Source organism: Vanessa cardui, chromosome 9, assembly GCF_905220365.1.
Source record: "Vanessa cardui chromosome 9, ilVanCard2.1, whole genome shotgun sequence".
Taxonomy (NCBI): domain Eukaryota; kingdom Metazoa; phylum Arthropoda; class Insecta; order Lepidoptera; family Nymphalidae; genus Vanessa; species Vanessa cardui.
Window position 1 is genome coordinate 334,810 of NC_061131.1, and position 144,179 is coordinate 478,988.

Genomic DNA, 144,179 nt, shown 5'->3' on the forward strand with positions numbered 1-144,179 from the left:
ATCGTCCTATTACGGCCTCAAACGCTTCACAATTAAGCCTAGTTGTCAAAATTTGTTGATGCGTTAATTCAACAGTAACGGCAGCATCTGTTTCAAGTTGCTGGTTATTATTTTTTTTTACAAAAATCGAGGGGAAATTTGTTACCTATTAAATATCAGATTTAATGATTTTGTTTTGAACTGTATTTAAGCTAGATGCAATTATTATTACATAACCTTTTCTGATTATGATATTAAATATAAATAAATAAATAAATATAAGACAACATCACATACATTACTCTGATCCCAATGTAAGTAGCTGAACCACTTTTGTTATGGAAATCAGAAGTGACGACGGTACCACATACACCCAGACCCGAGACAACATAGAAAACTAATGGTAATCTACGTTGACTCGGCCGGGAATCGAACCCGGGACCTCAGAGTGGCGTACCCATGAAAACCGGTGTATACACCACTCGACAATGAAGGTCGTCATCCACAATAATTGTTTTATTTGTATTAATTTGCTTAACGCTTGACTGGCAGATCATGCCTAAATATGCCTGAGGCTATGTTAGAGTTCAATAACATCAACAAAATCAATGTAACTATCGGTTAATATATCCATTAGTCGAGTTGGGAGAAATGTGTAGATACATTGTGGAAATGAAATAATACATATAAAAATAATCGATCACAATATGATTGTATACCAAAAATGATAACTCGAAAAGCATGCTGAGTGAAAAGTCAATATTATGAGTGAAAAAGATAAAAATTGTTTGAAGTAAGAAAGGGTTATGATTGCAAGTTCAGAGATTTGTTCGAATTTAAAAACGACCGCGAGATGCGAAGTTTGAAATTTGTATAGAGTACTGCCTGATAGATTTAAAATGAAAAATCAACTTCAAAGACTTTGTTTGCGCATTTGACCAACGAATAAATCTTTTTCAGAAAGCATAGAATTTAAGTTTGGAAACTCAAATCGCGATTTGTCAAATTTATTGGTTTGAATAGCCGAGATTATAATACTTTAGTTTTAACTTAAATTTCTGTTTATATACCAGACAAGTACTAATGTGTTTTTATGTACTTGATTAAATAAGATATTTATCTTGTTAGTAGTAGTAGTAGGAAAATGTTGGGCAGAATTTTTTATGTAATTTATGCATACATCAGATAAAATTAAGCAGCAGGTAACAGACCTGCCTTTACTTCAGCAGCGTGATGGTATAAACTAGGAACATTTTCTTCAGTAGGAGACTCATCACTGGGACCTTTAGTAGCTGGGACCGTTGTAAGTTATTTAATATCGGTTTGATATCAAACGATTACAATAAATGTAAAATAATAAACAACAAATGAATTCAACAAAGCTATCCCAATAAATACATCAATATACGCTATGCCCAAGCGAATCGTTCGTAACATCTGGTGTCACAATTCCAGCTAACTTGCCTTAATCCCATTTATTTGTGGTCGGTGCTGCGCTTGGATCTTCCACTTACCTTTATCCCGGTTACTCCCTCCTTCTGCTGGAAACATTATCTAACATACAACGGTTTGATTTTTTTTTTATTTGATATGCCCCCTAATTTAGATTTTATTTTTCTATTTTTGATAATCGACCTATTTTTTTAAGTAAACAATATTTTATTTGAATATTAAAGATATAATATATTTATATAATTTAATCGATGGCAAGGGTAACTATTATTATTTTACCGTTTCTTGGTGGATTAGATTCGACCCGAGTATTCTAAATCTGTAGTAGCTTAATAGTGTTTATGATATAAAATTTTCGTCCAAAAATACCTAGTTACTTAAATAACCCATTTATTATATAAATGTGAAAAATGTTTATCTTTTTTTGTCATAAATGGTCAATAGAGTTGAAACATAATATCGCTATCAATTAATTATTTTTATTTCAAAGAAAAAAATGAGTTCGAAAGTGATCAAAGTCTGAAAATATGCTTTTTCTATCGTAATTTAATGCAATCGGAACCTTAACAGTCAAACTTAATATTTCTAATTGATTTCCTTAAATTTTTCTTTCGCTCGAGTTCCTAACTCTATTATATCTTATGTATGTACTGTTTAATAAAAAAGCAAACTAAGCTGTTGCTTCTCTAATCAAATACATGTTCAATGTAATCCCAAAATATATCACACGAGTAACAGTTAATGACACATCGCCGGAATCAATACAGACGATGCACGACGGTTTGATTGTTCAACGTTCAATTCATCTTTAATAGGACGTGAATTAGTAACCGCAATAGACGGTTCACGCAATTAGAACCGCAACGGAATGTCGAATTCATGCACGGGATTAGTGTTATGTAAACGTATTGCTGATACAGATTAAGAAAAAAAGCTATACGATGAAATATATACGATATAAAATTATTCGGTTAGAAATAAATTAATAACAATATTATAACATATAAGAAATTTCTATTTTAAAAACTTAAGTACTGTTATATGTATTATTAGCGACCTGCCCCGGCTTCGCTTGGGTGTAATATGACGCTGTAAGTTTTTTGTCAATAGACAATACAAACCATAACGTCACTACATTTATATCTATAACATCTTCGAGAAAAATTCATCAAAAACATCTTCATTGAAATTACTTGCTGAAAAGGACTGTATTGATTTTTATTAAATGCACAATGTACTTAAGATGCTTAATGTACTTAATAGGTGATTATTTTACGTAAAATTAAAGGATAACAAATGATTATTGTAGGTTATCTCTAAGAGATATACTATGGCAGACTTTTTTGTAGACCTTTTTAAGGTGTCCAATACTTTATTATTATTTTTATTACTTTTTCGTGCATATTCATTTGTTTTAAAATAGTGTTTTGTTTGAAGTCGGTTTTTCTTTTTGTTAAAATTTTATTTATTTTTTGATTTCAAGTGAAGCTGATGTTGACTAACTAATTTTTTTTAATATGGATAGATTAAGCATTCCGTTTATATGAGTAAGAAACTACTTCGAGGACAATTTCAAAGGAAACTTGCGAATAAAGCAAAAATAGACTTTCGAAAATGCGGATTTAATACGTCACGCGGCGTAAACTACAAGGATCCCTCGAAAGAGCTGTAATCGAACTCAGCAAAAAAACTTTGAAAAAGACCAACTATATTTCGGACATCATATGACATCACATCACATACACAAAATTTGATTAAAGATAGTAAGAAATTCTGCCCCATATCGCACCCTAACTGCGAGCCGTATAGGAGTTCCATCACTACATAGTATAAAACAAAGTCGCTTTCTCTGTCCCTATATCTTTAAATCTACGCAACGGATTTTGATGCGGTTTTTTTTAAAAGATAGTGTGATTCAAGGGGAAGGTTTGTGTATATAATACATGAACAATATAGTAAAGAAACACTGATAATTTTAGAAGTTTGCGATGTGATGTCGTATATAAACAAATTCTGTAGTATATTTAGTATCAGTATTGCACCCGTGCGAAGCCGGGGTGGGTAGCTAGTCTTAATATATAAAAATCCAGTGTCACAATGTATGTTCCCAGTGAACTCTTCACCAACTCAACCGATATTGATGAAATTTGGCAATTATGTGTAATTTGGTCCAACTTAAGAGATAGGATAGTTTTCATTTCGATTAATGGCCTCAATGATTTATAAATAACAATAAACTGATTATCAAAGTTGATTGTTGTTATTAATTGTAAGTTACGAAAATTTCGAACAGATGGCGCCTCACATAGGATTTTTTACAGAAATCTGTCAGACCGTTTATCATTAACTTATCACAGATGGCGCTACCGTTGAATTTTATGTTTAAAGCTACATAGAAATTGTGTATTACGGAAATGTTCTCCTTAAAACTATATAAATAATCATTACTATATATTGTAATTATTTTATATTTAAAAACATTCGTTGTTAGAACGAGACGAACTAATATAAAATTTTAACAAAAAGAAAAACCGACTTCAAACAAAACACTATTTTAAAACAACTGAATATGCACGAAAAAGTAATAAAAATAATTGCGTATTCAACATATTTTTAGAGTCTTCCTAAGTTAAATGAAATGAAAAATATTAGACTACTTAAAAGTCGATTAACGATTATATCATGTAGTTATAGTTATTGGTATATTTGGAGCCGGTGTCAGCCACGGTGCCCTTGCCCAAACAATCAAAAGAAAGAAGCGATACGAGCCCCTTGATTGATCCAGTATATTATTGTGTAAAAGGTAATTTGTAAAAAACATATTTGTTAAAGTATTCTCGTATTGTTTTTTGATAGATATACCGTAGGGTTTTATTGGCTGACACCGACTCCAAATATAACAATAATTATAACTACATGATATAATCGTTAATCGACTTTTAAGTAGTCTAATATTTTTCATTTCATTTAATTTAGGAAGACTCTAAAAATATGTTGAATACGCAATTATTTTTATTACTTTTTCGTGCATATTCAGTTGTTTTAAAATAGTGTTTTGTTTGAAGTCGGTTTTTCTTTTTGTTAAAATTTTTATTTATTTTTTTATTTTAAGTGAAGCTGATGTTGACTAACTAATTTTTTTTTAATATGGATAGATTAAGCGTTCCGTTTATATGAGTCAGAAACTACTTCGAGGACAATTTCAAAGGAAACTTGCGAATAAAGCAAAAATAGACTTTCGAAAATGCGGATTTAATACGTCACGCGGCGTAAACTACAAGGATCACTCGAAAGATCTGTAATCGAACTCAGCAAAAAATCTTTGTAAAAGAGCTAATATATGTCGTTCATCATATGGCATCACATCATATACACAAAATTTGATTAAAGACAGTAAATGATACTGCCCCATATCGCACCCTAATTGTAAGTCGTTTAGGAGTTCCATCACTACATTGTATAGAATAAAAGTCGCTTTCTCTGTCCCTATATCTTTAAATCTACGCAACGGATTTTGATGCGGTTTTTTTTAAAAGATAGTGTGATTCAAGGGGAAGGTTAGTGTATATAATACATGAACAATATAGTAAAGAAACACTGATAATTTTAGAAGTTTGCAATGTGATGTCGTAAATAAACAAATTCTGTAGTATATTTAGTATCAGTATTGCACCCGTGCGAAGCCGGGGTGGGTAGCTAGTTAATTATAATATTCGACTATGATAATTACATAAACATAACCACGTTACGGAAGGTGACTCAAATATCCAAATAACCTATAAATAAAAGATTCGACTGAGTATCGCTAACGTGCTCCTCAGAATTGTTCCGTTCCCTTCCGTTCCGTTACTTTGTCATGGATCCTATGCTCAGAACCTTACCAAACTTTCACCAAATTACCCTTGAAGTATATATTTTATAATAAAAAAAAGAATTATCAAAATTGGTTAACGTGATTTTCAGTTATTCACCTATTTGTCGCGCATATACATAATGCAAATTTAAGACTTATGTCGTTTTCATATGGATACCATCATCGGAAAAAAATTAAAAAAAAATGGGACCCCACGGGAAGCACTACCTTTCAAACAAAAAAAAATTTATCAAAATCGGTCCACCCAGTGAAAAGTTATGAGGTAACAAACATAAAAAAAAAAATACAGACGAATTGATAACCTCCTCCTTTTGGAAGTCGGTTGAAAACACCACACGTTCCCGAGACAAAGACAGTTTACTAATTTGAATTTTCCAGTCTTATATTTTCCTTTGACAAAGGATATCGCGATTTAGAAAATCAAACTTTTTGAATAACGACATCTATTGACAAATATTTAAAAATTATACAAGAACATTATGCTATCCGGGTGAAGCCGGGATTATAATCACATTTTAATTATTGTTTGTAATGCCAAGGTATTCTTTAAATGCTAATGTATCGCTGTCCACTTGCACCTCATCACGTCGAAAGCCATTGAACCGTTGATAATGTAATTTGACGCAGAGATAGCCTGAGACCTGGATAAGGTTATAGGCATATAAATTACGTGATTTATTTCTCTGTCGACTGTCACGAAAATTTGAAGTTAATAAATATATTGCATCAGTTATGAACTAGATATTTATTTTAATATATATATGAGAGAGGTAGGAGAGAGATAGGAGGCTCACCTAATAGAAAGTGATTACCACCGCCCATGGACATCTGCAACACCGGGGGGCTCGTAGGTGCGTTGCCGGTGTTTAAGGAAGGAGTACCCTTTTTTCTTGAAGTTTCACAAGTCGTATCGGTACGAAAAAATCGCCATCGAAAGCTGTTTCCTATATTTAGTTCTTATCAATTGGTTTCTATTACATAACGAGTACAACAACAACAACAACAGCCTGTAAATTCCCATTGCTGGGCTAAAGGCTTCCTCTCCCTTTGAGGAGAAGGTTTGGAACATATTCCACCACGCTGGTCCAATGCGGGTTGGTGGAATACACATGTGGCAGAACTTCTATGAATTTTTTTACATGCAGGATTCCTCACGATGTTTTCCTTCACCGCCGAGCACGAGATGGATTATAAAGACAAATTAAGCACATAAATCAGCGGTGATTGCCTGGGTTTGAACCCACAATCATCGGTTAAGATGCACGCGTTCTAACCACTGGGCCATCTCGACTCTTACATAACGAGTATTACGTTTAATATCAAATTATAACTAATAAATGAACATAACTACGTTTTTATTAAATTATTTTATTTCTTAATGAGATCAACGTAGAATACGAGCAAAAAGAGGCACTGATTTCTATAAACATTATTCAAACACAATATGAGATTGATAATATTTTAAATTCTATTCTAATTAATTTAATGCAGCGGCTACACAAACGTGCATAAAAATACTTTCATTCACACGGCTTTATGACAGGTAAGTGATTGATACACCCGGCCTGTGTAATTGATCTCGCTGTGATTAAGCCGCAGAATTTTAATAGTTGCAGAATGTTAATATATTCTGCAACAATTAAACCACATATAATATTACTAAAATTTAATATTTAATGTGAAATCAAACTATATTGTACAAATCATGTTTGATACAAAAATAATTTAACAATGTCAAGTGCCATTATATTTAAACGGACATTATATGTTCCGGTTTGAAAGGTGAGTATGCCAGTGTAAACTACAGGCACAATGGAAATAACATCTTAGTTCCCAAAGTTGGTGGCACATTGACGATGTAAGGAATAGTTAATATTTCTTACAGCCTCATGATGGGTGGATGGATGGGTGATGGTGACCACTTACCAACAGGTGGATTGTTCGTCCGACAACCTATACCGTAAAAAAATAAAAAACATGTTTTTTTAATATTTCATAAAAAAACGGATGCAATGAAATGCTCTGTGCAGTCCGCTATGAGAAGTCGACGTACTTTCAATACAGTTGTTTAGTGAACATGGGCCATCCACTTCATTTTTAGTTACAAAGTTAACTTACTTATATCTTTATCGACATTAAAAATATAATTATTCGCGAATCCATGATGAAACACAGATTTTTGAGATATCCGTCCGATTATATGTATGTATCAAAATACAATTATTTAAATTTTAAATAAGCTACAGATTGACATTATCATTAAAATTAACTGATTAAATCATCATTGGAAAATGAACCTCCATTGTTAAGTTATTTAAGGGATTTGGTGTCTTAAATGTTTATACCTACACTTTTAAAAATGATATGTTCTTAACATAATTATTGAAATAAATTCGTAATCAATTATTTAAGTCGTATCTAATTTTAAGAAACTAAATGCAGATCAATATAACCAGCAATAACAAAATTTACTATCGCGTAACTTAGTATCCTAATGGCATCTGAAGCAAAATACCTAACCTGAGAAATTGAATAATCGTAACATTTGAATATACATTCTTTTGTAAGTCGTATGATTTAAGATGTATGTTTGTATTATTTATTTGCACGGAATCTCAAGACCTTTTCAAACTATAACGGTTTTTGTTACTTTGCTAGCTTATGAGATCGAACAATGCAACTACTCCGAAATGTTTTCGCCAAGGCATTCATTCGCCATACATCGCGAATCTTAATATTTTTTTTATGTGTGTCACTTAAATTGTTTTATTAAAATGACTTATATACAGTATTAAAGCAACAATAAATCGTTCCACTTTCCAAGAAAGATCATAATTTCGACGTTTTTAAATAAAATACTTAAAAGCCGTAATGATGATGATGCGCAACATGTAATCTACCTCACTAATGCTACGGAAAGCCGACAACGCCATCAAGGCCCGGGATCCGAGCCTTTCTAATCCCGGTACAGGACATCCCTACAGCGCGCCATCTCACGGGATTACAAATCTTAGAGGACGGCGGTGTAACAATATTTGCAATATGTAATAATACTAAGAAAGCTTGTAAGATTTAAAATGCTGTACATTTTATGTTTCAATTTAAAAAATATGACTAGGGACTTACTGCCTTATAAAATTTCAACTGATTAATAAAATATATAAGATTTTAAATTACCATGGTTATTTTTACTATTACAGTTCTTAAATACGGGATATATACCAAGTTTTTTTTTCTTCGGTGGCGCTCGATATTTCGACATTATCACAGTCTTGTTCACATGAACAAAATCTAAATATCCCGTTAATGATAACTTTAATTGTAAAAAATATAATCTTACAAGTAAACTCTAGTATCGGATTATACCTCGTTGATGTAGCTTCCTTATAAAGCTGTACCTAAATCACTGGCTTGGGTTCGATAGGCAAGGTCGGGCTGGTCAAAGTCTACTCCAGCTCTCGATCAAGTAATTATCAGGACGCTGGAGTTTTGATAGTCGTTACAGTCTTACTGAACATACACTGGTGTCGGACGGGTCGTTCCTTCACACTTACGAGGCGCTACTCGCTCGCCTGGACATATATAAATAAATATGAGACAACATCACATACATTACTCTGATCCCAATGTAAGTAGCTAAAGCACTTGTGTTATGGAAAATCAGAAGTAAACGACGGTACCACAAACACCCAGACCTAAGACAACAAAGAAAACTAGTAATAATCTACATCGACTCAGCCGGGAATCGAACCCAGGACCTCGGAGTGGCGTACCCATGAAAACTGGTGTACACACCAATCGACCACGGAGGTCGGACATAAATAGATTGTACATATATTTGTGCACCATAGCCTGTGAAATAATTCATCATATAATCCACCATATATTTAAGATTTATAATTTATAATTAATATTTGTAACAAACTCTGAGCCATATCTACTTTTGCGTTCAGTCAAAATGGTAAGTTATTAACAGAATATTTCTGTTTTAATTTCAACGAACAAATCAGTGCATAGTCCAATTAACATGGAGCACGATTTTAATCAAGTAAACCGTGACAAACCGAACGAGTTCAAGACGCAGACGACGACGACCAGAAGTTATTTTAGTACATAGGTCGTCACGCTCCCGTGCAGGAACCGGGTCAACACCCTTCACTCGACAGGTGAAAACCTATTGTCATGTTATTTTTAAAAGCGGGTCTCTAAAATGTGACCGCAATGTTTTCAGCTCAGGTTTTTGACGAGGCTCGCTCTGACAACGGCGTCCGGTGTAATTATTATATAAAGAGTTCTCGTTCCGAGCTAGGTTTTGCTTCTGTTACTTTGAGTTTATAATAAAATATTTTAAGTTTCCGAGAAATTTCGTTTTCATTACTGTTAATGGATAAATGAGCCTAAATTCCAATTAACGAATTATTAAAGGGAGAAGTGAGAAGCCTTTAATGGAATGAATAATAATAATATTAAAAATAACAACGTATAAATATAATTATTTTAATACATGAGTAGTCGATTGTTGGTTAGGCTATGAAATGGGATAGTAATTGTTCCTTCGGGTAGTTATTAACAGCGAAAAATGATTTTACTGGGGTAGTATTTAGATTATAAAGTATTAAATATAATGATATACACAAAGTTATATCATGGAAATTTATTTGATTGGATTTGGAAATAGTAAGATTATAAGAGATTGCTTACAGCGATGAATTTGACTTTTCGTAAGTTACGTGAATGAAAATTATATAATTCAAATGATGTTACAACCGTAAGATATAATGCCGTTCAATATTATAACTCTATTATTCTGTAATTAAATTTAACAATTCTATTTCTTTTTTAAGGCTTGGACCATTTTTAATAGGATGACAGCCGGGAGTTGTGTTACGTTTTCTTGGTATATTTTAATTATGGTCGAATGACCAAAAATTAAAACTTTTAGTTAAATTATGATATGCTATAAGAAATTCAAGAGTTGAAAATAGCAATAACATTGATTTTGAGTCCATTAAGAACTCAAAACATTCTAAATAGTTTTGGTGAACATATTTTTACTAAATCCAATGTTTACATTGAACTGAACGAAAAGTATTTTTCATTTATTGCTTTATAAATGATAAAGTATGAGCCTGTAAGTGTCTTCTGATCTTAATCCTTCTGGTCTCTCTTTAAGGTAGTCTGGAATTTATACCACCATGCTGCTCCAAAGTGGATCGGTGACTATACCTACATAATATTTTCCTTCATATGGAGAAAGAGATGAATTACAATATATTTACCACAACACATTACATTTTCTCATAAAATTGTTCATCAATATGACATCAGCGCAACGTAACAGACTTAGCCGACAAATCGGAGACACGAAATAATATATGTTGTATTTCTCGGTAATTTCGTTGTACTTTTCTGAGGAATAAAATGTGTACGGCGTTGAGGATTCGTAATCTTCGGGGAGCGAGCACAATGGATGTGACGTAATGAAATCTGGCTGAGCGAGTGTTCCGTGTGCGAGGTAAATATTTAAAATATCGCCGGTCTCGTCTCGTGTGCCGGCCTCGTGTAATTACTGCCTTTATTAACATTATACGTGATCTCATCACAATGTCTTTCATCCATTCAAAGCAATCCATACTAATATTATAAATACGAAACTCTGTCTGTCTTGCTTTCACGCCCAAACTACTGGATCTATTTAAATGAAATTTAGTACACAAATAGTCTAGAGCCTGAGACCATAGGCTTCTTTTGAATTGGAAAAAAAGTGTTGTAACAAAAGAGGGCTTTACATCTATGTTATATTTTGACTTAATTTGTAAATATATCCATTTTTTATAAGCGAGGAGAGCCGTGGGTAACCGCTAGTAAATTATAATTAAGGAAACCATTAGAAAACAGAAATTATATATTTATTAAGCAATTCAATGTTAATAGCTTGAAACTTTCCTACTGTTGGGCTGAGACCTTAGGGTACACATATGGCAGAATTTGTCCCACACATGCTATGCCTATCCTACGTCATATTCATGAGTTGTATTTTTAACACAAGTAATACATAAAAACGCATCATTGCTAGATGTTCTAGTTATTGGATCTTTGATTTACAATGTGAATATCCTTACAATAATAAAAATAAACTTTTCAACCGGAACTTTGACATTATTGCTTGACAACACGCAAAATAATGGCGGCAGTTTATCATACAAACGAATTTATTATATGTCCATATATATACATTATTATACATATCCTGGACAAACTTTTCTTTAAGTTCATCCTTTAGTATTCACGAAAAACAGTTCCAATTTTCCTTTTCCTTTAAGCCAATTTTTTTTGGCTGATGACACAACATAAATAAATAAGTGCATAACATTAAAAAAATATTCTTAGGTAGAGTTATTTATTAAACTGATTATTATCTAAATAAACGATGGTGAGTGACCACAATGCCGTTTAAGCTAGATTTTGCCAATGACGCAACATAATAAATATGAAGAAAACGTTTAAAACTTCATTTTTGAGTTTTTGATTAAGCTGATTATCTGAATAAAAGGAAATGATCACTCATTTCCTTTTATTCAGATTTTATTCAGATAGCTAAACCATCGGGGTAACGTGAGTGGTCTGAAATACCAAAACGCCGTCAATCAGGACACGCAAGAATGTGTGTGTGTGTGTGTGTGCGTGTAATTACAGATCGACGCGACACAGTTAGACGGTCAATAGTAATTGTAGTCATTAGAGAATGGATGGGTGCTCGGCTTACGTGCGCTCTCGGTAACAATCACTAATCACTATATGTTAATTTTATTCTATGTTACAAACTTAAAAGAAAACCCAAGATACTACTACCGCGCTTTTATTTCAAGCCTTACTGCTTCGCCCAGAATGGTAGCGTGAGGCTATAAAAACTGTAACTTTTTTAATCAATGGAGTAATGACTTTAAGTCAGTCTGGCAGATCCTGAAATAGGTGTTCCAATTTTTTTATTAATTAAGTTGGATCGGCTTCAAGTCTCAAAGGAGACCAACTGTACTCAAATGTCTGTATATAAACAGGTGCACCCTGTATTTAAGGGACGGTAGTTTGAAAACAAGAGAAGAGAAGAGAACTCAGATGCAGAATGCAGAATCTTGGGCTCAGACTTTCTACTTTTTGAGGCCTGTTCTCTTCAATTTCTTCTTTAACTACTAAATTCCAAATATCGTATTCTTAACCAGGGCTTCCGCCCAACACTTTGAACTTTTTATAATATTAATAAGATATTTATTGAGATGGTTCATGGGACGAAAGTTGGAAATTATCAATTGCGAGACAATACTGCAAGGTTGTCACAGAAGAGATACCATTTTGTTATAAGTGCGCCAATGTACACTAACTATTTAAGGTACCAAAAAGTTTTAATTTGTAAAAAATACTAACTAAGCCTTTTTAGTCTATTCTTCTTAGGTCCTGGTATTTTTTCCAAGCCAATAATAGTGATACTTCGATACTGAGTAAAGGAATTTGAATTACATTCCATGTCTTTTAAACTAATAATACTAAAATTCTTAAATCTGTTTAAATGCACCAAAGACCGAGGACAATACCAAGAAAAATGATATTCATATTTCTGGGTTTCACCCGCATTACTCCACTGTAAGCACTTAAAGTGGTTTATTCATGTAGTTTTTATTTATTGCCATCTCGGCTCGAGCACGCAATAAGGGAATGAGACATTTATCAGACGCGCTCGGAGAACATAATCAAAACATTCCCCTGTCCCGTGAAAGGATACGGAACAATTTTGTATAAAAATAACGGCCCGTAAACGTCGCGCTGCTGACTGGTCTCCGGGAACGGCTGCGTGCGAAATATAGTGCCGATATACAAAAGTACGTTTTAAGAATAGGTAGGTTTACGTAATAATATAATCAAAGCAAATTTCCCACTGCTGGGCTAAGGGCTCCTCGCCCTTTGAGGAGGTCTTGAATACGGAATGTATTTTCACCACGCTGTTCCAATGGGGTTTGGTGGAATGCACATGTGGCAAAATTTCGATGAAATTGGACACATGCAGGTTTCCTCACGATGTTTTCCTTCACCGCCGAGCCCGAGATATATAAACACAAATTAAGCACATATACGAGTATATAGTGGTGCTTGTCTGGGTTTGAACCCGCAATCATCGGTTAAGATGCACGCATTCTAACCACTGGGCCATCTCAGCTCACATTTAAATATAATATAATATTTATTTTCAAGTAAATCAAGAAGTTAGTATCGTCCTCATAATGTTAAATTTAATCTCTAAATAATCTAGGATCAGACTCATATGTTTGTTATTTATAATAAGTCCTAATACTTCAATCAGTTTTACGTTTCGTAACGTTGTTAATTATTCTACTAAAAGGGTTCAAGCGAGTGTAGCTCTCATTTTATAACCCTCTATACTTCAATATAAGGGTGTGACATCACTTAAATGTATCCGACGATATATACGCAGAGTTATTGTTAATGTCGCATAATTAAACACAGAGAAAACACATTTCAATTGTACGGAATTGTGTCAATTTCATACAATTTAATTAAACAAAATATTGTAACACAATTTTTACGATTAAAACGTTGTACTGTGTGTCCCTGATTGGTTAATTTCTAATGTCACTGCCAAGGGCTGACCAATAAAAACGCACAATGTGTCGTAGGATTGCTCGTGTTCATAATTTAATTGAAAATATTAACACCTTGTTTATTAACTCTTAAAAGAAGGTTGCAAGCAATTTATTTATTCAAATTCATTTTGCAATCATTTGCATAGCTAATATAACTATAATAATGGTAGATGTATTTTTTATATAAAATATTATTAGTTAAATCGATTTTATTTCAATAAAATTGTCTACATCCGGTTTTGACTGAACAAATTACATTTTAAAATAGATTACAACCGTTTGTTTCTACAGTGGGAAGGGGCTTGTAAACCTTTAATACTATGAGTGTGCATATATTGTCATCCCTACTTTAATCATGACGATGGAGGGACCGAGTAAAAACTATTATCGTATCAGCTTTGTGATGGTTTCACTATTAATTGTGAATAAGGTTTTTGGTATTACATCATCATCCAATACAACATACATTAAAATTACGAACATGAAATATAAATACAGTCAGGTGTTTTTATGTAACAGAGAGTGTAAAGTTACACTTAATAAATAAATAAGTCACATAACCTCTTTCTATATATTTTGCGAATGTAGTTTTGATGACACGTATTCACCACGGGCCATATCCATTAGAGGTTTAAAAAATATTAAATATTCCGTACTTCACCAATGCGCCACCAACTTTAGAAATTAAGATGTTATGTCCCCTGTTACACTGGCCGAGTCACCTTTCAAACCGAAACACAAAAATACTAACAATTGCTGTTTAGCAATAAAATATACGGTGAGTTGGGGTTACCCAGACTCGCTGGAACAAGACCTTCCTAAGAAATAATTTATCAATGTAGTAGTATTTCACTAGCTTCTTGATTATTAAAAATATACTGCGGGTTAGACAAGAAATACCGGCAACAGATTCTCCGCGATATTATTAATTTTCCAAGAAAGAAATAATATCAAGATAAAATGTAAATAGCTATTTATTTTGTGGGGATAGTTTATAACTTATTTCATTTGACGACCTCCGTGGTCGAGTGGTGTGTACAGCGGTTTTCATGGGTACGCCACTCTGAGGTACCGGTTTCGATTCCCGGCCGAGTCGATGTAGATTACCATTAGTTTTCTATGTTGTCTTGGGTCTGGGTGTCTGTGGTACCGTCATTACTTCTGATTTCCATAACTAAAGTGCTTCAGCTACTTACATTGGGATCAGAGTAATGTATGTGATGTTGTCTCATATTTATTTATTTTTTATTTATGATTTTATTTATTTCATATAAGAACGGATCTATATACAGTTATAGTTTCCATTATAAATGAGAATTGTCGAAGCCCTATAATTCAGTCGTCTCGAACGCAAAATCCGTCAGCTGAGAGTGTCTCGCGTCCCTCGTCTGACGGGATAAGCCGGCCACCCAGGGCGCCCGACTGCGGTGTTAAACGCACCCCATTTTTCTATAGTTGGAGGAAAATTGCCTCCGTATTTCCGCCTTACATGTCTTTAAGCTGGAGACAACGAGATTATCCGCGGGGAAATAAAGCGAAGACATGAGCATCATCAATCTTCGCCCTTGTTACACAGATATGAAGCTAATAAAATAGTTTCGTGTGTATTAGACAGTTTCGATCACATATTTGATTGCATATATACTTCAAATACCGCTTTTAAATGAATACATAAACTTACTTATGTTATAACAACTAATCAGCCAAGGAGAAAACCCTTTTCAATTTTATTTTTGAATGATATATAACACTCCATGTAGTGTTACAGATTTTGATAACAATTTATCATTACTAAATTTATCACATATATTTATATAAGGCTGCTATGAATACAGATGAAAATAAACTATATTATGTTATTTTGGGAACGTAAATTGAAGTTCTTGTCCCATATATTTATATATAATATACATTTTCCTCTTTATACGCGCATTTATTCATGCCAGATATTGAAGACGAATTTTTTCGATTTGTTGTTTAAAAGTCTGTACAGTTTTTAAGTTTTAACTTAACCATTCCCTTTAACTTCATCTGCGTAAGTAGTTTTCAAGTATATCCAGTATTTAGCAGTTTTTTTTTTATGTGTGAATAATACCCCGCAAAGTCAATAAATCTTTCTTGGGGCAAGGTATCCGTTTCTATAATAAAATTCCACAGATATTTTTAACTTTGCCGTTTCGTAAATTCATTTCGTTTACAAAAAATACGTTGGTAAAAAAAGGCATATTATTCGATACCAGATTTTGAATTTCTCGGTAAAATCTACTTTCCGAACCGGTGGTAGCTTCACTTAATTGTTAAATGATGATTCAAAAGTGCTTGTAAAAGCCTGCTTGAATAAAGTTTATTTTGATTTTGATGATTTTGAATCGATCTCTATGTCAAATATCAAATTAAGAGTTAGTTAAATATAAATAATTAGTTAGTGGTTTAGTCTAAGGTATCAAATATACGTCAATACTGACTTTTAAGTTTATGATAATAATTGAATAATAATAATGTACATAGATAATATTAGGTATAATCATTATCTAGGATACCGAAACCTTTTTCATGTAGCATTCAGTAATTTTTACTTGACATCGTTCGAAAAATTTCAACATTAACTCGTTATATAAGGCTAATAAAAGTTCAGATGGCAATTTCGACGTGAGCCGTCATTAATCTTAATAACGACAATTTAATAATAGTAGAAAAGCAATAAAAGCAATTATAGAGGCATAAGTAAAAGTTGGCCGCGGCCCACAGCCGTCGCCTGCAAAGTTTCACCAATTATAACCAAGGTGCTGAGACAACCATGATTCGACAACAAATCGGGAAATCGAACTTTCAACGAACCTCACAATCTCGCAACTAATACCGAATACAATCCTCTCCTAATCCTATTAGAGATAAGCTGGTCTGACGATTACCATAAAATGAAAACTGCACTCAAGAATGTGGAAAGCAAACTCGTGTTACTATCAGTTGAAGGTCGAATCCGATTAAGCGCTATTCTTGAGCAAGGAAAGACTAAGCTGCTTAATGTCCAAGTGCCGGGCGCATTCTGGCGTGCGTCTAATGAGAGCCGGAGCGCCGAGAGAGTCTCGAGACAGTTTCTCCTCGAGACGATCAAAGGGTCACCCTGTTAATAGCGAAAGTACTCAACTAAGAGGCCTATTGAGTCTTATCTGCTGGCTCCCGACGCCACTGACTTACATTTAATTGTCGAAGTTTTATTGTGCCGACCCTAGTTACAGTATTAAAGCTGATTTCGTTCTTACGAGTTTTCTTGTTGATGTCGATTTTCAATACTGGCGCTTGATTACGTAAATGGTTATATAATTAAAAAAAACATTAAAACTTTGTCTATTAATACACACACATACACATTTAATAAATATATTTATTTATTGGATCGCCAACAAAGTATACACAAATACAGCCATTTAAATTAATACAATTAAGATGCTATGTGCTACCTCAGTTACAGGCAACCACTTCATGCTGAAATAGTAACAGAGTGCATGTAATCACTAAGTTAACATTTTGGTTTAAATACATTTTAGTTTAAATAAAGTGCACGAAGAACCAACAACTATAAACTAAAATCTAAGCTTAATTAATTAATTATACATTTTTTAATTGTTTTTTTGAATTCAAGAGGCCTTCCCGAGAATATATCAATATTAGTATTTTTAAAAAGAGAGTTAAACTTTAATGTCATTCTATTCAAGGGTGAATAATGAGCGAGATTACTTTTGCATTTTTTTGTATTGAATGGAGTATACACGAGCCTTCTTGGGAGTTTTACTGGTGCATTAAAGTATAGTTTTGAAAGTAATTGCGGGCTGTCTATATCTTTATTTACCATTTTGAACAGAAATGTATGGTCAAGTATTTCTCTTCTGTTTTGTAGAGAATCAAGGTTAAAGTATTTTAATCGATCAATGTAATGAGGGTGTGTTTTAGTTATGTTACAGCTGTAAGACAGGTGCCACAAAAACCTCTTTTGAACCCGTTCTATTCTTTTTATGTATACTTCATAATGTGGATTCCAAACATTGCTACAATATTCTAGCGTACTGCGTACTAAAGTGTTATAAAGATTAATTTTACTGGACACTTTTTTAAAGTCCCTACCATTACGTAATATGAATCCTAGTGTTTTAAAGCTTTTATTTATTATGTGATCAATATGCAGATGAAAGCGGAGCTTTGAGTCGAAGATTACTCCTAAGTCCCGAACACTGGTAACTTCCTTTAACTTTTTGTTTTTAAAAGTATAATAGTACACTAAGTCTGATTTGTTTCGTGAAAATCTAATAAAATGACATTTATCGATGTTCATAGACATGTTGTTATAGTCGCACCAGTCGCTAAGTTTGCCCAAGTCTTCATTCAGCAATTTAGCGTCATTAAGACTGTGAATAGGTTTCATAAGTTTAACATCATCGGCAAATAAATAGTAACGAGAATGGTTAAAACACAATGTAAGATCGTTAATAAAAATATTAAAAAATAATGGCCCAAGGTGGGAACCCTGTGGAACTCCAGATAAAACACTAAAAGATTCAGAAAAGTATCCTTTAACAGCTACAATTGACCTTCGTTCACTCAAATATGAAGCACACCATTCTAAAATGCGTCCACATATACCGTGTCCTGAAAGCTTTGAGAGCAGTATCTTATGGTCAACTCGATCGAACGCCTTGCTGAAGTCGGTATATATGACGTGGACTGGCACTTTAGCATCGATCGAGTCACATAAATCCTCGACGTAGGAAATCAAGTTAGTATTTGTGGAGCGAGATCTATAAAAACCATGTTGATGCGGTGAAATAAGTTGTTTTACATGCCATGCAATATAAGGATATAACAGGGATTCCAGTACTTTACCAAGAATTGATAACAAGGATATCGGTCTATAATTATTTATTTGATTGGGGTCTCCGGATTTAAAAATAGGTATTACTAAGGATATTTTCCAATATGTAGGAAAAATACCCGTGGAAAGTGATGTATTAAATATATGGTAAAGCGGGGCCGTTAATGCATCAGCGCAATTAACAATAAAGTAAGATGGAATACCATCGAAACCTGCTCCTTTAGATGGATTGAGACTTTTTAACGCTTTATGTATTTCCTTATTAGACAAAATTATAGAACTGATAGTCCCAGATGAAGCTTCATGAGCAGCATAAGTAGTTCTATTTAAATTTGAAGTATTTGTACTATAATAGGATAAGAAGTTAGTAGCAAAGAGATTACATATTTCGTTACCACTATTAGCAACTTGATTATCAAGATACATTTGGGAAGGAAACTCGGTACTTTTTTTCCTTTTAGACTGTATGTAGGTGTAAAAAAGCTTGGCGTTCTTGGATAGTGAAGACTCAAGAAGTTCTAAATAATTATTGTAACATTCGGTTTGAAGATGTTCACATCTAGATCTTAACAACTTAAAAGACAAAACGTCGAGAGGATTTCCATACTTGCCTGCCCTGATTCTGTATTTATTTTTTTCTCGCAAAAGTCTAATTAGATTTTTTGAAAACCATACGGGATAACGATTTTTATTAAAATTATTTTTGGGAACATACATACCAATTAAGACTCGAAGGACTGCATAAAAAGATGCAACCATCTCGTTTACATCTCCACACTTTGAAAATTTATCATCCCAATCTATATTTTGTAAAGCCTCCTGAATTTTACAATAATCAGCCTTAAAAAAATTATTTCTTAACATGACTTTAGATTCTAGTGAATTCCGTTGCTAAAATTTATTGAAAATTGTAAAGGAGGGTGGTGACCGTCAATTACACTTAAAATATCATAGCTCGGTGCTAAGTTGACGACAGAAACATTGCTCAAGATAAGATCTAAAATTTTATTGTTCTTATTTGTCACGAAATTATATTGTTTTAAATCATTAAGTACAATGAAATTTATAAATAAGCTTGCAAATGAACTATATGTACAATTTGAGGTAGGATTAAAATTTGTACACGGTAAATCTACTGTATGTGATCACTCAATATTACTCATATTAAAGTCGCCTACGATTAACGTTTTATTACCAGTTTCCATAACTCGATTAGTATTAGCAATAAAGTGTTATATTATATATATAATATTTCTCTGAATAGGTGGGGGTAGATATACTGCACAAATAAAAACATGAGATGAGCGGCCGCCATTATCAATATCAACAGAAATCCATAAGTCCTCGCAGGCACTTTCGAAGGATTTAATTCTTTTCGAATTTATTAATTTTGACACCGCGATTAGTACACCACCTCCCGTTTTTTTATTACAAATAGGACTGGATTCCCTATCCCTCCTGTAAACAGTGTATCTGTCGTCAAATAGTTCCGAATCCGAAACACCATTGTGAAGCCACGTTTCACATAAGACAATAATATCGTAATTACAACATATAACATTGTTATAAAATTCTAAAGTTTTTGTATTTAATCCTCGAACGTTTTGGAAGTAGCAATTAAACGATGTGAATTAGAAGAAAAAATAATTAAACTAAATCAATACACAAAAAGAGGAAAATCCCTTAACTTATCTTAAATTATTTTTGATAGGGTATCAATACTATTAACAGCAATAATTTTGGAAATTTCGGTCTTACGTATAAATATTTTTCCGCCGCGAACCCACACAAATTTATATTGCAGCTCCTTTGCCTTAAATCTGGCTTTCATATGAAGGGATTTCAACTCTGGAGACAGGTGCTCGACTACATATATGGGCTTTTTGTCCCTACCCCCACCAATCCCTAGGTGGCTGGAGTTTATTTTATCTGAAGGGTTATTTTTGTTGAATTGTATCACGCCAGCAAGTACATTATCCCGTATACGTGGAGAACGAAATTTGACCAATATGGAACGAGGCCTGGAGCTTGAAGGGTCGTATTTCATGGTGCGCGCACAGTAATCAATATCCTTGGCATCGATAGGACATTTGATAACATTACCCAATTGGGCCACGATGTTGAGTAGGTTCTCGGATTTGTGCTCGGGGACACACTGAATTTCGAGGTTATTAGCCCGCACCAAATGATCCAACTGGCTTATTCTAGAACTTAAGTTGTTAACAGTTGTGCGCAACATTTCATTTTCCTTAAGGAGACTGTTGATATTATCCGTCTGTGTTATATGTTGTACCTTAAGATCTTCTATCTGATATAACTTATTAAATAATGCATTAATTAATGCTGTTGATGACATACACGATGTGTGAATTTAATCTATATAGTTGACGATGTATTTCAGTGACGTAGAAGATTCATGATTTTCTCGCCAGTTTTTGTGAAGCGGTTGTAGATCTATGTTCAATATAATCTTGTAACACAAATAGTGTGATTTAAATAAGTGTTAATTGAATACTTTAATAAAGAGTATTTAAAATATGGTATATATTCTTATTTCACATTAATTATATAATCAAGGCTAGCCAATTCAAAAGGTAATTGCTTCCCTTTAACTAAAAACATTAATAATAAATAAATATTGGACAACATCACATACATTACTCTGATTTCCAATGTAAGTAGCTTGTAAGTAGCACTTCTGTTATGGAAAACCAGAAGTAACGACGGTACCACAAACACCCAGCCCCAAAACAACGTAGAAAACTAATGAACTTTTTACATCGACCGGGAATCGAACCCGGGACGTCATAGTGGCGTACCCATGAAAACCGGTGCACACACTACTCGACCACGGAGGTCGTCAAATTAAATGTGGGTTAATTATTTAAATGAGTGTTAATCGAATACCTATTTAAATTTTTATAAAGAGCTGAGATGGCCCAGTGATTAGAACACGCGCATCTTAACCGATGATTGCGGGTTCAAAACCCAGGCAAGCACCACTATATGTTCCAAACCCTCTCCTTAATGGAAGAGGAGGCCTTATCTCAGCAGTGGGAAATTTACAGGCTGTTACTTTATTTTTTTTTACATTAATTATATAACCACGCAGTGGTGAATTTCAAAGGTATTTTCTTGCCTTTAAACATAAATATAGACAAGAACGCTTAAAAAATAATTTCCGATGTAAAGAAAATCTGAAAGCCGTAAAATTAACAATCACACACCACGCAGGGCTGAGCTCGTGTGGAGAACAACATCAGAAGTACAATTCAATTTACTTTTATAGCAGCCGGCGATCCCTCCAGCGGATCGGCTCCGTCGGAAACTAATCATCGCACCTCCCTCGCGATTCGTTATCTCCTTTGAAGATTGCCTTTAAATCCCAATACTAGACTGCGAAGCGAACGCAGGATTAAATAACTGATAATACCCAGGCACGTGATTGAATTGAATATTCTTGTGTTCAAAAGAACAGCGAGCGACACGAACGAATTCATGTTACTCTCTAATAACCAGCTATAATAAATCACAATCACAAGATTTTTGTATTCAATGACTAACATTCCATTACGATATAACAGTGTTCATTTTAATAAGGCTCATAAAATAGCTTCGAAGATATTTGGCATTCAATATATTTTTTAAATGGTCGTTTTTTATATGCAAGTATACAACCAATCAAAAATATTGCAAGATTACAGTCTTATAAATGTTGAAAAAGAGTAAGTGGGTTATCTTGCCGGTTCTTCTCGGTAGAATCTACTTTGGAGCCAATGGTAGCTTCACTTAATATAGTTATTAAATGACGATTCAAAAGTGCTTGTAAAAGCCTACTTGAATAAAGTATATTTTGATTTGTTTTGATATCACTAATCCACGCACATCGAATCCAGCGTAAAACAAAACAATAAGGATACTAAATACAAGAATACATAAATACACAATAAATCTCACAAATAAAATCGTTCGTCGGTCTATCCGTCTAACTTGAGATAATCTCGTTACCCCTCGATGGTAAATCAGGGATCTAAAGCGTGGAAGACTGCAACTAAGAATAGCGTTTCCTCTGGAGGATCTCGATGCAACCTTTTCCTTATTTTCTTTGGCTTTGCTAAGCTTAATTGTAATGTACAATTTTACTTGAATTTAAAATAATAATATATTTTTTTTAGAATTTCTTTATATTTACTGCAGCATTATCTATACTTATAATAAATCTGTAGAGATGTCAATTCTGTACATGAAATATTTTTACAAAATAACTATCAGGGGGTGATCAGGGGTCGATACTGATGGCAAAAATGCAATCAGTAAAATTTTTGTCTGTCTGTCTGTCTGTCCATATAACCGTTATAGAAACAAAAACTACTCGACGGATTTTAACGAAACTTGGTGCAATTATTTTTCATACTCCTGAGCTGGTTATAGTATACTTTTCATCACGTTAAAGTCCATAGGAGCAGAGCAGTGAAGGGAAATGTCTGAAAAACGGGAAAAGTTACCCCATATTTTGAGCTTCCGTCGCGTGTTTAGCCTTAATGGTTAAAGCTACACAGAAATCATGTACTACGAAAATGTTCTCCTTAAAATTATACAAAAAATATCCCATGACAGCCTATGTCTATCTTTTATGGTTGACTCACAATAACACGTGTCACTCCCAATAGCGTAGTAGTTCGAAGCTTTCTGATTATATTTGTCTATTCCTACGATTATAACACTCTCAATCATCCCAAACTACAAAAGTTAAAAGTATTAACTATTCCATAAAAAAAATCATAGAAATCGGTATAGAAACACCAAAGTTATACATAAAATACGCTAATAATAAAGATATCGCACGTCAGCACTAAATCTATACTATTATATAAATCTCTAGAGTCTGGCTGTACACTTATTTTTGTCGTAATTCGTCATAACTGTGTTCTTTGACTGACTTAATTTTTACCATTTTTGAAATTTTTGTGTGTCTGTATCTTTATAAAAATTGGCATACAGGAAAAACATGTACTTGCGCAAATCATAGGCGATCTATACATACAAAAGTATATATAGATAGCCAAAAGGATGTTTTTGCATGTGTGTCATCGATAAACTCAGAAACTATTTGATCGATCATTATGAAAATTGAAATGTTTATCTATTGTTTTATGGAGAAAGTAATTATTTCATCCGTATCATTAAAAAATAACCAACAGATACATTTATATTCCGATCAACCGATAATTATAAAATATGAAATAAAAAATGAAAATCTATTCAAAAATCATAACAACTAACTTAATTTCCGTCATATGCCAATAAACATAAAATAATCACAACAATAATAATTGTCATTTTAAAATGAGATAATTATTATAAATTACATATATGGGAAGAAGTGATTAGCTGTTCTGATTATAAGAAAGTAAACAATAATCATTATTGGTAAGTATACTCATAACTCCAATTACAATGAATCTTTAGTATAAAATGTAAACGTAAGACACATAACCAAAAAAAAAACAACTTATTTATATAAATTGAAACCAACATGCCATTGAAGAAATAGAAGATCGGAATATCAACAATATATGCGTAGCGTCATGCAAAAGAGCTACGGAAACAACACACCAACATGAAATACATTTAGAAACAAATAGAATCCGAATTTATACTTTAAGAGCTGCCAAAACAGTTAGTCAACGAAATGATCAAGTTCCAGATCTTCGAACAAGCATCTTTATCGAGAGATACTGATAAACCTGACAAGCCCAATGACTGGATGATGAACGATTAAAATAGACTAAGTCAAGAACTAGAACCAATCTCAATAAATCAGCCTTCAATTACTATATAGGTTATGATAACAAGATGAATCCCGATGTGATCATTGGTTCAATGAATATAGTATGCCCATATTGTCACGCTAAATAAACTGATGGTATATGCTCCTCCACTGGTAAAATGTATTTACCACAACTGGTTGAATCACCAGAACCTCTTCTTACCTACATGACGGGAACTATTAAGGAGTCTAAATATTTCCTTCAGTATATTAGAAATTACAATTCATGCTTTTAAATGACATCTTTTGGAGCAACAAATATTGTACAATACAATAATTTCGCGTCTACGTTAAGTGTATCATATGATTGGTTCACTTCTTCCAGTATCTAAATAAAATCCCCAATCTCTGGACATTTATTTCACGGACAACGTAGAAAAAAATTGATCTTCGATGCATGTACAGTACCACAACTAATTGAGAAATAATCGCTAAATTTAGGATTATGCCTAAAACTGCTCTAGAAAGTGAAAAAACAAATGATTAAAAGTAATTATCAATGCAGATAGAACGCAGAGCATAAAAGGCGTATTAAAGCTTCCATAGCTCCTGAAGTCACAGCTGTAATTGTCGGTAGAGAAATTACATAACGAGGTATTGTTATCACTAAGCGACACAAAAACAATCAAGGTGTCGCTGAAAAATATCAATCGTATGACAATTATTACGATTATCCAATTATGATTATGCGAGCAGAAGATGGATATTATCTCGGACTGTATCAAAATAATCTCACGGCTGGCTCTATGACATCGAAGAGTTAGATTTTTATGCGTATCGTATTATTAGAGATAATTAATCTAACCATATTTTGAAGTATCGTCAACTGTTTTAACAATTCATTGTTGATATGTACGCTATGGTCGAGAACGAACGATTAAATTACATTCGATGCAACCAATCAAAACTTCAAGCCAAAGGGTACATTTATTTACGTGATACATACAGATGACAAGGTTGTAAATGTAATAACATCGATATTTGATAGAACCGGATAATAGAGGACGTTTTTGTGTGATACAAACTTTTCTAGACTATAGAAATTTAATTAAAATTTTCATCGTACCAACTTTACATCGAGATTACACCAACAAAAACATTCTCATAAATCATATCTGTTTCCGGATTCAAAAAAAGAAGATATGATCTTGATAAATAAGTTTATGGGTGTTATGACCAATCTGCAGCCTATCGAGAACATCATTGACGAATATTAAATGAAATAATTTTTAAGTATTTGATTAGAGCTCGCATGTTTCTTGATTATTTGTACATTCTATCAGTAATTAATTACAAAATTAAAAATTAAAAAAATATTTTTCTACGACTAATGCCCAGCGAAGCGGGCGGGTATAGCTAGTTAATTATAAATTAGTTAACAATGGCGCGTATAAGTCCCATTTTTGGGCAATAACCTCCTCTCCTCTTTAGGAGTACGTTTGGAGCGTATTCCATCTTCCGCCTTGTTGCATCTATGCGGGTTGGTGAATAGACAATTGACAGAATTTCATCCGACTTGTATACCTCACGATTTTATCAGTCACCACTGGTATTATTTTATTGGTATATTTGGTAGGGTTTTGCGGAAGATCATCTGTGCAGAAACCACCCACTCTTCAGGTTCTTCTTCTACGGTCGCCAATGCAAGTTCAAGATGTATGATGACAGATGTGGTGACTATTTACCATCATCAAAAATATGATGATAAAACATACTTATACTACCAACATGTAGTAATATATGATAAACGAATATTACTGTTTAATGTCGACATCTTTTAATTATAACCATGGATTATTATTATTCGTGTATTGAACTAATATTGTTCAATATAATTTGCAATGATGATGCAACATTTTATCTTTAACGTTAATTAAGTTTATCTCTCGATCAATGGAATACTCATATGTATAAATAAACTTAATAACAACAATGTTACCGTTTCAGTTGGTACGTGTGAGGTTAGCATTTCAAGTTTTCGAGTCGCAGGTAATGTTTAGCTTCCTGATTTGGCTCACCAGTGTGTAACGTCGGCACGTCCGTTTCACTCACCATAATACTAATTAACAATAAATCCAGCCACACATTGTAGTGCACTCAGTGTGTTTCTTCTTTAAAATATAACAGAATCAATAATGTATTCGCGTTTTGTTTAATTAATTAGTGAATGTACGATAAATAATGATTCAAAGCAACAACAATAACAGCCTGTAAATTTCCCACTGCTGAGTTAAGGCCTCTTCTTCCTTTAAGGAGAAGTCTTGGAAAATATTCCACCACACTGTTCCAATGCGGGTTTGTGGAATACACATGTGCCAGAATTTCTATACAATTAGATACATACAGGTTTCCTCACATATTTAAACACATTTTAATTAATTATAAACACAAATTAAGCACATGAATTTTGAGTGGTACTTGCCTGGATTTGAACTCGCAATCATAGGTCAAGATGCACGCGTTCTAACCACTGGGCCATCTCGGCTCACTTAATACGCCAAGCAAAAAATTGAGTTTCACGTTAAGTGATTGTCAAACATCAGAAAGCCCGATCGATTATAATAAATCTGTGGCCTGGTGCTAAAAGGCTCAAAGTGCATTATATAGTAAAATGTAAACCACGTGTTTCCATTTACAAAATCATATTAATATATTATACATCTTTGTGCTGCACAAGCAATGTAAATAATATAACTAATATTTAGTTTACTAATAGTAACAATTTTACCCATAAGAGTATTTGTTGTATAAAACAACCGACATCTGTTCATTGTTTCTATCGTGATAATCGAAAGTTATTGTTATTGATATTGGCTCTTTTAGCGCCAGGCCATAGAGTAATAACATTTATAGGAAACATGTAACACGATAGCATAATCGAGTGAACTATATATAAGTCAGTGCTTGCTAGATGATGGTGATGAAGATGATGATGTCTTCCTGTCCGCCAATGGTGACTAATTTCAAGGGACATATAGTGAGCAAACAAAATGAGACCAATGAGACAGCAAATGCGATATAACCACAAAGAGTTCAGCTGTAGGAATATGGTCGTTTCTCCAAGGTAAGGAAAAAGTAAAGTAAAGTAACAATGTAAATTTATTACTGCTGGAATAAGGCCTCCTCTTCCTTTAAGGAGAGGGTTTGGAACATATTCCATCACGCTGTTCCAAAGCGAGTTGGTGGAATGGACATGTGGCACAATTTCAATGAAATTAGACACATGCCGGTTTCCTCACGATGTTTTCCTTCACTGCCGAGCATGAGATGAATTATAAACACAAATTAAGCACATATATATTATATATAGTGGTGCTTGGCTGGGTTTGAACCCACAATCACCGGTTAAGATGCACGCGTTATAACCACTGGGCTATCTCAGCTCAGGCAAAGAACTGCACATAAGAAATATATACAATTAACTATCCAACGGTATTACTTCAATGTCATATATTTGATGTAATATTTTTAAAACATAATAAAATGTTGTTGAGTTGATTTCGTAAACATTTAACAGGGAATGCTTTTAGCGACAGTGAGGCAAGAACATGGCGCGAATCGAGAGGTCATTTCGCTCCCCTTGTTTGTCTGTCAATACAAATATTGAAAATCCATTAACGGCCATTGTGAGACCGGACTACATTAAAAAATAACAATAGAATTTATGCCTTATTTGTACGCTGCGGAACCTCGGGAAACACTTCGAATTCTCTTTTATATGTTCTCAATAATGCTTTATTAATATGAGAATTGAATTTTTGGGGAACATTCACAAAGATGCGATGGCACAATGGAAAAAAATGAATTATAATTATTAACATTTACAGCGTTTAATAAACAGTTTTTAATCGCTTATTTACACAATTATATTAAATGTACAGCGGATACAACAGGCTTTGAATGTAGGATTCTGGCAAGAAATTGCCATATAAACATAGGAGATATCCTATTCCACCAATTACATTCTGTAAATTATTATGTGGAACTGAAAAATATAGGTCGGCAAGCACGACAACGGCTGAATTAAGATGTGCCTATAATTGTACTTGTTTGGTGAAGGAATAGCATCGAGAAAAATAAATGTGACATGAGTATGATATCATAAAACATATTTGCACAAGTCTGTATTTGCCTAGAGGATAGTAATCATCTCAATATTTCTCATTCGAAAGAAGATCATCTGGACCCAGGGTACTTCAATGACAAAACTGTACAATCAAACCAGACATTAGATAAATATATACATTGTTAAGAGCCTGTAAATTTCCCACATATGAACTCAGGCTTCATCTACCATTTAAGGAGAAGCTTTGAGCTTCTCCGCTATGATGCTCCAATGATAGTAGATAGACATGTAGTTTTTTTTTTATGTGATAGGTGGCAAACGAGCAGGAAGCTCACCTGATGGAAAGTGACTACCATCGCTAATAGACATCTGCTGCACCGGGGGGCTAGCAGGTGAGATTAACTTTAAGGAACGAGTACGCTCTTTAGATAGAATTTTATTGGAATTACGTAGAATTTTATTTCAATTAGACACATTCAGGTTTCATCATTGATGTTTTCGTTCACTTCTGAACATTCTAAACACAAATTAAGCACATGAAAGTTCGTGTTGCTTGCCTGGGTTTGAACCCGCAATCTTTACTTAAAATACAGGCGGTCTAACCACATGGCCATCTCGGCTCATTCATAATATCATAATAAATTAATCTTTGACTAAGATAAATTTATTTAAACCACGAGCTATTTTTAAAACTTTTGAAAGTAATTCACGTGTCATATTAATACTGATATAATTATTTTTTTTCATAATTACGTTCCGTCGTATTGATTAAATTTCCACTTTAATTCAATTTATATCGAAATATCGTATTATTGTTATCAACGTACTGAACGCTCGCGTGGAGCGAACCTTTAAACACAATTGTTTTTTATTGCAACAATAACATCGCGTACAAATGGCTTAATTGCATTAGTTAATAAATTGAAAACATCACATGCGCCTCTGCCAGTGTAAGTACATTCATATGTATCATATAGTATTTTATGACTTTATAACTTTATATTGATTACTTTATACGCTTCATTTTAAAATACATTAAATACCTGATTCAAAATCAGTTGAGAGTGATCTGCCAATTACTCCTGCAAATAGGTCATCATAATATTTCATCGTTTTTTTTTTTTAATTTAAATCTATAATAATATTATAAATGTGAAAGATTTTAATTGCCAAACCAATTAATCGAATTTGAGGAATTTTTCTATGAAGCAAACTTAAACTCCGAGGAAGGACATCGGCTACTTTTTTGCTTAACACATGACATAGTTAGTATTTCACTTAAAAATATCTGGTTGTCGCTCGCGGCCTAGCTCGCGTTTTAGTAGTTGCTGTCATATGTTAGGCAAAAAAAGCCTTCCTGGGAGTTCAAGTTTGCTTCATACCAAATTTCATCAAATTGGGTTAATTTTTTTGGTAGCAAAAGAGCGACAGATAGGCAACCAGAGTTACTTTTACATTTATAATATTAAATATGATATAGATTTAGTATAGATTAATTTAGGAAAGAATTATGTACATCTTAGGATCTTTGAAATATGGTATTTAATATTGAGAGTAAGGAGAAAAGGAGATGTGAGTTACCATTTTTTCCTTTTACCTTCATAGCTCCGTCCTCAAAATACACGTTGTTAAAACGACGCAGCTGACATATATTTCCCTGAAACGTCAATTTTCGAAGCCACTTTGATGTACGACTATGTTTAAAAGACATCAAGATTTTTTGTGCCTTCTAATGCCTGCTGTTAAAACTTATTGAATAACAATTATTTATAAACTTAACATTTCTTAATGTATATTTTAAGTGATTAAATAAAAAAGTGTGTACGATTACAAAATTAATTGGTTTATATTACTGCATAAATGATAACTTAAGGTAACACAATACCAATGGGAGAAAACTACTAGTTTATAAGAGAGAGAGAAAAGAATCCGATGCCGTTTGCCCCTACCCCGAGGCGCCCCAATAGATGCTTTCATCAAACTTTGATTACTACGTTACATACATTGATTAATCTTGTTATTATTATAGTCAATGCCTTAAATTACTTTCATGGCATTTTAAGAACGTGTTCTGAGCTAAGTTTTACAATTATGATTTAATTAAAATGAAGTTAATTAATTACTTTTTAATTAGGAGCGTACATTTTCCATAAAGGCTAGAAACGCACCTGCAAGCCCCCTGGTGTTGCAGATGTTCATGGGTTGTGGTAGTCACTATCCATCACCACCAAGTATAATTAAAAAAAAAATTATCATCAAAATAAAATCCTTCAAATTTTGGTTACATTTGTATTCATCTACTAATCTAACAATCCATGATCATACATGTGTGAATAAAAGTGAATATAAAATAGCATGATGTTTTGTATAAATACGAATTTGTATTTAACGAAACACGTATATTGTCAGCTAATAACTCCAGTGATGGGCTATTGTGTGGACTGTCTCGCCGCTTAGTTTGAAATTTATCCAGGAGCTAATCGCGTTTGAAGGCGTTGCGGCTCCTATCATAGTCGATAACTGAATTTCGTTCCCCGAATGCAGGAACAAGCCATGTCGCCGTCGGGATATCACTTGATAACTCAGTTATTGTACAAGCATTGATCTTCTACATTTAGAATGATGTCCGAATAACATGAATAAATGTACCAATTTTTTAGATATATTATTTAAAACTAATGACGTAGCATTAGTTTTAAAAAGTACGATTATAAAAATTTCCATTTGATTATTTTTAAACATTTTATACGTTTTCGGTTTGATTATAATCTATATTAATATCATAAATATGTAAGTAATTCTGTCTGTCTGTGTGGCTCTCTTTCTCTACCAAACCGCTGAACCGAATTTGATCACATTTGGTATGAAACAAAATTGAACTCTGAGAAAGGACATAGGCTACTTGTTTGCCTTAAACATGACATTGACTAGTATTACATAAAAGCACAACTTGTCTTTTGCGAGCTCGTCTGGGAAGGCACGCAGATATTCTACCGCAAAACAGCAATAATTAGTAGTGTTAGGTTCCATTTTAAAATGAGTGAGCGTTCGATATTTAAATATTATGCACATGTTTTACTATGACATATGTTTTATTTACGTTACAATACACATGATATTCAAATTATGACATTGTCTATTTTCTGCCAATTTGTTGCAGACTTACCTCAATAGATAATGCTAATGCTTAAATCAGTGCCACGTAAGGTTGTCCTGAGCCTAAATACACAACACCGGCCACGGGGCTGACTTGCGTTTTGTGGACGGGTGAAGTCTTTGCTTGAGCTCGAGGGTGAAGTCAATTGCGAATCCGAACTGACGGTACGTCTGTTTGGTACATTTATGGATCAAGTTTTTAGAAATTTCCTTGCAAAATGAATACTTGAAGTTTTCTTATACTTGAACTTTTACAGTTTTCTAAGGTTGGTTTAGCATACCACGTATTGACTTCGTATTCAGATCTTGCGGTACGTTCAATGTGTCGGTGAATTGTTTCAGTGATTGACTTTGGTTACCAACCAGGGGAACTCACATACAACAAACAACAACAGCCTGTAAATTCTCACTGCTGGGCTAAAGGCCTCCTCTCCTTTTGAGGAGAAGGTTTGGAACATATTCCACCACGCTGTTCCAATGCGGGTTGGTGGAATACACATGTGGCAGAATTTCTATGAAATTTGTCACATGCAGGTTTCCTCACGAGTTTTCCTTCACCGCTGAGCACGAGATGAATTATAAAGACAAATTAAGCACATGAATCAGCGGTGCTTGCCTGGGTTTGAACCCGCAACCATCGGTTAAGATGCACGCGTTCTAACCACTGGGCCATCTCGATTCTTCTTGGGAACTCACATAAAATCGCTTAATCGATTTCTGATCGATCCCAATCATAAAAATAGATTTCATTGTTAGCAAAATGTGAGCGCACAATATTCCCTCTCTTTATAATTAGTTAGGACGACATGATCGGAAATAGTTCAGCCTAAGGATTCTCAGTTGACTATTCTATACCATGAACATTAAGTTGATCATTGAATAAAACATATAAGTAGCTATACTAAAATGACTGAATTGAAAACGACATAATTATCGTCAAAGATAAATACTTAATATACTCTGTGAAATAAATTATATCTGTCCCAATTTAATTAATTAATTAATCCTTTTCGAACAGAACAGTTTAATCACGAATGTCTTTTAAACATGCGACGGTTGTACAAATACAAAATCATTTTTAATATCGTAATGTACAGCGTAGCGAATTGAAACCGAAGGCATATATTTAACCTGTGTGAAATAAAGAATCATTATTTATTTATTCGCCGGCATTGCGTGAGCTATACAGTAAAATGAACTCGATACATCGTACTGCAGATGTTGGCAATTTATTTGATTACATCTATGTATAGTACAACACAACTTAGATGTAGCATTGGCAAATTCAATAACCGATCAATGCCGATTTACACAACCAATGGAAATAGCTCCCTATCGCGCCATTAGAAGCTGTAAATTCTCGTGTCAGTTCAACCCGATAAAGCAAGTGCAAGTAAATCAACGTGTCAAATTGACTAATATATTAATTAGGTCATATGATATTACAAGTTTTTACGCTTGCGTAAAGAACATATTAACATAAGTAATAAATATTGATAATTTGGGATAGCGTACTTAATTCGGATGTGATCGGTTTTACGAATTTTGCCGATGCTACATCTGAGTTATGTCGTACTATATATATCAATTTTCAATTGCTTCGTCGTTGCGCATCAATAAATCACAAGTGAACACAGTTTCATATGTCGCTGAATAAGAATGCCGGCGAACAAACGTCGGATCGAGAGGCTGGGTTCAGCAAAGCTATAAAATTTACATACATAGGTCCCCGGAGCCGACGTCTCATAAAACTGGCGATCTTTCTTGCGTTGCGAAAGCAGGATTAGTTGCAGACTTAGTTGCAGACATCTTTATCTTTTGAAGGTTGAGTTAAGAAAAACTCATGTTGATATTGTTTTCATTGCGCAGCTGGAAACAGACTCTCATGTTTCTATATCGAATAAACAAACTATTTCTTCCAGACGACGACCAGATATCGGACGTAAGCTGCAATAAATCGCTGCAGCGCACACTGTGTTGTTTATTCGTGTTATCTATCGGTAATCTTTAAAACAAATGAAACTGTCATCCATTATTTATAGTATTCATCGATTTTGATTTCCGTAATGAAGATACAGTTTCTTAGGTGTCATTTTCAATATTTGTATTTTTTATAGAGCCTAGAAGGCCCAGTGTTAGAGCGTGTCCATCTTAACTGATGATTGCGGGTTAAAATCCAAGCAAGCACGATTGAATATTCACGTGTTTATAATTCATCTCGTGCTCGTAAAGGAAAACATCGTGAGGAAACCTGCATGTGACTAATTTCATCGAAATTCTGCCACATGTGTATTTCACCAACTCGCATTGGAACAGCGTAATGGAATATGATCAAACCTTCTCCTTAAAGGGAGAGGAGGCGTCAGCCCAGCAGTGGGAAATTTACAGACATGTATTCCGTGTCCTGGCATATGATTAAAATAAGTGACAAGTCATAATCCTTTCATGTATGAAGGATAAAGTATTAGTTATACAAATAATTAATTTGCGAAATTATTGTTCAAAATATTTCATGTTATAAATTAATACAATTTGTCAAACAATGGTTTTAATAGTAATTTTGATTGGGCTAGGTTGCTTTAGTTCAGACAGATCTGCGTGGGTATTGCCGACTCGTTAATTAATAAAATTAGTCTTGTGTTTGAGCACGCGTGCGTAGAATCGTTATAGAACGGTATAGTCTGATGGTAAATTCTCAATATATCACTGTCATCGCTGGTCACGAACGGGACCGATCGTAACCCAACCCAGTTCCAAAAACATTATAGAATTTAAAAATAAATCTCTAGAAATTTCCTTAAAATAACATTCTAAATAACAACGCTCACTACACCTGTTGACCTAAATTAATTAAACATCCAAATAACTTTCCAGACGAAATATAAATCATTAAACATTTGAAATGCCCATTAAAACTTATCACAATTACACAAGACGTGGCCGAAATAAATATTAATTTACATAAGTATCAGCTGTTGGTATTTTCTGCGTTTTAATTAAAACTCGATCGGCCACCGATATTGATTAACCGCAAAATGACCCTTACTAAATTTATATTGGTGGCGCCCGTGGCTGGCTCGTTTCTGCTCAGTAATGAGGTTTCTTTTTTAAGTCAATAACGTGTTTGAATAAATAAATAATCGTTTATTTTAACATCGGAACTTTAATCTCTTCGTTTTTATTTTACGTTGTGCTCAGTTTTATTTTTATTGAGGGCCCAGTGATATGAAAACCTAAATGTTAACCGATGATTTCAAGTTCAAACCCAAGTTAGCACCACAATTCAAATACTCAATTTGTGTTTATCATTCATGATTGAATTGAATAATTAACCACAGACAGTGCAAATGCTTATAACCGATGGCGAGTAGTTATTTTGAGGGACCCTAAGCTGGTCCACACGCCCATAAAAAAGCTGTGAATAGGAGGGCCAAGCCTTTGTAACAGTTTGTATTTCAGTATATTATATTATAAGGATAGTCCATCCGTTGTTTTACCGTAAGGTTAAAATATGGTTAATTAAAGGCAAAGCTATTTAAAGGCATTCAATGACAATTTTGATATTTAATCTATAGATTATACATATACATAGGTTGACAATCCATCCGCTTCACGGCGCTGTGTAATAATATTGTACAGCACATATGTAACAAATAAGGAACGCTGTGCGTCACAATACCGTAGCGCTCCGAAGCGTTTCCCTTACGCATGCTTTGACGCTGCTTCCAATTAGTACCGCACCGTTACACAATGTACCATCGCTGCCAGTAACCAGACCGGTACAGTCAAGAGCTTTACACATCTCGAATATCTACACAGGACAATTGACATTCGGCGTTATGTATTATTGCAATCAGATATCGAGCAACTCCTTGTATAAATGTACCTGACTTCAAACACAGGACCGTAGCTTTAATTTATCTTCCTCAGAGACTGTTTTACAAAAAACCTTCTTATACCGGTTTTGTATTATAAGGCTGGTCAAGTGTAATTGGACTCGCCGGAAGATGGTTCCGTATTAAGTATTTTATTACCTCTTTAAAATTAAAAGACTAATTAATACTATTTTCGACTGTACATTTTAAAATTCCGAGCCCAAATTATCCGCACGTTGTACTAATTTTTGTTATTTTTGTATTGCGCCCAAAATAACCCCTTTAAACAGCAGGTATTCATTTATTTACGCTTTACTTCCCCGAACGCTTCAACTAAATCTGAGCACAAAATTTAAACGATTTTCATTCCATAAATAAAACCGTTTCGTAACTTTTCTTTCAGAAAAAGTTTTTAAAAAAATATATATTTATTATTTAGTTCAACGCTTTGGATCCGGTCCTTGCAACGCGCTACAGCCTGCAGTGCACTTATTTTATGACCCCGATAATAATAAAGCAGGGTAACTGTTGACAAATTTTGAACTTTAAAATTATAGAGGGCATTTAATTGCCTCCACTGGGGGTGACAGGAGATCTGGGTGTTTTTTTTGCCCAGAGGCGATTCAAAGTTTTTATTTTTAATTTATATTTGGGCAATCTAGCAATCGCACCTGATGGAAAGCAATCGCTCAGGGATATTTGCAACACATGGGTGATTGCAGGTGCGTTATCGGCTTTTGGGGAATGAGTACGCTCTTTTCTTGAAGATTCCCAAGGCTAGTTCCACAGAGTGGTTGTGCGAGGTAGAAAATATCTTAAAACAATTTTTAAGATATTTTCTACCGATATTTTCTATTGTGCCATTATCAATTTTCGGACATCGAGGTGGTTTGGGTGAAACTTGGAATTTTGACGAAATGACTGAAGGTGAAATTCAGCAGCCAGGGTTAATCCAAACAATTTCTCGGAACATTCCACGAGAAAAATTTCGATAGAAGATTCAGAGTGAACTAATATCTCGCAATGCCAAAGGATCAGGCAGATGCTCTACGTTGGATATGGTCAAATGAAGGAGCTGACACCCGGGAGCATCCGCCTTGAGTTAAGAGCAGTACTTCATGTAAAGACAAGTTCGCGCCTTGTATAGTTTTAGGCGGTGGGCTGACGTGACGTCTTGCCTTGCTGAGCACACCGAGCTTCATCGATGAAACATCAATGCCAAGTATTACGATACTAGATATATAATATTACTATATATTAACACTAGGAGTATAAAGCGCCACCCCTCACCCATTGAATTGAATGGTCACTCGCCAGTAATTATCACTATGATTCACAGGCCCGTGTAATAATACGTAAGGGACATTAAATCTTCGATCACTAAAAGATCGACTCAGCATCCATGGAGGTATATTTACTCGACAGATTTAAAAAAAAAAAGGTAACATAGAGTGCCCGATATATAAGCGAAACGTCAGGTACAGTTATTTTATCCCCAAACCTTATTCTCATTCAATAAACAATGTCACGTTACATTTTCTTATATTAAATGTAATCATATTTATATTGCTTAGAGAAATCTCATAAGAACATATTTTAGCAAATTTATTGTATTATTTTCTATTGTATTGTACAGTCGACGTCAAAAAGTGGAAGGTTTTTCTGTCTACAGACTTTTAATAATAAAATAGTGCTGGTATGTGACACTCATTTGTTTCGTACTCGTGAAATGTTATAAGCCGACTTACGATGACATACTGATTTGATAATTTTTACTGTAACAAATTATTTAGAAAACTCATATATAAAAAAAGAATATAAGTCGGTGTGACAAATCAAAAAGAAGATACGAAAATAACAAGTTTATGCATAGGATTAATGTTTTGATATTTCCACTAACTCTAATAAAATATTTTAGCTCACCTGGCACGCTAATGATCTTTGATGGATTCACGAGCTTGGCCAAAAACGAATACCATTATTTTAACAGGTATCCATCGGCATCAAATAAAAATAATAAAAGTACAGTAGGCAAAGCTGCAAAAATTGGAAGCTTTTTTAACATTTTGAGCTAAGGCGAGATTCATTTGTTAACTGTGTATATTTCATCAATTTATCAGATAAAAATATTTGGTATTTTTATAATCCCGTTTGAAGGGTGAGTTGGCCGAAGAGGGATTACAACGTCTCAGATACCAATGTGGTGCAAAAGCAAGAAATGGTAAATATTTCTTAGACAGGAAGTATCTACGAGTATATACGCAGGACTGTATACTGCCAAGTAAACATTTTAAAATTTCTAAAAAAATTTTACCAACGCAAAACGGGGGAAATTCCTCGGGCACAGACAGCTTTCCTCGAAATGTTTCCTATCACGCACGTGTTCGTGCGGGCTCACCGCAATAGCCGGTTAAGATTCACATGTATGATTTATTAATTTAAACTGAAGTAGAGAACTAGAGCCGAGATGGCCCAGTTAGATCGCGTGCATCTTAACCGATGATCACGGGTTCAAATCCGCCTGGATTTGAACCCGTCTTCGAACTTGTCTTTACATGAAGTACTGCTCTTAACTCAAGGCGGATGCTCCCGGGTGTCAGCTCCTTCATTTGACCATATCCAACGTAGAGCATCTGCCTGATCCTTTGGCATTGCGAGATATTAGTTCACTCTGAATCTTCTATCGAAATTTTTCTCGTGGAATGTTCCGAGAAATTGTTTGGATTAACCCTGGCTGCTGAATTTCACCTTCAGTCATTTCGTCAAAATTCCAAGTTTCACCCAAACCACCTCGATGTCCGAAAATTGATAATGGCACAACAGAAAATATCGGTAGAAAATATCTTAAAAATTGTTTTAAGATATTTGCTACCTCGCACAACCACTCTGTGAAACTAGCCTTGGGAATCTTCACCTCTGAAGATTCATGTGCTTAATTTGTGTTTATGTTTTATCTCGTTCTCGGCGGTGAAGGAAAATATCGTGAGGAAACTTGCATGTAATTTCAACGAAATTGTGCCATTGTGAATCCACCAACCCCCATTGAAGTAGCGTGGTGGTGTATGCGCCTAACAATCTCCGCAAAGGGAGAGGAGTCCTTTTTATCAGTGGGAAAGTTACAAAATGCTATTATTACTATTATGGCACGGTATTATTAGAGATCGAATTGTTATTGAATTTTAAATATGAAAGTCAAAATTGAAAATTGAAAAATATTGCAAATAGTTCATCCTGCAGATTCAGAAAATAATAAGCCCATTAGTATCCCTTCGTATTTAAGTCATAAAATTACGTTACATTACTATGAAAGTAATAAAAATGTCAGGAAAAAATGTTACTATAGCAAAGAGTTATATTTGTATTTAAAAGCCTAAACATTAACATAACATAAATGCGAGGTCCCATCTAGAGCGTAATATGTTCCGCAAGGCACCTAATGTACATAGCTATTTGTACCCGTCGCGCCGCGCCGCTCTATGTAGCAGTAAATAAATTGTGGTATTGTGGCCTCCCGAAATGGACGTGAGATGACTGCGGCCGGCCTCGTGTGCCGAATCTGCTGAATTTCTGTACACACAACTAATAAGCCATTTAGACAGGTAACCGCAGCGACCGCCGAAAAATATATATTTTTTTTAAATGTCAAGCTGTTTTTGTATTAAAAAATACGCTTGAATATAATTATCAAATCATCATTATTTTTATTTAAATAAAGAACTTCTTTCCCTAAAAATTAGAACACATTTTCTAAAGTTGATTTACATTCCTCATTTTTATATTTTTTACTTATAACAACTTTTTAAACATTTTATATCACTCATTAACTTAAAGCCGTCTTACTTTCTCGTAATTTGCCTTCGCTTATGGAAGTATGCATAAAAGTTAAATGACCATTTTTATGTTCATTTAACATTATGTTTTAAATTTCTTGTTTTAAGTTTTTTTTATTACCATTTTCGAAATATTAAAATGTCTTTATTAACAGTTTTCCTCACCTCACCCTCAAAGATGTCTTCAATTTTGCGTACACCGACAAGTTATAAGCCGAAAAACTGAAGTATGCATTGCGTTCAACTGGCGTAAATACGAAATAATTTATTTAATATTCAATAAAGTAACGAAATACCAACAAGAAATCGAGATTACGTTCCTCTTTCTTCTTTTGAATATTTATACCAAACGCTTCAGATAACGCATATTGTTCATCAAAGAAAATTAAAAAGGAAGGTCAACGTAAACTAGCTCTGCCGAGTCAAGGATGAAGAATGGCACGGCATCCCGCAGCCTCTCCGGTCCTGTTGCCGACAGCAATCGCAAGAATTTTCGTTGCCAAAATTCTGACAAAAGCTGATTACGACTCAGGTATTCTTCGAAGATTATATTGTTGTTATATAATTTTAAAAAATACGAAAGTAAAATATAAAAGCCCGTTTAATTTTAAAACTGTATTAATAATAAAATAACATAACAATAATAAGCTAATGCGTTACATGGTATACAACTAATATATGTGTATTCTCATGTAAGTGACTTATATCTTTTTTTGAGAATAAATGTCTATACAATTAACTTAGATTTCCCATCCGTGAAAACGTGCCACCTGAAAGGATGGTTCCCACCTATTGCGCTACAAAGTCACAGGCATTTCTGTAAAAAAATTGAAAGGAGCATAAAATTCTATAAAGCTGTCTCTCTGTTACGTTCGAATGAGCTGATTTAATAATAGTTATGGATTAAATCCAATATCGTCTGTGTCGATATTAACGCTGAATAAGATGTCGCCGGGATAGTGGGAATCTTTGTTCAGCAGAACGATAAAATTTACATAGATCCCGGAGCCGCTGGCCTTCCCGTAAAACTTATAGATAGAAGGAATTTCTTTTACAAATAGATAAGCTCTATAAAAATATAACGTGAACTCTATTTATATATGATTTTAATTTTGTTTAGAACGATTTTGTAGTAAGTTGCCGCAATTATTATATATATTTTAATCGACATTTATAAAAATTGATATTGTACTGATCTCAAATTCGTTTTACCAAAAACCATGAATATTAGCTTATATAGCTATATATTTATGAGAAAGTTTTACTGTATTCGCATAACTTGCCACTAGATATCTCTCCTTGATATAAAATTGTATAAAGTTCAACTGATAGACCGATATACAGATATAGAGCGCGACGTAGAAAAAATCACTCCTCCTGTACAATATTTTTGTGTGATGTTATTAAGCTAAGAGCATGAGCGTAGGAGGAATCATACCTGTCGTTAAATATTTTATTCACGTGATTCATCAATGTATATGTATAAATATATAAAAAAAAAGTATATCCAATACACTTGTCTCTTATCGAAAGGGTGTCTGAAAGAGATTGCTGCATTAGCGAAGAGACCGGCTTGTTTATGACCCATTAATTTTATTGTGTACCTCCTTAGTAGCGTTCCCGTGGGAATTTTTCTCAGTAACAACCCCCGAGTTCGGATATCAACAGTGCTTGCATAACCATGTCTCGTAAATCCTGCATGTGAATGTTTCCCAGTCAAGTCGCATTGCCAGCACCACACTTACTATCAGGACGCCTATAACCTACTGGGGGCCCTGGGTATATTAGGTTAATGGCCCTCTATGACTTTTCCAGAACACTATATGGTTAGAATAGATAAAGAAAGTATTAGGTTATAGATTTTTTTTATTAGCAATCACCTATTTATATATTACTTATTTATTTGATCTGAGGGGCCCCAATCGATCGAGCTTACTATAACATTCCCCACACTATTAAAGAACGGTTATTTTAACCGAAAACGGTGGGAAAGAATTTTATTCTACAAAATTAACTTTTTAGGCAACAACATTATTAAAATATCATTTAATTACTAATTTTCTTAAATAACACAAAAAAGTATAAATAAAATAAAGTTAAATGTTCGAAACAAAACCCAAACACGGGATAGCTTTTACAGCGCGAATGTATACTGAATAATTTGTTTCATTTCGTCCAGACGGCTTAATAGGTTCTAATTGGCAACTGTAATGCCTTAATTGAGGCTACTTACGCTAATAAAACACTTATTCCATAATTAAATAACACTACTTTTAAATTCCTTATGTATGTTTCCTTTTTTCACCATTAAAAGTAATTAAGACATTACTAGAAAAATAATGAATAAGGGTACATCTTCAGTAATGGTGTGTTATAAAAATTATTATTATGTACCTTATATTAGAATGAACTATACAAATACATTCAACTAAAACACAGCGGTGCACGATACCCAACATATTTAGAAATATCCTCGCTGACGTGAAACTAAAATAACCTTTAATAATGTCAACGCTTTATAAATCTATCTAAATTCGTTAATAATATTTCGAACTATATCACAAAAGTAGCAACCTACATTAATTAGTATTCTAATATTAGAAAATAGTACCTAGTTATTCAAAAAAATATATATATTTTATCAGTGATGACCACAGTGAAACACTTCAGTAGAACTTTTCTTTTTTTTTTTAATATAATTTTTCATATACCTACATATTTAGGTCAGTTTGGACATATTTTCATGCCTAAGGTTTGTCAAGAGTCATTTTATACATAAAATATTTGTATTCTCATACCGACTGTGACAGTCAGAGGAAAGTGCTCAGAGTATGAAGATATTCTCTTATAAAACAAATTCAAAAGTTCCTTAACGGTTTTTAAAGTGTAGAGGTCAATTGACCTTTAACAGATATACAACACACTATATATAAAGTTGACCAGTATCAGCGTTGTGTAACTCTGCACCACGAGAATTCCCGTTAGTAGCCAAACATTATTCCGTTGAAGAGTAAATTGAGGAAATTGTAGTTTAGACGGAACGTAGGAAGAAAATAAGAAAAAGAAGCGATGCGCTCCTCAGAGAACAATTTCTCAAACAACATTCATTCCTTGGGTTACATCAGTGATTTGCCCCGCGGCGGGGAGCGGTAACTAACAAGACGCCATTCCAGTAACTCGTTTAGACCAAGAAATCTGAATACCTTATTCTATCTAACAATTGTTTGTTTATTGTTCGAATAAATTGTTTTATTTCAATACTGTCTGATAAAAAACTTCAATTTCGAACAGGATTTCCAAGAATGTTATTGAAAGCTGATATAGTAATATTTTAATATTAACTGACCTTACTGACTGGCCGCTAGGGTCGGTGTTTGTCCTTTCTTGGTCTTTAAGCTTGTTACATTCGATTTTGATTCAGTAGTTTGGCCGTCAAAGAGTAGCAGCAGAGTAATTTTAACATAGACGTATGTTTTAAATATTTACTCAATAGATTATTGCCTGATTCTTATATTAAACGAATCGGTTACGGATTGTTTTGGATTACCTATAACGAGCCGTATCGTCCTTTTGTGTAGTAGAAATGTAATTCGTATTACATATTTTCAACGATTGACTTCACTGATCTCGACCATCTTCATAATAATCTCTAGTAAGCCAAACGAAACAGTGCTAATGTACTAAGGTAGCGGAAATTGCGTTTACTTTAGTTTTTTCTTTTCTTTGAGCAGAGATAGCCCAGTAGTTAGAACGCGTGCATACCATATACCGATAATTGTTAGTTCAAACCAAGGCAATAACCACTGAATATTCATGTGCTTAATTTGTATTTAGAATTCATCTCGTGCTCGGTGGTGAAGGAAAACTTCGTGAGGAAACCTAAGTCTAATGATATGTTACAAACCTTCTTCTCAAAGAGAGAGGAAGCCTTAGCCCAGCAGTAAGAATTTACAGGTTGTTGTTGTTTTTTTTTAATACCAAACTTTTTTGTAAAGATTTCTCAATATCGAACTGAAGTTATCTTGCCTTATTAAGAAAATACCAGTAATTCATCGTTATTAAATGTATCTCTGATTAAAGCAATAGTTATAATTAATTGCACGTTTTCCGAATCAGTTTGATCTTTAGAAAATGTTATTAAACGATTTTGTCCCTCTGATGTCTGGTGACTACTGAAGCAAATTTGGCAACTTTTGTGTTATCAAGTCGTGTTAACAAAAGGTTTCTAAACAAAAGAAAAGTCAAAACTGATACAATCTTCTGTTCCAAGAATCCATACAAAGTTTTCAACGAGAATTCCCAACCGTTACAATAGACACTCACCATTATAAAATATAGCTTACCGCCTTAAAGTATGTACAGGTACTGAATATAACGGTGCCGATTCATTACGTTCAAAAATCTAAACTTCACCCTCATAGTAGTAGGTAGGTTCTCATATATCTTTGGCCTGGCTAGGTATATGGCCGCAGAACTAGAGGTCCGAGGTTCAACTCTCAGATCGAGATGATAAAAAGTATTGGGTATGTCTATTAAAATGTTTCAAAAACAGCAAGGAATCTTTACAATAATCAAGGTCGTGATGCACTCTTTTCGTGTCGGAGTTGCCGTTAACATCGGGCTATGAGAGTAGGTAGCTGAGTGTGCAAATGATTTTGCGCACACACTTGTGTACACTACAATTATTGCGTAGTTTTCTGTTCTTAGAGGATGTTTTAGAGGATAAATCGAACCGAACCTACTTGGTAGTAGGGCTTTGTGCAAGCCCGTCTGGGTTTGTAAAAACAGTACTCAGTATTGTTGTGTACCGGTTTGAAGGGTGAGTGAGCCAGTGTAACTACAGTCACAAGGGACATAAAATCTTAATTCCAAAGGTTGAGACATTGAGGATGTAAGGAATAGTTAATATTTCTTGCAGCGTCATTGCCTATGGGTGATGGTGACCACTTACAATCAGGTGGCCTATGCTCGTCCGACAACCTACACCAAAAAAAAAATTCTAGCCGAAACCACACAGATTTGAACTACGGAATTTTGTTTACACAAGTCCTTTTTATTTCGCAAAAAAAGTTTTTTTTTTTTTATGAAAGTTGACAAAATATTCTACACAGAAATATTTCGAAGTCTGACAAAGCCGTGTATTTTTCCGGTATAGAAATATCGCTGTACTACTCTCCCGTCTACAAACAATCCCCCTGCAGAAAATCACGTCCGTTGTTTGCAGCAGCCTGACAGAAAAACGTAAGTTTCAGCTGTTTTAATTTATAATTTACTAGCGATCTGCCCCGGCTTCGCACGGGTGCAATGCTATGACATCACAGTAGAAACTTCTAAATACAAAAACCTTCGTATCGAATCACTCTATTTAAAAAAAAAAAAACATCAGAATCCGTTTCGTAATTTTAAAGATCTAAGTGTACATAGGGACAGACAGCGGTAAGTGAATTTGTTTTATATATGTAATGACTAACTGAATCCGCAGCTTTACCTCTATTTCCTCGAGTGGTAAAACAAAAGAATAGCAAATTAAACAACAACACTTTCGTATTAATAATATTAGCCGTGACATTTAGGTATTTGTAATATTGAAGTCCAAAATATTTTAAATGATAATGCCAAATATAATACGGCTTTGGTATTTTCGGCAGAACCCAGACACATTCGATTAGAAATCCTATATGAGATACTTAGCTTAGGATAATTGAAATATCAACGTCTAGATTAGACGTAAGAGGGTCTTGCTATTTATTTAGGCTTAACAAGGGATAATAACTTCAATCACTTAAGTGATTAAACAATTGAGATGATTAATACTAGACTTGAAATGTACGATACTGTTAAAATAACATCTAAATAGACTGTAAATTACGACTAAGATGTACGGACTTCAATGCTTCTATTAAAATTTAAATCATCTGTTTATGAAGTGGAAGCCTTTCGATCGATTTTGTCTAGTCAATTAAGGTCCTACATCGCCGAGTTTTTGTACTACACCGCTTTAAAGTATCCACTAGTCATTAAATCACTCGCTCGCGTCCGATTTTGTAGATTTTATTTATTTTATCTTTATAGACTATCGCATAATTAGGTACCCCACGAATAGCCTTAATTTTGGAATTTTATTTGTAAAAAAATCCGCTTTCTATCACTTGACTATAAATTTAATTTTGACGTACAATTACTATTTTAAGTACCCTTATTAAATTTATGTAATATAAGTACTTATATAACTTGTAAGTTATTAGTCTTTTGTACAACTTGCAATATCAGCCACCTTACAAACGAGTCGCCACAAAACGAGCCCCACAGTCGTCAGATCGAACATAATAATTAGTTTGTCAACTCGAACGTTTTCTTTTTTTGCGGACAGTACGCGTACAGTCGCTATTAGAGCGCGATAATCCTGTTATTGGTATGTTGCCAACGTATCCTGGGCACTGCGAGCTGGCTACAGGCCAGAAAATAGGCTACGATTGCGTTCGCCGACAGAGATCAATGGGAAAACGTTGCTCTAAGCTTGTGTTTCGCTAGATGTTGATACCCATTGATTTTATCAAGCAAAAAGTTGCCAGACTTTTATATTCTCCGCTTATTTTGTTATTTTTATCGAGTAAAGACTTATATTTTACCTATTTAAGTATCTTTATGCTTCATAACCTAGCTATAGGGTTTTGTGCAAGCCGTTTTGGGTACGACCCAATTTTCAAATATTATTAATTTCTACCTTCAAATAGCATTACTTTTTAATGTTTCTAATTTAAAGGATACTCTCAGTTGAGAAGACAGTCCTAGAAATTTTCGGACCATATTTGAAACTGGTAATCAAATATATCAATAAAATATTCGTAATATTATTTCCAGTAATATCTCAAGGATGGCTGGTCATGGAAAATACAGCGTGGTAAATGTAAATACATGAACCCGCAATAAAGCAGCTTGATGGAAAAATGCATTTAAAAACACGTTTTTTTTCGTTTTTTTGTTTAGTTATTATTTACATTAAAACAGTTAAAACAAAATAATTTAAATATTATAGTTTATATAGTTATAGCTGGACAAAATAAAATGCACTTTGTAAATTTAACGTTGAATTTAATTTAACTTCATTTCTCTTAACTTTACGGAACTCGGAACTCAATATAAACGTCCACTAAAGAGAAGTACGCAAAGGCAGAAAAAAATAAAACACAAAAAGTGCTGTAATAATCCACTAGCAATTAAAATCGGCGGATAGTTCGAGCGGCGTATTTCTAAGTGCGCTTATTGGAACACAAGCTTACTAAATAGAAGAGTTGTATGTAGGGAGACTGTTTTTCGAGTGAAAAAGTGAATATAAACAAGGACAAAATTAAGTGCAACGTTTCACATGTAATATATAAAACTATTTTTAAACAAATCGTGACAATTTCATATATCTTCTAAAGAAAAAAAGTAACAGCCTGTAAATTTCCCACGGCTGGGTTAATGGCCTCCTCCCCCATTGAACATATTCCACCACGTTATTCCAATGCGGGTTGGAGGAATGCACATGTGGCGGAATTTCAATGAAATTAGACACATGCAGGTTTTCTCATGATGTTTTCCTTCACCGCCGAGCACGAGATTAATTATTATAAACACAAATTAAGCACATATATATAGTGGTGCTTGCCTGGGTTTGAACCCGAAATGATGTTAAGATGCACGTATTCTAACCACTGGGCCATCTGTGGCTCTCTGGCTCTTCTAAAAATGTTTTTAATTTTAGTAAACTTTACAATAAACTTTTACCGTATCACATGATAAGTTACATTATTTAAATACATTCTTTAATAATAATGTTATAAAACTATTCAATATAGGTTATAGGTATAGTAAGCCTTGCATACTTTTTATCTGAATAAATACAGATTTTTTAGTTTCGGTGGTAATTTTTATTATAATATGACAATTGTAAAGATTTTTTTTATGAGATAGGTGGCAAACGAGCAGGCGGCTCACCTAATGGAAAGTGACTACCACCGCCCATGGACATCTGCAGTACCCGGGGCTTGCAGGTGCGTTGCGTTACGGATTACGCTCTTTTCTAGAGAAAAGAGCGTAATCCGTAACTGCTAAGGTTCTCATGTCGTATCGGTTCGGAAAAACCTCCGGCGATAGCTGGTTCGACAAAGTGGTTGTGCGAGGCAGAAAATGTCTAAGAAATCGCGCTGTTGTGCATTTTCAGACATCAAGGTGGTGCGGGTTTTTTATTGATAATTTTACTTATCTATCACAACAAAACTAGCCTAGTGTGAGTCGGACTATAAAATCACCCAAAAAATTCAAGTTGTTGCATGACAACCGCCTCAAAATTTTATTTTCTTATTTATTGTATTTGTTGACATAGCGGCAACAGATATTTCTACATCATCTGTGAAAATTTCTACCGTCTAACTATCATGATTCGTGAGATCATGATGGCCAGACGGACGGACAGCGGAGTTTTATTAATGGGTCTCTAATTAAACAATTCGTATATCACGCAGAACAGAACTAAACGTTTTATTTTAAAATGTTAACACCAGGCCATCGCAGCACATTATAAAGTTCACAGATAAAATTACATTTTACATATACCATTTGGGCACGGAATATTAAATAATATATAAGCATATTACAAAACAATAATAATTATATTTTTATTTACATAATACTTTATTTATAATGTCTATAGTATTATTGTTCGTTCGAAATATCTTCCCTAACAGAATAAAGGAAGTAAGAAACAAGTAGATACTAAACAAACTTGAGAAACAAAAGCCGTAATGCCAACTTCTTCAAACAAAATTATTCCAAGTCCTTGTAACTATATAAATTAAATTTGTATTATGATATTGTGTTATTTTTTTACAGAATTATACTTCAGTCGAGATAAAATAATGACATAAAGTAGTTGATAACTGTATATACGTATTGTGTTCATAAAAATAATTGTTATAATTATTGTATTAGAATTCGTAAGAGCTCAGTGGTTAAAGCTTGTGAATTTGATCAAGATCACGTGTTATTTCTGAGGCAAGAAATACTTAATTTTGGCTACTCAATTTACGTTTATAATTATGAATGTTGTGGTGGATATTAAAAAAATGTGGGGATATTGACATATTGACATAAATCTGGCAGCGAGCTGGACAAAAAGCAAATCTATATCCTTACCTGAAGAACCTATGTCGAGCGGAGTAGTCAAAGGTATAATGTACCGTTTCAAACTCAAACTCAAACTCAAACTCAAATAACTTTATTCAAAATATAGAAGCATTACACTTTCTTATTGATGGTCAAATGAAACAGTATCATCGATTCGGAAAAGAAAACACCCTGAGAAGAACCAGCGAAAGAAACTCAGCAAGTGCTGATGATGCTTCATTACTTGTTAGAGTTAATAGCAACAAGCTTATTATAACGATGTAAACAATGCAATATTATAAAGATCATTGACAAAAAATATGCGTACTCTTTGCCTTATTTAATGTAAAACAAAAAGAAATAGTGAACTTAATGCTACCGATATTTTAGGAGATATATCTCTAATACTAGTAATTTCAGATATAAGCTAATATTTGATTCTTCAGTGGACCATAAATAAGGATTTATTTATGGTCCCGAACAGGAATACTCGGTGACACTGTAGACGCGGTTATGAAGTTAGACAACTAACGGATCCAAGTATAATTCGATTAGAATATTCTGGCTATTTTCAATATTTCACGTCTTACGGTATACGAATGATATATACTTATACTAAATTTTTTTTTGCTATGAAAATGAGCAGTCTGTTTATTCATAACCTTTGGACCGATCTGGTATTCTCTGCAGGATGTTTTAAATATATATTTTTAGTATATAAATATTCATTTATTTTCATAATATTTTAGATACTTTGTAGAATCTGTGATAATCATTGTATAAATATAATAATATAATTATAATAAATATGAGACAACATCACAAACATTACACTGATACCAATGTAAATAGCTGAAGCACTTGTGTTATGGAAATCAGAAGTAACGACGGTACCACAAACACCCAGACCCAAGACAACATAGAAAACTAATGGTAATCTACATCGACTCGGCCGAGAATCGAACCCGGGAACTAAGAGTGGCGTACCGATGAAAACCGGTGTACATACCACTCGACCATGGAGGTCGTCATGTATAAACATAAGAAGAGAAGAAATTTGTACTCGTAACAGCTAGTTTCTTTATTTCCAATACGGCTTGCTTATGCATTTGTAAAATACAATACAGTTGATATTTACCTATTTTATTTTACCACTCAGAGATTTTTGTTTATGAGATAGGTGGCAAACGAGCAGGAGGCTCACCTGATGGAAAGTGACTACCACCGCCCATGGACAACTGCAACACCAGATTCATCGGAGCAATCCCCGTGAAAAATTTCGGTAGAAAATGCAGAGTGATCCAACATCTCTACGCAAAGCCAAAGGATCATGGAGATCGGAAAGGGCTTGATCGTCGATAACTCGAGCCGCTTAATCATAAAGCATAAGTAATATCACTATAAACAAATAAATAAAAAAGAAAAATCCTCCAAGGATTGCCATTGTTCCCTGTTGAGTGCTATTTGGTCCCAGTTTAAGCCAGCAATTCTTCTGATATCGTCTTTCCATCGTATTATTGGTCTTCCTCTACTTACTTACTTTTTTACGATTAGCAAACAATAATATATAAATATTATTGTATTTACTTGACTTTGTACGGAGAAATTTCGTTACAGAGAAGAATAATCAGTTACTGACTTACTGGTCGTATGTTTTAGGTAGAATTGACATGCCAAACCAACGCGAGTATTACATTCAATATAATTCCATAAAGTGATGAATCAAACGTGCTTGTAAGCTTAATTTTAATGAAATACATATTTTTACGAGTTTTTATTTTGATTGATTGAGTGAGACATTAGCAGGCTGTTACTTATTACAAATGAATTCACATTCATTCGATGAAAAAGCGACGCCAACAAATTTTGCTGTGGCAGTTTATTTTAATACGTTATAAAGTTTTGGCCAATTTGTTTATATTGTAGGTATAAAATTTATAAGTCACTAGTAACCAAATCTTTTTTTGCACTTATGATATTGAGGTTTAGCATAGTGGTGTTCTTATATAATGAAATATTAACAGTTTTGTAATTAATTAAGTCTAGCGAACATTCTGCGTCGTGCCGTGACTTACGTCGTATGTCGTCGTAAATACTAAATATATAAAGCAATTACTAAGGGCTAACAACACAGTACATTTTTAATGGAAAAGTTGGCAAACCAGGGTGTGACTGCTCCCGTAGACATTTAAGGGGGCTTAAAGGAGTATTGCCAGCCTTTAAGGTATATTTAGCTCTATTCTTGAAGGTTCTTACGTCGTATCAGTTCGGAAAAACCGAAAATGTAGAAAACACCTTAGAAGTCGTGCTGTTTTGGATTCTCAAGACATTAAGGTGGTACCTACTCATTAAATTCTGCAGTAGAGATTAATCCGAAATATTCCCTGTGAAAAATTTTAAGGAGGGTTCAAAGTGATCATAAACATCTCTGCGCAAAGCCAAATGACTAAGAAGTTCGGAAATGACTTGATCGTCCAAAATGGGAGCCTTCCATACTTCCTATGGGCATAGGAAGGAATCTTCCAAGTATTTTGTGCAATAAGCGATTGAAGGCATTCATTATTTTCTAATTGGCTACTAATGCCTTCCCCTTGAACGCAACTGCTTTCACACACCTATGAGTCAAGTAAATTAGAACTTCTCCGGCTGTGTGACACCGTTAGACACCGTTAGTTTTCGCCAATCACCTGGTGCTTCCCTAGGTAGGCAGTTTATAATGGGCTCCATTATCTTGGAGAACAAGGAGGTAATGGCTATAAGTATATAGGTGGACGGATTTGAGTGGTTACCTTTTTTAGGAATCAAATGCACCAAAGAAGTCTTGCAAAAGTTCGGGACGACGCCTAATACGTAAGATTTGTCCGAAACGTTAAAACTGATACCAACTCACTTCGGATCAATAAAGACCACTCGATTTATGCATTTTAAAGGAAGTCAGGAGTCACAGTCACAGTAAGTCACAAAACTCTCGCCACTTCTGCCAATGTACTCCGTCTTTTCCTTGGCAATAAGAAATAGTTTTTGAATGGATTAGTGACAGTATTATATCTTCTTCGATTACTGTGACCTACCTTTAAAAGATAAAAACATCTTATCATCTCATATACCTTTTTAAATCCCCCAACCTATTCGTGCTAATGCTGAGCTATCACAATGTTTCACATGTCTGATGGCGCTTTTTCAAATGCAAATAATTACCGAAGAAATGATGCTATGGCTTGTTGTTGATCTTGTGTCACATTACCTATAAGAAAAATAATTGTTTTGGGCAACTACCCTAGAAACTTTTTTTTTTATTTTATCTGAACAAAATAAATAATATCACTAAATAATTATTATCGAACTTTAAATAAATGACTTCATAATAAATTATCACTGCTGATTTATGTAAGTTTGTAAATAATAATGATAAACCTGTGAAAAAATAAATTTAATAATATAATAAGGTAATTTATATAAAATGATGTCCTGTAAATTATTATACTTGAAGTTGAACAATTAATTGTTAATAATTTTTTTTATACTAGAAACTGAAAACCAAAAACTGGGTACCAAAAATGGCAAAGAAATATAACAATTTGTTAATTTAGTAGGTAAAATCGAGATAATAATTATGCAGTTTCCAATATTAAAAAATAATATTAACGTGTCACGGAACGTATATATTTCTTGTAATGTACAAACGTTGAAACGTCAGATTTGCGCGGGTTATTCAATGTCAAAATACTTGCTTCTGCTTGTCAGTTTACTTTTAATAACAGCGGAATATAAAAGTTAGAAAATAAATGGAAAAGTTCTTATTGCAACGATAGTTTAATGTCGAAAGTTTGTGTGTGAAACATTGAGTGTAACTAAACAATTGTTATTAAACAATTATGAGTTCTTTACTATCTGCAGAACTTTCAGCAACTTGCAATGCATTGGGAACACTGAACAAGAAAACAGGAAAGTATTTGATTGATGACTTTACTTTGAATACGGTTAAAGATCTAATAAGATATCTGCGACGTGATGGAGAAGATCATGAAATTCGAAGACATTTTGGGCAAACTAAAGTGTTACAAACCGATCTACTGCCCATGCTCGTCGATCACTGGGAGAATGAGGAACTTTTCGACGTAACTCTCAGGTTAGCATAAATAAGCTCATTGCATATATTCATAAAAACCAGACTACAACACAATACTATTTCACAGGCTTTTAGTTAATTTGACCAACCCAGCCCTCCTATTGTACAGAGAAGAAGTACCAGCGGAGAGGACTGCTCGACACAATTATTTACAAATATTGACACATTTACAGTCTTATAAAGAGGAAGCTTTTACTAAAGTTGAAACATGGCAAGTTTTCTCAAAGAAATTAGCAAAGATACTTGAAATTGTGAGTAAGACACCAAAATATTAATAATGAGTCATTTGATTCTATAAGGGTGAATATACGCTATTTGCATTTCAAAGGTCTATAGACAATTTTTATGTTAAACTTACTATATTATTGTTTTTCTTTGCTTAAACAATAAATAACATGGTCTTTAATCTGGCCCACATAGTCTATTCACGATAATTGTTTAATTTAAAGCATTGTTAGATTAAAAACAGTAAAAATGTATACTCCTCTGGCCTGCCCATTGATGAGTTATAATTATTTAATGGCAATATCCTTTAAATACGTATGCAAATAAGATTTATTTTTTTTTTTTTTTTTTTTTTTTAATATATGGCTTTTATTTGTGCCAAGAGAGCACAGATTATTTCGCCAATGTCACGTGCGATGGAGAAGACACGATGGAGATTGAACGGTGCGGTCGAGATTGCAGGCTTAAATTAATTTTAAGGGCACAATAGTAGTAGACTCTCTGTTAACCCATAACCTAAAACAATACAATATATAAATAATTAGATAAACATATTACAATATTATTAAGACATCAAATAAGAACGATCACAAAAATATTTACAACTTAATTTTATTACGCTCAATATATTTACATAAAAATTTACAAAGTGGACTAAACACATACATTAACAAACATTCAACATTAATAGGGCGAGGAACTTTGGGAGGGAGAACGTCATATACGGGGTGGAGGAGATTGGGGCAAGAAAACAGTATATGGGATAAGGAACCTTCGTCAAGGCCACATTCACACAAAGAGTGATCTCTAACTCTAATTTTACAAAGATGAACGGGCGTACATGCATGTCCAAGGCGTAAACGGCAGATAGTTGTGGTGACCCAACGTTTAGCTTGCCTGTGATGAGAAAACCAAGGTCGCCTCGGAATAACTGGTTGTAGACTTGCGTAAAATCTACCTTTAGATTTTGATGAAACTTCCCAAACAGAGTTCCAGGATTTAACAAGATGAATTTTCGGTAGAGCACACAAGTCCTGTGTTGAGTTTTTAAAATGATCAAGAGAGCCAGTCGATATCGCAGATTTAGCAAATGAATCTGCTGCATCGTTGTCGGGAATACCAGAATGGCTTGGTATCCAGACAAGCGATAAATCTAGCCCTTTTTGATGACAGATTTATTTTTAAATAGTCACAAACTTTTATAAACATCGAAACATATTTAATTAAAATACACTGTAAAAACATTTATTATTATAAAAAACAAATACTTATTTTCATGTCATGTTACAAATACGTCACTTCATCTGGCAAAGTTTTAAAGAAGAAAACTTATATTTAAAATCGCCGATTTATGTTTTGTCCTTGAATTACTCGCGTACAACAGTGTGAAGTTAGAAGCAAGCTAACGGTCTTTTGCAAAACTTAAATAATATTCCGTCAGTTAGCGATTTACTCTCGAAAAGCGTGCTTGTGCCAGACGTTGGAGTATTTCCTATGGTAAGCATATTTTTTTGTATTTTATTGTTACAAATATGTTTATTTTCTCAATACAAGGTTTATTGTGTGTAGATGTTATGTGTTACGACAAACAGTGGTGAGAAAATGGAGTGATATTGTTTTTGAAGGTTATTTACGATTTTGTCACTTCTCTGGCGTCACTTCTGTGGCATATTTCATGCCAGAGGAAATACATGATCGCCAGAGAAGTGACGAAATTATGTTTTGTTATATATCTAATGTGTTAAGGCTTTATTTTATTTGCTCTAGGTACTGTAGCATAATCAGACATCATGGTGAATGTTAAAAGAAAGCAAACAAGAGAAGAGAGGTTAGAAAAAAAGCGACAAGCTGAAAGATTACGCTATCAAAGAATTAAACGATCCAATTAAAAGAGCAGAATTAAAAGAAAAGGAAAGGCAGCAATATCAGAAGAAAAAAGAAAAGGGACAAATTAAGAGCATACACGATATGACTGAAAGGGAACAAAGGGCAATCAGAAAAATATGGAGAGAGAAGACTAGAAAGCATAGAGATCGCGTGAAGCTACAATCAACTAGAAACTTTCCAGTAACACCACCAGAGTCTGATAATGAAGACCAACCTCCACTTCCACAAAACAATATCGCTTTGGCTGCTAAAAAGCGATCAGAAACTCAGCGGAAACTACGAAATAAACTAATAAAAAAACAAAAAAAAGAAATCAAAGAGTTACGTCAAAAGATGCGTTACTATAAAAAGAAACTACTGCGAATCAAAAAACAGGAAATGACTCCAAACTCAAAAGTATCCGATCTTTTACAAAGCAATAGTAAAGACAAAGTAGAAGAGGTGAAGAAAAAGCTGCTATTTAGTGAGGTGATTCAAAATCAGCTCAAAGAAAATATGAATTTGACAACGAATGACAATGAAAAGAAAATATTTAAAAAAGTATTGAGTGGTAAAATAGTCAGGAAATACAAAGTGTTGAACGAAATTAATATGAAACCGATAAGACAGTCATCTATTGCAAATAAAAGTTTATTAGACATAACACGGAAAACAAGAAATGATAAAACGAAATCGAAGTTACAGAAAATAGTCGCAGAGTTTTTAGAAGAAGATTGCAATAGTAAACTATGCCCAGGTAAAAGAGATTGCATTACAAAAGGTAAAATAAAAAAACAGAAAAGATTGTTACAGGATACCATAAAAAATCTACACACCAAGTTTATAAAAACAAAAAATATAAAGGTAAGTTACACCCTTTTTTGCCAACTAAGACCATTTTGGGTTGTATCTCCAAATATCAACCAAAGAGACACTTGTTTATGTATAACTCATGCAAACATGGAGCTAACCTTGGCTTCTCTAAAACAGGCCAACATCATAAGTTTTACAAGCTATCAGGCTGTGCTTAATTATTTATGTTGCGACCGATACAATGAAAAAAGTCTAATGCGAGAATGCCTTATTTGCAAAAGACGATCTTTAAACTATTATGAGTTCGACAATTCTGTTTTGATCAAACATTCTTCATGGCAATGTGTCGTAGAGGACATTTTTGATATGAAAACTAAAAAAAAACGGAGGGTTCGAAAATATACCAAAATAACATTAAACTGTGCTCCAAGAGATATTGTGATGAAACTTGACGAAAACCTTAATATATTTTTAAAGCATGAGGCAAATATAGTCCATCAATATCAAATAATTAAAAGTCTGAAAGATAACTTAACTGATAAAGATGCTGTGATCCATATGGACTTTTCAGAGAACTACAATACAAAATATTCTTCAGAGGTTCAATCATTCCATTTTGGTGGGTCACGAAGGCAAATAAGTTTGCATACTGTGGTCTTATATACAAAAGGAGAAACAAAATGTTTCGCCACAATGTCAGAAAACTTAAGCCATAATGTACCCGTAATCTGGGCTCATCTAAAACCTGTCATGGAACTCCTTCCTTCTTCAGTAGAAAACGTTCATTTTTTAAGTGACGGTCCAGTTACTCAGTACCGTAACAAAGATATGTTTTTTTACTTACTTTGTATATTGACTGAAACCTATCCAAATATTTGTGATTTTACCTGGAATTACCATGAAGCCGGTCATGGTAAAGGAGCTCCAGATGGCATCGGAGCAACGTGTAAACGAATCGCTGACAAAATTGTTGCTTTAGGATCTGATATTGCCACCATCAACGACCTTGCTACCGAATTAGATAGAAACTGTCCCGGCATTCAAATATTTGTGATTAACGAAAAAGAAATTGATTTTCAAAAGAAGATCATGGAAGACAATAAAGTAAATATCAAACCTTTTACTGGTACACTAAAAGTGCATCAAGTACGAGGAAACCATTTGAGCAATACGCTTTACATGAAGAGCCTAAGTTGCTTTTGTAGCATTTTTTGTCCCCATTTCCATTTAGGCGACATAAAATACCCCCTCAAAAAAAGCAAATTGGATGTTGCTGCAGTATATACTGATTCTGAAGAAGATGCACCAAATGAAATGGTTGCACAAACGTCTAGTCATCTGATTAATTCATCTGAAAAAGACAATACAGACACTCCTTTGTCTGTAAAGAACGGAGATTTTGTTCTTGTAGAATACCAAATTAATAATAAGAAATATACATATGCTGGTGTATGTTCGTCAGATTTTGATGAAGAGGAAGGAGACATCAGGGTTACATTTTTAAAGGTATCCAATGAAGATGGTACTCTTTTTAAATTAAACGACAATGACATGTTTGATGTTAAATGGGAACAGATCTTGACCATATTACCAGTGCCAAATATATTTATGAAAGGCAACAGAGTACTCTACAAGTTCGAAAAGCCAGTTGATGTGTTTGAAAAGTAAATTGTTCAGTATTAAAATAGAAAGTATTTAATTTCGCAAAAATTGTTAAATCTGTTTTTTACAAATAATGAAACAGTTCATGTATACTGTAGACTGATAATTTTTAAGTTGATTAAATAGCCTCGAGACTGATAGATGTGTCATTAGATAGTACTATTGTTTTGTTTTGGAAAAGAAGTTTATATTTTTGTTTTATTTAGTAAGTTGATTAAGATTACAGTGCCTTAAATGTTAAAAACGTTTAGTTTTTTTATTATTTTATAATTTAAAAAAGTATTAATTATTAGTAATAGTATTATTTTACTGTGATTTTTATCTCAGGTGAGACTGATAAACAGAATATACTTAATTCTGTTATTTTAAACTGATTTTGGAAACTTAAGCATTTAAAAAACTATTAATATAATAATAAGGTTGCATTAAGAAATCATCAAGACTGAATGTATCTTTATAATAAAAAGAATATTCTAAATCGTTTTTATGTGTTTTATTTAATATAAGCCACTGTGTGTCACTTTCCTGGTTCAATTTGTCACTACTCTGCCAGTAGTGTCACTCCTCTGGTAACGTATTTTCCTCTGGTACTTATAAAACACAAAAAAATGAGAAATTCTTCTGGCCCCCATCATTACAAATATAAAAATAGTGTCAAATAGAGAAATAATAAATATAAAATAGATAACATTACTTTTTCTTGTGGGACACAAAAAAATCAAATAGCGTATATTCACCCATAAACATATTCAAATTACATATTTGTAAATCATATATTCCCCACTATGTATTGCAATTATAAGTTTAATTTGAAGTATTTAAATATAGTTTTATATTTTTATTCACTACAAAGTTCATACATATTTCCTATTATGAGATAAATAGAACATTTAATATATATGCGCTAATTTTGTAAGTATTTTAAATAGAAAGGTGTAATTAATAGTACACTTTATTTGTAAATGTAATGTGTGATAAACAGGATTGGTCTGAAAGAGACGAAGACACGGGATTGATAATAGAAAGAATATTAATCTTAATAAGGAATGTATTGCATGTTCCTGCTGACTTAGACAAGGAGAGAAGACCAGAGAATGACGCTAGTGTTCATGATCAGGTATAAATTATCATATTTGTTCTTATAGTTGTATAAAGTTTAGTCTTTTATGAACACATATGAAGTCTTCACCATTATGTTTATATGGATTTGAGCGGATGCTATACTTTTAGTATAACCTGTATATTATGTATAATAATAAATATCCACTTCTGCCTTTTATGTTAACATAGTGCTTAACAGGTTAAAATTATTTCATTGGATTTATGTTGTAATGTTTTTGTGTTATAATAATAAGTGTGAGGTTTATTTGTAAAAATCCTGTGGATGAGAGTAGCAGCAAATGTTATTATCAAAACTTTCTGTAGACTGTAAAATTGAATATAGGTACACATTTGTCTCATGGAAAATAAGATGTTGGTCTTTCTCATAGTTTTATCCTCATTTCATTATTAAAAAGTAATAACAATTGCAGTTAGTATAATTAGGTAGACTTTAATTTAATAAGTTTTATTAAAGTGTTAAAAAAATAATTACTTATTCTTAACTGACAAACAATATTAAATATATTTTCCAACAACTTGATATCACTATTGCACTTCCATTCCTTGGTATGCAGTACCAAGCCAACATTCTTTTAATATAAATTACATCTTTTAAGGTTCTTTGGGCATTAAATCAAGCAGGAATTTTGGATATAATTCTGTACATGTCTTCGGAGAATGAGAAACAGTACTTCATGCATATAATAGAAATTATATCTCATTTATTGAGAGAACAGAATCCCACAAGCCTAGCCGATGCAGCTTTACAGCGGAGTGTTGATGAGAAGCTCCGAGATGACCAGGAATTATTAACTATGAGAATGATGGAGACTAAGGAGAGAATGAATAAAGTAAAGATGTATTCATCTACGAGGTTAGTTTTTTTTTAGTTTTGGTAACCTTATTAGTGTTTGTTTAGTTGTATTCTTTGCCTTAAATTGTGATAACAGTGCACAGATTATTTCACCAATAATTTTTATTTTTATCAGGATGGTTGATTAAAAATAATTTTAAAATTAGTAACATTTTGGATAAGTAATATTATTTTTTTCTTAGAACAACACAAATTTCCAATAGTATAGAGTATAGAGAAATAAATAAATTAGTATTTAATATATATCCATATTATTATAAAAAGGTATTTAGGAACTATTCATATACATATGTATGTTTATTTTTATTACTCAATAGTTGTTGGTTATTTTTAAATCTTATATGTTTTTGATACCTACATTAATGAAGTGAAATTCCTATACAATAAAAGTGATTTGAAATTCGAAAAAACGAAAGAAGCTTTTAATTTTGTTTCACTTTTATCCTTTGTGACCATAATTTTTTTTTTGGCAAACAAACAGTGTTTTTAAAATATTGATTTTAGTACTAAATAATGAAAGCAATTATAAAAGTTATAACTTTTATAATTGTTTTTTAAAGTTATAGTTATTAGTTTAAAGTTGTAACTTTTATAATTGTTTTTGTTGATAAAATTGACACCATAGATATGTTAATAATTTGTTAGTACCCACAAAAAGTTCACAAATCAAAAAAGTACATTATCAGAATAAGTTTAAATAATAATAATAATTCCAAACATCCCTATTTCTTCCTAATACCATAATATGTGATCACGGGCGCCTTAAAGTGTTCGGAAATATCTCCAGTTGATCTTGAAGTTGCCATTTCTTACCACACCTATCCCTAGACTGTTTCTCTTCAAAGTTATTAACGATACTGTTTTTTGTAGGCATTCTCGTTTCGGAGGCACTTACGTGATTCAAAACATGAAGTCCATATCGGAGAACGAGCTAATTTCCCTGAAACCCCTAAATAAAATATCAAACTTAGATTTCAATGGAAGCAAAAAGTCTAAACTTGTCAAACCCAAGAACAGAAGGCCTACGGAGAGTGGCATGTTGGAACGGAGATCTGCCTTCGCTATCAGGTAAGCTTTGATATAATTAGTTGTCGTCTGCGCTTTTGCCTCAGCAAAGTAGTCTATATTCTTCCTAAATTCAAGCTAGCTTCGTATCTAATTTCATCAAATTCGGTTAAGTGCGAGTCGAGATGGCCCAGTGGTTAGAACGCGTGCATCTTAACCGATGATTGCGGGTTCGAACCCAGGCAAGCACCGCTGATTCATGTGCTTAATTTGTCTTTATAACTCATCTCGTGCTCAGCGGTGAAGGAAAACATCGTGAGGAAACCTGCATGTGACAAATTTCATAGAAATTCTGCCACATGTGTATTTCACCAACCCGTATTGGAACAGCGTGGTGGAATATGTTCCAAACCTTCTTCTCAAAGAGAGAGGAGGGCTTTAGCCCAGCAGTGGGAATTTATAGGCTGTTGTTGTTGTTGTTGTCGGTTAAGTGCTTTTTAAAAGGGTAACAGAGTTACTTTTGCATTGACAACCTCCGTGTGGCGAGTGGTGTGTACACCGGTTTTCATGGGTACGCCACTCCGAGGTCCCGGGTTAGATTCCCGGCCAATGTAGATTATCATTAGTTTTCTATGTTGTCTTGGGTCTGGGTGTTTGTGGTACCGTCTTTACTTCTGATTTTCCATAACACAAGTGCTTCAGCTACTTACATTGGGATCAGAGTTATGTATGTGATTTTGTCTCATGTTTATTTATTTGCATTTATAATATTAGTATGTATTATAACAATGTTGCAATCATGCCTTATTAATTATTCAATCGTCACTACATATTATAGAACACAGTCCCCCGACTGAGTTTGTCTTTCTGTATGTTCGTGATAAACAGCAAACTGCTGAACGAATTTTCATGCGGTTTCCACTAATAGACAAAGTTATTCATAAGGAAAGGTTAGGTAGATCATTTAATAAGTTAAAATAGACCGACAATTGTTAAACATGTCTGAAAAAAATATATAAAAAGGGGGGGGGGGGTCAGGCCTATATTGTTTATAATAAATTTAAACAACCACAGCCTGTAAATTCCCACTGCTGGGCTAAAGGCCTCTTCTCCCTTTGAGGAGAAGAGTGGAACATATTCCACCACCTTGTTCCAATGTGGGTTGGTGGAATACACATGAGGTAGAATTTCTATGAAATTAGACACATGTGTGTCCTCACGACGTTATCCTTCACCGCCGAGCACGAGGTGAATTATAAACACAAATTAAGCACATATATATAGTGGTGCTTGCCTGGGTTTGAACCTGTAATTACCACTGGGCCATCTCAGCTCAGGCTTTTTAAAAAAAGAAACTTTAATTGGTTGTGTAGTGTACACGGATCTGTAATAATATAATAAATATTATTGGACTAATATTGTATATGGATATATATATATATTATCTGTGTATTTATGTATCTGTCCCCTCGAGTGACACACATCGCGGAAAGCGCGGGAATATAAAATATATAATTTATATATAATTTGGGCGGGTGAAGACGGTGTGTGTGCACGGCGAGTGGATATTTAAATATAATATATATTTATATGTAACTTGTATAACGATCTTACAAGTATATATGTGAACATTACAGGTTGGATGTGTAAAAATAAATTTGGATCAAAAATGTGATATTAAAAAGATTAAAATAGCAAACATGGAAATCTTGATACTCGAAATGAAATAAGCGAAACATTTCAGGTTATTTCTCAAGGAGTTTTGCATAGAATTCCTGAACAGTTCGTACAACCCCATGATGCGTTACGTGAAGGACGCTCTGGTGAGGGCCAGGGCCCAGCAGAACGACGAGTCCTACTACCTCTGGGCCCTGAAATTCTTCATGGAGTTCAACAGGGGACACGACTTCCAAATTGGATTAGTCAGGTGAGTTATGATGGTTAAAAGCATCTGAGATTATCTTCAAGTAAATTCCGATTATTTTTGTTATTAAAATTTTATTGTTCACAATCCTACTGCTATTATAAAGGCGAAAGTTTGTATGTATGGATGTTTGTTACTCTTTCACGTAAAAACTACTGAATGGATTTGAATGAAACTTTATAACAATATAGCTTATACATCAGAATAACACATAGGCTACAATTTTTGGGGTTTCTAATGTGAGGTCGTAGAAATAACACATTTTTTGCGCTTACATTGCAAACGCTGACTGAATCCCACAAGATAGATCAAGACAATGTACTACAGTATTGTACAACTTAAAAAGGTCTACAAAAAAGTCCGTGATGGTATATGTTTATCTCTTAGGAATAACCCAGAATAACCATTTTTTATCATTTACTTTGTACGAGAAATAATGACTTATTTACGAAGCGATTTTAAGCGATTACGAACCTGAAGTCCACGCGAACGAAGTCGCGGGCAAAAGCTAGTTCAACATAAAAATATATTCAACCAAAAAAAATGTCAAGTATCTTCTTCCTTATTTTTTTCCGTTGCCATTGTTACATAATTAAAGTCATTATGTGACTATGGCCAGTTATAACTCATGAATTTAAAAACTTATTAGTGTATATATTACATAGTATTAAATAAATACATCATAATATAATATATGGTTAATTAACCTTACGTGGTGTACTTGGTATGGTTCGTTTATTTGTTTCTTCTAATTAAGAACGAGTGTGCCACAGGCTGGGGTGTGAGTTTCCGTCAGAGATCAAATATTTTCATCCGTATGGTTACTAGATCACCATGGATTCATTTCTAGGATAGGATTTTGGCTAGACCGTAGTGTTGGATTGGCGCTCCAGACTGCCTCGCTTTTAGGCCTTGAGGCGTCAAGTGTTGCACTATGTAGGAATTAGATTTGTTTCTTGTGAAATAAATAAAAATAATCTATAGATATTATAGTGAATTACTTCATTTAAATGTTGCAAGAATTATACTTTTTACATCCCCCTACATAAAGCAAATGTCACAGGAAAATACTATTAAACAATAATTAAATATCTCACTACATACAGTGTCACATAGTATTTATTTTATTTTATTAGTGGATACAATATTCCAAAATAAAAATATATAAAATTCCCCCTACATAAAGCAAATGCCACGGGAAAATACTATTAAACAATAATTAAATATCTCACTACATACAGTGTCACATAGTATTTATTTTATTTTATTAGTGGATACAATATTCCAAAATAAAAATATATAAAATTCCCCCTACATAAAGCAAATGCCACGGGAAAATACTATTAAACAATAATTAAATATCTCACTACGTACAGTGTCACATAGTATTTATTTTATTTTATTAGTGGATACAATATTCCAAAATAAAAATGTATAAAATTTCATAATCATTTAGGCGAAAGTTCTACTACTTACAGGAAATCTAACCATGCACTATCATGTTATACGATTTATGTATTGAAAATATAAATTAAACATAAACAATAATTAAGAATAACAAGTAAAATAATGTTTTTTACTATTATATAGTAAATAATTATTATCACACCATGCAAATGCACACAAAAAAACATCAGAAAATGGTTTTATTATTCAAGTTAATTTTAGATCATCAGCGTATTTTACGTGACAATCCTTAAATATTGATATAATATTATTAACAAATATATTAAAAATCAATGGACCTAAATTCAATCCCTGTGAGACTCACGAGGAAGCAAAGAATAGTTTAAAAGTAGTGCCCATGGATTACAACTCTCTATGACACTCTCAAGGTTCTACCATTAAATAAGTTTTTCACCACTCTAGCAGTAGATCCGAAATACCATATAATTTCAGCTTATTTAAAAGAATGCAGTGATTAACCTTGTCAAAAGCCTTTGAGAAATCTGTATATAAGGCATCCATTTGAAGGCCACTCTCAATACATTCAGAAATATTAGAAACATGAAGGGACAGCTAAGTTAAAGTAGAGCATTTATTTAAAAATCCATGCTTATTGTTATTTATATAATTTCTGATATGGTAACATATATTTTTATAAATTAAGGATTAGGGACTTTTAGCAATAGTACAAATAATTGAAATTGAGATATAATTAGTAATTATCTTAGGTTTAACACATTTATATATAGGATTTGTGTGTTTCTTTTCCAACTTTTCTAATGATCAGTTATAAATTATTGAAACTGGCAAATTTATTGCCTTTGCACAATTAACTAGAAATATTGGAATATTATCAGGTTTAGGTTGGCCATATAAAATCTTTTTATTTTATTGTAGACATTCTCTCGCGTAATTTTAAAGTCTCCAATTTCAATGTATGTACAAATAATACAAGAATGTAGGCTATCATCGCAAGTACGCTATCACACACGAAATCATAATTAGCATATTTCGACGAAAAGTGATTCCAAAATAATTCACAAATGGATTGTACTTCAGTAATAATTAATATAATTTAAATAAATTACAGAAGGCATGTTGGCCTTTTTGTGAATTTTATTAAGGCAGATAATTTTTGTTATTATAAAAAAAAAAAAATATAGCAATAGCATGTATAATTTAATTGACTCCGACTAGCTCGAGAAAATCTTTGCATTTTGCGAGCTGACGTTGCTTGTTGAGCGATGTGGGCACTGTCGGTACCCAGCGCGTGTTAATTTTTCTCATATTCATATAAAATTTCTCCAAGTAGTTTGCTAATCTGCAGTTCTTCATCGATCTGCCAGTTTCATTTTCGGTCGGCCAGAACGATATTTTCGCCTTTTCTGATGTTGTCTTCGGTCAGTATAGAGCTAGGGCGCCCCGGGCGAGGGTCGTGCTATGAGTGCAAACTTAATTAATGATTGCTTTTATAATACTATTAAGTTTGGCAACTCGTGACATGAGTAACAAGATAATTACTCATCGTTAAGTACCCTATGCCGCGAACTTTTCAGCCCTCCCTCGTATGTACATAAATGTTTTTTCTAGATTTTGTGACGAACATGCTATTAGTACTAGGACAAGCGTACACTGGTCACTCCAAGAGGGCAATGAATAGGTTGTTTTTACAACACGGAAACCGTTTAGAAATGTTCAATTCTAAAATTTTAAAGTATCTTTAAAGGCTGTCCAAAAATGAAAAAAATATTATCAAAAATGAATTATAAAAAGAGCACCGAGTTCAGTACGAATAAAGCTATTTGACTTTGACTTTGCCTATCTGTAGCTTGTTTGGTATTCTGCGTGGTGAAAGTGAGAACGCTACCAAGTCTGGGCTAACTCATCGGCGTCTCGTGATATAAATGAAACAGTTTCTGCAATAGATGTTATAAAAGTATTTAAAACACTCAATATTAAAAAAAACTAACGACGTATGGGGCATTTCGGTAAAATTCGTAAATAACATCATACACGATATTGCTCCTTATATAGCAGTAATTTTTAACAGGAGTTTGGATACGGGTTCATTTCCTAACTTGTTAAAATGTAGTAAAGTCATCACCAAAGTACCACTTTTTAAGAACGGAAATAGAAGCGATCCCAGTAATTACAGGCCTATTTCAATACTCCCATATTTAAGTAAAATTTTCGAAAAAAATATTTTAAATCAACTTCTTATCCATTTTGGTACAAAAACCATTTTTCATAGGGAGCAATTTGGTTTTACAAGAGGTCGATCAACAACTGATGCGGGAATTGCGCTTCTTAAGCATATTTACGAAGCTTGTGAAATCACAGAATGCTATTGGAGTATTCTGTTATTTATCTAAAGCATTTGATTGTGTAGAACACGAGACGCTTCTTTATAAGCTCAAATATTACGGCGTTAAAGGTAGGGCTCTTGATCTCATTGCTTCATACTTAAGTCAAAGAATCCAGCAAGTTTTCATTAATGGAACAAAGTCTACTGGATCTACGTAAAAAATGGGTGTTCCAAAAGGTTCAATTTTGGGTCCCTTTCTATTTCTAGTATATATAAATGACCTTCCTTTCTTTGTTAAAGGTATTTGTGGTATAGTATTGTTTGCTAACGATACTTCACTGATTTTTAAGGTTGACAGAAAAGAAAGAAAATCTGACTATGACGATGTGAACGGTGCCTTATCACAGATACAAGATTGGTTTAAAGTAAATAATTTGGTTTTGAATACTCAAAAAACAAAATGTGTAGTTTTTACCATACCCAATGTTAGAAAGCAAAATTATAATATATCTTTAAGCGGTGGCCCGCTTGATGTAGCCGATACTACGGTGTTCTTGGGAATAGAATTGGATTCCAGACTTCAGTGAAGGCCCCATTTGTAGTCCCGAACAGGAAGACTCAGCTCCGCAGCATACGCGGTTAGAAAAATTAGACAACTAACTGATATTGATACCGCTCGTTTAGTTTATTTTGGTTATTTTCACAGTATTATGTCACATGGCATATTACTTTGGGGTAACGCTGCAGATATTGAATCTGTCTTTATTTTACAAAAGAGAGCCATCCGGTTTATTTATAATCTTGGAGCTAGAGACACTCTTCGGGATGTTTTTAACAAAGTGGGAATACTCACTGTTGCGTCGCAATATATTTACAACAATATCATGTATATTCACAGTAACATTGATCACTTTGATAAAATCAGTGATAATCATTGTATATGCACTAGAAGTAAGGATAAGCTTATAACGCCAAGTTTCCGACTCCGCAAAGTCAATAAATCTTTCTTGGGGCAAGGTCATTTCTATCCATTTCTATAATAAAATTCCACAGACATTTTTAACTTTGCCGTCTCGTAAATTCAAATCGTTTATAAAAAATACATTGGTGAAAAAGGCGTATTATTCGATACAAGATTTTGTAGATGATAAAAAAGCATGGAATTAATACCTGTTGACTTCCACGCAGGATATATTAATTTTAATAATTGTATTAACTAACATGACTGTATTTTTTTTTTAAATGTTGAAAAAGAGTAACTACTGAGTTTCTTGCCGGTTCTTCTCGGTAGATTCTACTTTCCGAACCGGTGGTAGCTTCACTTAATTGTTAAATGACGATTCAAAAGTGCTTGTAAAAGCCCACTTGAATAAAGTATATTTTGATTTTGATTTTTGAAATAGCAACGCATTCAAAAAGAGTGTAATTCTCTCTCCTCCAAAAGTATAATTGATACGGTTAAGATTGTGCCGGACTGTCGAGAGACATCTCCCATCGGTAACGCAAGCGTTATGGTCTGAAATTACTGTTAGCCTTCTTTTCATCTCTGTACTCGGATTATAAGTCATTGGACCATACCTCAAAAGACAAAGCTAAAATTTTAGTCCCTTTTTCCGTCTAACTAACCTCTAAATGTCTGAGGAAAGTCACCACGAATGGTGTGATACCACGACGCTGGAGGCTTAAATTCCGGCAAAGGGCAGTTCGTGTAGTTCTTGGATATTCATAAATCGAGTGGAACCTATTGATTCTGCCGATAGTTCTACGGTCATGTGCTCACGAGGTGGCACAGGTTTTAATTTATCATGTACAATCCTACGCCTTCGGAGTCGTTTCTAACTCTTTGAAAACTGATTCGGTGCACCCGATCAGTTGAATCCATGTTAGCAAGCAATTAGGGCATAGTGAGGGCCTTCGATTGCCTAGGGCTCAAAAAAAGCTATGTAGAATGTTGCATAATTCCCGGACAATTATGCAATTGGATCACCAGCTTTTTAGCTGCAGTAATTTGGAGCATTAAGGTCGTTTATCGAAGGTAGGTATTACTTAAAATTCGTCAATTCTGTCTTGACAAAATGGCCTTCTGTCACTTACTCTGTTTCTTCTACATACCAATGACTTCCAAATTTGCAAGTTCGACCTCATTTCTCATGGGACAAGCTCCGCATTTTTAGAATTTTCTTGGATTAAATCCTTCTGCTGAATGTTGTCTTCGGACATCGCATCAGGATTCCAAGCTTCATTCGCACCACCTAGATGTTCGAATATCCACAGCAGCACTAATAATAGTTCATGATTGATCAAGAGAGGATAAATGTAATGCATTTAGCATGCACCACTTATTTAATAAAATATTTTTTCTAAAAATAATTTCTCCAGGATCACATCATCAAACTCTAAAAAAAAAAATCATCAAAATCGGTTCATAAATGGCGAAGTAATCGGCGAAAAACATAAAAAAAAATTACCTGTTGCCTGCAAAGTCGGTAAACGGGTGAAAGTTTTACGTGACAACGACTTTGAGTGATAAAATAATTTTAATGTGAATATTCATCCGTATAGTAGGAAGAAGGATGAAATAATAGTATTTATGTCTGTCTCTCTCGCTCTTAGGCGGGCTAATCACGCCCGAGTGGAAGGGACGCGTGCCTCTCACTCGCTCTCATTGTGAGCGCATAACGTGAGCGGAGCGTAACGCAGTTTCTTGAAGTGTCACCCGGCAAACCAATTTATAAGACGTTGTCACGTCAAAAATATTTATATACTGGTCGAATTGAGAACACTCCATTGTTTGAAGTCGCTTAAAAAGAAGGTCAAAGCGAACTCGCTACAGCGTACCCGACAATCCGCAGCGAGACGATGTCGGTGCAGACGTTTCACTACGTACAGCAGCAAATGGAGAAGTACAGCGACATGATTAAGGTTGAGAAGAAGAAGTTCGCAGTGTGGGCTCGGCGCCTGCAAGTAGCTCTGTGCGCGTGGCGTGAGCTGTTGCAGTCTCTGCGTGCCATGCGTGGAGCCGAGCCCGCCGTGCGCGACGCTGCTCGCGCCCTGCAAGGAAACCTCTTCTACGTGCCCGAGTACCGCGAATTCGCGCTCGCGCTATTCCTCGCCTACGACGAAAACAAGATGCCCAAGTAAGTTAACATCCTCTAGGTACATTAATCCATCCATTTAGAATTTTTAACGTGATTTTTAGACCTATAAAATGTCGCTTTAAATTTATACTTTGCACAATTATTTATTAAAGTACAGTAGTAGGTCGACAATACGACGAGAACAAGATGCCCAAGTAAGATAACATCCTCTAGGTACATTAATCCATCCATCTAGATCATCATACATGTTTGAACGTAATTTTTAGAATTTTAAATTAACATGGTTATTTTTATTGTTAAAGTTATTAATTTCTGTATATTTAGTTCGAGTCTCGTGAACAAGACATTCGTAGACAATGTCGAAATATCGAGCTCCACCGAACAAAAATAAAAAACATCGTAAATATCCCGAAGTTAATAACTTTAGTAATTTTTAGACCTTTAAGAATGTCGCTTTAAATTTATACTTTGCACAATTATTTATTAGAGTACAGTAGTAGGTCGACAATACGACGAGAATAAGATGCCCAAGTAAGTTAACATCCTCTAGGTACGTTAATCCATCCATCTGGAATTTTTGAATGTGATTTTTAGACCTATAAAATGTCGCTTTAAATTTCAACTTTGCACTATTATTTATTAGAGTACAGTAGTAGGTCGACAATACGACGAGAATAAGATGCCCAAGTAAGTTAACATCCTCTAGGTACGTTAATCCATCCATCTGGAATTTTTGAATGTGATTTTTAGACCTATAAAATGTCGCTTTAAATTTCAACTTTGCACTATTATTTATTAAAGTACAGTAATAGGTCGACAAATAAACCTAGCTTCTTCAAGACTATCCTTGTATTGTCATCCATAACCGTGGTACTCCAATTGCTTAGATATGTCACCGTAAGATTACAAAATTCGTTAGATTACAATCTATAGACAGAATGTAATCTGTCGAAATATTGTGAACCGTAAATTTGATTGCAATTTAACGTATTATTTTTCGCTATATTATAATCTATCGAAGTTAAACTATTAGATTATAATCTGTCCCGTGTCAAATTGTCAACTGTCGAGAACTCTTCCTGAGTGGCCGGTCTTATTGCAAGAGCGACCATTCATATGTCACCATTATTATTCGGTAGTTTACATCCTATCAAAGTAAATTTCAGTTGAATTACAAAAACTCTAACCTAACCAAAATATGTAGTATCGAAATTGATTATATTTTATTGCAAATTGCATAAAAAACGTGAAATAGACTATAGTTTAACGGTATTTGCAATTTTACGGTGAAACAAAATAACAGATTCCAGGGTGGCGGGGGCACTGTCTCGTCAGATTGTAGTCTAACGAATTTTGTAATCTCACGGTGACAGATAGATATTAATATTTTTAAGTTTATTAATGTAAAGTGTGTCGTATCAAATTACTCAATTTACCTATTTCGGTATCTAGCCTGCCTGGATCTGAAAGTAAAGCGGACAATTCAGGTTCGTTACAGATGGAAATATAAGTTATGTTGTCTTAAATTTTCGCGATTATTACACATTTAAATAAAACTAATTATAACGGATGAATCGCGTATATTAATTGTCTACCCGACTGTCGACTGTCAGTCTACCCGTGACCACGAACACTGCAAAGTGCTCAAACGTCGGGATGTTTAAAAATAATTAATATACGCGATTCATCCGTTATAATTAGTTTTATTGGAAATATAAGTTTCACCAAATTCATATTTTTATTAAAAACCGGTCAAGTGCGAGTCGGACACTCACACCAAGGGTTCCGTACATTTTCTATAAAAATGAACAAAAAAAATATGTTCTCCCACACATTCCACCTGCAAATGTAAGTTGGTACGCACAATATTGAGTGATTTACCATGTTATTTTAATATCATGGACTTCTTTTAGGTTTTCCTATAATCTATAAAGAGAAAACTAATTTCTGTATTTTTTTTCAAAATTTTAAGGGTCAGTAGTTTCGGAGATAAGGGGGGGGGGAATGGTCAATTTTCGTCTATTTTCTTGAATAACTTGGAAACTATTTATTTTAAAATTACAAAAAAATACATTTAAGATCTTCTCAACAAGACCTTTCATTTGATATGCCACACGATGCAGTTTTCAGAATTATTTTTTTTAATTTTCCTCTTCCCCCCCAAAAATGACCCCCCATATACAGATTTCATCTGCTCACGTCACACCTCTGTATTTGGGTTACAGGAATTGATATTTGTACCAAATTTCAACTTAATCGGTCTAATAGATTCGGAGATAATTGACTGTAAGCGACGGACACACGAGTGATCCTATAAGGGTTCCGTTTTTGTATTCAGACGTACGGAACCCTAAAAAGCACTAGTTTCACTTTAATGATATTTACTGTTACTATAGATTGAAATGAATTCGTATTAAAACAAAAAGTTTTGGTCAGCTATAAAATGTATTTAGTTAGCAAAGGATATTAAGCTGCATCCAGTAAGTGGCAAAATAACATAAATTATCAGCAGCTACCGTATTGGGGAGCCGTAAAATTGATTTCATAGAAAAGTTTAATTTTACAAACAGCGGGTAAACGATTAATTTGATTATGTTTATCAAATAAAAAGCTTATCTAATAAACTTGGAGATTATAGCTTATAAATACTATTTTGATGCGAACCGATAATATTGATCAAATGGTCAATATTCAGCAGAATTGTATAATATTTATTATATAGGACTATTTATTTTGCAAACATTTATACTATCCATCTGAGCTACATCTACTCATTTCCTGATAGTTGATAATCCTTGATTTAGTCTCGGACCAAGAATTTTGACTGACGAACTCCGTGGTCGAGTTGTGTATACACCGGTTTTCATGGGTACGCCACCACCCAGGTTCCGGGTTCGATTCCCGGCCGAATCGATGTGGAAAATTCATTAGTTTCCTACGTCTTGGGTCTGGGTCTTTGTGGTACCGTCGTTACTTCTGATTATCCATAACACTAGTGTTTTAGCTACTTGCATTGGGATCTGAGTAATTTAAGTGATGTTGTCCAATATCTACTTTAGAGTTGATGGTATTTTTGTTTATATGACGGACAAAAATATACATTGCACTGTCGAAATAACTTTTGACGAGTTACTTGCCAAATAAAAATATCTGTCAAGCAATCATTCCAACTGAAAAACCGATCTCAGGCTGGGGCGTCATCCTAACCGTAATGTTTTCCCACAGCTCATATTTATTAGATTTGGTCGAGACGGAACATTTGTTTCTGAAATTGCTGGAGGAGTTCTGCAAGAAGACCGGACTCGTGGTGCAGAAGAAAGTGAGGAAGAAGGGAAAACCTAAAAGTTAGTATTACAAACGACGTATGTTTATATTCGCAGACCTGGACAAGTGACGATAACCAATTACCCACCAAGTGTCGCGGTTGCTTATTAATTTCGTATTGACAATAATTCTTGTACTTTACGTTTATTGGTGGTAGGGCTTTGTGCAAGCCCGCCTGGGTAGGTATCACCCACTCATCAAATATTCTACCGCTAAACAACAGTACGCAGTATTGTTATGTTCCGGTTGAAGGGTGAGTGCAGAGCCAGTGTAACTACAGGCACAAGGGACGTAACATCTTAGTTCCCAAGGTTGGTGGCGCATTGACGAAGTAAGGAATAGTTAATATTTTTTACAGCGTCATTGTCTGTGGGTCATGGTGACCACTTACCATCAGGTGGCCTATATTCCAAGCGTGGCAGGCGTTGCGTCGACCGCACTCCAAGCGTGGTGTTCTTGTCGGGTGTACGATTAAAGGATGTCCTTGTGTATTTTTTCACCGATTTGAGATAAATATTTGGTAATCATTTCGGTTGTATTGTGAACTAACTGTAAACTTCTTTACTATCGTTAAGATTTCACACTGAATGTAACGAAAATACTATGCTAGTCACAACAACATATAAATATCTCGTTACAAGCTTTTCAACCGACTTCAAAAAGGAGGAGGTTATCAATTCGTCTGTATTTTTTTTTTTTTTTTTTTTTATGTTTGTTACCTCATAACTTTTCACTGGGTGGACCGATTTTGATAATTTTTTTTTTGTTTGAAAGCTAGTGCTTCCACTGGGGGTTCATTTTTTTTTAATTTTTTTCCGATGATGGTATCCATATGAAAACGACATAAGTCTTAAATTTGCATTATGTATATGCGCGACAAATAGGTGAATAACTGAAAATCACGTTAACCAATTTTGATAATTCTTTTTTTATTATATAATATATACTTCAAGGGTAATTTGGTGAAATTTTGGTACGGTTCTGAGCACAGGATCCATGACAAAGTAACGGAACGGAAGAGAACGGAACAATTCTGAGGAGCACGTTAGCGATACTCAGTCGAATCTTTTATTTATAGGTTATTTGGATATTTGAGTCACCTTCCGTAATGTGGTTATGTTTATGTAATTATCATAGTCGAATATTATAATCAACTAGCTACCCACCCCGGCTTCGCACGGGTGCAATACTGATACTAAATATACCACAGAATTTGTTTATTTACGACATCACATCGCAAACTTCTAAAATTATCAGTGTTTCTTTACTATATTGTTCATGTATTATATACACAAACCTTCCCCTTGAATCACACTATCTTTTAAAAAAAACCGCATCAAAATCCGTTGCGTAGATTTAAAGATAAAGAGACAGAGAAAGTGACTTTGTTTTATACTATGTAGTGATGGAACTCCTATACGGCTCGCAGTTAGGGTGCGATATGGGGCAGAATTTCTTACTATCTTCAATCAAATTTTGTGTATGTGATGTGATGTCATATGATGTACGAAATATAGTTGGTCTTTTTCAAAGTTTTTTTTGCTGAGTTCGATTACAGCTCTTTCGAGGGATCCTTGTAGTTTACGCCGCGTGACATATTAAATCCGCATTTTCGAAAGTCTATTTTTGCTTTATTCGCAAGTTTCCTTTGAAATTGTCCTCGAAGTAGTTTCTGACTCATATAAACGGAACGCTTAATCTATCCATATTAAAAAAAATTAGTTAGTCAACATCAGATTCACTAAAAATCAAAAAATAAATAAAAATTTTAACAAAAAGAAAAACCGACTTCAAACAAAACACAATTTTAAAACAAATGAATATGCACGAAAAAGTAATAAAAATAATTGCGTATTCAACATATTTTTTAGAGTCTTCCTAAGTTAAATGAAATGAAAAATGTTAGACTACTTAAAAGTCGATTAACGATTATATCATGTAGTTATAATTATTGCTATATTTGGAGTCGGTGTCAGCCAATAAAACCCTACAGTATATCTATCAAAAAACAATACGAGAATACTTTAACAAATATGTTTTTTACAAATTACCTTTTACACAATAATATACTGGATCAATCAAGGGGCTCGTATCGCTTCTTTGTTTTGATTGTTGGGGCAAGGGCACCGTGGCTGACACCGGCTCCAAATATACCAATAACTATAACTACATGATATAATCGTTAATCGACTTTTAAGTAGTCTAACATTTTTCATTTCATTTAACTTAGGAAGACTCTAAAAAATATGTTGAATACGCAATTATTTTTATTACTTTTTCGTGCATATTCATTTGTTTTAAAATTGTGTTTTGTTTGAAGTCGGTTTTTCTTTTTGTTAAAATTTTTATTTATACTAAGCTATAGCTGTTAGTACGCGTGGGTCACGTTTAAGCGAGACACGATATCATTCAAGCGATAATTACATAACGTTAAAATACTCCCGACTCAAGTGAACCAGCAATTGAATGTAATTAAACATGTTCCAAGTCACATCAATACGCCCTTGACGTTTTACTTTCGCGCCTAGATCAAAAACTCCACCGAACTAACGCGCACGTGATCTCGCAATCGTGACCTTATTTCCAGTTCATAAGGTTTAATTTCGCACGTCTCGTGTAAATATAAAATTAATAAAATGTCGCCCGTCAAAGCACCGAACGTGCTCGTTGCTCAAAGCGTCAAACGATTCTCATGCGACAATAAATACGTTTGCTGCACCGAAGTAAATTGTTAATTGATATTATCAAAGCGAATACACATTCAGCTAAAAATATCAACTATTTGATATTTGTTTAAACGTTATATGTTAGCCAGGGAATACTTTTATTTATTTATTTTACTAGATTTTTTTATATTCTCGGTTTTCACCATGTTCTGGCATATGTGTGTGCTGTGTCGCCTATTATAATCGAACAACTACAAATAAAAATACTTTAGATTACCGTATTCTATGCGAGTTGCTGATTAGCTTTGCTGTATGCGTTATAATATGATAACAATTATAACATCAACTTATATTCATTTTAATTTAATGTCCAAAGTTTCGGTAATAACTTTGCCAACATATTAAATTTTCGCGTATCATTATTGAATATCATAGATTATTAACTTATTCAAGATCTCGAACAATGATCTCGCGTCACATCAAAGTAAAAGATGTTAAAATAATAACGTCTTATAAAGATAAACTGTTTCGTTACGTAACGCGTTACGGCGTCAGTGACTTTAAATTTCAATTTGAATATTATATAGTTCAACTCATGTTAGTTTAATTTATCACTTCTATTGGACATCCCAAAACGCACGTGTTTTTGTATTTGTCTTAACCATACAACTAGCCACCAGAATCAGTGACTCTTTGGTCTAGTGAGATGATCGATATAATTTTCGAGTTAGTTATATAATTTTGTAATAGTACTTGCGACCCGCCCGGCTGCGCACGGGTGCAAGCTAAGTTTAATAAGTTAAAGCGCAAAAAAATTAAGACATCACTTAAAATCTTCTAAAATTATCAGTGTTTCTGTACTATACTGTGTATGTATTATACATATAAATCTTCCTCATGAATCAATGTTAGATACGTTGATTCATGTATATGGTATAGAAATATACCACTCTGCCGTCTACAAACAATCCCCCTGCACAAACTTAAGTCCGTTGTTTGTAGCCGCCTGAAAGAAAAACGTAAATTTCAGATTAATTAATTTATAATTTACTAGCTATCTGCCCCGGCTTCTTGATGCTATGACATCACAGTAGAAACTGCTACATACAAAAAACTTCCTCTTGAATCATTCTATCTATAAAAAAAAACATCAGAATCCGTTGCGTAATTTCAAAGATCTAAGCATACATAACGACAGACAACCGTAAGCGATTTTGTTTTATACTATGTACTGATGATAATGATACTTATTATAGAAAACATTTAACGTGCTTGTAGCTTTTTATTTGGCAATATTTACATTTCTGAAATGTTAAACGTGTGCAGTTCAACACTTCAAATATGAAGTTTCCACACACGCAGTCGGCAGTCGGAATGCTTGAAGAGGACTCGTTAAGAGCGCGACTTTACATTACTCCTAACGAACTTTTATATTAAATTGCTAATTTTCTTACCTCTTAAGTTTCTTAATGAGTTGAACATTTTCCGCTTCATGTAATTACGAATTAAGTAGAAACATGTTCGGCTTAAATAGAAATTATTTAAATTTCTTCTAGTATATTTATTACGTATTTATAATTTGAATTTTTTTGGCATTGATTCGCTTAAAGTCTATATAACTTAATGATTAGAAAGAAAGTGGAAGTGAATGTTATAAGCTCATTTATAATGTGTCCTAACTCACGGGCGACGAAAAAGGAATGATGAGATGACATGATGAGAATCGGCCATAAGTGTAAACTTAGTTTAACTTTACATGCTGGTAAATTCTAGACGAGGTTATTATATACTAAAAGACAACTTGCTTTTTTGGTGTGAAACGGCAAACTATTCGGAATAAAGTTACAGTTACACTACAGATTATATTTGCAATCGATTTGAATATTTACTGATGTCTTTAGATGACGTTACTAGATTCATGTGATGTATGATAATGATAAATTTTAATAAAGGTGATCAAAACACTTATAATTAATTCAGAGTTGAACAATGCATTTCTTATTTTATTATTAGTATTTAGTTATGGTAGCTTAAGAAATTTAATGTATACCTACGTTCAGTTTATAACGTTTATCGAACTTAAATACTGATCGCTCATTGGTCGCATATTGCGTCATCCACCGCCATTGCTAATGCCCAATCATATCGAACACAAATTAGTTAATCTAGCTTTGATCAGCGTTTCAGAAAATCGAGGATAATCTTGTAAAATTACGCATAAACATCCCTGTGAGAGCTAACTTGAATAAGGTATATTTTGATTGTGGTGGTAATGTACTTCATTATTTATAATAAGCCTACAGAACTAGCCTTGGGAACTAACATTATGTCCCTTATCGCTGTAATTACACTGGCTAACGCATCCGGACTACGCAATTACTAAGTAGTGTGGTATTGGCCGTAGAATACTTGATGAGTGGGCACCAAATCATACGCACTGGCAAGCAGTCTTACCACCAAGATAACCTTATGACAATATCTAGCCAGCAATTTTAATGTTTTCTTTCTGTGGTGTGAGTGTTTAGAACCCAAGGAAGACCCCTTTGTCGGTTGGAATTGTTCTATCGTACGCTGAACCACATGTATGATATATGGTATTGTTTACAGAACAAAAACCTCGTGCTCCCAAACCCAAACGAGTTGAGACAGCGCAATGGGAGGAAGTCCGGCCTCAAGTGGCCGCCGTCCTCAGGGCGGGAGTGGAAGAGTACCCGCCGCCATTCGACGCAGCTTCCGACACGCCCATAGATCAACAAAAGTAAGCTTATGTATACATCAATTGTACCATCTGAACCTAAGTCTAATTTCAACGAAATTCTGCCACATGTGAATTTACCAACTCTCATTGGTTTGCTTGGTCGAATTTGATCGAAAACCTTCTCAAAAGGCGTTAGCTCAGCCGTGGGTAATTTACAGACTGTTGTAGTTGTTGAAACATCGAAACACTATACATATAACAATTAATGGTATCAATAAAATACTTTATTTAAACGCACACCGTTTAAAATAACTTAGACTATGTCGAATTTGGATTCAAGTACGTACTCACCATAGTATTGTATAGGGAAGCAACGAAGCTGACAGTACTTAGTTTCGGATACAAGAATAAGTGAAGCAGTATAATTACATGCACAAGTAACGATCCCTGTGCCACGCTCGGTGCGCGCCAGCAATTAACGGCGACCTCAGAACCGCCTGTCTCCATACACACACATGTAATATATATAATACCTGTTGACTTCCAAGCAGGATACATTAATTGAAGTAATTGTATTTAATTAACATGACGTTGTATTTTTTAAATGTTAAAAAAGAGTAACTACTGAGCTTCTTGCAGGTTCTTCTCGGTAGAATCTACTTTCCGAACCGGTGGTAGCTTCACTTAATTGTAAAATGACGATTCAAAAGTGCTTATAAAAGCCTACTTGAATAAAGTTTATTTTGATTGATTGATTGATTGATTATAATAGACGACGACCTCCGTGGTCGAGTGGTGTGTACACCGGTTATCATGGGTACACCACTCTGAGGTCCCGGGTTCGATTTCCGGCCGAGTCGATGTAGATTACCATTAGTTTTCTATGTTGTCTTGGGTCTGGGTGTTTGTGGTACCTTTGTTACTTTTAATTTTCCATAAATCAAGTGCTTTAGCTACTTACATTGGGATCAGAGTAATGTATGTGATGTTGTCTCATGTTTATAAAAAAAAAGACACGACTTAACTCGTTTCCTTGCTATTTTTAACCGATCCAGGTGACCTTTGTTCACATACCGCACTTGACGGTAGAATGTACCACCTACTTGATTATTCTACCTATTCTAATGTTCTGTTACGATTCGTTTCGTGGTAGGGCTTTTTACAAGCCCGTCTGGGTAGGTACCACCCTTTCCTCAGATATTTTACCGCCAAACAACAGAACCCAATATTATTGTGTTTCAGTTTGAAGGGTACACAGTACAGGAACGTAACATCTTAGTTCCCAAGGTCGGTGCGTATTGGTGATATAAGGAATGATTAATATTTCTTATAACGACATTGTCTATGGGCAGTGTGGCCTACTTACCATCAGGTGGCCCATTTGCTCGTCAGCCATCTGATATCCAAAAATTCCAAATTCAGCGACGCATTGATGATGTTAGGAATGGTGTGTATTTCTTACAGCGCCAATTCCTATCGTGATAACGATTTACCATCCCATCTGATCGTATCGCATTTGTCCGCCCGCCTAGCTAGGCGAAGGGTAGGTGAAGTAGATACCTCATACATAAAAATTCGGGTAAATACAAGTTATTGAGGTTTTTATCTAGAAATGTCGCGCAACCTGCGACCTGGAGTTAGGGAGTTAATAGTGTTGACACCCCCCGCGTCGTAAACCTTATAAATCCGTTGATCCGACGCCAGAACTCTAGTGGTATCGCATTTGCCGTCCTATTGGATTATGAGAACATTAAACTTATCTTTGCTAACACGTTTGTGCATTGTATTATCTCGACAGGCAAGGATGACTTCCTGTGTAATGTCCCACTTCAGGCGAGTTGTCATATCCGCACGTACATACTGGCCCTAAGAAGTATATCATACTTATTTTATACTGTACCAACATTTATAGACCTATAGAATACAGTACTGACGTCTGGAATTATAGACGACTAGTAACCGCCCGCGGCTTCTTTTAAGGTGTTGGTTAAAAAAGTAGCCTTTGTCCTTCCTTGGAGATCAAATTTGCTCCATACCAAATTTCATCATCATTCATCATTCAGTTCAGCAGTTTGGAAGTGAAACAGCGCCAGAGAGACACTTTTATAACATTAGTATAGATTGTGTGAGACCACAGGCAAAGCTGCTATTTTGACAAAAGACATTGACAAAGCCTTCCATAAAAATGTATTTCATATATTCCCATCTAGATAAATATAGGTATGCATTTTTCAGTCGATTGTTGTCGGTCGTGACTGCCCCGAACAATGCGAGCCGAAATATTATTTCGCGTCCATTAAAATCTCCATTTGACTAAAAATCTAATAAATCGAGTAAAGTTTCATCGTTCAACGTATCGCTTGTGCAAACAAAAAGTATGCTGAATTCCCTCCGAAGTTTAAAATACGAAAGACGAATCTACATTCAATTTCATTAAGAAAATGCAATGGATGTGCCATTAGCTGATTGAATTTATTTTGACGCGCAGTAAATTCAGACACCGTTAAAATATTTTTGTGAAGTTTAAATTGTATTCAGTTTAGAGTCGCGAAAAATTTTAAACTATTTTAACATATGGAAAACATTTTTGGTATTCAATCTAAACTTAATTTAATTCGTGACAAATCTAACAGCGAGAACCAAGTTTTAAATAAAACAGTTAATGATATTAAAACGATATATATTTCATTATCAAATTGTCTAGAAACCCAAGCATCATTGAAGTTCCACTTACTTATTTGTGTTAATAATTCATCTTATGCTCAGCAATGATGGGAGACGTCGGAGACACGTGTGGTAAAATTGCGCCCAAAAACAATCATCGAACAGTTATTTGTCTCAAATTCAGTAAGACGTATTTATTAACATAAGAATTAAAAACATTAAATGATTGAACATATACAAATATGAATTAAAAATATTTGCGGTATAAATCTTGACCGCGTGGAATGGTGGCAAGAACGCTAGCAGGATTTCCCTTTTGAATCGCAATTCCGATCCGCTGGACTAATATCGAACTGGTCCTGTCATATACTATGGATGATGCTTTTTGCACCGCTACTCCAAGGGCCAAGTGTTTCAACAGCAAATGTGTCAAAAACGTGACGATGTAAGACGTATTTCCTTACAACGTCCTAGAAGAAAGACAACTAGTAATCTCATTTAATAGGTCAAAAACCGCCCCAGGTTAACAACGACAAAACATATATTCGTCGCTATTGGAAAAATACATATAAAAGGAATATAAGATAAACCATTAATTCTTATATTTACAAAGAATATTCATCTCTTGTTTTATCCTTTAGTGGCTAAGACGCTGTTTGAGATATTAATATCTCTTGGCTCCGAGCCTGCCAACCTCAGTTAGTTGAAAGAGTTTTGTTCAATAAATTTTACTTTTAGCGATGCTATGTTACCAACTTAATATTTCGTTTACTTTGAGTTTGAAAAGTTGTATAGATACTATAATAAATAAGTCATCCTAATGATCAAATTTGTACGACTATGGTAATCATTTTGATATTGCCTGCACTAGGGTTTCTCCATAGCTAATGACTTTAGACATATATTGTCCACTAACCGAACCTACAACCATCTTATGGATAGTGACTACTACCGCCCACGGACATCTTCAATACTGGGAGTTTAATTACTACCCAACCGTAGATTGGGTAGAGGAATGTATATCTTTACGATGAATGGGTCTGATAACATTTCTAACTTCTTAAATTTAGGCTAATACTAACATAATGGCGTTGATCTCTATCGTTCTTCTCCATATCGTTGATCTAGGCAATCACCAAATACACTAACCTCTATTCACATTGTTCATCTATAGGAATAGTCTTCGTTGTCGAAGATATTTCGCCCGCATTTCGATGTAGAGAACACTCTCTTGACGTGAGGACTCTAATAAAAAATATGATTGCGATTGAAAACCAGCGTTTATGAAGTTAACATACATATAACATATCGAACATACATTTTTAGGAGTCGCTTCATAGGCATTGTAAACGTAATAATAATATTAATGTCATAATCAAACCGAGATGGCCCAGTGGTTAGAACGCGTGCATCTTAACCGATGATTGCGGATTCAAATTTGTATTTATAAATTCATCTCCTGCTCGAAAACATCGTGAGGATTTGCATGTGGAATTTCATAGAATTTCTGCGACATTTGTATTTCACCGAACCGCATTGGGACAGCGTGGTGGAATATGTTCCAAAACCTTTCCTCAAAATGGAGCCTCAATCGAGCAGTGGGAAATTTACAGGCCGTTGTTGTCGTTGTATACTCAATCCGTTCAACTGCTCCTTATCATTGGAGCTTTTTGAGTTCATCAAAGTTCTGGCGTCAAAGTAAATAGCCGGGATGCTTAAGAGATTTTGTATAAAACGTGCTTAAATTTATTACGCTTAAAAGCGGCTCTTAGCTCTTTGCCTGTCTAGTCTAGACGCTGAATTTCGACTATGGGATTGAAGCGTAAAAGCTTTGTAAATTTATAAAACTTGACCGATGTTTCCTATTCTTGTCGGTTCTTCGGGATACTTTTCTTTTTTTTAGTAGAATCTACTTTCCGAATGGTGGCTTTACCTTTAGTACGATTTAAAAATGAAGATTTAAAAGTTCTCATAAGATCTTACTGAAGTAAATTTTATTTTGAACTGAAGTTATTGTGTATTGTACGTATTGTGAATACCATTCTAGTTTGAGTTAGTATTTTATACACTTGCGAAAGAAAAAGTTTTTATGTAACGTTGATGTTAAAAGATTGACAAAAATGTTTTTAGTGTTAGAAAACTTTTATACAATAAATACACACTAGCTAGCAAAACATTTTTAGGACTTTCGTGTCTCTCTCTAAAATTGAATCTTTGTTAAATTGTAACAATTTAGTAAATTGCAAACAAGACTATTTTTTTAATTTTCTGTACTGGAACTCTTTAAAATGAGACCATAAACGATATATTGGCAACAATTTTTTTTATGTACAGCTATCGTCCCATAGTCAATGGGAAAACGGCTCTCATTAATATTTAAGATTTTTGTAAAAAACAAAATTCAAATTAAAAACAGATCCCTTTGTCCCTTTTATATATTTTCAAATATATATTTTTTTCTTAGGGAGGATTGCATGAAGAAGATTCAGAAATTGATGCGCGATCACAAGTATGAAGACGCTGTCGGCACGCTGCGAGCCGCCAGGTGAGTCATATGTCTTATAAAACAAGCTATTACAAATTATAATCACTGCGTATTATAATTACATTGTGTTCTATTATACCAAAAACCTTCATAACATAAGTCATTGGATTAGTTGTATTTAAAAACAAGCCATAATTACTGAGCCACTTACGAACTGAAAATGACCATAATTCATCACGTTCTCATTGACAGCCATAATAAATGTATAAATATGCGTTGGATAAAATTCAGAAATATGTACAATGTAATGTAGATTACTTAATAGAAAACTTCAAAAAAGGTGGCAAAATTAGTATAGTTGAAGATTCAAAAGTGCTTGTAAAAGTCTACTCGAGTGAAGTATATTTTGATTAATCGTAATTGCAGCCTAATAAATAGATAGAGATAGCCCAGTGGTTAGAACGCGTGCATCTTAACCGTGATTGCGGGTTCAAACCCAGGCGAGCACCGCTGATTCATGTGCTTAATTTGTCTTTATAATTCATCTCGTGCTCAACGGTGAAGGAAAACATCGTGAGGAAACCTGCATCTGACAAATTTCATAGAAATTCTGCCACATGTGTATTCCACCAACCCGCATTGGAACAGCGTTGTGGAATATGTTCCAAACCTTCTCCTCAAAGGGAGAGGAGGCCTTTAGCCCAGCAGTGGGAAATTTACAGGCTGTTACTTTTTTTTCTTTTTTTTTTTTGCAATTACTGTATAATTTATTTATTCTTTGGTGTACAATAAAGAATACTTACTTACTTTACTTACTTGCCTATGTCCAGCAGTGGACAAAAACGGGCTGATGATGATGATGATGATGAAAGATATGTAATTATTCAGGGAAGTGTGGCCCGAGGAGGGAATATTCGGCGTCACCGGTGTAACGGAAGACGAGGAACTCGACATGCTGGAAACCATTTATAACACGGACTTGGGCGTCGAAGTGGGTGAGTGCACATTATATACCGCACCTTGTTTCGACGGAACTTATAATAAATTATCTACAATGTTTACTTTTTTATTTTATATAATAGGTAATGAGCCAATGGTAAGTAAGCACCTTCGTTCATAGACAGTGCCGTACGTAATATGGTGTGTGGTGTGTTATATGTTTTTGTATTAGCTGTGCCAATGACTTTTTAAACATGCGATAATTTGATATATAATTAAAGAATAAAAGTAACTATTAAGCTTAAGTTAGTCCTTATATCAGCTATCAACCAATAAAGTTTTGTCAAAATCGGTACAAGTGAAGTTCCGGATTACAGACTCAATCGCATTACTGTAAGATTTTACAGTCCATCAGATCGTATCTGCAAATATTCTTACATTATTACTTTATTTACATGGTAACTTTAAAGCGTTCGAAAGATTAATAGTAGTAAAGTAGGGATTCAAATATAAAGTTTATTCAAAAATTATATAATAACATCGCATCGGACATTATTGACACATGTCTATTGCATTGCATTTCACGTATTTGTGTCATTACATACATACAAATTCTTACTATAAAAATATATGTTTTAAAAAAACATATTAAAACTAATTGGAGGAAAATAATATTTTAAGAAGCGTACTGGGCGGCATTATAAAAGTATTAAACATAAGTCCCAGTAAGTCAATAGTGATCAGGCGCGTCGCGTTGTCCTTTGCTTTTATTTTTCAGCTCAGAACGTAATTAAATACTAACAATGTCCGAACAATAATGATATCAGTGAATCTATACTTCTATACTTAATATTATAAATGTGAAAGTATTTCTGTCTATCTGTCTGTCTATCGTTCTTTTTACGACCAAACATAAGAAGGTAACTTGAGGAAATTTGTTATGAAGCAAACTTGATGTCTAAGAAGGACACAGACTATTTTTTTGCCAAACATATGACAGCCAACCTCCTAAAACGCTAGCGAAGTCGCGGGCCACAACTAATATTTAATACGAAATATACATACATAGTTCCAACAACCCAATATTTTATTTTAGGGTAAATATTTACGAATAGATATTTCATGAGATGATGATGATGATGATGATTTCATGAGATTAATATTTCAGATACAACCATCAATGAGGAAGAGGTGCAAGAGAATTCGGAGTATGAAGATGATGGTAAGTACACATTACAGACAGTACAAGTTACAGAAAAAATCCACTAAAAAATATTTTTATACCACCGGTTCGGAAAAATATCCCGGATGTAGTCCGGTGAATTTTCCATTTTTTGGGAAATTGACACCAGAGACCATAGACATCGGCGTAAGATGTATTACTACAGTCTATCTATCGAATCATCATTTTTCTCTTCAGCGTAGGTTTCCTCGCGGTGAGAACGCGGACACGAGTTAAAATACATTAATTAATTCAGCTAAGCTACAAAAACTCGAAACATTGACGCAAATTTGCAGCTCCAAATTTTCCTATAAGAATCCTTTCTGCATTTATAAGCTGTTAAAAGAGAATAATGAAAATGAAGCCTGTCAATCCCCCCCCCCCCCGTATGTCATAGACGTTCAATTTATTCACATGATGCGTTAATATCGGGTTTTGAACAAACGAGTAATGGATAGCTGTTCCGTTGTCTGTGTAACCAAATCAATATGATTCGATGATCTTCACAACAAACCTGAATAGGTGTCTTCTGAGTAACTATCGAGTCGAGAGTCGAGATCGCCCAGTGGTTAGAACGCGTGCATCTTAGCCGATGATTGCGGGTTCAAACCCAGGAAAGCACCGCTGATTCATGTGCTTAATTTGTCTTTATAATTCATCTCGTGCTCAGCGGTGAAGGAAAACATCGTGAGGAAACCTGCATGTGACAAATTTCATACAAATTCTGCCACATGTATATTCCACCAACCCGCATTGGAACAGCGTGGTGGACTATGTTCCAAACCTTCTTCTCAAAGGGTGAGGAGGCCTTTAGCCCAGTAGTGGTAATTTACAGGCTGCTGTTGAGTAACTATGCCTCAACTTTTACTATCAAGTGTAAATACAGTCAAGTGTCAATCCATCTTAAAATCTTTATTAATATTATAAATGTTTAAGTAACTCTGTCTGTCGGTCTGTCTCGCTTTCATGCTAAAACTACTGGATCGGATTTTAATGAAATTTGGTACACAAATAGTCTAGAGCCTGAGAAAGGACATACCAGTGTTCTAAACAAAAAGGTCTTAAATCAATGTAAATAAATCTCTGTTTTCCTCTATTTAACGCTAATTCTTTCCAATGCCCATTTGCTTCTTTTTGGTCATCTATACTTTAGATTATCTATACTAGTATGCTAAATGTGAAAGTAACTCGGTCTGTCTATATGTCTGTCGCTCTTCCACTACCAAACCGAATTTGATAAAATTAGGGACAAAGCAAATTTGTACTCCTAAGTAGGACATAGGCTACTGTTTTGCCTAGCACTTGACAACCAAAGCGAGCAAATGAAGCCGCGACCGAAGCTAGTCATCCATAACTTCAAAATCTTGAAGATCAGTAAACTATAATATATTAAAAAATTAAATCGTTAAAACTTAACTACTTACGCTGAAAATATTAAATTAACGTCGCACTAAAATTCGACCGTAAAATATATTTTTCTTCGAGCTTAATAAACTTTCGTTGAAAAAGAAAAGACTCGTACAAATGGCGATACAGTAATATAAAAAGACGATTAAATTATGAGTTTATAATTAGAACAAAAAGAAATGAAACCGGGAATCCTGGAAATTCATCGCATCCGGATAATTCCGCATTAAAGCATCGCAGGCCCGCCGCGCTCGTTAGACGACGCTCGCACTAGATTAAATTTTACTACTTATATAAAATTACTTCAATATTATTACGAATCGTTAACATGTGTACGTACTAATTACAAGTAACAGTTTTACCTTCGAAACTTTAACGTTACAACAAAAAATCATATACGTGTTACAAGTTTGAATTGTATGTTAAGTTACTGGGTTCATTAGTTGGTTACCTGTTAACTTCCAGTCAGGACATATTTCATAACAGCGACAACAACCGCCTATGTATTTTCTACTACTAAGCTAAGGCTTCCGCTCCCTTTTAGGAGAAGGTTTGGAACATTTTCCAAATTCCAAAATTCCAACACGCTATTCTAATGCGGGTTGGTGGAATACGCATGTGGCAGACTTTCTATGAAATTAGACACATGCAGGTTTCCTCACGATGTTGTCTTCACCGCCGAACACATGATGAATTATAGACAGCAATTAACCACATGAGTATTCAGCGGTGTTTGCCTGGGTTGAACCCGCAATCAGCGATTGTAATGCATGCGTCCTAAGTACGGCCACCTCGCCTGTGGATATATTACATACATATGTATATAGGTGAGCTGAGATGGCCCAGTGGTTAGAACGCGTGCATCTTAACTACTTTACTTTTATAGTTGTAGTTGGCTAACAAGACGTATTTTTAAATGTTGAAAGAGATAAATTGAATTTAATAAAAGCAATTAATGACTAGTTTATTTTTGTTTGGCACATGATATGACCCTTACAAAAGAATAATAATATTTAATAAATTAAGAATATTTTTCTGTGAACAAATAACCGTTAAGATCGTGATATTTGGATCAGTATTTTTGGAGATATAAAATGTTTGAATAAACGCGTGAGAAATATTAGAAAAGAAGCTCAGGGGCATGTGAAAATTACTTGACGTGTGTTCGTTACCTTAGAAATAGATTGTCCGACTGAGCAAAGTCCAAAAAGTGAAGGTTGCTAGATCATTCTATTCGTTCAGTTGGTGGATCTACAACGGAACTTCGTTCGCAATCTGTGGGGTTTTTCACAGGATATTTAAATATAAATAAATATGAGACAACATCACATACATTACTCTGATCCCAATGTAAGTAGCTGAAGCACTTGTGTTATGGAAATCAGAAGTAACGACGGTACCACAAACACCCAGACCCAAGACAATATAGAAAACTAATGGTAATCTACATCGACTCGGCCGGGAATCGAACCCGAGACCTCAGAGTGGCGTACCCATGAAAACCGGTGTACACATCACTCGACCTGGAGGTCGTCATTTCTGACGTTATTTTAAAAATCATGAAATTTACTAAAACTAATTCTTTGAGATATATCATGGGATTATTTATCTTCCAAGATTAATGAATTTGGCTAATGTTTAATTACAAATGGTTCTTCACGTTGTTTTATGTTTTTGTTCTGAACAGAAGAAGGTGAAGAAGAAGAAAGAAGTACGTCCGTCGTGGAGACAGATTTCGATTTCCAAGATTACGTTCTAAGGTAATATTCTTATTTATATTTATGAAATGTTTAAAACAGCTTATAATACTATGTACTAATGGAAGTTTCTCTCCTTCCAAGAAATTGTTGTTTAATACTTAAAAAGCCTCTGTAGAAACAAATTATATTTTATATATGATAATGACAAAGAATTCATAGAATTATCTTTGAAATTTAAAAAAAGTAAGTAAGCTATTCCATCCACTTTAAGTAGTAGTGCCACGATATACATATAGTGCCTTTCGGTTGTGTTTGGACCGCCCGGAAAATATCACCGTCTTACATAAAATGGGCGTAAAGTGTTTCGTCCGGAAGACTAAACAAGACAAAATTTGGTCTCACTAGAAGTACTGCTCTTACCTCTTGGCAGGTATCCCCAATATTAGCTTTCTTCGATTTGACCGTATCCAATGCAGAGCAATTCAAATTATCAAAGATCGAGCTCTTTCTGATCTGTTCGATCCTTTGGCTTTGGGTTAAAGTTTTGGATCACTCTGCACCTTCTAAGAAATTTTCCACTATTACTTAATCCCGACTGAATTTTACCTTCGGACCTCTCGACGAAATTCGAAGTTTCACCCGCACTTAGATATCCGAAAATCGATAACAGCGCGACTTTAAACACTTTTCCTGCCTCGCACAACCACTCTGGAACTAGCTTTCGCCTTGGGAACCTTCTAGAAATGAGCGTACTCTTCTGCCTTAAATGGTGGCAACTTATAGTATTTTTTCAGTGAGTCAAAGCGCTCAGAATTTTATTAAAGGCTAGGCTCCATTGAAATTAACAGACCGATCGCACCTCAAAGTTCCAACGAAATAGCGGTAAAAAAGACAACCAGCAACGCTCAAAATTAGCCACAGCCGAAATAATAAAAACGTCTCAGGAAAAAAGGGTTAGCGTCGCACTTGTCCAAGAACCCTATACAGGACGGACAGATGAGATGAAATACTACCCTGGTACGAAAATTATCCAGTGCACTTTGAACCGCCAAAAGCCCGTCAAAGCCGCTTTAGGCGTTTTTGGTGACAGGTTTGAAGTCATCTATGATCCTCAGATCGTTACAGAAAATACTACGGAAGTATTCATGTAGAGGGGCCATGTTAGGCTAGATTTAATATCAGGCTATTTCGAGGGAGACCATGACTTGCACCCCTACCTAACCCAAATTAGGACAGCCACTCAAAAGTTCCCAACCAAAGATTTCCAAGGGGCAGGAAACGAGAATGCTTAGAGCCATTGGTGGGGCAGCTACTCCGAAAACCATCGCAGAGAAGAATTCCGCGCTGTCATCACGGAAATGGTGGGTCTCATAATAGACCCCAAACTCACCTTCAGCGTACATTTGGCCGCTCCCTGTGCGTTAAAAAAGGCGTCAGAAATTTTCAAACAACTAGCAGAAGCAGAGGTGTCATAGAGAATCAATGAAAATATTGTCAGAACCGTCTACATGGCGATTATAGAGCATATCGTCCTGTACGCGGCTTGCGTGCGATCTTCTTCAGCAAATAAATTGATGTTAAAGAATAAGGTAAACTCCCTGCAAAGAGCTTTCGCCCTGTAAATATGAACTTAAACTTAAAACTACTATAAACTTTATTCAAGTAGGCTTTTACAAGAACTTTTGAATCGTCATTTATCAATTAAGTGAAGCTACCACCGGTTCGGAAAGAACATTATACCAAGTAGAACCGACAAGAAACTCAGTAGTAACTCTTTTCAACATCTAAAAAACACAGTCATATTAGTTAAATTCAATTATATATGTATGTAATGTATCCTGCCTGAAAGTTAACAGGTATTAATTCCACACTTTTTTATCATCTGTAAAATCTTGTATCGAATAATAATAAGTCTTTTTTACAAAATATTTGAATTTAGGAAACGGCAATGTTAAAATTTTTGCGGAATTTTAATATAGAAACGGATACCTTGCCCCAAGAAGGTGACTTTACGGAATCGGAAACTTGGCGTTATAAGCTTATCCTTACTTCTTGTGCATTTACAATGATTATCACTGATTTTATCAAAGTGGTCAATGTTAATGTGAATATACATAATATTGTTGCAAATATATTGTTACTAGACTTACTAACCTTTTCAAAATCGGCCATCACTGTGTCCTAATTAAGCGGATCTGAGCGCCTGCAGCTAAAATAAGCGGCACAGAGAACGGCCCAGGGCCCAATTCCTGGACCTGCTAATCCATGATGTCGTATTCACCTCTAAAAATGGTCGCGCGGCGCAGGTTCTGCCACCCGCGTGTGGTGAGCGCGTGCGCTGGTGTGTTGGCGCGCGCGGCGGGTGGGGCCGGGGTGGGGGGAGGGGCGGGGGGTAGGGCGGGGGGAGGGGCGGGTCGCGCGGCGCACTGCGCGCTGAAGCTGCTGCATCGCGTGGCGTGGGACTGCGCGCGCCCCGCCATGCTGTTCCAAGCCTCACTGTTCCTCGTGTTCCAGCGCGCGCTGCACAACCCCGCGCCCCACCTCAAGGTATGTAATAAAACTACTCACGTAACATTTAATTATTTCAGTATATTAATTTATCACTTGATACAATATTAAGTATCCGCTTAATATATTAAAATTAACTAGTCTTCACCACTATTCTCACAAGAATGTCCTTTTTTTCTTTTTCGTTCCCAATCAATCCTCTTGTGTTCTTTTTCTCGTGCCAGGCGGTACCAGTCGCCACACCACGCCACGCCACCCGAGGAAGGCACGGGCTTGCACCAATATGTTTTCGATAACCGAATCAATAATAATACTTAAAAATGTTATTTAATTTAAAAACAACGTATTTAAAAATGAAAGCAGTACTAAATATTATTACTTCAATTAAAATTATTTAAAAATCATGACAGGTACGACTCCGCCCGAAGCGACGCATGAACTAGACTAGGCTAGGTTGTCTTGTGGGATATTGCCGTGTTAATGGGATCTTGTTTTTGCTAGAGTTAATCTGAGACAACATCACATACATTACTCTGATCCCAATGTAAGTAGCTAAAGCACTTGTGTTTTGGAAAATCAGAAATAACGACGGTACCACAAACACCCAGACCCAAGACAACATAGAAAACTAATGATAATCTACATTGACTCGGCCGGGAATCGAACCCGGGACCTCGGAGTGGCGTACCCATGAAAACCAGTGTTAACACCACTCGACCCCCGTGGTCGTCAGTTAAATCTGTTACATGATATTAATAATGACTAAGCCAAATATTTTCAATAAAGTGTAGAATTTATGAAGTTAGGCCTACCCAAAAATACTTTAATATCTAAAACGCTTATCACTATCAAATTGAGCAATTTTGCTTTGATATGAATTGTAATTGGTTGATAGCGGTCGATGACGCAGTAGCCGATCGAAGCATTCAATATGAAGTTGGATTTGCTAATTTGAATTTAACGACTGTTTTGAAAAGTAAAGATAAGTCAATTGTAATAAAACACCAATATTATTTTCTAAAATCCAAATCAGATAAACCAAAAAATTGTTGGCAAATTGTCCTTAGAATATTGATCTATCTACTCTTATGACCAAAAGACTCACCACTACTCAATTCAACGGTCAAATGTAATTATGATGTGTTAAACTCATTTCAAAATCATCATTTAACTCACGTGCTAACAGATGAAGGTAAAAGCTTGTAAAACGAAGATTCGCGTAATTTTTGGAACAGCCATATAAACCACTACGTCGTAGATGTCTCATAGTCGATTAAGAGTCATGTTATAATAACGTTTACTTCAGTGAAAATTCAGTATATTCTGGTTAGCAAGCCAGTGAGCAAACCAGTCAAAGCCAAAATCAAAAGTCAAAAATCTCTTAAAAATAAAGTGCAAACGACATCATAGCTCCCATTATTAAAACTGTCACCTATGCTAACTTTGTTAATATTTTAAATTACTAAGTACACTCAATTGTTAGTCCAACATTGGTAAGTCTCGAAAGTATTGGGCATCAAAAGGTTCATTAATTAGTCCTTACTACGAAAACATACCCAAACCAGTTGGTTGACTTTGTTTCATACAATATCCTGCAGCTCACTTATGTGGTTACGTTTAGTACAACATTTATTACGCAAAGCCCGCCCCGACCGCTTTATCTAAATAAGCAGAGAAAATATGCAGAGGGGAGGAAATTGCAGGCAACAGTCTAGCCAATTACCAAATGTTGACGGAAATAGAACAAATCTGAACCGAGTCTGTGGTGGAAAACGAATTAGCGGCTCGAGCCGGTGGAGAATTGATTCGCAATCTTATTTCGTGCTAGATAAGCTCTGCGGTCACAGCGTCTTGTATTTGAAAATTTATTCGATATAAAACGCCCGGGAAATAATATCCGAGTTGCAGATGAAAGGTTCTTAAGGTTGGTGCTCACTGTGCTCGCTGACTCAGCGCTCTGCGCGCCTGCCAAGTATCGTCCGCCGCTGCGATGTCTATAGGGACGTCTCCATTAGAACTTGTATGTGAGCAGTACACTTAATGCACGAACTGCCTTAATACGAACTTATTGTTTTCGACTGTTTTTCTTGTACGAAATCTGTTAAACTAATTTAGCCTTTCCTACAAAAATCAAAGTTTATATAATATGACCTCATGCTGTTTTGTCTTTTATAAGCTTTTATTTGCCACTATTCATTAGTAGAATAAATGTATTATAAAATATTAACAAAAAAAGTAACCGAGTTAATTTTTTTTATTTAAATTTAAATGTGACCCAAGCGAAGAAAATTATTATCCAAAATGGGTATAAAAATTAAAACCTTCTTTTGATTCAGATGTCCTCCTTATTAATCATACTTTATATCATTGCTGTTTTTTTGTGTTTAAATGATCTAAAAATATATAGATATTTTTAATCTGTCTGTACGCCATATTATTTTTTATGAAATAATCATCATAAAAAAACTTTAACAGGAACTGGAGAAGTTCGCCATATTTATTCTAAGGAAATTCGCCGAAATAGCCTCCAAGAGCAATAAAGTTTTTATCGAGCTGTTATTTTGGAAGAACTCTAAAGACTCCGTCGAAATCGAGCACGGCTACGATCTCTACCACGACCAGAGGTAAGTTTAACGCAAAAATTAAACAAAATGTATCTTTCCAATTGTTTGCAAATTTTGAATTGAGAATCTATATTTTATGTATTAATATGTACAATCAGAGTAATAAAACCTTCGTCAGTTTTCAAATTCATTCCTTTAATAAGTCTTAAAATCTTAGTACCTTTTGAATCTAAACCTCAAATAATTGCGACAGAATATGTCATTTTCTCTGTGAAACAGATATTTACATCTACATTTTATATATAAAATAGATCTTAAGGTGACGATAAGATAAAATTTTCTTGCCCCGACTACACAATATATAACATAGAAACAGTAATGGTTATAGCGATTTAAGTATAGGACCGACCCTAAAATCTAAATCTATATTCTATATTATAGCTAATGTTAGTAATACGAATGTGCCAGAGACATTAAAAAATATAATGACATAAATAATTATACGCAAAAATCTGTTGACGGTAATAATCAAAGAGTTTATTTGATAATAAAAGAAGATTTACAGTGTATTCAAATACGAATTAGCACGAAGTCTTTTTTTGTGTTTAGGAAATTATTTGTAATATCTGAGACGACGATAATGGTATATTTGCATATTGTGTATTATCATTCCACTGTGTGTGAAGCGTGGAGTTTCCAAAAATTCATAATTGTAATTCCTCTTTACTTACTGTTGCTTATGAGGAAATTCCAAGAAGATAAATAACCCTTCAAATTTAAACTCGGATGCTGTCTGGTTATAAAAATATGCAGGAACTTAAAAAAATATACAACTTTATGTTAAACGCCAGAGGCACGGACACGTTATTATAGATACAAAAATAACAATAAAAAATGTGTATGGCCAAGGACAGTGGCAGTAAGTAATCCTTCGTCACAACATGAAACAAAGTAATAACGAAAATAAACCCGATTCAAACGTCTAATAAATAAAATGAGCAATTTTCTAATTCGTAAAACAAACTCAATTACTGACATAAAGGAAGTTATTTGTTAACGAACAATTGTTCGAGGCGCAATTATTTTCAAATGATTGACAGTTAAATACTAAACATAAACCGAACAGTGAAATTCAAATGCTCCCCGCGGCCCCCGGGACCGGAACGAATTTAATCAGGACAGGGCAAAGAAAATAAAAACCTCATTTGTAAAGTTTCACTGGCTAAATTCTCAATTAGTGTCAACCTCGATTGTGGACGTAATTCACCTGCAGTACCGTGACCTGCCTCGTCGTTCCAGCTAGCTTATCAAATCGTTGATTCCGATATTCTTGGTTCTAATCCCGAGTCGGGTATTAAGTTGTTTCGTTGAGAAATTCGTAGCGTCCAATCCTGCGATTATAAGACGAAGAATTGAACCAAGGGCTATTCTTTGCGAATTTCCTCAAACAATTTTATTTTGTTGGTCCAACCTTATATACTATCCACTTAACAACTTCTCATACAACCAGTAAACACAAAAATAATTAAAATACGATGATCGTGAAATGAAAATATGAACGTAGAACGGAAAATTGGTAACGTTCCATTAATATAAATGGAACGTATCCTCTAAGCAGGTAGTAACTCTGTGGAAACGTCAAAGTTTTAACTCGGGCGAAAGGTTGAACCATGATTAATTGTCCGCCGACAGAGATAAGCCGGGCCGGGCGCTCTGGACGGAGGAACAAGAAGAGGAACTCCGGAGTCTGTACATGGAGAACGTGGCCAAGCCGGAAAGTGATCAGGGTGAGTGTGCAGGGTCATTAATTTCGATTACTGTGTCAGTTTATCTATACAATGCATGCACATCTTTATCGAACACATGGATCTTTTTTCTTTTTTTTTTATAGTTGTTTTGAGGAGTTTGGTCACATAGTGATCATGTCACTCCTGTAAAAGCTAAAATTTTTACTATATAATTGAGTTTCTACGCTTTAAACACATGGATCTTTATCAAAGCAATTTCAGACTCTGACACCTGTCAGTCACATTTGATGCTGAATCTAAATTAAAAAAAACGAAATAACTCTCACTGATTAATCACGAAATCTCAGAAACAATAACAGCTACAAATTTGGCAGGTTCCTTCTAGGGTATAGACATCAGCTATCTATATTAATATCAGGGTTGAAAGTTCGTGTTTTATAAATTTCGTACGGTGATCGAAAACATCGCCAGAAAACCTCCATAAGGAAGATTAATTAAGTGAAATTCTGTCCCCAACCATATGGAACGACGTCCCACAATCCAGACTTCTCTATAAGACGAAAAGAAGTCTTCCCAGTCGTGGGACACTTACTTAGCTAATAATTGTCTTTATTAAACATATTTTACCGTCGAAAATACAATACTGTAAAATAGAAGGAGTCCCCATCACCACCCGTGATTGTCCATAGAACTAAGTATCAGTTGACTAAAATATTTTGCAGTACCATAACGCCAATCGAACAATAATACCTCTACCAGTTGAGAACTAATCACCCACCCACTAAAAGAAAAATTATCTTCAAGAAGAATCAGAATGGTTAGGTTAGGTTAGAGCTAAACAAAGAGGTTTCCTTAATATTACAGGTAATTAATAATTTTGACGACCTCCGTGGTCGAGTGGTGTGTACACCGGTTTTCATGAGTACGCCACTCCGAGGTCCCGGGTTCGATTCCCGGCCGAGTCAGTGTAGATTATATCATTAGTTTTCTATGTTGTCTTGGGTTTGGGTGTTCGTGGTGCCGTCGTTACTTCTGATTTTCCATAACACAAGTGCTTTAGCTAATTACATTGGGATCAGAGTAATGTATGTGATGTTGTCTCCTATTTATTTATTATTTGTTTATTATTTATTTATTTAAAGTACCAAGTACTATCGTATCTAAACAGAGCTATATTTCTCTCAATCCAGTCGTCTAGTAGGGTTTCTATAGACCGGTATAAAAACTTACCTAGTTCGCCGTCCTTCAGTGTCTTTAAGTAAGACTTTTTTAAATAGAACAAAACGCTGAAAAGTAACTCATTTGAATGCTTCTGTCTCGAGATGCTTTCGCTTAAAGTTTATAAGGCGACGCTCCCCTTATCTCTCGAAGTGCTGTTGTGAAAAATCTAAAGAAATACAGAAATAACTCTTAGTAAATATCTTTAATTAAAATTATAAAATATTGTAGCACTTAGTTTCTTCGTGCAATGCTGGCGTCTTTGCTAAGACAATCTAGCGCTTATATCAATGGTATAAAGTTTAAATTACAGTAAGTTTCTTAACTTTATATATTATCTTCGAATCACTATAGAAATAGTTCGTTTCTATATTTTTATTGTTTATATTTTCATCGCGTACTCAAATCTTATTAAATTTTAAGCTTTTTAAATGCAGTTTTTACGACTAATCCCGGGGCTTACAGTCAGAATGAATAGATTATCGTTCTCAATTCAGTTGTATATTTTTTTATGTTTGTTCCATCGGAAAACTATCATATATGAACTGATTTGGAAAATATTATTTTTATATATTCCGTTTAGTTCCATTTGAAATTAAGGATAAAATACCTCCCGAAGGGGGAAAAATACTAATACATTTGATTTTGTATTTAATTAAATTTATTTAAGTTAAATAATATAAACATTATCTTCATATAAACAGCTAATAAATATAGGCGCTCGATTCTCATAAATCTGACATTTAATTCAACCCAAAGTAATGATTAGGTGTTCAAATTATTTTGATTGGTCATTTCACTTAATAGTTCGCTGAGTGTATTACATGCTGACTTCGATTTAGTTTGGTATAATTTATATTATTGCTAGATACAATATGCTGACTAATTTTGATATTCTGGTGTATACACCCCCTATAATAGTCTGTTTAAATTTAATCGGACGTACTACGCATATGTCCCACTTTAGTTTCTTCTAGAACCTATCTTGTATCGATACATACTAGTAGTTACCCGCGACGTCGCTCTCGTTTGGGGGTGTTGGTTGTTATGTGTTAGGCAAAACAAGTAGCCTATGTCCTTTCTTGCAGTTAAAGTTTTGCTTCATACCAAATTTCATCACATTCAGTTCAGCGGGTTGCCCGTGAAAGAGCGACATACAGATGGACAGGGCTTTCACATTTATAATATTAATATAGATTATTCCTTTCTTCATTAATTAAACGTATATAAGACTAACAATCGTCACGAATTTTTCGTGAACATATTCTAACTAAGGAGTTCTCCCGTTTAGTTTATTTATTTATTTATTCACTTTATTGCACAACTATTTAACAAAAAATAAATTGAGCAAAAGGCGGGCCTAAAGCTATATAGCCTTATCTACCAGCCAACCTTAGCACGTGCAAGAAAGAGCGTACAGTAGATGCATAAAGCCATCCTTATATTGAATTACAGTTTACAGTTTAAAATAATGTTCGTACTAAAATATAATTTTCAGTAAGCAAATGACCCAGACGTCTGATAGATAAGAATTATTATTTGAATATAAAATTACTAATCAACTTATATTTGCCTCGAGACGTCTCGTTTAAATGAGATCCAAGCGTTATTTTAATTAAGTTGACTACATTTTTATTTCTTTTTCTAATAAAGATATGCTATCTGAAGGGAAGTATCGTGCATCGTCTAATATCACTACATATTATAAAACAAAGTCTCCAGGCCTCGCCTTGTATGGTCGCGATAAATTCCAAAATTACTGAACGGATTTTCATGTGGTTTTCACTAGTAGATAGAAGGAGTCATAAGGAATGTTGAGGTATATAATTTATTAAGGTTTTTGGGTAATTAAGTTGAAATAAAATGACAATAGTTAAACATGTCAGAAAAAAGCAACAAAAACATATAAATAAAAGGCGGGTGCGGCCGAGACGGGCCGCTAGTAATTACACTGTCTCATTGGAACTCTCACTCTTCCCTTGAAATTCAGTAAATAGTATAAAATTCATAATTAAGTTTGATGCCTATAATAAGGTTGATGAGTGGTTAGCCTTTGTGCAAACCGAACTGGGAAAGTACCAACCACTCACATATTTTACCGCCAAAGAGTAATATTTACTGATGTTGAGTTCTAATTTTAACAGTAAATGAGCCAGTTTATACACAAACAGCATATCTTACAGCGCCAATTTCTATGGATAATGGTGACCACTTGCCATCAGGTACCCCATTGGTCAGTTCAGCTACACATGACTGTATTCTCATTGTAGTAAGAGCAACTGTTTTGCGGTAGAATATCCAATGAGTATCCAGACTAAGGTAGAGAAATGATTTATCTATACATATAATAAAATTGGAGTGCCTGTTTGTAATATTTAAATAGCCCTTTTTTACTCAATTCAAATGTATACACGGTACATATACCAAAAAACATTTTTTTATAATTTTTGTCTGTCTGTCTGTTTGTTCCGGGTAATATCTGGAACGGTTGGCCCGATTTTGACGGGACTTTCACTGGCAAATAAATGATATAATAAGGAGTAAGTGAGACTACAATATTTTTTTTTTGTTAAATTCAAACGCCTAAAGGTCGCGAGCACAGCTATTTCGATATAAATATAAAATAAAGTTTTCACGTGAACGATTTTCATTCGTGTTCAGCGTAAACAAGTGAGAATCGGATTCGCGTGAAGAGGGTCGCTAGCTATTCAGTTTCCCCAAGGAGCTTAAAGGCTCAGGACTTCGTTAAATTAATAAACTGGTAAATTGTAAATGTGTAATTAAAATTTATATACCTACTCATAATTATAGATTCACCTATTATTCATCTCTAGTAAAGTTTCAGTTGGGTAGTAATGTCGATTTTCGTATTCTTTAAATACTTTTAAGTAAAAATATTCGTAAAAAAATATTTGGCTCTTGATTTTTTTACTGAACATTGATATCAGTATGGGCTTTGGTTATTGGTTATGAAATTTGGTCACTCGTTCTGAAAACCGAATCAAATGCGTACTGAGAAAACAGGTTGTTACAGGACATACTATGGGATCAATTTTCTCTCTCACATACCACCTTATCCCGTTTTACGGAACTCTAAAAATGGCTAAAAAGATTTTTATGCTTTAATTACAAAATTTACAGATTCCGTACATTAAATTATCTATTTCCTAATTATCTTAGTGATCTCCAATTGTAATATTCATTACACAGATGTAATCGACTGGATTTTGGACAATTTGATCGACCAAACTCGCACCAGGAGAAGTGTCATCAAGAAGCTGAAGGACTTGGGACTCATATTCAAAGCACCAACTAAGAAGAGTAACAGAGAGAGACAGGAGAAAGTCTCCAAGGAGTTCAGTGAGGAAGAGGATAGCCTTCTGGCTGAGCTTTGGAAACAATACCAGGATTCACCAGGTATGTTAACAACCTGAATTTGAATATTTTATATACTACCTGAATATATTACCTGAATTCAATATTTAAAAAATGCTTATATTCTGACGACCTCCGTGGTCGAGTTGTGTATACACCGGTTTTCAAGGGTACGCTCCGAGGTCCCGGGTTCGATTCCCGGCCGAGTCGATATAGATTATCATTAGTTTTCTATGTTGTCTTGGGTCTGGGTGTTTGTGGTACCGTCGTTACTTCTGATTTCCATAACACAAGTGCTTCAGCTACTTACATTGTGATCAGAGTAATGTAGGTGATGTTGTCTCATATTTATATTTATTTTTTGTGTAAAATATTTAATGGTATAAAGGGCAAACTTAATGCTATATAGGCATATATGTCTACAAATGTTTTGATAGAATACGAATAAAGAAACACACTACGACATCGTTAGCAAAAAACTTTAGATTAGATTAGATTATATTAGACCGCAAAGTATAACTGTTAGGCGAAAGACTGTCGAATACTTGTTACCTTGGGGTGAGCAAAGTATCTGGTTAGTTTACAAGCAAAAAACAACATCAAAAGATAACAGTACACTTTCATCTAAGTACACATTAAAACGCTTAAGTGAACGAGTTGATCTCGCCATAGAAACACGGATCGACTTTACAAGGAATTTGTATTAGACCATTCATCAAAAAACGAATCCTACATCAATTCCTCGGACGAGAACGTTTTCATATAGAAAAAGGTCTAAAAGAACTCCAAATGAATCAACGAGATAAAATATTTCACTGATAGGGATGCCACGTTTAATTATATGTACATTTTGTCCAGCTGTTATCTTAAAATTCATTTCAAATTAGTTTCTCGTTTGATGTTAAATATTCGTCTGAAAACTAATTAATTTCGTTTCTCTTAATTTATTTTGAAGAATTAATTCAATTCCTTAATAATATTTGTGTGTAATTAGTATATATTATCTTTAATTTACTATTTTATATGATAAAAATTAACTGTAGTGTAATTGCCGGTGGAAACCCTGACTACCTACGATTCTGGGACAATACATTCATTTAATATTTTATTTTCATCTATTTTACTGACTTTAATTCTCTCATTTCCACTAAGCGTTGAATTTTTTCTTTTATATTTAATAGTAAGCTTTTTGAAATATGTCTTATGTAGTCAAGAGTAAGGCAGACTTAAGATTAATTTATATAATTCAAATTTCAGTTTTGCTTAATTTTAAAACACATAGATTCTAAATTGATTATTAATGCGAAATCGGATTTTGTTTTTAACGTTAAGAAGTAACTAAGAGCTCACGATGGATCGTTAGAAATTCTGTATAAACGTTAACAGGGGAACATAAAACGGTATCGAACATTTGTTTAGCCGGAAAATAGTTTAGTTATAATTTTAATACCTGATCCGTTTAGAATACATATTGATATAAATGGTGAAGAGTTGCCCCGATTCCGTAGATCAACAACAACAACAGCCTGTAAATTCCCACTGCTGGGCTAAAGGCCTCCTCTCCCTTTAAGGAGAAGGTTTGGAACATATTCCACCACGCTGTTCCAATGCGGGTTGGTGGAACACACATGTGGCAGAATTTCTATGAAATTTGTCACGTGCAGGTTTCCTCACGATGTTTTCCTTCACCGCTGAGCACGAGATGAATTATAAAGACAAATTAAGCACATGAATCAGCGGTGCTTGTTTGTGAACCCGCAGTCATCGGTTAAGATGCACGCGTTCTAGCCACTGGGCCATCTCTGCCGTAGATCCGATGGGGCTGATAACCGCTCGAATGCCCCGGAAGCGATCGAAGCGAAGCTTTGTGGACAGAATGCTGGAATTGGGCATTGTACGAGACAGGAGCGAGTGTCGCAAGAGGCGCCAGAGGAAAACTAAGAGCTCGGGAGGCGATAAATCGCACGGTGAGTTCCCAGACAATCGAACTTTATCCGCTGTCCGACTTCGTATTGTCGTACTTCCCTTTTATTTCCGACATATTTTCATTTACGAACTCCCTCTGCGAGGACTTGTTTTCAATTCGTCTATTTATTATCTTGTATAACTTTGCAATTACTTGTTTATTTTTACTTCGTGTAATGTCTTTGCTTGTATGTGTGGCTGTGTGTTTTGTGAGTGCTTGCTAATTCTCGCATTAGAAAAACGCTAACATGATACTTATAAACTTTCATTTTATTGTTTACTATAGTCCTCAGTTCTCCCAATGTTTTTAAATATGAATCAGTATTTTAAAGGAGCTAACTAAAATTCAATTTGATTGCTTCTATACTTGTAAGACTGGACTACAGACTAATTTTTGGACATAATTCATATTAACGCCCAATAAGATGTTCAGAAAAGAAAATACACATACAAAATGACCTTGAATGAATGAGTATGTCTGTAATACTTATATAAAATACAAAGATACACACACACACATATATATATAACTGTTTACCTTAGCATATACTCATATAAATTAAAACAGACCTAAACATTTTTTAGAGAGTTCTTCGGAATCTGAAAATTCGAGTTCCGATGACGAAAATGAATCTCGACCACCACTACGTACTATTAATGTTAAACCCAAAAAACCTTCGAAGAAGAAAGAAAACAGTAAAACTAAGAAGGCCGTGAGTGAATTAAGTGCCAGTGAAATTGCAAAACTGTTGATCCAAGCTGTCGATAGTGGTGAGTGTTTAACTGTTAAATGGTAACTAATAATAGGAAAACTCAATACAATTACTCAGTTTAAATGGTGGTGAGTGCATTTGAAGTGTTTAGACCCAACTCCCTATCGTATTTAACCTAGGGTCATAAAGAATATGGTCCAATAAATGAAATATGTCAATTATTTATTTATTATTGTCAATATTTTACTTGGTGGTAGGGCTTTGTGCAAGCCCGTCTGGGTAGGTATCACCCACTCATCAGTTATTCTTCCGCCAAATAACGGTACTCAGTATTGTTGTGTTCCGGTTTGAAGGGTGAGTGAGCCAGTGTAACTACAGGCACAAGGGGCGTAACATCTTAGTTTGGCACATTGAAGATGTAAGGAATAGTTAATATTTCTTACAACGTCATTGTCTATGGGTGATGGTGACTTACCATCAGGTGGCCCATATGCTCGTCTGCCAATCTATACCATAAAAAAATCTTTATTTGTATTTATAAAATGTTTAATAGTGTCATTTTCCAAAATACATGTATGTATCAAATATGTACCCGCTACCTTGCCCTGAAGCAGAGCGGTGAGCACGAAGCAATTTGTTTAAAATCATATAATCCTTTACCCAGTGGGATATTCAGTACTGCTGCTACTTAATTTTAAAAACTATTGATAAATTAAAACTGACTTTAGGTAAAGACTTTTTTTTTGTTACCTATAATCTAACAGTTCGATTGTAACTTTTATATAGGAAATCTGTTATTTCTTTGTATTCAAGTCAATGGCACGCCGATAGTTCTCCAGTGCGAGTGACGTCACAAACATAAGACATAATATTTTGAACATTTTATTTCATTTAAAATGATATCTCATTCGAATATTCAATTATCGTTGATAATTCTAAAGGGCCGTCAAATTAGCTTCGTTTAAAAACATCTCATAATCCCCGGTGTCCGAGCTTTCAGAATTTACTTCCTTGCTTGTAATAATTTCTAAAGAGGAAAAATCCAGCTGTACGTATAAATGGCCGAGTCTTCTGAACTCGACCCAGTTACACCGGTCCTTAGAAATGTCTGTTATTTCTTCGTATTAATATTTTTAAAATAATGTCACTGGCTTAACGCGCTCGGAATTTTTTTCTCACTTTTAAATGATAGTGATGTCACAAATAGGTCACCTAAGTAAGCGATCACCTACGGACAAACAATTAATTATAGTACGACACAACTTGATGTAGCATCGGCAAAATTCATTTATTTCTCATGTGAATATGATCTTTACGCAAATGTAATAACTTGTAACATCATATGACCTAATACATTCGTCAATTTGACGCGTCGATTTGCATGCACTTGCTTTCTCTGACGCGAGACTCTATAGCGACAAATAGCGTCGAATGGTGCGATAGGGAGCTATTTCCGTTGGTCGTGTAAATCGGCAGTAATCGGCTTTATTTTCACTTCATTGCATTTTCCGATGCTACATCTAATTTGTGTCGTACTATACGTTAATGTTTACCGACATTACACTTAAAATGTTCAGTTTCTTAGACATATATTAGGACATTTATGATGTCTTTCGGTACTATTAAACCAAAGGGACTCAAGATCTATGTATAACAAAACAGTGTTTCATTTAAGAAATAGAAGCTGGTCAGGTGACATTTTTATCTTTGTAGAATATCTAATTCAGCATTTGTTTCAAATAGTATATACCATTAATAAACTCTGTGGTTTATGAATAGATATAGAGGATAAAGGTTTCGAGTTTTATAAACATTATTATTTATCGATCTCGATCCTATATCAGGTTTGACAGAAGCCCTCAAATGGCTGGCAGAGAATTTGGAAGAAGTAGCTCTCGACCAAGAAGCGGAAGGCTTCGACCCCGAGTCAGAAGGAACACCTCTCGTGCCCATCTCTAGCGAGTCTGTGGAAGCGATGGACAATCCACTGTTCGTGAAAGTGTTGAAGAGTATAGGGATTGTACCGCCTAGTGACGAACAGGTATAAAAGTAAAGTAAAGTAACAGCCTGTAAATTCCCACTGCTGGGCTAAAGGCCTCCTCTCCCTTTGAGGAGAAGGTTTGGAACATATTCCACCACGCTGTTCCAATGCGGGTTCGTGGAATACACATGTGGCAGAATTTGTATGAAATTTGTCACATGCAGGTTTCCTCACGATGTTTTCCTTCACCGCTGAGCACGAGATGAATTATAAAGACAAATTAAGCACATGAATCACCGGCGCTTGCCTGGGTTTGAACCCGCAATCATCGGTTAAGATGCACGCGTTCTAGCCACTGGGCCATCTCTGCTCGACGAACAGGTATACTCAATAGAAAGTTGATGTTCTGTGATGATGATGAGTTCCTGACTTATTTTAATAATGCAATTTCTATATCAGTTTCAACTGCGCAGGAGATTTCTCAATATGTGTTCCCAAACTTAGAAATTTTCTCTTCTTCCATACACACATAATTCGGTGGTACTATAATCTGACTGATTGCGCTTTCTATAGCTTAGATGAGCTAAGAGATATTTTACATGGAGCTTAAACTTAGAAACTTGTTATCCATGGATTTTTAATTGACATAACAATGCGTTAACCCATACATGTTTAAAGAATGTCTTTAAATCGATTTGTGCATTTGTCTCTCGTGTTCTAACTTATTAAGGGTAAAGATCGTGAAACTTGAGTAACAATGTTTATTTCAGGAAACATATTGGAGAATACCGAGTAGTATACACTACGAAACGATACGCAAAAGGCGAGAGATTGTCATGAAGGCTGTCAACAAAGAACTCCTTGTAGACAGCACCAGCGATACCAATGCTGAGAATAATGCTGAACCCACACAAGATAATAAACCCAGAGACGAATCAAGCGACGACGATGACTTGTTCGATGCTCTAAGGAAGATGCGCGATACGAGCCCTCAGACAAGCAACCCGAAAAGCAATATCTCAAGCAATATTTCAAGTCGCAAACGTAATCGCAGCTTAAGTTCCGATGATGAAAATGATCGAAAGATGCAGAAGATCGATGAAGATGACAGTGAGGATATTCTGTCGTTCGCGAAGAAGACTCTGCAGTGTCACGACTTGCCTGACACCGAGGAACTGCTGGCCCACTCGGACCACGACTCTGACAGCGGTAACGACACTACTCCTTTATGGGATATTTATGTTTTCCTAACCTTTCCTCTCCTTTTATTGCTTTGGAGCCCCAATGCCCCCTAGAATAAGCTACCACACATGGGCTAGAAATTCCTTAAAATTACACTGAATTTTTTCTCACGATGATGTCATGCAAAATGTTATTATTTTTAACTTTGATTTACAAGTGTTATATTGAGTCGAGATGGCCCAGTGGTTAGAACGCGTACATCTTAACCGATGATTGCGGGTTCAAACCCAGGCAAGCACCGCTGATTCGTGTGCTTAATTTGTGTTTATTATTCATCTCGTGCTCAGCGGTGAAGGAAAACATCGTGAGGAAACCTGCATGTGACAAATTTCATAGAAATTCTGCCACATGTGTATTCCACCAACCCGCATTGGAACAGCGTGGTGGAATATGTTCCAAACCTTCTCCTCAAAGGGAGAGGAGGCCGTTAGCCCAGCAGTGGGAATTAACAGGCTGTTGTTGTTACAAATAACTGTGCTACATTGAAATTTCGTCAAAATCGATCCAAGAGTTTACGTGTATTAGTAGTCGTATTTCTTTTGTGACTTGCAACTAAAATCAGCTCAAACTTGCGCTGTCGTTTTTTGCATAACTCGCAAAAAACGACAGCGCAGCCGAGCGCCGCTTAAAAAAGGGGATTTAACTGTAATTTGACGTTTTAATTAAAAGAGAAATATGAAAGTGATCTCGTTGCAGCGCCCGCCGCGCCGCGCAAGGCGCGCCGGCGGGTCATTAGCGACTCCGACTGAAGCGCCGCGATTGTTTTACTGGAAGAACTACTTTGAAATAAACTTTCTATGCGACTTCGCTTGTTTTATTTCCCATTTCCCATCCCATAACTCCACCATCCATCTCCACAATCCAAGGTCACTGAGCGAAATGAGTTCTAAGTACGTTCGTGTAGAGCGCTCCACTGGGCTGGGCTTATACGTGTGACATCAGATGATATTCATCTGTTTCATGTACAATGGCAAAGAAAATCAAAATACCTGTCGTATTTTCTTCCGCAGCTGGGAATTATATTTGTTATGTTATGTGGATGGACCGACGTGACGAAGTAGGGTTCGTTTTTTTCGTCACATGTACGAAATCTTAAAATTGAAACAGTTTTTTTTATAAAAATGAATCACAGGTACAGACGAGTGGAAAGTGTTAGTCGGTGAACAAGTAGTTCACCCGAATTGTGTCGTGTCATCGACTCCGTACAAAAGAAAAATCATTTTCTCATTTGATTACCGTTATATCTAACAGATTGCGCACAAATATATTCATGGGATACTAGTTAATGTAATGTCATTAATAACTCACACTTACTCTTTAACTCACTCTCTCACTTACTACTCAAACTTAATTCGCTTTTACTTCACAATTTTTTTTTTGTTAATAAATTATATAATGGAAATAAAAATAACAGAAATTAGATAATTATGATCTTATAAAACTTTTTTACCGTATTTCTTCTTAAGTATTCATTCTAAATTTTTAAAACAACATTTCTGCTGAAACCGTACTGTCTCCAGTTTATATTATTACATGAAACACCATAGAATTGCCAACATCCAAAGCACTTTCGTGCCTGTCCGTATTGCCATTAGCCCAAGGGCTCGCAAAGCGCGCCAACGAGAGGCAAAGTTACACGACGCGACTTGCATTATCACATCACAGGTAACTTGGAGGTCGAGCTCTGTGCAAGCCCCACTTGGTCACCAACCAACTTTTTAGGCATTGTTCTGCTAAACTGCAATACTCTGTATTATTATGTTTCGGCTCAAAGGATGAGTGAGCCAGTATGCTGTACAAGGGACATAACATCTTACTTCGATGTAAGGAATGATTATTATCTCTTACAGCATTGTCTATGGACGGTGATCACCATCAGGTGGACCGATGCTCGTCCGGCATTGGCAAGTTAAGACAGTTTTTTTGCATTTGCTTATAAGAATAATCCCCCAGAGTTTTTATAGCAGTGTTTCTTACGCCAGTTTCTCTTCGAACCGGTAGAAGACTCTAATTAATTATCCCGCATTTGAAAAGAGTAACTGGACTGGTACTGAGTACTGGATTTCTTGACGGTTTTTCTAGGTAGAATCTACTTTATGGACCGGTGGTAGCTTCACGTAATATAATTGTTAAATGACCAATCAAAGTTGCTTGAATAAAGTATATTTTGATTTACTTTTCTATCATTACTCTGTCTACCTTCGAATTGTAATTGGGGAAAGAAATCGTTCTGATAGAATATTTAATATGCTCTCTATTCAGATCCATACGTTTAAAATGTACGGTTTTTGTTTACTCTTACGCTCGATTGCAGTGAAATATCGTCAACAAAGCCAGAATATTGTGAGTTTTTAATCATTTTCCAGTCTAGCCCCGCTTCAGCCCCAGGGCTTAAAAGTTATGTGCAATATGTCAGAACATTTTCACCTTCTGACTTAAAAAAAAGAAAAAACTGTTTCTGATAAAATATGAGAAATCATTATTGATATTGTCTCTATTAAACGTATATCTCACATCAATTCAAATTCAGTTTTAGCAGTTCGACTATCTCTGTATGATAATATATATTAATTATAAATAAAAAAGATATATGAAGTATAAAGAAATTACAGTCTACACCTTGATTGAGAGTTCAGAAAAAATTAGATCATTAATACACGAGATATTTTATCATATCTCATTAAATTTGCTTTATATAAATATGAGATAAATAATTACTAATTAAAACACTTCATCTTCAGAACAACCTCTGCGTTAAAAGATCAGTGCATTTATCATTTCATTACGTAGTGTAAAACAAAGTCAAACTATAAACAAAAAGTTTATGAATACATTACTCAAATTCGAACCTGCATACTTAGGTTGACAACGCGCTTGAAAAACTGGGCCATACGGCTTACATAATTGCTGCGTAGATAGCATCCACATGATCCAGCGCGCTATTAGCCGCGGTCCGTGTCGCTATAGCGGAGTAACCCAAACATTATTATAGATTATTCAAACAATACACACAAGCTGTTGAATATTACGCCTGTAAGTAGGAATTTCAATATTCATCCATGCGCTAGCAATATACTCTTATGGTGCATTTCCCGGTATTTTCCTTTCATTGCAAGGGGCGTATGTTCATGCATCCAATATTGCAAATATTGTGCAATATCCCCGACACGACTGGAGACAGAATACAAATACCTTTTTTAACCGACTAAAAAGAAGTTCTCAATTCAGTGCGCGTATTGTTTGAGTGTACCGATGTTTGTAAGGTTTATTTTTATTGTTCGTCCTGAGATGTTATCCGCCGCAAATTGTTTGCGAATCGTTTGTTAAAAATATTTTTGAAATAATGAAAAATATATCCGAACTTTTTCTTGTATTAATATTTTAATGAAAATACGTTTTTACGAAAAGATAATTCATTCGCAACGCGTTTCAAATTACTAAAGTTTTATTACTTGTCAATATAGTTTGATTAATTTTCGAATATATACATTTTTTCACTAAAAAAAAAGTTTCTAATATAAACTTTCAAAGGCGTGATTTCTTTTCTTAATAAAATTCGACAAAAACTTTACATTTTCCATTTAATAAATGAAGAATTTACCTACAGTACATAAAAATAAGCGCTGTAAATCAACGTTCTTCCAATCATAGAATAAGTATAAATTCAATACCGAACTCTTGTTTGCCGCCATTTCTGGTGTACAATAATACTTACTTTATACACATAGTAACACAGAAATTACGGTAAACTGTACGACTTTACTGTTCCATCTTTCAGTGTATTGATTACGATTATACCTATGCGGACATAACTAAACCTCTGAACAGGACTCAAATGGAAAATAGAACAGAATTTAAACTTGATCGCCGCGAAAAAAATTGTATTAAATCTCAGATTTTCTTTATGAAGAACATTCCAAGTTATGTGATAACTGATAATCATCAATCATTACATAGTATAAAACAAAGTCGTTAACGCTGTCTGTCTCAATGTATGCTTAGATAGATTTTTTTAATAGAGAGAGTGATTCGAAAATGAGGTTTTTGTATAAAATACATGGACTATATTAGAAGATTAGATGTTACCAATGTGATGTCATAAATAAACAAATTCTGTAGAATATTTAGTATCAGTACTGCATCCGTACGAAGCCGGGGCGGGTGGCTAGTAGGGTAGACCGAGGCGAATCGGATCACAGGGCGAATCGGATCAAATTAAGAATTTTTTTGATAATTCAAATATCGCATTCACATAGAAAACACTCAACCGGTGTTTTGCGTCCCTCCTCTCACCCTGCACCTCCCGGCATAAGTATTATTTCGATCTCGCTTGTGAATCAATGACGAATCCAATCGTTATCGACTTGGTCGTTTGTGTGTGTCGCAATTTTGGCCTTCATCTAAGGTACGCACTTACGATTTATTTGTGTCATATTAAGGATTTGTGTTAAAACTCAACCACATTGGTTTATATTGTTAAGCAGGGTGTCTATATTAAAGAACCAATTTGCTTTTGAATGTAATCTTAGAGGTTAACGACTAAAAAATTTATTTCAAAAGTCTTAATTATGGGGCTAATCGGATCATATCGTCAGGGGCGAATTGGATCACACTTTTAAACTGATTTATTAAATTTTTAAGGTTATTGATTCAATTTTTATTTATTGTAGATGGTTCGAGGATCAAAAGAAACCTTTGATACCTCTGATACTGTTGGTATTGCCACAAAAGGCTTCAAAAAGACAGGAATATTTCCATTAAAAGCCAATGCAATATCTGACTACAAGTTCATCGGCAATCAAGAGTCAGACATTTTTGAGTCCCCAGTTCAGTCCCCAAGTTCCCAACAAGTGCAAGCCACAAATGTAAACTTTCAGATGACACACAATGTCATCTGAAAGTTTACAACAATCTGACAAAGCCCAGTCTTCCACCTGTATAGATGTAGGACAAAATAAGACGAAGAATAAAACAATGCTATAAAAAATAAGAATTTATCAGAGAATACAGAGAGTGTCAAGTACCCCAAGTTAAATCTACGAGTTACCAACAGGTGCAGCGACAAGCCCAATCCTCAAGTGTCCAAGCCACAAATACAAAACCCCTTGATAATATGTGCCATCCACAAGTTCACAACAATTTGACGAAGCCCAGCCTTCTATCTGTCCTGTAATAATTAAAGAAATTCTTCCATCACCTTAAAGTCTCCAGTTGCTTCTCAAAGATTTTTTAAAAATTTCAAAACTGGTCTTGCATGTGACATCACCACAGAATAAGACTACTCTTCTCAAAAGAGAAACAAAAAAGAAATTTAAGGTAGACAATAAAACCAAGGAAAATCAGGAAAAGTTTGTCTGCAAAGAAAATACTTTGAAGAAGATGAAGAATAAAACAAAACAAAATATAAAAATTAAGAGTTCATCTACAAAGGAGAGAGACTGGCAGTGCATTTACTGTTACGAAATATTCGTGAATCCAGCCACAGAGGATTGGATACAGTGCAATGCCTGCGAAGAATGGTGTCACGAAAATTGTGCTGATATGAGGGGAGATAAGGACCACATATATCTGAATTATGTGTCGATAATTAAAATTGATCCCATTATTAATTTTTTACTGATTCCAAAGCTATAGTATTAAGAAACTTAAAGTTTTATTAAATAATGTGTACGATCCGATTCACCCCGAAAATTGGGGCGATTCGGATATTTTTGTTTTTTTTGTTTTTAGTACCTAATTAAGAGAATATATCTGTGATTTAAATTTTCCAATGTTTATTTTATAGCCGATTGGTACTTCTGACATTTTAATTAATATAAATAACATTATATAATCATTTAGTATGATTTTCTCAACTTCAAAGAAAAAGTGATCCGATTCGCCTCGGTCTACCCTATAAAATATTAACAAATTGCTTAGAATTACGAATGAAAACGTATGTATGTATGTTCTCGAAGTGTACGTCAGGTCTTCGTCCCTAATTTAAGACATGAATGCACAAAAGCTGAATCCTCATCGCTAAGATTAACATGAGGGGTGCACTAAATCTTTCACTCGGAATCAGATTAGCACCCTCCTTACCTTCCCCTTCTAAACACTTAAGGTTTTTTTGTTTCCTGGCTTTATAAACAAACGCGAGGGGTCGTAACAACAACCAGTGTTCCTCTGAATATACTTTTGGGAATAATAACAAAAATATTCGTTGTACTGTAATAGCAGTATTTAATTATTTTATTAAGTACCTAAATGTAGTTTTTACTGTCGAACCCTTTTTCGTAACAGCAGAAAGAACAATAATATTTTCTTATTTTAATTTTTTGTTTCCTTTAGGGGTTGAACTTGGAAACCAAAGTTAAAAGCAATGCTTTTATTATTCAATCTTCTATTAGTCCCTAAGGCAACAAACTCGTACTTTGTGTTGCTGGAAAATTACAATTTTAAATATTGTCTTTGAATAATAAAATTACCAATATTTTATTTAATATAATTTTCAGGACGCCCTCACTGTACAAGTATCACTAGCATAAATGAAACAAAGTTGTGACAGTCGAAACTTAAAATCGACTTCAAAATATTCTGAATTATTATTATTGTATTTCGAGTATTTCTAAGGTCTCTAAAGCTGCAACATTAGTGGTTAAACGAATTTTATTGTAGGAAGTACTTATTTGACCTGAAATGAAGGTGTTATTATTAAATTTAAATAATCTGACGAATATTCAAAATAGTATATTACCAAACCCCCTAATGTATTCACAAGTCGCGGCCGAAATATACAAACGATGGTTTTTATCGTAATCCCGCTACGAAGATTCTCTTATTCAAATGTTCAGTCAGCTATTTTAATGTTTCAACACAGCGCGTCATCAATCTCCACTGAGCTCGAACGTGGCCCATTACAGCCGCCCTCTCGCAATTATCCACTCGAATAAAAACGTTTTAAGTGTTAAATTAACGATATCTCAGTGGGACGTTAACTTGTCCGACTAAGTGATTAATATAAGCGCTCGAAAACTCGTCGTTAGCCGTCTTCGGATTGCACAAAGACTCTTATAGCTTACTGAGTTACAAGTAATCAATTATTATAGCTTTTTGGAAAAGTCTTTAATGGCAGTTAAAAATCAACTTGTAAGTAACCCACGGCTGGCCTACGGCCACTATGCTATGCAGTTTAGTTTATATTTGTCACAGGCAGGCTTTCTCACGACGACATGAGTCTTACTTCTCATGTAACGCCCGCGGCTTCGCCCGCGTAGATAACGGTTCATAATCGGTCTTCTAATATCCCTACTGCTGAGGCACGGTTGAAGAATTACTGCAACCGGCGCTTGGATCTATTGTGATAAACCTCAAATTCGTGATCACAACACCTCAGCCAGACCAACAACAGCCACGAATCTGATGAGGTTCTTAGGGTCGGAGGCCATTATGCCCTCTAAGGACCGGAGTTAGAACATTTTATTGTTCTATCTTTTATAGTTTAGGCATCATACGCAAAAAATCAATCAATCAATTTTTTGGTAGATTTTTTCCTTTTTTGCCCGAAAAACCCAAAATATCTTACGGAACCCTTTTTTTTTCAAAATAAAATTTAGCCTATGTTATGCGGGATTAATTTAGCTTTCGAATGGTGAAAGAATTTTTAAAATCGGTCGAGTAGTTTTTGAGCCTATTCATTACAACCAAACAAACAAAGTTTTCCTCTTTATAATATTAGTGTAGATAATATTAAGCATATTATTATTTTTTTACCTGGATGTGAACCCGTGATCCTCTGCGAAGATTGACATGTTCTAACCACTGTGTAACTTTGGCTCTTCAAATGGTAATTATTATATTAAGTACCTAATTTCCATCGCCAATTCCCTCTCAGTCCTTCATTAAACATTCATTTAATATGATTGACTGAATCATTTCACATTCCAAATTAAAAGATATTTATTTAAAACTAGACATACCATTCTTACTAGTCTTTGTAATTAGAATCTTAAAATAAACAGTAAATTGATTTAATCAAATTACGAATCATCGTACCTCTATATAAATGGGTTTACATTTATTTGAATATAAATTTAAAAGAAAATCAAATAAATATTAAATGTAATTGAATGAATCGCGCTTATCATTTTTATTATTATTAAACTTTTACTTTCTATAAACTAACGACAGTAACTCCACGGTAGGTACTTTAATTGCATAATTTTTAAAGTTTTAAATGTAAGTTTAGTGCTTCTCCAGGAACATCAGGACTTATCCATATTTAATAGTATGTTAACTACAATAATTACATTTATACATATATATAAATCGATATATGAACACGTAAAAGGGGTTTGTTTGACAGGTCATTTCGTTAACAAAAGCCTTCTATTGGTTGCCGACACAAATTGTAATTCTTCAAATTGTTCTGAATAAATTCTAGTGCTGAAAATTGGTTATTTTTGTATAAATACTTTCACGTTGAAGAGTTAGTAACGTTTTTATTGAAAGAATTTTCAATTATTCTGTTCATCTTTATGTTATAGAATAAATATTTTTTGTGTTTGGAAGTGTTTTGTTGATTCATTTCGGTCGGATTCACTATCGCTTGAAGTTTATCCCGTTTCAATTTCATTGGAAATTGTAAAGGTTTTACTTGTAGCGTACCTACCTAAATATGTATCGATATACCAAATTTAAACATCCGGATAAAATGGGTAACAAACATTAGACATTTTGGAAGCGATGAAATTGGGTCACTCATTTTCATGATTTATATATCCAATAAAATGATAAATGTCCACTAAAGCTATATTATGTTCTAATTATCTGACACGAGTTCGTACCAGTAAAATTTATACAAAGTTAACCCTCAAGTTCCAAAAACAATTCTTAATGAGCATTTACGTCGCGAGAGGAGTAACTATGCTTAATTTTGAGAGAGTTTTGGCTTCTGACTCTCGGTTTCGTAGTCAGTTGTGTTTCGCTTATTCTTTATGTTTGAGTACTAAGTAACTATGTTTAAAGTATGTCTTAAAGCAAAAAGAAAAAGTGCTTGTTTCTTTTTTAATTCGTTTCCTACTTCATCCGCCATATCCGAGGAGGCTCTCATGACGTTAAAGTTATAATGACTTCTTGCGACAACCGGTCTGCGATTATTATGCAACCGTAAATATCGAACTTTCAAGGAATTTCGCTTTAAAACTTTGAAAAATCTCGCGCTAACTGGATCTGTGAGAAATTCTTTTAGTCGTTTTAGCTCAATTTTCTGGCCGTGATAGCGATGTCTAGCTGTATAATTATTCGCCGAGAAAATGTTTTAATATACATACGACCGTATTTTAATTAAAACATCTGTCGTGTTCAACACCGGACGGTTTAAATTATGAGTATGAACATTACATTAAAGTGAATACCTAATGCAGAGACGTTTAAATACACTTACTGAGCAAAATACTTGAACAAATGTTGCATGTCGTCGTGCTACTACAAGCTGCGTTAAATAACAAACACTTCTTGTTTATAAAAAAAAACAATCCCACTGTTGAACGACTTTCAAGACGCCGTTTTCCCAACCCCATAAAGCCGTTATCCCAATCCTCTGGGATCCTCTGGGATGGGATCCATTACTCGATACATATTAATAACTAGCTATGCCCGCGACCTTGTATGCGCTTGAATTTGACAAAAAAAATTGTAGCCCAAGTTACTCCTTATAATATCACTTATCTGTCAGTGAAAGTCCCGTCAAAATCGGTCCAGCCGTTCCAGCGATTAGCACGGTCAAACAAAAATTGTAAAAATGTTATTTTAGCATATTAGCCGTGTATATATGATATTTTAATCTTACAAACAGACTCTTCAATTTTATTATATGTATAGTTTAATTTTAAATAAGGATATAAATAGATACAACCTTCTCAGTCCACTACTGGCCATAGCCTCTCTTAAAATACGTCAAAACTTGAGGCCAATGTTGTTAATAATAAATACAGTGTCTTCAGTATTCAGTACACAACGGGAGTAACTAACTTTGTTGTTGGTTCTCCGTAAAATCGATATTCAGAACTGATGAGGGCTTTACCTTATTGTAATATGAAGATTTGCTTGTAAGATACTATTTTAATACTTGATATTTTTAAATATACTTAAGTATTTTAGTAACACGAGAGATTGTTATATCTATATCAATGCTCGTTCGGGCACTGCTTATTTTTCATGGATTTCTGTGTTCGTAATTCATGTCATGCTCGTAAAGGAAAACGTAGTGAGGAAACCGGAATGTGTTAGATGAAATTTTCCCACGTGTGTATCCAACCGCACTTAATCAGTGTGGTGGAATAATCTCCAAACCTTTAAAGGGAAAGAAGACCCCGGCCCATCAGTAGGAGATTTACAGGCTTACTACTTTACTTAGTACTTTGAACGAATTTTGGTTAAACGAATTATGTTTGGTTCTAGATAACTATCATGTTATATATTCGTTAAAAGTAATAAAATCCTCAAATGGTTTAAAAGGAAATGCGAGGGATGGCGTAAGGCACTTACAGGTATAAACGAAATTGAATTTTCCCTCACACAAATAAAACGGTATCGCGTTGATATAAATCTTTTGGACTCGTCCATCCCCTCCAAACGGAAAACAAAGTTTAATAGAAATGTAAATAGAAAAAGTGGAAGTTAAAAAGCTGAATGTCAAAGTTTTAATTGTTTTGATAGCGAATATCGCTCGCTGCGAAGCCTAAAGCTTGATAGGTAATTCTTGCTTTTGTCTTATATCTTTGTGATATTAGATTGACCAGGCCTTTATAATAAGTAGTCAGCGAGTCGAGCTATATATATTATAATAAAATTATTATGTACAGATTCAATAATCACAAATCGTCAGAAATTACATTCGGAAAAATTCATACCATATCTTTAACCGCCAATCTGTAATGAAACAGCGTGATTAAATTTTTTTTTGAACTTTATTTATAAGCCTCTAGGTCCAAAAGTAGCTTCCTCCGCCTTTTCATAGAAGTATATCTATATACATTCTAATAAAATTATATCTGCACTAGACTTCGTTTCGTCAAAATCTGATAACTGTATAAGTTTTTAGAACCTAAAAGAGACTATTATTATTATCTACCTAACGTTGCTACATCCAAACACTGAGGTTTTTTTATATAAAGAATACTATCAACACCCATTTATAAGGAATTACTTATTTTCCTTTTTGTCACACCGTTCAAGCCTGAAGCTTGTATTAGGAAATAAGACGACAAAAGCCCAAGGAAACAGGATATATCCTGTGACTTTTAACTTTTCTAAACTGTCCTTAATCCATTTCACTATCGACGCTTCTAAGTTTGATTAAATCAAATTAATGTTTATTTTAAGATTCTAATTACAAAGACTTTAGTAAGAATGGTATGTCCAGTTTTAAATAAATAAATACCAGACAATTTTAAATGTCAAATTATCACCAATTAAAACAGAAAGGCGGCAGTTCACAGCAATTGCATGAGGACATTGTTTTTCGACAATGTGACGAGACGCATCTTATCTCCCGCGCGCAGGCAGAGCTAATTCAGACTCAGACGCATTCACTGTTGAAATTTCTCGCTATTTAAACGCTATTTCATTTATCATTCCATACTATTGTCCTGAATATAAAATCGTCTATCGTACGGGAACGATGGGAATTTTTAATTACAGAAAATGGAAAAAGAAAATTTCTATTTTAATTGGACTATTCTTTTCAATCCCTGAATTTATAACAAAATACCTAACGGAATTTATTATAGAAATGTCTACGGCGTGCCCATCGATATGCTGAAAATAGAGAAAAGTATGAAATACAAATTAGGGGCTTATCCGCCGTAAGCGATTTATTCAAACGAGTAATAAATATTCAGGAGTAATTAACCACCGGCGTCGATGCTACGCTGAATATTTTTGCCAGTCGCGCTACGGCCGCTTTAAGCCCCACAAAGGTGGATTACCGAATGTTGCTAAATACAGTCTAGCTCAGTATGCCTTTTACAAAAAATATTTCGACATAAACCAGTTCATGTCCAGTAGATGTTGTGTATTTACAGATAAACATATATGCTGTGATTGTCCGGACAAAACAAATGAATTGAATCTAAAAAAATAGTACAAGGATGATTGACAATTCCATTTTTACATGGCAATTATGAGAAACATCGACCTTTGAACGTAAAATACGGTCTAAATCTAAAGAATAATATCTCCATCTTGCTCTTACAAAAGACCTTTTTAAAACAGATTTCATGCTACTCTTAAAACAAATATAAATTCCTAATTTTGCGTATTAATATTGATATTTGAGTAACAATTTATTTGAAAAGGATCAGAAGTTCAACGCGTGTCAGGGCTTAACTTTTCATTTGCAAGTTTGGCGTGTAATTTACGAACTCTCTGACAACTTTGCAATCTTCACATTACGAACGGTACATCCGTTTGTCAAATTAGAAGTACGCTGAGACTTATTTAAAACGGTAATAAATTATGTGTGGAAATCAAAAACGCCACATTGTACTTTAGGGAAACAAATTAGAACTCTAAAGTTCAAAAATCAATCAATTAAAATATTCTAAAATAATTTAAGTATCTAATTTTTTTAAAAAATACTAGGTATAACCCGCGGCTACGCCTACGTCGATGATCGCCATATATTAGGCTAAGTATCCACTGAGCTTTTAATGTAGATGTTTTAATTTGTTGTCTATTTTATATTATAGTCTCGTATTCTAATTGGTTGATTTTTATTTATCTTTTGTACATCTACTCGTTAGGTACTTTTTTTCTATTAAATATTCCCCTTGCTACACTGATGATTTTTTTAATTGCGAGTTGCGACTCTCCTCCTTAACTCAATTGCGTTAACAGCAGAGGCTAGTCAACTCAGAATGAGACGCTGTCGTTATCCCTTAATGAAAGAATGAAACCAAGGAAGGGAATCTTACGAGAGTTAAGGACACAATAAATAGATGAACTGAGCTGCAACCGCACTAATGTAGGAAAGGTAGAATCATAACTTGCTTAATCGTTAATAACGTTACAAAAAGGTACCAAATACTCAAAATATATATTCAAGAAAACATTGAAATTATATAATGAAAACCACTACTAATAAAACCGCAAGCGTAATAATAGCAGACCAATTAAAAGTTGAAGTTGTCGGCACGCGGGCGAGCGAACTTGATTCATTAGTGCCGATATAACTCGACACAACCGATCCGCGGTCGCTGATATTGAACTATCTCCACGCAGACGATGCAATAAAACTCACCTGTAATCGACTGCGGATTCCGCAAGTAAAAGTACAACGCAATGTAACATAGTACAGGCTTCTCCTCTTAATGAAAAATGTTTGAGGATTAGCACATGGCGCGCGCTGCGCTGCTACGGTGCGTGTTTGATAACGGATTCAATATATTGTCTGAAACCATAATTTCAAAATGCGTCGTAATTCTTCTTCTAAAGTAATCTTTCGATATTGTCATTATATAAAAAAAGGAACTTTCTATCTGTTTCGTTGATGTATATATAAAAAAAATAAACAATAACAGTTAGTTTGTACAGATTCGTTCCAAGTTGGGTTTCAAAACCCAACGCTGATTTTAATGGTACTTTGTGTTGCTGTTTCGGGCTGTGACAGTGTATCTTTATTACGACGTAAGAAAGATAAACATCTAAAAATAATGTTAATTTTAAAAAAAGAAATAATTATAATGCGATGATTGCGGGTTCAAACCCAGGCAAGCACCACTATATATATATATATATATATATATATATATATATATATATATATATATATAGTGGTTAAAGTGGTTAAATTAAGCACATATATATATATATATATATATATATATATATATGTGCTTAATTTATGTTTATAATTCATCCCGTGCTCGGCGGTGAAGGAAAACATCGTGAGGAAACCTGCATGTGACTAATTTCATTGAAATTCTGCCACATGTGCATTCCACAAACCCTCATTGGAACAGCGTGGTGGAATATGTTCCAAACCCTCTTCTTGATGGAAGAAGAGGTCTTATCCCAGCTGTGGGAAATTTACAGGCTGTTACTTTACTTACTTTTACTTAAATAAACATAAAATAATGATAGTAAAACGAAAACATCAAAGTAAATTAAAAGAATAAAAGTTTAAAATGATACGCACATAAAAACAAGAAAGAAACGCAAGTTAATTCATCGATTCTTAGACTGCCGACACCGCATGGACAGCTGACTAGTAGATGACGTGACATATGTTTCCATTGTCATATAAATATAAATGTTATTTCGACTGAATTTATTAATAAATGGAAGCGTATTCACCTTATTTTTATATTTTTGAATATAAGTAAACGTCAACGACGTGTTGTTGTGTTCTAATTGTCGGTTTTTGATTATCCACATACCAAAGTATAATAAAAACCAAGTGCAAGTCGGAAGGGTTCTGTACATTATTATTATTGTGAATATTTCAACATTAATACCTATTACAATTTATAATTATCGAGGAGAAATAGACAAAAATCGGTGTTGTTAGTATGGGAGCGCCCGTTACATTTTTATTTTGTTTTTAGTATTTGTTGTTATAGCGGCAACATAAATACATTATTAGTTAAAATATCGATTGTATAGCTTACGCGGTTCTTGGGGTATCTCAAATGACAGACAGAGGGACGAACAAACAGAGAACTCTTAGTAATAGAGTTCTATTTTTACCCTTCGGGTACAGAGCCCTAAAAGGTAATTATGCATTTGTGATAACCGCCTGTGTACGATTAATTAGCATTACACTGTTGCGTGTTATTGGCACAAAGATTGCTTATTTACGATTTCACTGCAATTGTAGATGACGTATTTGTAATCTTATTTTTGAGCTAACAAAGCGAGATCGTCATAGATCACTTTAAGCCAAGTAATGATGGACCCTCAATACCAAACAACAACAACAGCCTGTAAATTCCCACTGCTGGGCTAAAGGCCTCTTTTCTCTTTGAGGAGAAGGTTTGGAACATATTCCACCACACAGTTCCAATGCGAGTTGGTGGAATACACATGAGGCAGAATTTCTATTACATTTGTCACATGCAGGTTTCCTCATGATGTTTTCCTTCACCGCTGAGCACGAGATGAATTATAAAGACAAATTAAGCACATGAATCAGCGGTGCTTGCCTGATTTTGAACCCGCAATCATCGGTTAAGATGCACGCGTTCTAACCACTGGGCCATCTCGACTCTAAGATCAAAACTAAGACGTGATTATTCAGTATTTAACTTAAATTGGTGATGTGATAAAACTCGCACTTAATACATTATACATTAAGAAATAATCCAACTCGTTCGCCCAAAATGGAATATCTATCGCGGAACGTAATGCCGGGCGAAGTTTACTCATAGGCCGTCATAACATTTACATAGGCCGCGTCAACCATCACCGACTTAATATAACGCGTGGAAGATCACATATCCTTCGATGGTCGCGAAAGTTTTATAAGCCTCGCTTTTTCTTATGTATTCCAGATATAAATAATATTAGACAAACATTTGTATTAATTGTTAGGTATATTGTGTTATTTTTTGGGATTTATATAAATAAGTACGAAACACTGAAACAAAATTGTAAAAGTGTATTCAACCATTTTAACGTGGATACAAGATGGACATCATCATCAACAGCCTGTAAATTTCCCACTGCTGGGCCAAGGCCAGCTCTCCCTTTGGAGAGAAGGTTTTTGGAACAAATACGACCACGCTGTTCTAATGCAGGGTGGTGCAATACACATGTGGCATCGTCTTAGAAATTCTCTATAAAATTAGACACATGCAGGTTACCTCACTATGTTTTCCTTCATAACTGAGCACGACATGAATTGTGTTTATAATAAATTGAGCACATTAATATTCAGTGTTGCTTGCGCGTGCAAGCAATATTTACAAATAATCGGTTAAGCTGCATGCGTTCTAACCACTACTCCATCTCAGGTCTATGATCGAAGATGGACATGAGAGACATTAATTATTATTTAACTATACTAATTCGAATACCTTAATGATTGCAATATTCGTTTTTTTTAGTCGAATGAACATCTGTATTCACAGGCATTGAAGCAGGTACGAGCTATATACTAAGCTACTGCTCTTAAAAAGGCTAGGAAGCATTAGGCATATTCCAACATTAAAGCATTTACAGGTATTACTACTTTACTAGATGAAACAACAATTAAATATACAACTACTATTGTATTCCTCGTATAATAGAACACCATCTCATTCAATATTAACGTATTAACAGATTGGACGTCTTCACCCCGCGAACCACTGGCGCGGAACAACAATAAACGTCAACAAAGCAACACAGTGAAATATCTTTGTTGTAGGCTCAGAACAAAGCGGTTACTTGCTTTGATCGGCCAGTTAGAACTACAAATTAATTTCCAACTTGTCCATTTATTCAGACAACTGGCTTTGAGATATTTAAACGAGGTCGTTTCTAAATTAATTCGAAACACAACTATATTTGTTGTGTTATAACTTATGCTAAGTAATAATAATAGACTTTACTCAAAAACTCGAACACAAAAGACACATGGAAGAAGAAAGGACCTACTAAAAGATGGATCTCATCTAGAATACCGTGCTGTAAAAAACTCCAAATCTTCGTCTTAAGAGGAGATTTCTTTGTCTAGTCTATCTTGCAATATACCTACAATTAATAAACACAAAAATTATACCACGAAAATCTTCTTATTTTATTATTCCACCATATTCCCTTGCACTCTGTTTCATGTGCAAACATATCACTACAAACAGTTCGATTTTTAAATTTACCCTCTCAAGAGTAAATATAAATAAAATATTTTTCATGTGTAACGCGCTTACTTGCCATCTATAATAATATATATAAACTCCTGATACTCTGTAATAGTTGTTTATTTGTCAATATACGGAAAAGTAATATGGAAATTACTGAGACTATAAATTGGTTAGCTTATTCCTCGGAAGTAGAGCTACCATATCGACATTGGAAATCCGGATAATTTAGTAACAAAATATTTTCGTAACTTAATAATCTGTATACTAATACCGAAAGTGAAGCGGTGAGGGCAAACTGTGGAAAATGGATTACATTAATAAGCTAATTAAAGAATATATATATTTACAATAGTTATGTTTTTATTTAGATCCTAATTTAAGTTTATTTAAGTTTCGTGCATCTTAACCGATGATTGTGGGTTCAAACCCAGGCAAGCACCACTATATATATGTGCTTAATTTGTATTTATAATTCATCTCGTGCTCGGCGGTGAAGGGAAACATCGTGAGGAAACCTGCATGTGTCTAATTTCATCGAAATTCTGCCACATGTGCATTCCACCAACCCGCATTGGAACAGCGTGATGGAATATGTTCCAAACCCTCTCCTTAATGGAAGAGGAGGCCTTATCTCAGCAGTGGGAAATGTACAGGCTGTTACTTTACTTTACTTTTACTTTCCTAAAAAAGTATTAGTCTCATGTTCATATAACGGAAGTAGGGACAAAATGACATAAACACCGTTTTTAGAAATTGGCGAATATGGACAGCATGGTTATTGTGATTAGTAACATTTTCTTTATATATATTTTATGTAGTTCCTACTTTATTAAAAAGCTGTGTTACTGAAAGTCAATAAACCAAATGTGGCAAAAATGATTGACACAGATTATTATACCATTAAATAAATAAATATAATTTAAAAACAAAACACCCTGCAATTTTTCTGGATACTTCATCTAGTATCATTTGTATGCATTTTAGAATATTGAATAATAAAATCTATACATATAATAAAATTAGAGTTTTTGTTTGTAATATTATAATGCATATTATTTATACATGGTACATCTTCCAAAATAACATTTTTTACCATTTTTGTCGGTCTGTCTGTCTGTTTGTTCCGGCTAATATCTGGAACGGCTGGACCGATTTTGACAAGATTTTCACTGGCTGATATCTGTTATAATAGGAAGTAACTTAGGTTACAGTATTTTTTTTTGTTATATTCAAAAGCGTACAAGGTCGCACGCATAGCTTGTATTTAATAGAATACTTTAAATAATGAAATGGCATAATTACACTTATCTACAAAAATGAGAATCTTGCAAAGAGTTTCAAAAGATCTGTCACCCTACTCGCGAGAGATTCATTCAAATAGATTTATTCATGAATAATAGATTGATCTTACAGTCGTCTGTGACGTCTCTTGCTGCCGCTGGAAACCAGTTTTGTGGCGACTTTCTCAACTCAAAGCGGAGGGAATGGTTTACCAATTTCAGATGTCAATTTACGATTACTTTACCTACAATATTATCTGATTTCACAGTCTTCATTCAATTTTTATATTTTATATTAAGTTTAATTTCATTAATGTGTCATCAATTTACTTGGTGGTAGGGCTTTGTGCAAGCCCGTCTGGGTAGGTACCACCCACTCATCAGTTCTTTTACCGCCAAATAACAGTACTCAGTATTGTTGTGTTCCGGTTTGAAGGGTGAATGAGCCAGTGTAACTACAGGCACAAGGGACATAACATCTTAGTTCCCAAGGTTGGTGGCGCATTGACGATGTAAGGAAGAGTTAATATTTCTTGCAGCGTCATTGTCTATGGGTGATGGTGACCACTTTCCATCAGGTGCAACATATGCTCGCCTATACCAAAAAAAAAATGTACACTAATATTATACATGCGAAAGTAACTCTGGCTGTTACCTTTTGTAGAGAATAAGATAGATCGCATAGTAGTGGTCGCCCATTGGTCATAATTCAAGCATATCTTATTGTTAAGTGCTTATAAAATATACATATTAATTCGAAAAATTGTAATAATCAGGCAAAGCATTACAAATGTCAAAATAAAATTTCATTCTAAAATATTATCATTGTCAATGAATTTAACTATATCATATGTTAATGTAAATATTCTTAAAAAGGTACACTTGTAAAAATTAAATAATATTTAATGTACTTGAACAAAAACAAAATAAACTTTATTCAAGTAGGCTTTTACAAGCACTTTTGAATCGTCATTTTACAAAAAAGGGAAGCTACCGCCGGTTCGGAAAATAGATTCTACCGAGAAGAACTGGCAAGAAACTCAGTAGTTACTCTTTTTCAACATTTAAAAAATACAAAGTCATGTTAGTTAATACAATTATCTAAATTAATAATAACAACTTGTATTTCTATTTATTTTCATGTTATGCACCAGTTTTTGAGTAATATATATTTTTTATTTAATGAAAAACGTTGTTTGAATACCAACATGTTAAGTTACAGAGAACATAATATAAAACCTTCATTTAAACTACGTACCTAGACTTCTCTATCATTTATATTTTCCAGTGCAATAGTTTCAAATTATGAAACCCAGTCATGTGTCACTCTGATAATGTAATTCGTTGAAATTTCAATCATTTCAAGCAGAATTATTGATAAATTGAATAAACCTAATGTGTTTGAATGTCGTGTTTAATTTATATGAATCCATATTGTTATAAAAATAAATTTATATACAATAACACATTAAAGATCATAAATGTAAACAGTGTTTTTAAACGAATGCTATACGTTCATTTAAAAATACAAGAAGCATGGCTTTGAAATTCTTTATATTCCTATCCAATATTCACTATTTTGTTATCCTGAATAAGCTTTTAATCTTAGTCATTTCGAGTAAATTATAATATTTCAGTCCAGATAAGTTCAGGGACTCTGATCTAATGTTAATATTCATACTGACGAGTGAAATTTAATAAAAGTGTAAAAATATTTGTTAGAGCTAAGATAAACGAGTGACAATCATAAAATAATCGAAACTAAGGAACACCTTCACACTTTAAATTTAATGAAACAATACAAAATTATCTGTACCATCCAATAGCGAACATTTTAATACATATCGCTATTCAGACAGACCTTTGTGCATTAGGTACTACTCACTTGTTCTACTGCCTAAAGGAATCAGTATAATTACCGGTACAAGGCACATGACATATTGGTTTCCTAAGTTTGCCTATAATAGTTAGTATTTCTTATAAATCCCACATCTATAGGTGATGACCACCATACCATATTTAAGAAAAGGTTACATGTAATTATCAATCAGTGTCATTATGAGAGCAGAGAGCTGTATTTAATTGGTATTTAAAGTAGGGTATGTTACCTATAATACCCAAATAAGATATTTAAGGAATATGTTCTGTGAACTTTTCTGTAATATTGGACAAATATCAATAACAGGCGAGTACACGAAAAATTTAGCTAATATTCCATTTGTAGTCAAAAATTTGTTTTCTTATGCGAATAATATTAGGCAAAACGCCAATGTAGTCTGTCGGGGACCTCATCTCGTATTTATGAGAGCCTGCTGCGATCCAATGTAGTGGTAAATTGGGAACTTCGAAATTGCTCCCTCGATATCGAACCGCCCTGTCCCTGAACCTAAACACTGAAATACCCTTTTCATAACAATAGTGCTTAGCCATCATTCTCGAAAAGCGCCTCTTTAGCGCTTTGGCTTCGTTATAATCAATTGTGTGAATAGGGACTTACTCCGAAACATTGTTATAACTTTTGAAATTTGCAAAATTTGTATAATTTTTGTTAAAAAGTATACCCGTTATATTTGATTTAGATTGTACTAATGGAATATTGAGTGGTAAAGAAATGGCCTGAAAAGTTCTACTGGTTAAATCGGTCACCAGCTCTTGATTACTAAGGTTTCAAGCTTATTCCAAGATGCTACTACAATCTGAGTTGATGTAGGTGTTACTGCCAACTGGTTCAATTTTCCATCCAGTTAAATGGCTAGTCAAGTTAAACGGTGCTGTTCAATCAGCGGTTTCTACAAGCAACTAAATCATCTTCCGTTCGTAGAATAGGACAACTTCATTTAGAATCTTTTCATCCTTTTAAAATTTAAAAAAAAAAAAACTTTATATTGGCACAATATTCTAGATATTTAGCATGTAATTAATTATATTACAATCTAAACTATCATAATATTTGTATTTACATGAAATTCCCTAAATTTAAAATTAATTGTCTGGGTGTCATTCAGAACGTTAAACAGCACTGTGTAGTAAAGAGGCTAGGCGTTTAATTGGATAGCTGATTTAACCAATTGCCTATGACAGATACATATGTTGCAGTATTTAAAACGCTTTACGATTTTTCCACCGGAAATCAGTTTTTAAAATATTACAACTAAGTACGTAGATTTTATAATAAATCCATATTTGTAATCAAATTTTATCAACGAATTGGAAAGAGATTGATGGAATGTATCCTGATTAGTTCAAAAATACCTTCCGCTACAACAGAAGCCATAAAACTCGACGCAACAGCTCCCCGGCGACACATTACACTTAATAAATCGCAAAGAGATGGAGCCGTGATGTTTTAATTTGTTGCTAAATTTTGGACAAAAGAATCAAATAAATAATTACGTTATATTATATTAACAATACGTAGCGTCTAGTTGTGAATTGATCTTGTTAATCTTGTCATAGCTTAGATGGTCTTAAGTTTTCGAACGTTGTATTATAAAAGTAAAATATAAATTGGATCTAATATAATTGCGACAAGATTACCTCTTCTACCGATGGTCGGGTTTTTATTATCTGGGTGAGTAACACTCTAACCCTTAATATAGCGCTACAGCTTAACGTGACGTATTGAAGGTGATAGAACCAATGTAGGCCAGTATAGGCACAAGGAATATACCATCATATCGTGTTATTCTGACCCATGGTTGATTATAGCAATTGTGCTACCTAATGGTGTGACCGGACGACACCGTCCGGTCGCCATCGCCCATAGACAGTGGTGCTGTAAAAACGTTGACCATTCCTTACATCGCCAATGCGCCACCAACCTTGAGAACTATGCTATGTCCCTTGAGCCTGTAGTTCCACTGACTCACTCACCTTCAACTGGAGCACAAAAACACTGACTGCTGTTTGGTCGTAGAATGTCTAATGAGTGGGTGGTACCTACCAAGACGGGGTTTCACAAAGTCCTACCACCAGGATACTCATGAAGTGATGGTGGTATTAACTTCTTAAATGATAATTGATTACACAGAAACTTGATTAACTACCACGCCGACCATTGTCTCTCTTCCTAAAACAAATAATATTAAATAAATGGATGCCGTTAAAATGGAAATAATAAATGATTTTAAGCAAATCTTGTTGAACTTCACGACTTGAACTATTTAAAGATTAAAAATTGAAATTAAAATTCCTTTGTAACACTTTCGTTAATTAAAAGCAATTTGTTCGTACCGAGTTAAATATTTAAATTGTTAGGTTTCTTTTTTTGTATCTTATAATTTTTCAAACAGATTCTATCGTAATATATTTTTTAATTAAACGTGGTTATTTAAATTACAAACAGACAATGGGATAGATGAAAAGAAAAAGTCAGTTCGGCTTAATTAATTTGTGGAATCGTAAAATATAAAATAAATTTTACTGGAAAATGAAATATAGCAGTGTACCAAGTGTGAATGCCACACTGCTGGAAAGCTTTACTTAAGAACAACGCTTGAAACAATAAACTTTATTAAGTATCAAGAAATATGAATTAAAACCAGTTACTGTACAAATCTTGACCGCGTGGAATAATGCTAGCAACTTTTCCCCATTGAATGAACCAGCCCTCCTGTCATCAGTGGAGGCACTAAGGTAGTGTTGTTGTTGTTGTTTGGAAAATATACAACAATATTGCTCGAATTTAGGTTGGTGAATACGCATGGGTCAGATCTTCATTCGAATTTTCCTTCGCCGCATAATACAAGATGCAACATCACAAATCGAGCTTGTTCTGATCCCAATTTAAGTATCTAAAGCACTTGTGTTATGGAAAATCAGTAGTAACGACGGTACCCAAGACAACGTAGAAAACTAATGAACTTTTTCTTTACAACTCGGTCCGAATCAAACCCGGGACCTCGGACTGAAAATCATACCCATGAAAACCGCTGTGCAAACCGCTCGACCACGGAGGTCATCAATTTATTACAAAAATATTCCATACTGATTAAGACAGTTTTTGAATGAACTCTAATTTTTACTTACGACCTTTTACGTTCGGAGCAGCGATTGTATTTTAAAGGATAATTATCTACATAAGAGATCTCTTTAATCGACTGTTCAGGCCGCAGCGAGGGTTACCGATTTAATGTCATTTCGGGAGGTCTGTAGCTCGCGTTTAATTTGCTCCTCATGCGTGTACCGCGTACGTTAGCCGGATTTTATTGAACAATGTTACACTTTTTAATGAAGCCTAAAAAAATATGTTAATAATGGATTTTTTATTTTATTTATTTAATAAGTACACTAACAATATACATATTAATTGATGGCTTACACAACATCCAAAAAAAGAAAAACAACTTCTGATATGTACATCGATTACAAGTGTACATAACATTCACAGTGTATCGTGTCAACATATTTGTTTAAAGTTGAAATTAAAATATATTACAAGATTAAAAAAAAATTGACCTATGCTATCGTCGTTTATAAACATAATAACTAAATAATGTAACAGAAAAACAAAAAATAAAGAAAACAAAAAACAACAGGAATTTAACGCACTATTTAGCTAACAAAAAATAATCCATGAGCTTTTTTTTAAAAGTAATGAAGCTATCATGAAAGATGCCAATGTCAAAGATTTAATTCAATAATCAAATAAATTACAATTGGATAAGAGGGATACGAGAGAAAAGTTTTTTTTATAAAATATATGACCATAGTATAGTAAAGAAACACTCGTGCGAAGCAGGGGTCGCTAGTAAATTATAAAAGACATTTTACCTACAAAAATACAAACTATTTGGTTTGATATACTTTAACTATAATTAATAGGTTACCTAAAGATATCTTTATCATACGACCGAGGCTAAGAGGACCGCTTTTAAAGTTAAGAGCTAAGTTTTCATTCGCAAGTTTTGAGAAAAGCGCTCTCGGTAACTTTACCATTTCCGCCCTCTTTCATGTGTTGCTGAAGTTGCATATTTAAGTCGAACGGCAAGAAAGGGACCTGTCGATCTGACTGTTTCCTTACTTAAGCGAACACTTTATAAGTTTAAAGAATTATCGTTTATCAAGGAATGTTAACATGACTTTTACTAGAAGAAAATCAATAACTAAAACTACAATTTTATAATGATTATTCCTGGCAGATTTCGAATCCAATTTAATTAGGTAAGACATTATTTTAGTGCACAAAATAAAGCGTGGGCAAGCATACAAGCAATAAAAGATTGTACTATATCTTAGTATCGTAATGCGTTGGGACGGAAATACAGTAAGATCGGAGACAGACATGATCTTGACTGACAGCTTCATGTACGTCGAGACATGAGAATGTTAACACTACAATGTCCTGGCACTGAGATATTATCGGTAGGATAACTAAGTCCATACCGTTTATACATATGGCCCAGACCCAAGGCTTGGGCCACGGTTTTATTTCAATTTTATAATGTCATATATTCTTACGTGGTCTTGGTCGCTGGAATGAGCCCTGATACTAAAAAGTCTCTGAGCTAGAGGCAAGCTAGTGGTAGGGGCAAACAAAAGATGGCCTTGGAATCTATAGCTAAGCCAACGAGACAAACAGTCTTATTCTCCTTAAAACCTAACAATAAAACACAGAACCTTGAAATGGAATGCATACATACATGCAGAGCATCATGAAATGTGCAAAGTACGGCGATGTGACAAAATATATCAATAAAGTAAAGTAACAGCCTGCAAATTTCCCACTCCTGGCTAAGGTCTCCTCTCCCATTAAGGAGAGGGTTTGGAACATATTCTATCACGTTGTTCCAATGCGGGTTGGTGGAATGCACATGTGGTAGAATTGCAATCAAATTTGACCCATGCAGGTTTCCTCACGATGTTTTCCTTCACCGCCGAGCACGAGATGAATTTATAAAAAAAAATTAAGCACAAATATATAATGGTGCTTGCCTGGGTTTGAACCCGAAATCATCGGTTAAGATGCACGCGATCTAACTACTGATCTATATCAATAAGCAACAGATAAATACAATAAAACGTTGTTAGCGGGCAGCGCTGAGCGCGGGATGCGGAACTTAGATAATTAAACTTAAGCAATTTTAATTTGATCACTTATTTCAAAGATGAATTGAAATTGGAAGGGGCTTCGCAATCGGGCAACACCGCAAACGAATAATGGCAGATCAATTAAAAGTTGAAGTTGTCGGCCGCGCGCCAGGCGAGCTAACTTGATTCATTAGTATTGGCCGACATCGCCGACTCGCCGCCATCCGCCGACACCCGCCGACTCCCGCCGCTCGCGGCTCCGCGCCTTGGCTTATCTTTCACGCGCAGGCCATGCCAATTGAAAGCAGTCAAATGTTCGCGTTTTAATGAATTCGCTGAAATTAAAACAACTTTATTTTAACGGTCGGAACTAGTCGTGTAAGTTTCTTTTATTTATTTATAGTCAGTTTAAACTTAAACACCAGATCTATATTATATTAGTCTGGGAGGAACTGACACTATACATACTCTCCGTGATGTGTGATCCGTCAAATGGTACTATTTCTTGTGGTGATCGGTGTAAAAATGTATACGAGGGTATAAAATAATGCAAATAGTATAAAAGCTTCTTTCATGAAATATTCATAAATGCCACGCTGGTCGGTCAAATCTTCAAAGTATATAAATTAATCTCGGACACATACTAAAAATATCCATGTTTTAGTTTTTTATAAGAAAATAGATTTGATGGCAAATTTTATTAAAAATACTAAATCTCCTCAATACCTATAACTTTGTTGGAAGGGCTTTGTGCTGGCCCTTCTATTTTGGCGGCCATCAGATTTTATAACATCAAATAGCAATATTTAGTATTATATTGTTGTGTTTCGGTTTGAAGAGTGAGCTAGTATTCAGGCTCAAGAGGCATCTAAGCTCCCAAGGTCACAAGCTATCAAATAAATCCGTTTCCATGATAAAATTCCGCAGACATTTTTAACTTTGCCGTTTCGTAAATTCAAATTTTTTGTAAAAAATATATTGGTAACAAAGGCACGTTATTCGATACAAGATTTTATAGATCATAAAAAAGGCGTGGAGTTAATACCTGTTGACTTCCAAGCTATATTAATTTAAATAGAATATATTAATTTAAATAATTGTATTTAACTAACTTGACTTTTATTTTCTAAATGTAGAAAAAGATTAACTACTGAGTTTCTTGCCGGTTCTTCTCAGTAGAATCTGCTTTCCGAACCGGTGGGAGCTTCACTTAATTGTAAAATGACGATTCAAAAGTGCTTGTAAAAGCCTACTTGAATAAAGTTTATTTTGATTTAGATAAAAACTGATCAAATATTTAAAAAAAATTTGATACACGAGCATGGTACTGAATTATTTGGAGGTTTATTCTACGTAAGAATTTTACAATTAACTTAAAGTGATATTAAAAATAGAAATAAAAGTGTTTCTACAATAGTATTCGTATGAGAGAGGCATATTATTAGAATGTTAGACACACAACATTTAAACTTTTAAAATGAAAGGTTAAAATGCAACACAACTACAAAAATCAGAACAACAACGGGAGTTACATTTGACCTTTGATAGTTTTAGTTTATTTCAAAATATATATATGTTTTCATTCAAAAAGTACATTGTTCTTGCCGAATGCTTTTTTATTAATTTACAAACATTCTTTTCACTACATACCACCATACACATATGCGTATTATTTTAAAAACGTCACAACAAAAATAATCCAAAATCTACTCATGAAAGCGGGAAAAATTAATGATGACAGATTAACACATTTTTAAGCTGCCCGCTGTATACGTAGTCACCGTTAATACGAAAGGACATCCGTGGCATATTTATGGTCAAATTCGTGGGACTTAACTGTGACCGTAATATGACTCGTATACAAAATGGCCGCTATAATTTATGAGTTTTCAAGTCGTCAATATCTCTCGACCGCGGAGTATTTCTATTCTACTCTATCGCGCAATATATTTTTATTGAAATACATTTTACTGCTCGACATAGTTTTATGGTATTTTCAACTTTTCATTGTATTCGATACACGAGGAGCATGTGGCGAGCTTATAAAGCAAGAGATTCCATATAGGTCTAGAATTCAATTTCGGAGCTTTTAAGTTTTTACGCTGCAGCTCGGAGTTTGGAAGGCAGTGTTTACATTCGCGTGCTGCGGAAAACACTTAGCGCCGCTCGTCCTGCACCTGAATTCTTTCCGGTCGTGTCTGGTTCGCAGGCCCATCGCTTTATGACTGCGCTCATGTGAGCACACATTGTGCTCTTAAATTTGCTCCGTGCAGACGCCTTTTTTAACCCGAGTCTCTAATTTACTTACTAAGGCAAATTAATAAAGGTATAAATATACCGAAATCGTTACATATCGAATGATAACATTGCATTAAAAAATCAGTAGAATCATCCGCCTTTGAAAATATCATTTGAAGGCTCCAGTACCACCTTTCACGATTGCGTCACATTATTTTATATATATTTATATATATATATATATATATTTTTTTTTTTCATTCCTGAACACATGTCTCTTTTCCTTTCGAAAAGTATTCTTGGATCATATTGACAATGCGGGTTGATGGATACACATGTGGCCGAATTTCATTGAAATTAGACATTTGCAGGTTTCCTCACAATGTTTTCCTTCACCACCGAGCACACAATGAATTACAAACGTAAATTAAGCACATGATAGGTATTCACTGGTACTTGGCTGGGTATGAACCTGCAATCAACTGTTAAGATGCACGCGTTCTAACCACTGACCCATCTCGACTTTGGAACATTCGACGATCACAATTTAAAACCATGCCTAGAGAGGCATACATAATTACTGCATACAAAGCGAAATGCGTGATCCGGACCAGATGCATGGAGTTTTTGAACCACGCAGCTGTAGTAAATGTAGAATGAGGTAAAATTCGAGTCGTCCGTTTATTGATTTTGCACGTTTCGGCCGTTCGGTTCGCAATGCCGTTCCAACAGAAAAAGCTCTATAATTGGCCTTGTTTAAAGAGTTGAGAGAATAGAGCGAGCTAATTGTTACGATGCGAATAGTTTTAATAAACTCAATTTAAAATTTAGAATGACTACATAGTATAAAGCAAAGTCGCTTCTCTGTCCCTATAGTCCTATGTATACTTAATCTTTAAAACGCAAAGCATTTTGATGCCGTTTTTTTTCAATGGATAGAGTGATTCGAGAGGACTATTTTTGTATACATATACATGAACATTATAGTAAACAACAACAACAACAGCCTGTAAATTCTCACTGCTGGACTAAAGGCCTGCTCTCCCTTTGAGGAGAAGGTTTGGAACATATTCCACCACGCTGTTCCAATGCGGGTTGGTGGAATACACATGTGGCAGAATTTCTATGAAATTTGTCACATGCAGGTTTCCTCACGATGTTTTCCTTCACCGCTGAGCACGAGATGAATTATAAAGACAAATTAAGCACATGAATCAGCGGTGCTTGCCTGGGTTTGAACCCGCAATCATCGGTTAAGATGCACGCGTTCTAAGCACTGGGCCATCTCAACTCGAGATTGATTCGGGATTATAGTAAAGAAACACTGTTAATTTTAGAAGTTTCTAATTTGATGTCGTAAATAAACAAATTCTGTAGTATCTAATCTATTTCATAAAAAATCTTACCAACATTTTCTTCTAGAAATAATTGCACGGAAATGTTAAATATATTAATATTTGTGCTTAAGGAGTTCTCAAGAGTAAGCTGTATGTAGTACAAGTCATAAATTTCGCTAGAAAGTTCCACGGAGACACATTACACAAAATAAACTGAGAGGACAGCGTATAAATGAAGCTTAGAACGTCTTTCAAAGATACAAAGATTAATTGCTTCATCACGGGCTCTTAAGAACCTTCGAAGTTAAATAAAAAAAACATTACGAAATTCGTAGCATTACCCGACCGCCTTAAATCAAGCGGGAACAATATATTTTTAGGGAAAGCTACTTTTTTTAGTTCAATTGACACAGAAATTTTATTACGATGTAGTATATGTCTGTTACTATACATGTATTTGGTGGTAGGACTTCTTGTTAGCTCATCTAGGTATCGCCCACTCATCAGGCTTTCTATAAACTCAGAAGTAACGACGATACCACAAACACAGAGACCCAAGACAACATAGACAACTACTGAATTTTTTTTTAGATCGGACAGAAATCGAACCTGGGTCCTCGGAGTGACATGGCGTACCTATGAAAACCGGTGTACTCGACCACGGAGGTCGTCATTGCTGCAAAGCGAGCTCGTGTTAATAATTGTATTAAACAAACTGCATCAAAATACAAACAATGGTACCGAACAACTGCCAGAGATCTCAAAGCTTACGTGACCCGACTGTCTTACTAGCACAACTGATAGCAATCAACTAGCTACGTCACTTTACACATATATATGTTTTCAACGCGCATGAGGTTCTGACAATAAACACATATTAACGTTTAGTTGGGGTCTTTTGTAGGTGAGAGTAGGTACCACATATACTTTACATATTCTACCACAGGCAAAAAGGAAATAACAAATACAATGCACGATATAAAATATCTAGACTGGCTAATATGCCACATGATGATAAGTGGTCACCACCACCATTGTAAGAAATATTAACCATTTCTTGCAATGACAATGCGCCACCAACCTTGGGAACTAAGATATTATGTCCCCGTAGTTACACTGGCTCACTCACCTTTCAAACCAGACAACTATACTGGATACTGCTGTTTGGTCGTAGAATATCTTAGACAGACTAGGACAAAGCTTTAGACTTGCCCTTACAAACGCAAAGCCGAGGACAATTAGGTTTTATATATTATATCAAATTGTGCTTACCATCATTTCATCTTAGTTCTGTGTTTTCAGTATTGAGGGAATAGTAAACAAACCAATTTATAACAAAATAAATATTCATCGAAACTGAACGTGAAATGGCTGTTTCTAGGCTTTGTTACCTGTGCCATAAATCCCCGAGGCTTTGTCTATATGTTTAGTGTGTTTTCACCTCAACGAGAAGACGTGACTTCTCAGAGATTTTAATTTGCTACCTAACAATGAAAATGAAATAACAGCGTCTTTGGTAGACGATTGTATGAAAGTGATAAAACAATAAGATTTCTGAACTAAAATAACATCTGGGAATTAGTATGATAAAAATTCATTATGTGTTCGTAAATCTCATCAGGGTTTCCTGTCCCGATTTTGTTTGGGTAGTCATAAAAAATTTCATAACATACATACATAATAAGAGGAGTTTCGGTGCCAAATTTGATGTCTATCAGAAAAATAGTTTTGGAGTATCTTCTTGTGAATGGTATTTTGCGATCAGAAGATCATGGCATTTATTTTTAGCGGAAATCATGTTACGAACTGATGAAAGCTCCTCTTGTAACCAACTTGAAAAATTACACATCCCTTGGGTCATTAGCCGACCTTGTTTTATTACAAGTTTACTCTTAGTCAAAGTGGCAATTCCATTTGGAAGATACATATATGTTTAGTATTTTTTTTATCACACATTGTAACTGACACAGGGCTAAATCAATGGCTTAATATAATAGAGTATATTAATCACATTACTATAACGAAGCCGATGCATCAGTATAATGGCGTTTCTCTTTGTATGCGTCCTATGAATAGTGGATCTCACATTTGTGGCTCGCCACTTCTTCAAAGTGTAGCCTCACAAAGAAATTGTGTCAGTGGGGAACTCGTGTAACGCAAAAGGCTTAACAATGGGCCGGAACTACCTACACACATTACATCTGGAAGAAAAAATATGCCTTCGAATATTTAAACTTGGAAATATTTTTTATTACAAGAATAAGTCATATGTGATAGGTCTAAATCGACTTTCGACAAAGTATGCACGGTGAAATTTTACAACAGGATTTGTAAAAATTGGGTTAAATATCAAATGAGAACAACGAAAACATACTGTAGCTGTTTCATTGCTTTCAACCTATACTTATGCTTAATTTAATTGATCATGCTTATTGACAAAATCACCTGTCACCATAATTTGTTTTATATCTCATTATTTCAACTTATTTAATTACAGTAATAGTTATCCTAAATATACATGAATCCTGTTATATTCAGTAGCATCCTATTATACTCGTAAATGCTTGTGCATTGTCTCATAAAACAATTACACGAAACCGCCGACTGGGCAGTCGAATTAGAATAAAATGTATTTGATTAGATATATGTATTTTTGTTTATTATTCGATATATGTATTATTGCTCAGGAATCAGTGATTTGAATACTACTGCCAAATCTAGTAACAAGACAAGCGAAGGCTATTTTTGCTAGAAAGCTACGTAATACTTAAGTTGGCAGAGTTAGTTATTCTAGAATTTTGCGGAAAGGGAATAATCGCTTTGAAATATTTGTCACATGTTACTAAAAGTAAACATCAAAATAAAACTGGTTATTAACTTTATTATATAATAAAAAAAGTCCGGCGGGAAAAGCCCTTAGTGAAAATGTAAGGTTGAAAAAAAAGATAAAATATTTTTATGATATTATAATTTTCATGAAAACTTCTTCATGGCTACAACTGTTATGTTATTAATTAATTTCTTAGAAAATAAAATCAAAACAAGGAACTTATTTCAAACATAATAAAAAAATGTTCACACAGCGATATCACGTGCACATCAAAATATGTGAAGTCACCGACTAACCATTGAACACTTTTGGAGACAAAGGCTCCAAATCATAACTCCTAAGAATAATTTTAAGGTTCTATCTGTCATTAAATGATCCTCATGCAGATCAATATTCAATACTTGATGAAATTGAAAAACTATTAAATTTTTTTATATCTGCACGCTTGATTGTGCCTTAGTGATAAGCAACAACAATTTCCCACTGCTAGGCTAAGGCCTCATCTCTCTTTGAGAATAATGTTTGTAACATATTCCAACGCGGGTTGGTGGCATAAAACGTGGCAGATTTTTTTATAAACACAAATTAAGCACAGGAATATTAAATGGTGGCTTGCCTGGGTGTGAACCAGCAATCAGTTAAGATGTACTCTTTGTAACCATTGGGCCATCTCGGATCAGTGATAAGAACTAATGTACAATCGGTCCTGATCTCTCGGACAACCTATTTTGCTTTGACAGGGCAATTGACGCTCGACGCAGTTATGCGGGTTGAGGATTTGAAATGCAGACACAAAAAAAGTTATTGTTGTAGTATCTTTGAAAATCTCAACGTTATCGTTGTCCTGCCACCTGCCAAGTCATGTTCGTGTCTTCATCTCTAAGTTTATATGTAGTACACATTCCTATCTTTGCAGATGTGTGGTTTCAGCAACTGCACTTGTGGTGTCAAGGTATTATCGTCATTACCTGGCTTGTTGGTATGGTAAAAAGAGTGTTAGAAATGGCTATTTTATACAACAGCCAGAAGGCGAGCAAACTTCGCCGCGACAGGTGATAGCGCAAATCTTACCTCCAACCCTACCCACGTCACGGTATACGGTCCGAGAAAAGGGCGATCGTATTTTGGGAGACAAATTTGGTACTTGCGGTGGCTTTTTCCCAATTGCGCTTATCGCTCTATGCAAAAATCTTTATCCTGTCCGTGATTTCTAACCCTCCACTATAGGGCAAACCACAGTACTTCCTGAAAGTGTGCTGGTTTCTTTACAGTTTTCTTTCAGCGTTTAGCATTTCCCGTAGGACGTGGTTTCTGGTTTCTCCTAGGGCTCCACAGATGCACACCCCCTCTTGCATAGCGTCATGGCGTATAAGGCGTTGAATCTAGGACTTGTCTTAGTCCGGCTCCAGTCTATTGGAAAATAATGGAAATAACTGCTTTAAATCCTTTCTGATTTGCCTAATGTAATGACAATCGCCATCCTCCTCCTACTGTACTTCTAAATCGACCGGGAAAATTCCACTAAGCACGGACAATACCGCAGTACTCATTGATCCACATGCTTTTTGCTTTATTTATCATTGGGCTCTTTACATAAAAACGAATTCCTTGTACATTTTATATACATCATAAATTGTACGCCGAACAATTTTAACATACATTATAGAAATAAACTAGTTATATTAAATACGTATTATGAATAATGTATTTCGCTATTTGTTTCACGTTTCGTGCCACAAATGAACTACGTGATCTATATAGCAGTTGAAATCTATAATAATATAAATTTTGTCATTGACGTTCACCTAAACTATTGTTATATACGGACTTGAATATCTACGCGACAAAAATTAAAAATACAGTTTTTTTTATTTTAATGCTCAAATATTAACATTCGAACAGAATAAGTGTCATTCTTTTAAGACACCAAGACAACATTTTTTTTTTTTCGGATAAGACAAAAGTGGACTGAGCGCTGATAATCATATACAAACACATATTTCTTTACCTTAAATTTATTGCGAAACGCTGTATACTTGAAGGCTACACCCATAAGAAGCAGAACAGTAACCACAATTCTTAAAGTGGCAGTCTATATGAAACAGGCAAGAATTTCAACTAAAAATAAAACATATTTCATAGTAAATAAAAGATTTTACGAATAAATATTCCTTTCCTCTCATTATCATACCAATATACTTAAAATTTAATAGAAAGCTTTTCTCAAGTTAACGTTAAAAATTTATATGTATAAAATTTTCTTAACAATCGTATTTTCAATGTAATTAAACGTAACCAAATGAATATTTTCATTCTAATTCTCCCAAACTTAGTAAAATAGCTCTCATTATTCTAATTAAAAATATATAAATAAATAATAAATATTAGACAACATCACATACAAAACTCTGATCCCGATGTAAGTAGCTAAAGTACTTGTGTTATGAAGCTAGACCCAAGACAAGGGCCGGGTATAGAAACCGGGATCTCGGAGCGTACCCTTAAAAACCTACACACTACTCGACCACAGAGATCGTCAAATTTAATACATTGTCTATAAATAATTCTTCGATCACACACTTTATTTCGCTCTCTATAATACCCGAATGTTCAGTGAGGATCAACATTTGCTCGGGCCCTCAATCTGTCAGCTTAGCGGCGGCTACCTGAGGCTCCAACTTCTCTTCCCCGCTTAGTATTCAGGCTTCGTAACACGTAATTCCCGGCAAGTACATCCGCAAGGGCGAAGGGAGGGCATCCCACTGGAATGTTCACGTCAACGAGAATATTTGACATATTAAGTTGATGGGTATAAGCATTTAAATTAAACCTATTTGAATAATTACGGTCGAAGAGTATTATATTGATATTAGTATATCTTATTATTATTTATAAAGGTGTTGATACATAAAGTACATAATAAGTAATACGTTTTCTTTTGAATGTGTGTGTAATAACAAGTTTCAGGTGTACAAAGGCACAAAACATTAGCATAAAATTAAGCTGTCGACGCCGAGCTTGAGCTGAATTATAACCACAAAATTGGTTAAAATATCAGTGGTGCTTGTAATCGCCGATTAAAATTGACGTGTTCTAGCCGCTGGGCTGTCTTAACTTTAAATGCTTTATAAATTGGTATTAGTGGCGGCTTGTGTATCTAAAGGAATAAGGGACGTTATGTGACTGAGGAGACCACTTGACCCAATAATATATAATCTATTATCATCACATACATTACTCTGATATTATAAAACAAATGAACTTATTTACATCGACTCGGCCGGGAATCAAACCTGGGACTTTGGAGTGGCGTACGCATGACAACGAGTGTACACACTCTGTCACGGAGGTCGTCCGTAATAATAAACATAAACTGAATAATATCTGGTCTTTTCATGATGCTATCGCAATCCACGCGTCCATTGGCAACTAGTAAAGTGTAGTACGACACAACTTAGGTGTAGCATCAGCAAAATTCGTAAAACCGGTCAGATCCGAATTAAGTACGCTAACCCAAATTATCAATATTTATTTCTTATGTGAATGATCTTCAAACGTAATAACTTGTAACATATTTATGACCTAATATGTTCGTCAATTTGACACGTCGATTTACATGCACTCGCTTTCTGGGATTGAATTGACGCGAGAATCAATAGCGACGAATAGCATCGAGTGGCGCGACAGGGAGCTATTTCTATTGGTTGTGTAAATCGGCAGTAATCGGTTTTATTGAATTTGCCGATGCTACATCTAAGTTGTGTCGTACTGTATCGAGGTAATAAATGTTGGAGGTAAATGCGAGTGCAAGATTAACTCCCAGTTTGGTCGCGGGTGCAATATCTCACCCGCCCTCCCAGACGCCGCTGAAGATTTATTACACTACCAATTTTCTATCAGCCATAATAACGAATTATAATAATTGCCAGTAAATAGTTTTTGTGATTCGAATGAACTTCAATAATCTTTGTTTTTTTTTTAATATAAATTCATTTTGTACATTTGCTAAGAACCGAGATGGCCCAGTGAAGCGGCACTGAATATTCATGCGCCTAATTTGTCTTTATAATTCATCTCGTGCTCAGCGATTAAGAAAAACATGGAGAGGAAACCTCCATGTGTCTAATTTCATAGAAATCCTGCCACATGTGTATTCCAACAACACGCATTGGAACAGTGTGGTATAATATGTCCCAAACCTTCTCCTCATAGGGAGAGGAGTCCTTAGCCCAGCAGTGGGAAATTTACAGGCTGTTGTTATTTGTTGTTGTACATATGCTAATTTAGTAAACGTATTAATTCAAAGGAAATTTCAATCAGAATAGTCGGGTCTATTACTTGATTGCCTTATTAAAGGTACTAATTACGTATACTAATTATTATAACAATCCTTCGGCATAGACCCTACTCATACATCCTTCTCGCAAACTGTCAAATATAATATATACATCCAATGAAGGCAATGAGATCAGAATATAGACGTTATTCCGGTTTTCCTAATGAAATGAAAGATTAATATTATATCAATATGTATTTTTACTCTATGAAATGTAAAATGAAATGTTTTACTCGATAGTGAAGAAATTTTGAAATAGTGTCATCAACCTTCATAGGAGGTTAGAGGCGGAGGATGTTTTTCCCCAGTTGTGGGATTCTTCCTCTTTGCGTTAGGTAACTGTGGTTCTTTTTAAATAATCGGCCCACGAAACTTTCAGAAGAAATATACGACTTATTGTCCATATATGTTATTAGTCCACATATGATGCCCTAACCTTTTTCAATTTCTTTTTAATTAATCCATGAGATAAATTATTAAACGCAAATTATACGTATGGAAATTGGTTGGTTCCCATCTAATAAATATACGTCAATATAATACCTACATAAAAAATCATGGGTTGGTAAGGTTAAGTATATAAAATTTCTAAGTTCACATAATAACGCAACAATATTACTGTAGGTAAATGAATCAAGTACAATAATTTTAATTGCATTAACATATGGGATATGAAAATGTGTATGTCATAACAACTGTGTCAGCGTGTGTTAGTAAACCGGGGGCCAGCAGCACGCGACCGTCAAATATTAGAGCCGGCGAGCGTCAGTGATTTATGATGATGTATGCTGTGATGGAGTCTTGTTCAACGTAACTCGCTCCTGAATTACTAATACCGAAACCGCTTACACAAGCAACACGTTCAAACGTTAATATTAAAATAATCGTCATTAAGATCGAGATTGTGGAAGATAAGCGCGGAGGAAATGAGAATTATAATTAAAGCTGAGAAGGTAAAGGTGAATCGTAAGATCGCTCTCATAATACGACGTTAACATTTTTCATTTCACGGCGAAATCTAGTTTCGTACTTTGAAAATATAATTGTTTTTCTCATATATTTTACTTATTATATTTGTACTGCTTGAAATACTTAATGCGCCATTGTGTTTGTGTTTCTTAATTTTAAAATGGCTTTTGTGTGGCAAAACGAATTGCAACGGATATATCTCTGATAATGGGGAGGTGTTCAAAAATTGGTCATTGTAGCATAAATTAGTTATATAAAAATTTCTTTTTAATTAATCGTAAATATATTCAAAGATCGCTGCCTGGCTGGGCGTGAGTTAGTCGTTTCTTAAAGTTCTAATATAATATTAGAACTCAATGGTTTGTACCGCCATCAAAAGCGCAGTTGTGTTTGCGATAAAACTAAGTTTATTTCGTGTTCAAAGCTTTTATAATACAAAATACATTTCGTCGAAACACAAGTATCGTTTAAAACCTCCTGAGAGACCTGTCGAAAAATTGCTTACACTGCTTATAACTTAAAACATAAATTAAATTTGTTTCGTCGCTTTGAAGCTTCTGTTTAAAATTCCAATTAATTATAACAACTTTTCGAGTGCTCTCTAGGAACCTGTGTCCAATTAAACCGAACTACATCCACGCTTTATATAGCAAACCGACATCAAACAGATAAGCTATTTTTATAGTACTACACTTTGTGCAAGTCTGAGTGTACCACCCACTTAGTTACTCTACTGCCAAACAGAAGTACCTATTTAATATTGTTTTGTTGTTCCTATAAGGTTGAGTGAGCCAGTGTGACTACAAACTTCTTCGTGTAGCTTCTTCTCCGTCTTAGCTACCATGCTTGGTGGCGCATTAGCGATGTAAGGAATTACTGCATAGTATAAAACAAAGTCGCTTACCGCTGTCTGTTCGTACGTATGTTTAAAATGACGCAACGGATTTTCATGTGGTTTTTTTAATAGATAGAGTGATTCGAGAGGAAGGTTTTTGTATATAACACATGGACAATATAGAAAAGAAACTGATAATTTTAGAAGTATCTAATGTGATATCGTAAATAAACAAATTCTGTAGTATATTTAGTATCAGCATTGCACCCGTGGGAAGCCAGGGCGCGTCACTAGTAGTTAATATATCTTACAGCGCCAATGTACATACATAGGATGTAATGACCATTTTTCATCACGTGGATCATTTTATCATTAGCCTACTTATATAATTAAAAATTCAAGCATTACTTCTTTCTTGTTTCAACGCTTGAAAGCGTTATTCGTTAAGCAAGGTCTTGCGTTCGAGCCCGAACAGTACAAACGAGCTTTTATGTTCTCATGTTGTGTTTAGAATTAATCTTACGAATGTGAAGAAACCATGGTTAAGTTACCCGGATATGGTCGCTGAAAATCTGCCTGTATAGGATACATATGTAGCAGTGTGGTGAAGTTTCAAAACTTTCTTCTCGTGAAAGGAGGTTTTAAGTAACAGAAAACATTTACCTGTCGAACATTTTTATAAAATGTATACTATCTTTATTAATATTACTTATAAACCTAAAAGAAGCGCTGATATTTTCTATCTATCTGTGGCTCTTTCACAACCGAACCACTGAATCGATTTTGATGAAATTTAGTATGAAGCAAACTTAAATTTCAAGGAAGGATATAGGCTCCTTTTTTTTAAACACTTGACTACTACACACAACATCCAACATACAATATCCTAAAATGCGAGCAAA

The 144,179-nt window shown here is 34.4% G+C and overlaps 1 protein-coding gene and 1 pseudogene across 1 annotated transcript; both read left to right on the forward strand.

Annotated features, from left to right (window-relative positions):
• Positions 1-52,442: 52,442 nt before the first annotated feature.
• On the forward strand, positions 52,443-106,389 carry LOC124532349 (protein timeless homolog). The gene is made up of 22 exons (XM_047107233.1): positions 52,443-52,859; positions 52,927-53,110; positions 58,408-58,542; positions 59,144-59,400; positions 60,271-60,468; positions 62,150-62,332; positions 68,933-69,217; positions 72,404-72,522; positions 77,776-77,926; positions 82,995-83,075; positions 83,904-84,010; positions 85,123-85,176; positions 88,277-88,343; positions 90,590-90,830; positions 93,267-93,415; positions 95,048-95,142; positions 99,532-99,738; positions 101,508-101,663; positions 102,247-102,432; positions 104,219-104,415; positions 105,126-105,564; positions 106,294-106,389. The coding sequence occupies exons 1-22, from the start codon at positions 52,606-52,608 to the stop codon at positions 106,344-106,346; spliced, it is 3,798 nt and encodes a 1,265-aa protein (XP_046963189.1). The 5' UTR covers positions 52,443-52,605; the 3' UTR covers positions 106,347-106,389.
• Positions 54,281-57,655, forward strand: LOC124532347 (annotated as a pseudogene).
• Positions 106,390-144,179: the final 37,790 nt, after the last annotated feature.

Coding starts and splice junctions, on each gene's coding strand:
- LOC124532349 (XM_047107233.1), top strand. CDS start 52,606: ATGAGTTCTTTACTATCTGCAGAACTTTCAGCAACTTGCAATGCATTG. Junction 77,927..82,994: donor ACGCCCATAGATCAACAAAA/GTAAGCTTATGT, acceptor TTTTTTTCTTAG/GGAGGATTGCATGAAGAAGA. Junction 101,664..102,246: donor GGGAGGCGATAAATCGCACG/GTGAGTTCCCAG, acceptor AACATTTTTTAG/AGAGTTCTTCGGAATCTGAA.